The sequence below is a fragment of the Thermobia domestica genome, chromosome 6, assembly GCF_964235325.1.
Source record: "Thermobia domestica chromosome 6, izTheDome1.hap1.1, whole genome shotgun sequence".
NCBI classification, from domain to species: domain Eukaryota; kingdom Metazoa; phylum Arthropoda; class Insecta; order Zygentoma; family Lepismatidae; genus Thermobia; species Thermobia domestica.
The window spans coordinates 145,813,733-145,957,911 of NC_137459.1; the positions used below are offsets into that span (position 1 = coordinate 145,813,733).

Below are 144,179 nucleotides of genomic sequence, written 5' to 3' on the forward strand. Positions count from 1 at the left end.
AAAGGTATGCCTCTGAATACGTTTCCCGTTCTGGTCGAATGGGACATGTAACTGTCCACTGTTGGGCATGGATATGCAAGGCTGCAAATTTCGGAGGAATCTACAGGATTCCTGGTCGCCTAAACGCCCACAAGTATGTGGAACATCTGGATGAAACGCTTCCGGAAATAAAAGCTCATGTAGGTGACGGCATATTATATTTGCAACAGGACAATAGCTCGATACATAATTCAAATGTGGTTCAGACATGGTTGCAGAGGCAACCTGATGTCGAAATAGTTGACTGGGTTCCTCATGACGCAGATCTGAACCCTATTGAAAATATGTGGGCCTCTGTTGCAAGAACATTGCGGGAAACCTGGTCGAACAATCCTCCACGAACATCTAATGATCTTTGGGAGCGTGTTGAAGATGCATGGTCGATCTGTTGCACCCAACGCTATATCTCTCGCCTGGTGGATTCAATGCCACGGCGTATGGCAGCTGTAATCGAGTCCCAAGGGGACTATACACACTATTAATAAATGCTCGCCCACAAAACCATCAGCCCTCTCGAGGGCTACCTAATTCGACCCACTTATTAACAAAATTTTATGAAATACATTACGCGACACCAGTGAATGTAAGTGTCTCAGTATGTTCTGCATTAATAAAGAGGCTAGCGTGCGAGACTTGGTGGCCGAGTGGTATTATGCTTGCTATGTAAACCAAAACCGCCTGTAACAGTGGTTCGAATCTAGTGAAGAAGACCCCTACTTTTTATCACCAGGGATATTTGCAATACGCCTTCTGCTATGTCCGCCTTCGTACGGTCTATTATATGACACATAATGTGGACCGCCATAAGTTTTTACTCAGTAAACAATTTATAAATATATGAACAGATACCTAGGTATATTAGAGTAACAGTGGAATATAGTACTTTCGTCCGACTGACGTCGCTCTGCAAATGTTCATTGTATTACACCGGAAGATGAATTAAATAAAGACTGGAAAATTTGATATAAAAATTGATACGTAATAAGTTAAAGACAAAATATGTAATTATAATCTCATATTTGAAACTAATTTCGACTACAATTAATTCTCTACCTGCTTTCATAAATAATCCAAACCAAACTTCAAGGTTTGGAATGCACAAACTAAGTGTAGCTAAGAGAAAAAAGTAACAAGAAGAGCAGAGATTCGAACCCACGACCACCAGCGTAAGAATTCCTTTTACTAACCCTTCATCTATCAAACCATGACGTGAACATGACTTTTGTAAGTTATAAATTTGTATCCAAGAAACACCATTAAGCGTATGTGCAACTACTGCTTTGCTCTTTTTCTCTTCAAAAGCGTAACATGTTTAGGACGATTCGTTTCGTTTTCCATTAGAGTTTCGAAAGAGATTATTTGTGTTTGAGTGTAGGATCTTTAGTTTCCTTTAACCGACACTTCTAGCAAATACAACTTAATTCACACAGCAGTTAAAAAAAACACTCGTACTGCCTTAGAAAGTATTTTTAAAAGCAGAAGCTGCATCATGCATCCTGAACAGTGACGTAACTAACGGCAGTGCGTTGAGGAAGCCCAGAGTAAAACGGGGCCCATTGAAAATTCGTAATTCCACTATTTTTCCTCGATGTCTAAAATGAGACTACTTTAGCATTACATGAAAAAGAAGCTGTGGAGGGGACTGCGAAGTCTACTGAAAAGATTTATCACGTCCTTGCAGCAACAAGTTTTAAGTTTTCGAACAGTAATGAAGAACAAGATTGATTGAAATTTTAACTTAAAATGAAATAACTAAAAATCTTATCTTATATAACTCTCATTAATAGTAGTGTTCCGTATTTGTTTAGACGCCTATTCTTTTATAACTTTACCTATGGTGCATGGGGTCCTTGGTTCGATCCCAGCTCACGCCGAATGAACTTTATTATGGACAAACACCGTGTGCATGAGTGTCCTCGGGTTTCTCCCGTTTCCTCCCACTTTTTTCATTAAACAATTTCATTTATTTCTCACCATTACTCTCTACATGAGCATAGTCGGCATAATCGTGGGACGTAAAAATTAGATATTTCATTTCATTTTTCTTTCATAACTGTATATCACTTTTTCTGTGACGAGAGCAACAGCTAAGCGAGTATTCAGTAAATTAAACCACTAAAACCTATATTCATTGCACAATAGTGCAGATGAAGTTTAGCCCTTTGGCAATCTTCAGCATGCAGAGCAAAAAACGCCAATACATTGATATTGAAACAGTGGTTAACGAATTCCTCTGTGAAAAAGATCACCCGTACTGTTGTGTTTCAGATGATAATTTATAATTATACTTAGTTGGTTGAAATTTCTCCATAGTTGTGGGGGCGAGATACTGAAAAAATCCCTACCAAGAGGTGAAGGTGACATGTAAAAGTAGTCAAATACGAACGAAATTAGTGTCGAATTCATATGCAAAGATGAAAAGTGACACTGTGGATGCTGCGTAAGTCCAAAATAAGCCTTGGTTGGCTTCGAGTTGACAATGGGAGGGTGACAGGAATAAAGAATCGAAAATATCCTATATTTGTGTCGAATGGATAGTATTCGGGATCACTGACATAAAAGGTGATATTTCAGATGTGTATATGTCCAAGGTTGGCCATATTGAAATGGGGTCATAGGGAGAACCAGTAAATACTTCAGAACAGTTCCTTTTTGGTGCGTTTCAAGACACTGAGAGTGAAAAGTGATAATGCACAAATCACATTCTGAATTATCGGAGATATGACTTCTGGGGAAGTGTCGTTGCTCCAGGGAGGCATTACTAACTGATCACTCCCTAAAATCGTCACTGTTTTGCAGGGCCGTAGACAGAAATTTATTTCAGCGATCGAAAGCTTGACAGGAATTTATTTCAGCGATTGCACAGCATATTTTACTAAAATGTCTATCATCCAGGGGCGGATCCAGGATGATTGTTTGGGAGGGGCGGTCGTTCGAAGTCAAATCAAGGTAAGAGCGGATTGCAAAAAAAGAAAAGAAAAAAGAAAGAAAAGAAAAAAATAGAAAATGAGAAAGAGCTCTTCTGTAGAATTAACTTTCTTAAGAAAGTAAGGCCTATCTACTTTAGGTTTTAATTTACGTTTATAATACAAAGATGAAAAATACTTAGGATATGTTTTATTTTTAAAATAAAAAGTATAAAATGTTCCCTATTCTGGGGGATGCGATCACCCCAAACACACTTCCCTGGATCCGCCCCTGCTATCACCATCTATAAAATTATATATATATATACAAAAAAGTAGTGATTTCGTGGGGGCAAAAGCTCTGGATTGCCAAGGCCTGCATCCTGTGTATGTCCCTGCTGCTCTGAATTGTCAAAAGCTCCTCTTCAAAGGTATGACTTAAAATGTAAATAATAAACGTGTAACATACACTGCTCCACAAAACTTAAGCAACTCGAAAAAAGTGGCAGAAAATAAAACGACACGAACACTGCACCAAGTATAATGAACAACCAGAGAGTCCAGATGCACAATGCAACACAAGTGAAGAGGAACAATACAGTTAGGATGTACAGAGTGACCAAAAAGTTCAGCACAACGATACCTCAACAGGTGAAGCTGGATTGTGCGAGGGCATAGGCAGTCAATATGGCGTGTGACCACCACGAACAGCTATATAGGCACGACATCTGGCCTCCATGCTGCAAAAAAAAGTGTTGATCAAGTCTTGCGGCAGATGGCGCCACTCCTCGAGGAGAGCTGTTTGCAGATCAGGGAGACTGCGTGCTGGTGATTGCGCTGCGCTATTCGCCGCCTAAGAGCATCCCACACATGCTCGATGGGTTTCAAGTCCGGCGAATATGCAGGCCATGCAATACGCGTAATGTTTTCGCACTCCAGATACTCGGACACAAGATGTGCACGGTGTGGGCGGGTATTGTCATCCATGAATAGGAAGTCTGGGCCAAATGCTCCGCGGAAATTGCGCACATGTGTATTGAGAATTTCATCCTGGTACCGTTGTGCTGTCAAAGTGCCATATTACACAATATGGAAGTCCGTTTTCCCATCCAGCATAATTCCACTCCACACCATAATGGAACCACCGCCATAGGACGGCCGTTCAGCAATGAAGTTTGGATGATAGCGTGTTCCTGGCTCTCTCCACACTAAAGTCCGACCAGAATAAGACGACAGGCTGAACCTCGACTCATCGGAGAACATGACAAGCCCCCACTGGTGTTCCCCCAAGCAACATGTTCCTGACACCATGTGTAACGCGCACGTTTGTGCTCCAGTTTCAATGGCACACACAGCACAGGCCTTCTTGCATACAGTCCTGCTCTATTGAGCCGCCAACGAAGAGTTTCACGACTCACGCGTTGTCCTGTAGCCTGAAACAACTCATTGGCCAGTTGAGAGCACGAAGCTTGACGGTTACGTTTGGCGGCAATTGTGAGAAATTGGTCATCGACGGCCGACGTCTTCTTCGGACGGCCTCTTCCATGACGTCTATTGACTTCACCTCCATTTTGGAAGCGACTCCACAGCCTCGACACAATTTTTTGTTCACGTCGAATTCCTGCGCCATTTCCACTTGCGATCGGCCTAATTCCAACCGACGAATTATTCGCCCGCGGTGAAAGACACTCAAATGTCGTCTACCAGCCATTGCAAGGTGTGTACCCCACACAAGAACCACTAACTCAATGCTTGAAGCCTCGGACACTACTGGGCTGTGGTGTACGCCTCATGGCATAATTTGTTCACCGCGCTTGCAACGGTGCTGATTATGATATAGAGTGGGTGCTCGCCTTGCTTGTGTGTCTCTGTGCTTGTGCATGTCACTAACCAATGTTGAATGGGCCCCACACGTCACTTATACCACGTTCTCTCGGGTTGCTTAAGTTTTGTGGAGCAGTGTAGAATACAATATAAATAGAAAATATGTTATAATTAAGAAATAGAAAATAATTATAAAATAAATTTGAAGGACAATTTAAAAAAAAATCAATAATACTTGAAAGTGAAATATACTTTTAAAACAATTTTGCATTTATGCAGGGCTACAAACAAGTGAGGAGTGCCATGTAAATTTAGTAACAAATATAATATTGGAAAATTATTTCGAATTAAACTAGCTGTGACTACATTACTTCAAACTTGAACTTGTGGAATATACAGTATGAGCGTAGCTCAAATAAAATAATCAATAAGAATGGTCTTGATTGGAAGCTCGGACCATCCACGTAGGAGTAACTTACATTAACCATTCACCTAACAGACAATGACGCACAGAGCTTGGCACTACTTTATCAGATGGTTCTATCAAATGTAACTTAATTAAAACAATAGTAACAAATTTTAAAGCTTTAAAAACTGTCCTGAAGAAGAGGATGTTCATTTTGCACATTGTAACTAAGTTACAAGAGGTTTACGTCCTAACTGAACGGCGCATCTACCGAGTCAACTTTTGGAATATCCCCTTAAGGTAGCTTTCAACGCAGCTAAGGGAAACGTATGTGAACGAGTAATAGAATCCTCCGTAGCAGAATGGATAGTCATGGTTCGATGACCAGAAGGTTCATGGTTCGAAACCCGTCGCCGAAACCAGATTTTTTAAAATCTTAATTCCTCAGTTCTGAAGATCTTTCTCTCCTTTCGTAATCATCTGATGCTCTAAAAAGAGTTCTCCACATTAATTCGACAACTGCCTAATGTGATCCTCGCAGTTCGAAAACTTCCCTTCTTATCTTTCACAAAATCAGAATTTTCGTCATAATACGAATGCTGTCCGATCATTTTTTCCCCAATTCTAAATCTGTGTATACAAATCATCCCTCTCCGTCTCCATACTTGAATCTATCTCTCTCTCTCTCTCTCAATGTCACCCAGGAAGTTATATGGCTTGAGATCAAACCTTCGACTCTTGAAACCAAATGTAAGCTCTTTAGCAATGTGCTATCGTAACTCTATAGGTTTGTTGTTAAAACCAGTGTCTTTTAGACTTTATTCGGGGGGGGGGGGGAAGAGATTCTCCGGCGACATAAGATTTTCACTTTTTATTAGTGTATTACTATACATTTGATCAAAAAGTACGTATTTATGAAGCTCAAGAGAGGGGGAATTACACCCTCCTGTCCTGCCCAAATGACGCCCCTGAAACATTTGCTTGCACTTACTGAAAAGAAATTAAATGAATCATTGAATAAAACTCGTTTCTGTCCGTAGATATTTTAGAGCTCTTGGCAATTTCCATAGATTTCTTAGGGAGTATCTTACTAGCTTGCACTCTTTAAAGAAAGAAAAGAATGAAACTAAAGATATTTATGAAGCTCTGGGAAGATTGTGTGACTTTCCTTTAATTTAGGCTCTTAAAAATATTTCAGAACAAACGAATGGAAAAGACTGTTTTAAAGCTATAACGTTGTAAACTTGATTCCGGTTTCTTTTTCAGCTGAATGGAAAGAGTGTACTACGTCACACACACTGCTTTAGACAAGGAGAGGTGGAGGACGGGGAGGAGTTGGAATAAATACTAGAAGCAACTAATCGATTGATACATGTATTGCGGGAATGCATAAGAAAACTGGGCATGAGTTTGTTATTCATTTGGAATTAGAATTTTTGTAACAAATTTTTTGCCGCGGACTGTACAACAAAGATTTTTGTGTAGCATGTAGCACATAATGATTTTCCAGGAATCAGATCTACTGCATAATTCTTGTCCTTTAGTAAATGTGCACTCGAAATTTCTGAAAGTCTTTTTGTTATAGTTTTATTATTATTATTATTATTATTATTATTATTATTATTATTATGGATTTTTCGAGGGTCGCAACACGAACTACCAAAAAGATGATGGTACTTTCGAGAAAACTTCACTTCATGGTAGTTGCATATGTTTGCAGTGCCACTGCTTGCTCGCATTAGCAGATACCTCTTCTCTTCACTGAAGTCACTAAGGGATGTAATGCATCTTGCTACCGGCCCATACACACATTTATGACATTCTTCACTAATACATTTGCCTACATCACATTCCATTTTCTTCACTAATTTGATGCAGTATTGATACACAGATCTGCAGAAACACAACCGTCTTCTTGCGCTGTAAGCATCTGAGTAAAGCACCAGTAGTGAATTCCTATCTGATGCATGTCTGAACACAATTGTGCATATTGAAACAAGCACTCTGCTGAATTGTGTTTTCAGTACATTTGTTCTGTTTGCTTGTTAACAGGATAACACTTGTTCTTGTATGTTGTTCTTAACCACTCTATGCATTATTCATCCATGGCCAACCGATTTATGATGGATATACAGTAAACTCGTTTATCCGTACTTCTGCCTATGCTTATTTATAGGTATAATAAAGGTACTTATAGTCTAATGTGAAACTTCTAATTTTTGGTATGGAATAATATCACGTAGACCTGTTATGGGGAGGAATTGTATATTTTTATCAGGTCCCCCACCAGATACATACCTGTAAAATATGCACTTTTTCCACTTTTCTGAATTTTTGATAATTTCTAGAAAAAAAGGGGGACACGTCTAAGGGTTGAAACTTGGTGAGTGATAAGAACCATATCAGACCTCTTCATTCAGTAAAGCTCAACTTCTTAACCCCTTTCCTTCTTAAAAATAATAGGTGCCAAATTTGGGATTTTTAACGTCAATCACCTGCTTTTTCAAATTTTAATTTTACTCAATTTTAATTTATGAATGACAATAACTAATATACACTCTAAAGTGTAGAACTTACGGAACATTTTGGTTTTGGTTTCACATCGATAGGGAAATTAGGGGATGAGATATTTCAGATTCTGTAATCCCTTACAACACCACAAAATGGCACATCTCTGAAAACAAATATGGCTGCCACTCGAAACCAAAAGCCAATAAAATTTAAATCATGCTAATTTTGAAGTAACGACATGTTAAGCTAACATCACACAAAAAATCAGAATTTTTCAAAATTGTAGAGCAACATGCATTGGACCACTTGATATGGATTTACCCCTATATAATTTTAAGTAAACTTTTAAAACGTTTATTTTTCTACTCAGTCAACATTGTGTGTCCGCTCAACCCCGTAAAACTTATCCAATTATAGTGAAATTTTGTATCTTCCCCCAACTTTCTGTAGTAACCCCATTTTTGGCGTTGCATTCCCCAGTAAAGAGATTTTTTTTTTTTAAAAGGCAAAGCTCACTCCAGGTTACAAGCTTGCATACATACCAAATCATTTTTAAGTAAAAAAATATCTAAAATTATTAATTTTCACAAAACATCGTATGTAGACGTAAGTATTTTAGGGTGTCAATATAATTCCCATCTGTTGTGGCTAAAATCGGCCATTGCAAATACGAGTGCATAAAAGTGGGTAATCTACCCCAAATTTGAAGTTTCCTCATTTAAATTGTATGATAAAAATTTCTGCGACGACAACTTTCGATAAATTCTCCTAATTATGACAAGTGACAAAGGATTCTGTTCTGATGCAGTATGGTGCGTATTTTCTTTGATGTTTACCAATCATCTCACTCCTTTGGGTAAAGTCTGTCAAAAAATATAAGGGTAAACTCCTAAATTACAACCAAAATGTGACTCAGCGAAGTCTACCCCCCCTCTCTCATATTATATATATATATATAAACTTTCACTAGGTAAGGTAGGGGGGAAATGGATCCAAAATTTAACGAAAGTTGTACAGCGAAAATATTTTTGATTATTCAATCCTTCATGTTGGAGCAAAACTACAAAAATTAATACAAAAGAAAACTAGTAGTTAAGAATGACTTGTTTTGGCGAGAGAGAGAGAGAGAGAGAGAGAGGGAGAGAATAGATACAGATAGCTCGAATTACCAATTACCTATATACTTATAAAATATGTATGTCCATGTTTCGCAAGTAATTTTCAATCAATATAAAATTTCAACGTAATGAACGCACGATTATTTTTCGAGTAAAAGTCACAAGCACCGCTGAGAGCTCAGGAATAAGCTTAATCTATGTTACTGCACTAGATAGATGTTTATGTAATGCATTGAGATCTTATGAACTTGTACCAAATTTCACAATAATAAATCCCCGCGTTAAGCGGGTTTGCATATCCAGGCTCCTAACTATGAAAACATTTACGCTCAGTCCAACCTCAATCATTTCACGAATTCAACCTGTTTTACGTATGTTATTGAAACATAATATCGATTGTGATTTATTCTAAAAACACTTTTATACATTGCAAGAGCTGTAACGTCCAAATATTTACTGAGAACTCATAGTCGTATCGGAATAAACAAAAGCGAGTATGGAACAGTAAACTGCTATAACAAAAGGCAAAAGAAGACGTGCAAAGGCATACAAAACGGTCGAGTGGTTTGGGTCGAAACACTATCAATCACATGTTTGTGTGTTTAAACCCGGTAGTAAGTTGTTTCTTTTTTAAGTGTCTTCCTATTTTCATCCGGAGGCGGAAAATATTTCTTTGAGTTACTCATTGAAAACCTCTTTTGTATCAAATTCGATTAGAACGTAACATTATATGAATTGCGAATCTTAAATCCATAGCTAAAAAAATCAGGTATACTCACTACTCTATTATCCTCTGATTTCTAACGAAAAACTATTTATAAACAGTGGTGACTTCAGAAAATTATCCTCGAGGGGAATTTCAATATGCGGGTGGAGGACAAACATTGGTAGTCCACATTGAGCACGATCGAATATATGGTCCTCAAGGAGGAAATTTCTTAGCTCGAGAGGGGTCTCAAATTCTCCCTCAGATCACGTCCTGAAAGCATCATTGCTTAAAAGCTTTTCGTAACAAATATAATATTACACTTGTTTCTCTTCTACATTTAGAATTGGTAAAATCATAACTTATAGAGGATTATAATAAAAGCATAAAAATTACAATACCAATCATGTGTAAATTATCCTGTAAGTTACCAACTTTGGGTCAGATTAAAACTCAAATATTTGTTTTCTGATTGCACTTAGAAGTAAGTCCTCTCTATATAATCCTGATTGGAAAGCCATGTTTAACACTAATTAATTAATCAATATTTATAAGAATATGTTTTTTATTTTACTATTTTTACTATTCAATAGTATATACACTTCATTTCCAAAATCAAAATCTCGAAAATGTATATTGTACGAGTGCAGACTCGCAAATAAATGATTATTTATCATATATATTGGTCTCTATTCGAAATTCTATTTAATCGAATCCGACAGGAACACAGACAGAAACATCGAGAACAGGTGAAAAAAGAGAGAGAAAAAGGCGTTGTACCCGGCGGGGACTCGAAGTAAGTTCGAATGGTGCTTTACAAGCCGAACGCCTTAGACCACTCGGCTATGGTAACAACTAGTGATTGTAGCAAAGGCTTCGAGTAGTAGTTCTTATTACAGAATAACATTTTCTATTACCTAAAATTTAAACCTAATTTACTTTGATATAATATATCTATTAATCTGTTACATGAACACGTTTTCGTTACTTTGATGAATGATGTATGTTGTTGAAATAGATTCTATTACACGTTCTTTCGTAAATATTATAGAAAGTATCAGGGTAATTTATGATCTTTTATGGAAATTGACTGGCGCATGCGCAGTACACAGACAGTTCAATTGGAAGGCGAGGAAGGAAACGCTAACACACTGTTAGAATGTTTCCCTCGCAAGCAGTAGTTCCCAACCGAGGGACGGCGGGACGCACTTCGTCCTCCTGGGGTGGCGTGAAGGGTTTACGAAGTCCCTTCGTTGTCTTATATTTCTTGAATGATTATACACAATATCCAGTCACATCTTCTACATCCTCCACACACAGTGATTGTTGCTTTTCCAAGATTATAAACTGAAACACTTTTTATTTCAATAGAATATAAAAGTTTCAAGAGGGGTTACAACCCCCTGAGTCTTCGATATGTCACCACCTAAACTGTAACTTTCAAGTTAGAATCGAAAAATGGAGACATGTGACCTACTAAATATATTTTTAGTTCATTATACATTTTCATAAATAAAATATCCACAATTACAATGACAGTAAATGCTAAGTAATTATTGTAAATCTTTCTACTTTCATTTTCCCTCTTTCTTCTCAATTGAGCTTGAAAAATGTAAAAATGGGAAGTTAAGAACTTCAAATATTACGTATATCTTAGCATATTACGGAATTATATTTAATAGAATCCGGCAGGATTACAAACAGAAACGTCAAGAAGAGGTAAAGCCAAATTGTACTGTGGTGGGATTCGAACTACTCTTGAATGGTGCATCAGAATCTCTAGCCGAATGCCTCAGTCCACTCGGCTAATGTGACAAGTTGAAAGTATAGTAAGCGTGTTTCATGTTCAATCTTTTGTTACAGTATGAAATTTATTTTGTATTCTCTGAAGTTTAAGCCTATTTTGGCCTGATGTAATAGTCTGTTGAAATTGTTTTATGTTTACGGTACTCTTTACTTTGACGAATGATGATGTTAATATAGGTTCTATTACGTATTCGTTCATAAATATTACAGCAATTGTCAGGATTATTTATGATCTTTCATGAAAATTGACTGGTGCATGCGCAGTAGAAACAGAAAGATGCACTTTACCGACATTTGTCATACACACCAGAACGCAAATTTCTAACAGGTTCTCAAAATGCCTCGTTCTACAGGTTGTGGAGAACTGTCTTTGCTCTGAGAGGAGAAATCATAGGCCGAGCAAAAATGGGAAAAACTGTGCCTCAGATTGCTAGAGATCTGGGATGTGACAAGAAAACGGTCAAGAAATGGGTTTAGCGACATGAAGAAGGTGGTGAATGGTTCAGGTCTCGGTCAAGAAGTGGAAGGTCAAAAGTGACAACTAAAGCTTGATCTTGAGCTGCAGTTACAGAAGTAATCAACAGACCTCTACGCCACACGTCAATAATCTTGGACAAAGCCAGAGAATATAATTATTCTCACGAAACAATAAGAAGATTATTGGGGTCTGGTCTACACTGTTCAAGACCCGCTAGGAAGACTCTCCTGACTGAAACTCACAAGGCCAGACGAATGGAATGGGCACAATAACATAACCCAACCCCAGTCATATTGGAACTTAGTCTCGTATTTCTCGAGACTTGTATCTAGTATCCCCTCCAGACTTCAAGAAGTTACTGACTCTGGAGGTGACTACACGAAGTACTAGTGTGTTATTTTTTGTGTAAACATTTATTTAAGTTTCATTTATTTATTATATTTTTTCAAGAGCAATACTTTTGTTCTTCATTCTTTTCCTTTGCTTGTTTACTTATTAGTTCGTTAAAACGTAAAGGAAGAGTAATATATCTTCAAAAAGTATTTGTGAATTTACTTTGAACGTTTCTAAGAATACATTTACTTTTTTTCTTACTCTATATCATGCCCAATATTACTTTCATTTCAGTTAATTAATAACTTTATTTCACATCTCGGATAAAAGTATTATTGCCTTTTTAACGATATTTTTCCTTTTGATTGTGTAATTTCTAGTTTCATTGAATTATCTCAATTCGAATGAAAAAATCGCATTTTGTTTATTGTCCCTTCCTTAGCTGAGTTCGAATTCGAGAACAATGTGGTGTAATATACGTTCTTTATTCTTCATATTGTGCAGTAATGGCAATATTAATTATTTTTCATGAGTCCAGTTGATTAGTGAGAACTTGGACAAACATTAACCTGGTGATTCTTTACGCAATGACAAGCGTAAAATACATTTTAGCTATTCTTTATACTTCACAGCGATGAAACATTCTAACTGTGTTAGCGTTTCCTTCCTCGCCTTCCAATTGAACTGTGTGTACTGCGCATGCGCCAGTCAATTTCCATGAAAGATCATAAATTACCCTGATACTTTCTATAATATTTACGAAAGAACGTTAATAGAATCTATATCAACAACATTCATCAAAGTAACGAAAACGTGTTCATGTAACAGATTAATAGATATATTATATCAAAGTAAATTAGGTTTAAATTTTAGGTAATAGAAAATTTTATTCTGTAATAAGAACTACTACTCGAAGCCTTTGCTACAATCACTAGTTGTTACCATAGCCGAGTGGTCTAAAGGCGTTCGGCTTGTAAAGCACCATTCGAACTTACTTCGAGTCCCCGCCGGGTACAACGCCTTTTTCTCTCTCTTTTTTCACCTGTTCTCGATGTTTCTGTCTGTGTTCTTGTCGGATTCGATTAAATAGAATTTCGAATAGAGACCAATATATATGATAAATAATCATTTATTTGCGAGTCTGCACTCGTGCAATATACATTTTCGAGATTTTGATTTTCGAAATGACGTGTATATACTATTGAATAGTAAAAATAGTAAAAAAAAAAAAAAAAAAAATATTCGTATAAATATTGATTGATTAATTAGAGTTAAACATGGCTTTCCAATCAGGATTATATAGAGAGGACTTACTTCTAAGTGCAAGCAGAAAACAAATATTTGAATTTTAATCTGACCCAAAGTTGGTAACTTGCAGGATAATTTACACATGATTGGTATTGTAATTTTTATGCTTTTATTATAATCCTCTATAAGTTATGATTTTACCAATTCTAAATGTAGAAGAGAAACAAGTGTAATATTATATTTGTTACGAAAAGCTTTTAAGCAATGATGCTTTCAGGACGTGATCTGAGGGAGAATTTGAGACCCCTCTCGAGCTAAGAAATTTCCGCCTTGAGGACCATATATTCGATCGTGCTCAATGTGGACTACCAATGTTTGTCCTCCACCCGCATATTGAAATTCCCCTCGAGGATAATTTTCTGATGTCACCACTGTTTATAAATAGTTTTTCGTTAGAAAACCGAGGATAATAGAGTAGTGAGTATACCTCATTTTGAAATGAAATCTGAGTTTTACGTCCCACGGTTATGCCGGTTAGGCTAAAGGAGACGGTGATGATGAGTAATGAATGAAATGGTGGAATGAAGAAAGTGGGAGGAAACTGGAGAACCCCGAGAAAACCCACGCACATGGTGTTTGTCCACCACAAAGTTCACTTGGTGGGGGCGGGGATCGAACCCGGGACCCCAAGCACCAGAGGTTAACGCTCTACCACTGAGTCACCGCGGCCCCCTATACCTCATTTTTTTTTTTTTTTTTTAGCTATGGATTTAAGATTCGCAATTCATATAATGTTACGTTCTAATCGAATTTGAAACAAAAGAAGTTTTCAATGAGTAACTCAAAGAAATACTTTCCGCCTCCGGATGAAAATAGGAAGACACTTAAAAAAGAAACAACTTACTACCGGGTTTAAACACACAAACATGTGATTGATAGTATATCGACCCAAGCCACTCGACCGCTTTGTATGCCTTTGCATATCTTCTTTTGCCTTTTGTTATAGCAGTTTACTGTTCCATACTCGCTTTTGTTTATTCCGATACGACTATGAGTTCTCAGTAAATATTTGGACGTTACAGCTCTTGCAATGTATAAAAGTGTTTTTAGAATAAATCACAATCGATATTATGTTTTAATAACATACGTAAAACAGGTTGAATTCGTGAAATGATTGAGGTTGGACTGAGCGTAAATGTTTTCATAGTTAGGAGCCTGGACATGCAAACCCGCTTAACGTGGGGATTTAATTTTGTGAAATCTATTATATAAAAGAGAACGCACAAATCCTTTGTTAGCTCATCACGCTAATACGGCTGAACCAATTTCTTTCATTTTTGGGGGGTTATTAGGATTTGGACCCTAGATGGTTTTTATCATATCACTTTAATTTTTAATTACCAGTGTCTTGAGATAATTGACCATTCAAGTGTCCATAACGTACAAATCCTTTCTTAGTTCATCATAGGTATAAAAATAAACGTATTTATATGCAACCCGCATGACCGTGTCACTCGGCGGGTTAACATAAATGACAGGCGATATAATGTTAACATTTACTGCAAGCATATTTCACGGGTATTAAACACATGAGATATGGAGTTGTGCATTTAAATTTTCATTTCAACCCAGCGAAGCGGGTAATATATGCTAGTTTGGTATAAGAAACAGAATGTACTTAAAGTGAGACGCCACCTACGTGAAACATCGGATTTTGAATCTAATTTGTTTGGTTATCCAACCCGAGACCACACATGGCAAAGGTGAGTGTCGTAGCTCCCACCTCAATATTCAGGAATTTCGTGTTACAAAGTGTCAATTAAACACGGGAGATGTGAAACGGTAATAAAGCATTTGATCAATTTGAAAAAAATATATTGTAGTAATAATTTACCCTATTTGTTTAGTGAACACTACATTCTGTTCTTAAAATGACAGTCAAACCAGAATGTATTGGATAATAAATGAGGTAAAATCTCAATTTCGTTACGATTAAACACATTTGTGCTGCTACGCGCTGCATTATCCGTTAGGGGTATTGAATAATCCTGATTCGAAGGAAGGAAATAAACTACTGTATAGTACTGGAGTTTATTTAACAGAGTTTATTTGTATAGCCAGTACTGAGGCTATATGAGAAAGTCTATTGCTGAAAGTGAAATATGGGTTACTATTAGGGTTTTATCCCAGGTATGATATACCCACTTATGATTGAACTTGGAACACACGCATGGAAAGGATTAGCGCTAGCAAATTAGCTATGAAGAGGTATGCCTACACGATACCATAATTCTAAGTGAAGAATGAAGGCAAAAATAAGAAGCGGAAGCTACAGACTTACGATAATAACACTTTCACAATTTTAATCCACACTATATTTCGAGGCGAGACCGTGACCGCTATTTATCAACCGAGGTGAGACAGAGACTTGGACCTCGAGATCGAGACAAGCATCTGTTAACCGAGACAGCTATTTATCAGCCGAGACTATACAAGTCGGTCTCGATACCATCCTTGGTTTCGATGTTCGAGTCCCAGGCTGAACATAAGTAGTTCTATGCATTCCATTTTAAACTGGGGATCACGTGCTCAATAAGTTTACCAGTTCTATTGTATTAAAAATAATATTTCTAGCAAATTAAGCACGTTATGTAGGGGTCAAGTAGTTTGTAAGGTTGTATTAATTGAAGTTTTGTATTTATTTGTTGCATCTGTCTATTGCATTTTGAAGGGTAACCGGGAAAGCAGCCAGGATAGTAACGCTGACGGTTGCAATGCTCAGGCCCGGATTTACGTACACGGGCGCCAGTTTTTTAAATGCTTACTTCATAATGTTCTTTATTGGACAAAATATAATTAGTTTTTTGTCTGGTTGAGACTTAGTGACCCAAGAAGCACTTTTTCCCTGAGTTGCTTTTCATTCTGCAAAACTTATCTCCAAACCAGCAAAAAGGATATCGAAGAAATGACCGCATTCCATTTCCACTCCCTCTTGCGGACAGTGAACGAATGGCAATAAATAGTTCTGTTTTTTATTTCCTTGCAAAGCAGATGGTTGGGAAAAAAGTAAAAATTCAGAACCATCCTGTGGCGAAGAAATAAATTAGTTGAACATGTAGGAATCCAAGAAGTTTACGAACAACCTTACCCATAGACTCACCCCTATTGTAGACACATGCTTTGTTGTAAAGTGAGGGAGGGGGAGCGGTTAGAAACGGATGACTTTTTTTTTTTTTTTTGCAAAACATGGGTGAAAAAGTCAACATTCAGAGCCATCTATTGACAGAAAAATCGGAGAATTGAAAAATTTTCTCCGGTAGACTGACTCAATATGAAAAAGCCTGCTTACCTGGAAAAGTCTGCAGGCTACATTCCTAAATGACTAGGTATTGATATCTTCAAACGTATTATGTTGTGTATTACGTTAGTAATTTAGCGTTATTTGTTGATTTATCTTGCTTATATATATCAACTCTATCAAAACACTGAAGTATAGTAACTGTCTGCGTTCTTAATGTATACGTGGGTATTTAATGTTCACTTGTGAAGTATCTAGTGGGCTTTTGTCATACTCTCAATAAAATACACTCCACAAAGTAAATATTATATATATATATATATATATATATATATATATATATATATATATATATATATATATATATATATATATTACAATTCTGAATGCTTGCTTGGTTTCAGAAAAGCCTGGTAAAATACGCTGTTTAAACATTATTAAATTTCTTTTTAGAAAGTTATGGGATTCTCGTATCTCCATTTGAAAGGAAGGAATTTCTTAAATAATTCTTAGAATGAAGTAGGTTATATAAGGTAATTCCTGTATAACTGCAGAACAGATAATTTTAGTAGTACAAATGTAGCTGTTACCGTTGGAATTACCTACGTTCGTAACATTATTGCCAACTAGTTACTGCATCGTAGCAATTTCGTGTGGTGGCGGCGAATTTCAGAACTAAAGCAGGTGAATGAAAAAGGCACAAGACCTAAAAATCATTTCGCGGCACTAGTCCTAAAGAGACAAGACCTAAAATTTAGGACTAGTGCCTATATATTTAGGACTTACGTATGTTACCCGTTCAGATCTTAAGACTTCATTCTTTATAGCCTGTCCTTGTGGAAAGCACAATATACATGTTCAGCTAAGTGATGCACACGTGAAGTTGTGACATATACCTTACAAAATTGAGCATTAGGTAAGGAAATTTAAATGATTCTTGCAGCTACACTACGCCTAACATTCCTCTACACTGCAACATCTTAATTTACTGGTGCAATCACAGATTGCACCCTGGTAAATGAAGTGTATGATGGTATGGAAGAGTCGCAGTACACTTGTATGTTCTTATTAGCCTTCATAGCAGAGTTCATACCAAGTATGATTGTTTTGAACTTTATTCAGCAAACGTGTTTTCTCCCCACAGATATTCCATTCTTATTTATCACTCAAGGTCGAGTCTGCAGAAAAGTTATCGCAGCGCCTCTAATTCTACAATACGTAAATCAATTCCACAAATACATTATACACAGTGTGTTCAGTAAGTTCCTGGACTACCTCGAAATAATACACTTGACGGCACCATAAAAAATTCTCACCAGTTTAGATTTTTACATACATCCCTTTCCGCCTCATACTTGTGACACTTGTCACAGAATTCCGGAACGCCTTAGTGAAGTCGTCCAACGGAATAATACACAGTATAGTCACATTCGCAATTACTCAATCCAATGTCGTCAAAACAGTTTCAGCTTGAGAGCAGATTTTAGCTTAGCGAAGAGCATGGAATTCGCAAGGGTAAAAATCAGCTCAATATATAGGGCGTGCTCAAGGACTGACTTCTTTTGACCAAAAACGACAATAACCCGCCCCAAATGTTTTATTGGGCATTAGTATTTGGCCAAACAGTCACAGTTTTTGAACACGCCCTATATTCACCAGCAAATGTGACGGGGTACTAAAAAACACTTCGTGGACGACTTTCCTAGAGCGTTCCAGAGCCTCTAATACATGTCTCGCAATGGTGTGGTGCGGGAACGATGTATGTACGAAAGTAATGTGAATTGTTTCTGGCATATTATTTTGGATTCCAGACCTTACTGAACGCACTGTAGAAAATTATTCTAACATTTTCATTTCCAAAGACCAGACAATCGAAAATAAGGTAATTCATTAAATAAACAACATATTTTACTGTATGTATATTGTAGGAATGTGAAATACAACCATTTTTGGTAATACATTGATAATACAAAAGAAAAATAAACGATAAAATATACAGAAAAAAAAATACTCAAGGAGAATTTAAGATAAGAGTTCATATAAAAATGAGCCACTGAATATATACTAGAATTTTATATTCAACTCAACCCAAGAATCCATCTTTTCACAGGTAATTTACAATTATCGAACAGTGTGTGATGCGTGTTAAATTACATATCCAAGGACACTTTACACCAGGCTGTGGAACGTTAAATTTATTCGGTGAGAATTACATGTAACAAGTATTACTTCCTCAAAAGTACTTTGGCATATCCGCACTACACGTCATAATGACGTGCCTCCTGCCTGGTGAGAAGTTAACCATAAACTAAAGTAAGAGGATATCTAACATATACGTTCTACTTATGAAAATATAAATTTGGTTACTTAAGCAATATTAAGATCATTTTCTTCTTAATTACATCAATTTGTTAAAATCAAAACAATGTATTTATGTAAATGTAACGTATCAGTAGACTTACGAAATTTAGCAAAACATTAACTGACTCAATAACGAGCATCTAAAATGCGAATGTAGTGTGTGTTGCTTATCAATCTTATTGGTTAACAGAGATGTAACTATTGAACATTTAATGCTCGAAATGCCCGTCCTGTGTAAGATGGGAAATTCTCAATGATTATATCCAAAAGGATTGTAAACCAAAACATTCGCTACCACTATTGTTTTTTAATAAGATCATTATTTTAGCTTCTGTCTCTTTCAACTGCTTCATACTTTGAAGTTCTTACATACAATTTCATACTGACAACAACGGAGTAATCAAGCTCCTTGTTTTCACGCATAATCTCTTCAAAGTTATAAAATTGCTTAAAATTATTGCAAACACGGACAGTTCTACCAGAGTTCACCCTCTTTTTCTTTAGCAGGAACTTCAATCACTCGTGGCTTATCAATGATTCGTGCAGTACGGTTTCCTTTCTCCACAATACCGATAATCCAAGCTTGGTAACCTTCCTGTTTCTCAATGTCCTTGCAATAAGCTGCAGCCTGTTCTCTTGGCAAGCATATCAACAAACCACCTACAAAGGATAAGATTTTTTTTTGTTACCATTATCGAATCCTCTTAAACTGAGAGTACAGAACTACTACTAATATTTATCAGATCTCTCTCTCTCTCTCACTCACTCACACACACACACATTCATTCATTCTCTCGTACCAAACCCTGCTTCGCTAGCTGAAAAGTCCCATTAACATTATTTGCATTAAGTCTTGCACAACTTCGAAACAATTTTTGTATTTCAAATAAAACGGGCTCTATGGTACCCCAATTAAGTAATAAATCAACATTTGTTTTTCTGAATTCTGCAGCCAGACTCTCGAAGTTGGTTTTTGAAATCTGTATGATGGTTCTGAGATGGATGACAATGTTACAGACTGGTCAGAGAATCCGCTGATTCGCGAGATTTCTTTGAATGTGGAAAAGTCAGTTACGTCACTAACAACCAAACGAATATATGCATTTCTTCCCAACTTACAAGGCAACAGTATTATACAAGAATATGGATATGTAATGGTGCCCATGTGTAGCAGAAACATCGTATGCTGAAACACTTATCTTGGGTACTGTTGGTTCCACTGAACACTGGCCGAACAAGATATGTACATTAAGAGTATTTTGTAACAAAGATTATTGGGCGTGTTTCGTTACCTTATTGAATAACCACACACAACTTTTTCAAAAAATTAAGGTGAAACAAATATACATATAGTTTATCATTTCAACACTCTCATCAACAAATTCAACCAAGCACCCAGAACACACACACACTATAATATTACAGGGTGACGTAATTCGATGCATTCCTTGCAAGGGGATATTCTGCAAGTACTTTGGAACATTTTCACCTATATGATCTAAGGGTCGTAAATCAATAGTTTGAGTAATTTGCTCATGTATGATTTTTTCCTTGAAATTTATCGGTTAACGAGAGGTACGCAAGAAAATTTCACCCTGACCCACTTCCACACATCGTAGAGCGATGACATTTTACATGTGTAATCCCGCATACCTATGTAGGTTATGTGTTAATGTACAGCTCGTAACTCTGCACCGTTGCTGTGTTATAGGTCCAAACGTGAAGTAAGATGTAGTGGTCCAAAATAAATTAATGCACCTCAGAAAGCAGCGTGGCAACATCGCAGAAGTACTTGTCTCTACGAAATGACTGCATGATTGGGAAGATGTATTATGAAGATGGAGTGTGGTCAAGAGAAAACGCGAGCTATGATGGATTTCATACCCAAGGTTGTGCATCTGTCTGGCCAACATTATCTTTTGTCAGCATGCCACGCTCTGTATTTTTCACAAGCTTTTGTCAGTGCTACCATGCAAAATTTGTATTTTCTTATGACTTTCCAAGGTTTACATTCTTAATTTTCTAGAAAGCTTATAACATTAGCTTGTCATTGTAGCAGTTGGTACAACAATGGTCGTAATTCGGTTTCGAGTTATTAAAGCGAGGTATTCTATTGCTACTTCTTCCTTTCTTTAAGTATTTATGGAAGAAAATGACTTTTTCTGTGTGTGGAAGGAAAGGAGATGCCTTAAACTACATACTTAAACGTCCCAGAGGGTGCGGAGTGAGGGTGTTTATAGTCAATTCTTTAATATATTTCTTAAGAATTAAGGGGTATAGCACCTATTGCAAGCACAAAATCAAACTAGTTTTATTTTCTACAAAAATAGCCCTATACATTCTCTTCAAAGCATAAGGAATAATATAATAAAACAAATATATTGTGAAAGTATCAAGTAACCTCAAGGTAACGACAAAAAATAACGGGAAAGAATTCCTCCTAGTTTTCCAGCATCCTTTTGAAATTTTCTGATATGTAATTAGCCATCCAGACTTTCCCATGCTGATGGAAAAACAAGACCAAGAAAACAACGATCATACATAAGTGATTTATTTCTCTCTAACTAGAAAATAGATAATATAAACAAATACAACGTATTTTATTATGAAATTACAGAACACTTACCTAATAGAAATTCCCCCACAAAGCAAGAAATTAAACGTCTTATACCTGTAACTTTAGTTATGAGTTTCATTACATATGAAAGCAAAGTATCAGACTCACGGAAAAAGGGTGGATGTACAGTCTTGTTCAAAAAAATCGTGGTCACCCACCTCTCTGAAAAGCCTTACACTTTTATTCAATGAAAATTAGAAACAAACTTAGATTTAGAATTTCCTAATAAAGTAATAGATTTGATTTTTGACGAGAGAAAACCATCTTAACATCTTTACAAATCTGAAGCACACAAATTCTTTAGCAAAGTGATCTAAATACTGACCAGTTCTATAATACCGATTCAATTGTTTTACAATTTGGATTCGAACAAAAACTAATTGCCTCTCGTTTATTTGTGCACCTTGTTGGGTCTACAGGGCACAAAATTTCTGGTCGCCACTGACAACTAGAAATTTAGAGCTGACGACCAGTGTTCAGTAGATTTTTTTTTCTAAACTCGTACTAAAATAGTGAGAGAATATACGAATGTGAACGGACACATGTCTTTTTAACAGACGCGAGAAGTAAAGTTTTCACAACGTTGAAATTCGCCCCTCTTTTCCCATCCTCTATCGAAATTGTCTGCCTCCTGGATTCCTGCCTTACGAGATTCCCAAATGTGCTTCCAATTGTCACATTTTGTGCAGTTTTACCTGTGAGTACTGCTTCATGTGAGAGGCTTCAGCAGTCTCAGAGTTAAGACTGCTTACAGGAATTTACTGAAGAGCGACGCATTGGATGACTTGGTCCCCGGGGGGCGGGGGGGGGGGGGAAGGACATATCAATTTGTGAGAGATACTGGCGACCATAATTTTTGGACTGGCGAGTGTGTCTGACTTGAAATTTTGTGCTCTATAAGCATTTACTCTTCCAACAACAATCGAATAGGTCGAAAAACTAAACTATCTTTTCTTTACTACATTTGTTAAATGTAGCCACGGATTCACGCAGTTTTGGGAAAAGACAAAAAATGGGATGTTTAAAATAAAAATTTTAAAGGAAATTTGGCTTCACTAAGGAAGCTGTTGTTCATACCCCCTAATTACCTTTGGTTCATGATTTGTACATCACTGACTAGATTAAAGAAAGCTTTGGAATGAAACATCTGTGTCACGTCCCTTAAATTCTGAAAAACTTCGCAATAAAAATGTCGTTAACCGTTTTGGTCATCCTTGGGTGGGAGGCGCTCCAAACAGCTGTTTGTGTAGCTGTGTTTCATGACATTTTCAACAGATTTGAGAATGTTTGAAATTTATTACTACTTGCGGTCTCAACACTAACTTCCATAGAGCAAAAACGGTAAGAGGTATCAAGATTATTATTATTTTCAATTGCTTCAGATTCCCACAAATGGACTCAATCTTCTTCGTTAACACTCAACTCTCACCGAAGTAGTTCAAATTAACAATTCCAGGTTTCAGCACTTATCGCCATATAACAAACTATAATATATAGCAACAACCTTTCTCCAATCAATACAGCGTCTCAGGAGTATATATAATCAAACTCGCAACACGATCGAAAGCGGTAGTGGTTGAATTTACTAGTGTGTCTAATTTCAATGCAAATTTGCATAGAGCATAAAAGATGCTTGTTCCACTTCCTCCTTTAAGCCTCTATTCAAAGTGAAGTGGCTCTAATTAAGATTGCAAGTTTCAACATTTATCGACAGAGAACAAAAATGGTAATAGAAAGCGACAAAGCGGTTTTCTTGGAAATGATTCAGCGCCTCAAGACAACATATGAAGACTATCCACAGCACTACGAAATCGAGAAGTGGTTCATATCTTCAGTTTCAATATTGATTTACATAAAGCAAAAGCAGTATGTTTTTTTCTTTCTTTCTTTCTTCAATAGATTCAGCATCCCAAGAATAGGTTTCACATTATCCGTTAACCATCTCCTCAAACCGGAAAGTTCAAATCAACCACTTCCGGTTTCAACATTATAGCCACAAAACAAAAATTGTAATAGGTAGAGAGAGCGATTTTCTGCAACCGATTCAGGGACTCAAGAGAACATATCGTCAGAACCCACATTACTTTATCGAAACCGGCAAGGTTTGGAATTTACTAGTACTTTCGATTTATATTCATAGAACGCAAACTGTAAGAGACATCGAGAAGCGGTTTTCCGCAATCGACTCAGCATCCCAAGAAAAGGTTCTATCCCCTCCCTTAACCCTCTAATTCACACCAAAAATGGTTCAAATTAAAGATTTTAAGTTTCAACTTTTACCCCATAGAACACAGAAATAGCGAGTAATGGCTTTTTGATTTGTATTCAGCATCCAAGAAAAGGTTTTATATTTGATCTATCTATTTCAACCAGAATTTAGTTTTATTACTTCAAGTGTTTTGAGTATTGAATTCACGTAGTTTGGTAGTCTACCGTGGTTTCACACTGAAATGGAACTCACTTGTTTCTCTACTGAAACAAGAAGTGGGAGAAATTTATTACAATTTCTGGTTTCAATATTGATCATCATCAAAGCAAGAATAGTAATAGCGAGAAGCATGAATTCAGCAACTTAAGAACAGACCATCTCCAAGTTCTATTGTCTGGTAGAAATTTACTACCACTTCAGGTTTCAATAGTCATCGCCATAGAGCAAAAACTAAGAATGAGATTTGTCTTTTTTATATGAATTTATCATCCCAAGATTGTCATCTCGATCTTTGTCCTTATATATAAACTGGAAGTGGTGAGAACCTACCATTTCCAGTTTTAACACCGATCGTCATAGTGAAAAATCTATAGGGAGAAGCAGTTTTAGATACGGATTCAGTGACGCAACAGCAGTTTCTGTCTCTATTGCAATAGAGTAGAAACTTAAAGATACTAGGAAAAGGGCTAAGTTTTAAAATACATAATCCGAAAAAAAGATTAAGCCCTGCTCGCTGGTCTAGTGGCTAGCGCGTGATCCTTTGCTGCGCGTGGTAACTCACAGGAAAGCACTGAACGTACTACTGTGGTTCGGATTCCAGTTCAAAATGTAGATCATGTTTTGGACAGTTTCGATACTGAGAAGGAACGTTAAACTTCAACGAAGAACCAAATAAAAAAAAAAAAAAAATCTCTGTAGTATTCTTCTACTTAAACGCCTTAATAACCACTATTAGCACATAACTACTTTTTGATAGTCTATAAAATATAAATTTTACACTGTTTACCTTTGATAAATCACTATTTCTAATTTATATCAACAGCAACTACGGATGAAATGGGTAACTAGCGAAATTTTAGAATTTTAAGCAACTTTCGGGCTACTAACTTTATTCTGAGTCATCCTAACCTTTATCTGCTCCTTATCTTCGTAGCTGGCTACAACTCATGTACGATGTCGCGTTGTCTACGGATACTAAATCCACTATGAGTTCTTAAAATCATCTGCAACTTAATTCACACTGCAACTTATGTAAAGGAAAATTGCTACGAAAGGACATCGTACAAAAAGCATTCCAGTTTCTTGTCCGATTTGGGTGATTTTTGGATATGTTGTAGCTGAGGACCCCCGATTGTTTATATGGGACCAACCATGTGATCTCCAGGGGTCACCAAAGGTCACACAACAGGTCTCGTCGGAACTGTCGAAAACTTAGCATACAAAATGCAGTGGTGATGTAATAGAAGGTCACAAATCGAAACTTGTAGAAGTCAGCCGGCAGATCAGCCCTACCGTTGCCCGGAGCAGGGAACTTGGGACCACTCCCCCCGCCGCTCCAGCATTTTCCACATCCCCGGCCTCCGAGCCGATATCATCAAATTATATTCTTACAAGATATATAGATATGCGACAATCATTTTGGACGTGAGTGTACAACTAATCACCAGGTTCAAATTCTATACCTTCAAAACTGGAACTTTCAATCTTGCCTCCTTCAAAACTAAAGGGCAAGTCACGTTCTGCAGCATCAAGGAACTAGAAAGAAGTATGTTGCTGGGATAGCGAATGCTTGAAATGAAATGAAATTTTTGAGTTTTACGTCCTACGTTTATGACGGTTAGGCTAAAGGAGACTGTGATGATGAGTAATGAATGAAATGGTGGAATGAAGAAAGTGGGAGGGAAACGGGAGTGACCCGAGGAAACCCACGCACTCTATTTGTCCACCACAAAGTTCACTTGGCGGAAGCAGGGTTTGAACCCGGGACCCCAAGCACCAGAGGTGAACGCTCTACCACTGAGCCACCACGGCCCCAATAGCGAATACTTGATACATGTTGAACGTAACCCATGTACATCAGCAGCGTGCGCGCAGCAGCCAATAGTTCTGGCTAAACTTTCGCACATGCAGTACCAACCTAATATTTGATCTTCGAATAATTCCCCGGTGTCGCCCTCGGGGTTCATGTAGCTGGGTTCTTTAAATGCAATCCAAAGTTGATGTTTGATGGAACCTCAGAACTGGAAGAACATTTGCGCACCCAGAATACCAGCCTACTCTAATTGAACCACAAACGTATATTGCGCGTCACGTTCTACCTTGCTTTGAACGTATGATGGAGCTAGCTTAAGCTAGTAAACCCCTAGTGTCAGGTCCCACAACCGCATTCCCGAAAGCACAGGAAATTCTGGGGAGTACCCTGACGTCATGGAATCAGTTATTCCGCCGTTTCAAATCCCGTTGTCCAATCGAGCTTTCAAAATGTTTGGCTGTTTTTCCAAGTCAACAATCTTCCTAGCAAGTTTAAGGTTACACACAATCCTGAAAAATCGCCGATATTCGGGACATGAGAGGCTGGAACCATGTCACCGAAAAAGAAACTTTGATTGTATGTCTATTCCGGAATTGGACAACCCATCTGCATTTTGTAACTAGTAGCAATTAATTTGGCTCATCCGTAGGCTTGTCAAGGTAATATGGAATTTTAGTTTGCAGCCCTAATTGCTTAAAAAAAAAAAAAAAAAAAAAATCTAGCGTCACAATAACCCTCTCTATTAGAAGGATGTAGTCGTCCTCTAGCCAACATCCTAGTTCAGTGGTTCTCAAACTTGTTGTTACTGCGACCCACATTAAATAATAAAAAATATGTGGCACACCTACTTTCATTCAAATACACATTCACATTCTATGTAATGGTAGTGTATTTCAAACCAATTACATTTTGTAAATCATATCTATTAGGAAAAAATATACATGATATATAAAAAGTTATTGTATAGCAAAATATTTGTAATACTGTTAATAATGAGACGCATGCGATGCATGTACTTGTTTTCGATATTTATTAATAACTGCATTGCTATCCATACTGATACGAGTTACTTTCAGCCACAAGGAATTGGACACTTGCAGCCTTTTTTGAACTTATAATCTCATGTTTTAGGTACTTGGAATAAAAACTTGAAATTCGGTACGCTTGTCGTTTTCGTTAGTACTACCTAAGTAGATCAGTGAAAATAAAAAGTTCCAACTTTAGAGTGGTTTTATAGGGAACTGAATAATCTTTCCCATGTTATTTATATGGGACACCTTTTACACCTCCAAATTATTGAGCACTTCCTGTAGGGTTACAATGATTAAATTTGACATGATTGGAGCATTTAGGGACAAACCTACAGGAAAATTCCCGAAAGTCAATATTTTTAATTTTTAGGAGGTCTAAAGAGGGGATGAAGAATTTCCCCGTTTTAGGTACTTAGAATTGGAATAAAAATTTGAAATTCGGTATGCTTGTACGTTTTCGTTAGCATTACCTAAGTGAATCATCAGAAATAAAAATTTGAAATTCGGTATGCTTGTACGTTTTCGTTAGCATTACCTGAGTGAATCATCAGAAATATAAATTTCAAATCGTAGAGTGGTTTTATGAGGAACTGAAAAATCTTTCCCATGTTATTTATATGGGACGTGTTCTATACCCGAAAATGTTTAGGTACTTCCTGCAGAGTTAGAATGATTAAATTTGGCATGATTGTAGCCTTCCGGGACTAACCCACAGGAAAATTGCCAAAAGTGAATATTTTTAATTTTTTAGGGGTCTAAAGGGGGATGAAAAAATTCCCATGCTATTTAAATGGGCGTTTTCTTGGGATACAAAATCTTATCTTTTAGATAGTTGAAAATAAGAAAAGAAACGATAGAATTGTGGGTTCAAGAGGTGGGAAGCCGTAGGCCGAGCAAAGACAGTGTGTAGGGGCGAAGCCCCCGGATAGGCAAAGTCAGGAAATATGAGGAGCAAGTTCACGAAATTCAATGTTGATGCAAAGGCCGATAGATAAGAAATGCGTAGGCCGAGCAAACTCGGGGGTCTGAGGGTGTAGCCCCCAGCTAGCCAAAGGCTAGTATTGTATAAAACTACATGAACTGACAAAAATTAAATGGGTACTTCCAGTTGACGCGAAAAGTTGAAATTTGCCATGATCGTAGCTTTCCAGGACTAACAGACAGGAAAATTGGCAAAAGTGAATATTTTTAATTTTTAGGGGGTCTAAAGGGGAGATGGAGAAATTCCCCTTGTTATTTAAATGAGCCTTTTTTGGGACCTATAATCTCATATTTTAGGCAATTGGAATACAAACTTGAAATTCGATATGCTTGTACGTTTTCATTATCGTTACCTAAGTGAATCATCAGAAATAAAAAATTCCAACTTTAGAGTGGTTTTATGGGGGACTGAAAAATCTTCCCTATAATATTTATATGGGACGTCTCCTACACCCTAAAATGTTTAGGCACTTCCGGCAGGATTAGAATGATAAAATTTGGCATGATTGTAACCTACAGAAAAATTGCCAAAAGTGAATATTTTAATATTTAAGAGATCTAAAGGGGAATGAAGAAATTCCTATGTTATTTAAATAGGCGTTTTCTTGGGACACAAAATCTTTTCTTTTAGATACCGTCAAATGGGGTGAATAGAAACATGGGGGTGAATAGAAACAAGACTTCCAGATTAGTTTTGGATTTATCTGGACGATAAATTAATCAAGAAAACTGAATTTTTTTAACATAGTCTTATACGGCTAAAGTATTCAGGGCAGTGACAAAATGTTTACTGAGTTGGAAACACTGAGGTAGACGCCAGTAGCATTAATGTGTTGCTGAAATCTTACACGGTATTTTAGCGCTCCTCAAACTTTCTTGGTAAGTATGACATTTTCATATTTGTTGCATTTGAACATATGCCTATTTTGTAGTTTGTTGTTTCATTTACTGACGTTCATAGTAAAAGTTTTCCTTTTGTAAATTATTTTTAATCAAAATTTAACTTTACTGGGTTATTGTTATGATTTTTAATTAGTAGGGTGAATAGAAACACTTCTTGAGGAGTGGAAAATTCTTGAGAAGCGGGGAAAAAAAAAGGACAGGAATGAATCAACAATCTCTAAGAACAAATTTCCAAGTCTTCTGAAAAAAAAAAGTGACAAGCTGGAGGAGGAAAATATCAGGGCTGGATTTGAAAAGTGTGGAATTTTTCCCCTTTGTCGAGACCAAATACTGAGGATGCTGCCAAAAAGAGACAATGAACGAGAAGAAACAGAACAGCAAAAGGCATCTCAGACTATAAACCGTTCCCTTATGGATCTTCTCAAGAGCATGAGAGAAGATGAGAAATTAAACAAGGAAAGAAGAGAGTACGAAGAGTTTTGATTTGTTTTCTGAAAATGATGCATTTTCATCAAATCACAACGAAACAACCTACCCTTGTATTGTCGGAAGAGGAGAAAGACAACACTCCAGAAGACAACATTCCAGACGATCACGAACTAGATGATGGTTTTCTAAAGCTGGTGATTTTGCTGTGGTAAAGGTTTATGAGAAGCTAAAACTCGATGAGACTATTCACTACCCAAGTGCGAAAATGTGAACATGATGGATATGTGGGTGTTTTATAAGAGAGCACATAAACAATGAAATTTTCGGAAACTTCTGAAGAATCGTTTTTTCTACATGAGGATATTGTTACGAAACTGTTGGGTTTTATTAGAAGTTCGTCAGCACGCTTTAAGTATATGCTAAGTTTCGGGCTCCTTCGTGGCTAAGCGGTTAGCGTACTCGCCTTTGGCGTGGGAGACCCGGGTTTGACTCCCGGCGGGAGCTCATGTGGTTCTGATTCCACGTTAATCAGTAGGTCCACGTCTCATAGCCTCGCTGCTGAACGGGACGTTAACCTCAAAATCAACTCAACTCATGATAAGTTTCCCTGGTGATTTCAGTGGTTTAAATCTTATTCATATATCATCAAAACTGTATGGTCGTTTGTACCTATATTGTGCATTATTGAACTTATATCCTGCAGGTATCAAATAAATAGTTCGTTTCAACAAATACGCTGTTTCTTTTTACATTTCCAATAGTATAAAAGAAACAACAATAAAAAAGTCATTGTTTCTATTCACCCCTACTCATGGGGTGAATGTAAACATTAAGAAAAATCAAGGTGAAGAAAAGTGGAGTTGATAAATTAATATGACGTTTACTGAACTTGATTAGCATATTAAGATATTTTCTTTGAAATAATCTGATACGCGAAATCTTTAACATCACCAGACTTATATACTCATATAGCCAAAAATGTGTTTCTATTCACCCCATTTGACGGTAGTTGAAATATTAAAACAAACTTGAAATTCGGTAGAATTGTAGGTTCAAGAGGTGCGAGGCCGTAGGCCGAGCAAAGCCGTGGGTGTGGAGGCGAAGCCCCTAGCTGGGGAAATCAGAAAATATGAAGAGCAAATACATGAAATTCACTGTTGATCCAAAGGCTGATACGTAAGAGATGCCGCAGGCCGAGCAAACGCAGGGGACAGGGGGGCGGAGCCCCCAGCTAGCCAAAGGCTAGTCTATTTATATCTATTATTCGTATCTTCACAATTTCTTCTTACCTTCTTATATCTTATTTACAATATCTGCACGAAATGCTTGCACAATTAAACGGAGTTTGCATGGGATGCACACGAAACGCCTTCTCCCCCAACGACTATTTCCTTTCACACATCCATTAGAACAACTGAAGTGTCCACCTGATAAATAGAGCCACTTCGAGTGCAACCGTCTCGTGACCTTAGGTGACCTCTGGAGATCACACGGTTAGTTGCGTGGACAATCCTCATTTGCCGTAGCCCAGTATAACAAACAAATATTTTTTGTACGCAAAGTCTGAACCAATTCTCCCAACACCTGTTGTGTGACCTCTGGAGGTCACAGACTTGGCCCCATATAAACAATTGCCGGGGGGGGGGGGGGTCCTCAGCTACGACATATCCAAACATCACCCAAATCGCATAGACGAGGAAATCTAATGCTTTTTGTACGGTGTCCTTTAAAATCATCTATACTTATCTTTATAAAGAGGCAAAATAAAGAATGAGTCAGAAAAAAACTTGGCCGCTTTCCTCCCGCCATATTTTCTAGTATATAAGATGAACATTGGCAGCACTGTGCACAAGCAAGGACAGACTGCCGATCTTACTCACCAATACATTGTCAGTTGTGAATAGTGATGGGAAGTTTGATTCCTTTTATGGAATCAACTCCTTTGATTCCGTTCACTAGAAGAACTCATAAAAAGGAACGACTCCGTGGAACGAGTCGTTCCTTTCTAACATGAATACTTTGATTCCATCGGAGATGCAAGCAACACATGTTCGTTCATTTCTTCCGTTCTATATCGTGAAAACTCGGAAACCTTGAGTTGTGGTTGGACCAATACATTTGAAGCTTTCAGGAAGTTGTAAAGACTATTGCCATCTCATCTGTTTCTGCTGGTCTGACTGTAGGGGGAGTTCTGGTTTGGAACAAAGCTCTTGTTCTCTAAGGGTCGAGTGAAGGGGAAAGGGAGGTATTTTGCTTGGGTTGTCATATGTTTGTCCTCATTCAGGAAACAAGAGACGAACCTGTGCGTCAAGGTCAAGAGTAAAAACTTCAATCCATGTTGGTATTGTTTGAAAAACATAAAATTTCCGTCTATCTACCCGGTACCCATCTTCTCTTCCTCTGTCTCTCTTGGCGGGCACGGACCCAAATAAAGAAAACAACAACAAAAAAATGAACATTGGAAACAAGGAACGAGTACAATAAAGTTCTTTAAGGTGAAAGAACTATAAGAATGGGATGTCATTCTTTTCTCTCTTAATTATAATACCAAGGAAACAGTGGCAGAACTTCAGAATAAGCCCCCATGCAAAAATTCTTCTCGGTCCCCCGCGCGAAAATTCCTCTCACCCCACTCTCACACAAAATTCTTGTCCGGGCCTATAAAACAATTCAATCTTTTCATGTATTTTCCCAACACAGATATTCGAAATGAGGCAATGATTGTACTATGTAACACAGGTATCTAATTACCAGAAAACTATTTTTGCGAACTGTTACGAAGTTTAAAACTGTATTTACTACATGTGAATGGACTGTTTATGATTATTGGGGGCGCGGTGGCTCAGTGGTAGAGCACTTACCTCTAGTGCGAAGGGTCGCGGGTTCGATCCCCGCCCAAGTAAGTTCGTGGTGGACGACATCGTTGCTCGTGGTTTTTCTCGGGGTACTCCCGTTTCCTCCTACTTTCTCATTCCACCATTTCTTTCATCATCATTCACTTGGAATTTCATCCGTCTCCTTTAGCACTCAGTTTTCATAATCGTGGGACGCTAAACAAAAGCTTTCCTTTCTTTTGTTTATGATTACTGCATTGTTGTACTACAACGAACATATGTGTATTTGTATACGACTGATTCAGTGTTGAATTCAGATTTTTGTACAAGGAGGGGCAATAGATATTCTAGATATACACGATGCACTATATATACATATTCAAGTGGGGCTGAGCCCCCTTGAGCATGTCTGAATTCAACGCTGGACTGATTCACAGTGCGGGTTCAGAGGAAGAAAAGTGTTATTTACTTTCCCAGTGACCTTTTGATTGCATCATTAAAAGTTACATCATAACGCATGGAAACTAATTGTATTCAAATAAATTTTGTAATATATTAAATTTAACTAAGACTCAAAAGGCCGCAAGCATTCCAAAAGCAAACTTTCTAAACTTAATCGAAAAAATTAATATCCTTTGGCCCGGTCATAATTAAATCTGAAACGACAATATCAGGTCTTGTGACCTCTCAGAACCAACAATCTATAGGGTCAAATAGTACCTACTATATATTCTTACAGTTTTCAACAAGATTAACAAAAATATTTTGATTGCGCTTTCGTGTTTCATTAATAGGAAACTTACTTTAAACGCGTCTGATCAGGGCACCCTTATGTGCCGGGCCCCACCATTGCGTGAGCTGTGGTGGCAGTAGTTCCGCCACTGCAACAAAATGCTTTAGTTCTATATTGAATCTGAACTGAGGGTGCGTAAAGTTAGGGTAAGCGGTGTCACCGCCTCGACCCCACGTTCCGAGGGAACCGGGTCGGTAGATGTATGCCATCAGGCCCGTAGGCAGAATTTCATTTCGGGGTGGAACATTGTTGAAAACACCCTAGTAATTACATCTTTTGCGCTCTTTTCCTGTATCTGTTTCCACCTTTTGTTCTTTTGAAGGAGATTTCGGGGAGAGGGACAAGTCCCAACCATCTCATCTCCTGGCTACGTCCCTGTATGCCATGATTGTTCATGAAAGGGTCCCGATGTACTTCACTGACCTTGGGCACTAGTTCGCCTTACGCCGCCACTGACTGGTCTGAACTGCGCGGTTTCTGTTAAATTTTTGCATTGCCCGTTAGCTGACAAAGGGGCCCGGTGTTTGACATTCATAAATGAATCCCTTCCCCCTTTTTTATTTCATTAGTAGAATTGGTTTTACAGGGTGCGACGGGGTACAATATTGTTAAGGAATTCACATAACCGTATACTCAAATGTATTTCAGATAACCGGGACAAATTATATTCTGCGAGGTGTCTATTTTTTCCACGTAAAAGAATTTGAAATTGAGATGAAGAGAATAAAACGTTGGGACGGAGGGCGAGAGACCATAAAAGGGCCTTCGAGACTTTCTTCTTATTGGACGAAAGCCATTATGAATGCTACAAATTATCAGTTTATAATTATTATTATTGGTGTTGGTGGTGATTCTTAGACTGCATCGTCCATTGAGCAGAATGAAATTCCACCGAGAACACGTGGGAAATAATGGAGAATTGGACTACCCTAGAAATATAATTATCTGGATCAGAAGCAAATTGTTGGATCGTTTCTGCAGCAATTAACCTTCATAGTTCTGTAGTTGATTAGTGCATATAGAAACGTAGCTACTCCACTAATTTTCTTATTTTACTCTACGTCACTAATATTTGGAATTCGTATTACAGTGAAACCTCTCTAAAGCGGACAGCCGTGGGGAATCAAAAATTGTCCGCTATAGAGAGGTGTCCGCCTTACAGAGGTTTCAATATTTTCTTACGTTAATTAATAAACAAGGTAATATGTAATTGGAAAAAATATTTTTGCATGAATCACGTATTTATGAATATTACCAAAATGTTACTGTATCTGCATTATTTTGCGTCATCCAATTCCCTATGTTCGAGGCACAACATGGAAATAAGATGTTATAGTTCTCTGCACTTTACATTTATAGCTGCTTACTACGTTTTCGGTGTGTTGCTTTAATTTGTGAGTTAATTGCAGTACAGTAATGACTTTTTTTTTTTTTTTTTTTTTTACAGACAATATGCGTACCCGTGGTCAAAAATACCAAACTTGTCTTCTGCTTGGTTCGAGATTCCAGCGGGACAGTAGAATGATGTGTCATCCCAAACGGTGGGCAACTGTCAATCACTTTTGTTTCTGAAACAGATTGGGTGGGAGTGGAATGCAAGCAAAGGATATAAGGGTGTTATGAAACAGAGACCCTTCCTCAGAGTTGCTGGGCAGACAGTTTAGGGGGCAAAATGTTGTCACACCCTCATGTTCTTCCTTGGTGACATAGTATGAATTACTAAAAGTGTATTTTTACTGTACTTTTCAACTTGTTTTTAGAGAAAGTGTCCGTAATAGGAGGTAAATAATACGTATAAAAGACAAGAAAGACTGTCCGTGTCCATACTAGAGAGTGTCCGCTTTAGAGAGGTTTGCCAATATGTTTTTTTCCTATTACGGTGTTTGGAGATTACAAAATATGTCCGTTATGGGAGGTGTCCGTTAGTGGAGGTTTCACTGTACTTTTAAGATCACCTTTCTTTCGTGAAAACTGCTGAAAAAAATCTCTTGGAATAACAAGTGGCAGTGTCGAAAGAATCCATGTGCAAAACATCTCTTGATTGTCTTGGGAATTGAGTTGTGACCATTGGAAATGGAAGAGGGATTAAGAATTCAAAGTAACTCACTATGCAACAACATGCACTATGCGAATTTCAACATAGTATGTTGTTATTTTCCCCGGGAAATATTTCTGAATTCAGCGCTATGTAACAATGAAAAGATTACTCACATATCAATTAAATCTAGTTTTAAAGGAATTGCTAATAATCTTAACGCAAAGTAATGTTCTGATTATTAATTACTTATGTTTACATTGTGTTCTTCATTCCCTCATTTCAAATCTCCGTGTTGGAATAAAACTTAAAAGGATTGAATTGTTTTATAGACTTTAACTTGCCCTTATAAGAAGTTTTTGCGGAGCGGGGAAGTGAGAAGAATTCTTGTGTGTGGGAGGGGCTCGAATATGAGGTTCCGCCACTGGTTAGTATTATTTTATGTTTTAATTTGTCATTTGCCTCAGTTTCTTTCGCGGAGTTCAGCTCGCATTATACGATACTAACGTTTGTTAAAATATTTCTTTTCAATGGTCTTTTCTTTGTGTCCAGCTGGAGACGGGAGTGGAGGGGAACTTCGTGGTAAATAGGAAGTATATATTCGCCACTCAAAAACAAGCCAATATGATTCCCTTTCGTGAGTTCTTTCGTTCACTGCCAGTTTTGACTGTATTTTTTGATTCCTTCGTTCCACATCCACTTTTGACTATTTGTGCAGCCCCTCGTTCCTCGTTTTTTGCAGTAGTTTGTACGACAATGTTGAGAAAACGAAGGAAAGTTTGATTCCATGATTCCTTCGTTCAAGCCACTCTTTGTTTTGTTTAGGAGTTAGCGGGGCGAGAGGAAGGAATGGTCGTCCTTTCGTTTATAGCTTTGTAGAAGGGAACTTCGTTAACTTTCGCAGCAAAACGGAAGTATTCAACCGAAGATGTTCAGCAAGTGTCGTCTACGTCTAGTGTTTCTTCCATTTGCCAAACGCGATACACATGCTGCTTTGCAGTGCATACTCGTTCCTTTCAATATGAGTGATTCCTTTCAAGGATTCGTTCCATTCGTTCTCAGAAAGGATTCGTTCCAAAGGAACGACTCGTTCGCGAACGACACATCTCTAGTTGTGAAGTGCGCGTGGTGTGGTAAAGAACGATGAGTCAGTTGGAAAAACGAAAACTAATTGTGAACAAATACCTCGAAAATCCAGGTATGTCATTAAATAAATTAAGCAAACTCGTAAAGTACCCTCGGTCTACTGTGCAAAATGTAATTAAAAAGTACACACAAGATTTAACTGTTGAAAGAAAACCTGGCTCAGGTAGAAAACCGGGGACTAACCAACCGAAGCTGGAGAAAAGTGTTACTGCATTGCTGCGTCAGAATCCGAATTTATCGGAAAGAGCAGTTGCTGGTGTGGTCAAAGCGTCCCAATCTACAGTGCACAGAATTAAAGCAAGGAAAGGTTTACGATCTTTCAAAGTGCAAAAGGTACCTAACCGAGACGATAAGCAACAACTGACGACAAAATCCAAACCAAGAAAACTATGATCAGTACCTTACTCAATATGAATGTTGCATTATGGACGACGAAACCTATTGTGTCGCTAATTTCAGTCAAATTCCCGGAAAGGAGTACTACGTGGCACTGAAGAGGGGAGGTGTGCAGGATAAATTTAAACAACGGAAGGCATCCAAATATCCTAAAAATATTTGATTTGGCAAGCTATTTGTACATGCGGTAAAAAAAAGCAAGGCGTTCATCACAACAGGGACAATTAACGGCGAAGTTTATACGAAGGAGTGTTTACAAAAACGCTTGTATCCATTTGTAATGTCACACAGTAACTCTGTTTTCTTCTGGCCAGATCTTGCTACCTCTCACTACTCTAAAGCAGCCACTGATTGTTATAAAGAGAAGGGTATCGTCACAGTTCGAAGAGAGGCAAGTCCACCAAACTGCCCGGAACTTAGGCCAATTGAAAAATATTGGGCCCACATTAAAAGAACATTGAAAAGCTCAAAAGGGAGGGCGGCTGACTTGAAAACTTTTCGTCGCAAGTGGACTGCAGCTGCCAATCAAATAACAGAAGATGATGTGCGAACTCTTATGAAGCGGATTAAAAGTAATGTACGAGCATTTTTCTATAATTAGTTCTTTATGATATCTTTTGTGTGTTTATTTTTTTTTAGTTTATAGTCAACTAAAGTATTAAAACGACCTTTCTTCTTTTCATTTCTTTACCTACTTTTTTGGTCAAAGTTACTGGCCAAGTTTTTTCTGACTCATTCTTTATGAAGAATGTCTACAATGAAATTTTAATTATATAATTTCTAAAACCATGAAGTATATATATACGTAAATCAAATTACATTTATGTCATGTACTCTATAATCTTTATAAATTGTAAACTCAATATAAAACCCGTGCTAAGTGCCAGAAATGGAAAAGTCAGGTTTAAGTTGGTGAAACTGACAAGTTTTGCCGATAGATGTTACTACAGTCTTCGTATCATGTATTTTTTACCTTTCACGCAAATTTACAATTTCACTTATAAATTTCAACCCAGACTTAAATTATTTAGAGAAGGAACTTTATAACCTATCGAAGAAAACTATCCGTGCATATTTTTTATTTAGAGTTTTGTTCATTCTTGAAACAGTTCCATTCTTGGATATCCATTTCAAGAATGAAGAAAATTCTAAATAAAAAAATCGGCACGGATTGTTGCCTTCGATAGGTTACGAAATTCTCTATAAATTTAAGGTCTGCAGATTGAAATTTGCACGAGAAATCGAATTTTTGTTAAAGGTAAAAAACGTACCTTTATCTGCAACGGGATGAGAAATAAAAGGATTATCCAGAGGTAAAGCCTTATCAAGATTATTTATAACGTCCAAATAGTTTGTGTCAAAAATGGTAGATGGCGCCACCATCACCAATGTTAATATATATAACTAATAAAATTAAAACAATCAAAAATAAAATGAACAATTCAAAAAATTAAGCAAAAACTGATATAATCTGGTTAATGGACGTCACAAAATCTAGGGAATGGTACGTATCAATTTCACATATTGTTGTTAGTTTCATTGTTAGAGGCTACCATTGTTAAGTAAACAATCGACTTAATCTGCCGTACTTTCTACCAGAAACTGACCAAACTGGCACAACCATTTGAGATTGAAATATCTAGGGAAAGATATGTGTCGATTTCTCATATTATTGTTAGTTTCATTGTTGAAGACCACCACTGTTAAATAAACAAACTTTATCTGCCATACTTTTTACCACAAACTAAGCAAACCTGGCATACTTATTTACGATTGAGATATCTATGGAATGCCATGTATCGATTTCACATATTGTTAGTTTCATTGTTGAAGACCACCATTATGAAATAAACATTCGCTGGATCTCTCTATTGTTAAACGATCAACTTTATCTGCCATACCTTCTGCCACAAACTAAGCAAACTTTGCACACTCATGAACGATTGATATATCTATGGAATGGTACTTGTCGATTTCACTTGTTTAGTTTCATTGTTAGAGGCTACCATTGTTAAATAAACAATCAACTTTATCTGTCATACTTTCTACCAGAAACTGACCAAACTTTGCATACCTATGTAAGATTGAAGTATCTATCCTGTGGTTTATGTCGATTTCACATATTGTTGTTAGTTACGTTGTTGGAGAATACTATTGTTAAATAAACGATTTCCATACCTTTATTTTCATACCAACTTTATTTTCTATACCTTTTACCAGAAGCTGACCAAACTGGACATATTTACGATTCAGATATCTAGAGAATGGTACATGTCGATTTATCATATTGTTGTTAGTTTCATTATTGGAGGCCTCCATTTTTAAATGAACAGTAAACTTTAATTTCCATACTTGCTACCAGAAACTAACCAAACTTTGCTTACCTATTTACGATTGAAATATCTATGGAATGGTACATGTCGATTAACAAGGTCTAACAAGCCCTAGCCAAATTGTGTGTAATACGTCAGTATGCGTTGTGATCAAACGAGCTGGCCAAATTCCGATTGAATTTGTTTTCATGGTGGCTGTGGTGGAGGGGCTAACAGGTCATCGGTAAATGTTATTGTTCGGAAAACGGAATAGTAAAAAATAAAAATAATAATAATAAAATAAACATATTTCATTCAGAACATTGTTGCGCCTGCTTTGTAACCAGTGTTAACTGTGTGCTGCCAGATTTTTTTTTTTTTTTTTTTTTTTTTCAGGTGGAGCGGGATGGCTTCTACAGCGTTCGTAGAATTACACTAAAAGCCCACACTGTTCCTAGAATTGCATTCTAAAAGCCCCTCCCATATAACTGACCTGTGTTTCACAGGAGACACCTCACATTTGAACTGTTGAGATTCTGTGTGAATTTGTCGGCTGTACGTACAAATTGAGAGAATAAACATGTATTAGGGAATGGGAAGTTCTCGAAATAAATTTGCAAGCTGAATATTTTTTTCGCGACGTAAGTGAAGAGTAATTGTATACCCTTGAAGAGTACCCTGGAGAGTAAGAAAGCTCTAAGCAAAATAATCATTGAATAAATAGCAATGTAATCACAGTAATGTATATATGGCATGTTGTATTTCTACCAGATTGTCGGAATCACTAATTCTCTAATTTTTGATGTGAGCGATCTCGCTATCGAATCTCCAGAAGATAAAAAAAAAAAAAGTTGTATTTATGTCTATTCCATGTTAAACAAACGAAATACGTTGCGTAAAAGAACTTTCCATGTTAAAATATTTGATGGGTAGAGTAGTTCGTGGGATTTGACTGTTATTGCATGCTGAATGGGTAGCTGGGAAAGCAGCCAGGATATTCATTCTGAGGGTTGCAAGCCCGTGAAAATACAGAGCAACAGTTAATCCAAGGGAGTAGATAATAGATAAAAATTCTTAAAACTACCGTGGGGGAGAGAGCTGAAAGAGGGTATAGTGTGAAATTTTGGGCCGCAACTAGGGAAGTTCCGCCAGGAACGCAGGATCACCTGTATACGGCTCTCATTGTTGAGAGACTAAAATTTTTCAATTACTCGTATACGGAAGATAAACATTACGAAACTATTATTATTTATTTATTTATTCCTCGAGGGGTAGTCTATCTCAGAAAATTACGATTAGCATAATTCTATGTTTCAGGGGTGTGCTTCCAACCCACCTCCCAGAGGCGGTTTTTTGAGCGGGCGAACCGGACCTTATCCGTAGGTCCAAACATTACGTAAAGTAAGTAAATAAGTAAGTATGTGTGTGTGTGTGTGTGTGTGTGTGTGTGTGTGTGTGTGTGTGTGTGTGTGTGTGTGTGTGTATTATTATTATTATTATTATTATTATTATTATTATTATTATTATTATTATTATTATAATAACTTAAATTCTTTCAGTAGCGTAAGGACGAATGGGCCTCCCCGCAAAAATGTTAAACGGACCCCTCTTTCCACATTCACGAGTCACGTAAAATTTACAGAGAACAGTTTTGACTTTCCATGTTCTATCTAGTGAGTCACAACTTGCTCATATGCAAAAAAATGCACATTATTATTATTATTATTATTATTATTATTATATTGTGCTATAGTTTTCGTCCATTCTGCTGTACCAACCTCGAGAGTCGACGACATCCGACATTTTAAATGAGGTCTGGTCGCCCCACTTTTTGTTGTTTGGTTCGATGCTGGTTTCACTGTCCTTTTCCCAGCTTTGAAATGCATAAGCACAGCAGATCGCGAAAACTCGACAAGTCACGCTGTTTCCGAAATGAAGCTCCCAGCCATTTAGTCACCCTGATATATCGTCGTCCTTCACCATTCAAGGCACAAGCACCATACTGACTAATCGAGTGAGATTCTTGTCACGTTTGGCGCGCGGTTGTGTTATGCCTTGTAGCTCTTATCTCAGCCCGATGATTTCGTTTAAAAAGTAGCGAGTGGTCATAATGATTTCGCTGGTCAGCACGAGTTTTGTTGGCATTTAACATACTAAATAATAGCTCAGGTGTTACCGTCTTCACAGGTGAAAATGAGATATAGTTGGAACATCACAATTTTTAACATCCTAACATTATAAAGTTTAATTTCGAAACTGAAATGGCCCTCTTTCTGTTCTGGGCCTCTCAATGTTGCGGGCCCTGCAGGCCCTTTAGTTGCGCCACAGCATTCTCTCTACTCAAAATGATAGGGACAAATAGAAAAGTCAAAATTCATTCTATCCATTTTTCATGCATTCTGTCCACTTCAGAAAAAAAAAAAAAAAAAAAAAAAAATCATATGATACTGATATGTAAGAAAATATTAGTATTGTTTTCTGTATACAAAGAACCATTTAGGTTTTTTTTTTTTTTTATCTCATCCTGGTAATAATCGAAAAAAAAAGTTTCATGTGATAAGCAGACGAAAGAAAATTTGTCAACGCGATGCGAATGACGTTCTCTGCAACCTAATTCCAGTTTTTCGTACAAAAACTCTATTCCTACCTGCAAAAAGAAAAGATTCATGTTACCCGTGAATGGTTGAGGTTTTGCCCTGCGGCTGAACAACACGGCTTGTAAAAATTGACTGACTGCAGGTGCACGAAAAACTGTTGGATTCCTCTCCCCGCCCACTTCAAAGTGTGGATATCCTGGACACATTCAAACTGAGCGATTACGATCTTTCAGTTCTTCCCAGTAAAGGTGCCAGCAGTGATTGCTAAATGAAAAAGTGAGCATCTGGTGGCGAAAAAGCAAAGTGCTCGGACAAGGGGGAGAGCACAGTAACCTTAACACTATACATAAATAATCAATACTGCTTTTAAAGATAAACACTTAAAATGTTTCCTCTCCCTGACAATCCGCAACTTGTCCTGTTTTGGCAGCAGCAAACAGCGGAGGGAAGTTTGCTTGGATTGTTTATTAATTTACGTGAAGTGAATAACAGTCACTAGCGCTACACTCATTATGTAACATTTTTGAACCTTATGAACACAAGATACGTACCTGAAGTTTCAGAAGAATGTCCTTGTAACAACTGGAACATATTACCACATGCTTTAGCTACTGCTGCCATTTTTGCGATTACTGGCAAATTATGTATAACAAATGACACTTCATTCTTCTGATGTTTTGCTAAGTTCTGGGCGTGCCCTAAGAGACCAAATCCTGTCACATCTGTTGCTCCATGTGCATTGTATTTGTGCATCAAACGTGCAGCTAAAAGCGAAGAAAGTATTAAGAATAAAATCTCACTCATTATGAATAAAAGTACAATATTTACAAGTCTGACGCAGTATGATTCATATATAATAATTGATATTTTTTTCAACCCTGTACAGTGTACACTGCACACTTATGAAGGTTTTTCATATGCAATACTTGCATGAAAGCTCAATACATTGCATGAGGTCGATTCGAATTATATCAAAACGAATATAGATTCAGTACCGCAGTAGGTTTTATTTCAGTCTTCATCTTTTTTGAAATCAAAAGCTTAGAAATCTATATGCTTTTCTGTTTCAATTCTGATCCTCTTGGATCAGAAACTAACAGCGTTTGCACACGTCCCCGGCAATGTAATCAAATCGTAGCTTGCACACGCTTTCCGACCGGGCAAAAGAGGCGGTGTAACTCCCGGGACCGGCAAATGCAGTCGGCCTAGCCGCCGACAATGTCGGTGTCGGCTCCGGTTTTGTTGGCGACAATGCTTTCTTATGCATGGATGCACACGCACCCGGTAATGCCGGAGCCGGCTTGCTGATGGGTTTCTTCAATAGCTTCAGTGAGAGTGACAAGGCGTGTATTTTTGTTTTTCCTGTACTTGGATTTTTTTGTTTAGTTTATGTTATTTTCTTTTTTTCACATCACTTCAATATATAATGAAGATTGAAATAATCGGAATGGCTGTGAGGTACCACAAATATAGCGGTTTGCTATTTACATAAATTCTCACCAAGGGAAATTGGGATCTTGTTTGAATTACCCAACTACGGCAACGCGGAAAGTGAGTTTCACAGATATATGTATGTATATTAATTTATCTTATACAATCGAAACTTAATTAAACGATTTACACAAAGGGGTCGTTGGATTCGTTTTGATAGAGAATATGTCTTAGCATATATGAAGTCCTAATAAAAAGAAAAATAACATTGCGGAAATAAATAAAATCGAGATATGAAGAAACTATGAATCTAGGATAGCTGCCCAGTGTTTATCCTGTTAATTATGCAACCCAGTACGTAGGATATGAATAACCTTCATAAGAAAACAAGGGTTTAAATCTCCATCATAATCGAAGTAGTAGGCATTCTTAAGCAAAAAACCTTGCAGGAATGCAGTATCTCATTTCTGTATCTTGGCGCTGAATATAATTAATAATGCATTGTACTAAAAAACCGAACGTTTGTTGAGACATGCAAAAGTAATTTTAAAAATTTCGAATCATATTTCTGCAGTTTTTCTTATAATGTATAAAACGAACCTTCCACATGGCACACTGTCAACAATGGACGGATCCAAATCTTTCTAGTGCTGCTTTGTTTCCTCTTTCTTCGCCGTAAGTACAGGATAGCAAGGAGATATTGTTTATCGCTGGACTCATGTCCTCTCCTTCACGTTCAAACTCAAACTACTACTCAGCACCGGCATTACCGGAATGTGTGCGCATACACTGTAATAGAATTTTTTTTCATATGAATTCAGCGTGTGAAGAACAGGTTCCATCTTCGACCTTACCTCTCTATTGCAACCAGAAACTATAGATCTATCACTGTTTTAATATTAAAACTGTTAAGTTCCGAAATCAGTTTTACAAATTGTTGCACTTTTATTTTATTTATTTACTAGCAGCGTTCACCCCGCTTCGCTGCGGTCACCCCGGAACGCAATAAACTTTGTTACTTAGATAATTTTTACTTTTTCGCTTTCAAGTGATATGATAAAAACCATAGAAGATTGCAGTAAATGTTAACATTATATCGCCTGTCATTTATGTTAACCCGCCCCGCTTCGCTGCGGTCACCCCGGAACGCAATAAACTTTGTTACTTAGATAATTTTTACTTTTTCGCTTTCAAATTGCAGTAAATGTTAACATTATAGCGCCTGTCATTTATGTTAACCCGCCGAGTGACACGGTCATGCGGGTTGCATATAAATACGTTTATTTTTATACCTATGATGAACTAACAAAGGATTTGTACATTATGGACACTTGAATGGTCAATTATCTCAAGACACTGGTAATTAAAAATTAAAGTGATATGATAAAAACCATCTAGGGTCCAAATCCTAATAACCCCCCAAAAATGAAAGAAATTGGTTCAGCCGTATTAGCGTGATGAGCTAACAAAGGATTTGTGCGTTCTCTTTTATATAATAGATTTTTATTTTATTTCTGTTTTTTTGCGTGCGTATGAGTTCCAATAAAGTGTGAAGAAATGGACTGACAGAAGCACCAGTCTAAAATTCAGTAAGGAAAGGCCATCTTTCTGGAGCAAGTGCTTTAAAAAAATGTAAGTTTAGAAATAATTATACATTTTTCGGACATTTCGAAGAGCTGAAAACATTTTTATTCTTCTTGACACCTTGAGCACAGAAAAGAAAAGGATAAATGTCAATGGCTCGCTAAGCAACACTACACTGTTGAAGTCATCACAAAACAAAACTTAACTGCAAAATTTTGTGAGCCTCTGGAAATATAAAATGAAATCTGAGTTTTACGTCCCACGGTTATGCCGGTTAGGCTAAAGGAGACTGTGATAATGAGTAATGAATGAAATGGTGCAATGAAGAAAGTGGGAGGAAACGGGAGAACCCCGAGAAAACCCACACACACAGTGTTTGTCCACCACAAGGTTCACTTGGCGGGGGCAGAGATCGAACCCGGGACCCCAAGCACCAGAGGTGAACGCTCTACCACTGAGCCACCGCGGCCCCTCTCTGTAAATGTACTTGGCACGGTGTTCCCCCGAACACTCTTAGATAAGTTATGCAGAGCTACTAGAAATTCAACTGTTCTCCACATCATTGCTTCAACTGCACAATGCAAGTAACTCTCAGCCTCTATTACATTTGACGACATACTGACTTGAACGTAAGCAGACATGTGAAATTTACATTGCGGCCATTAAGTTTTACGTCCCATGGTTATGCCAGTTAGGCTAAAGGAGACTGTGATTATGAGTAATGAATAAAATGGTGGAATGAAGAAAGTGGGAGGAAACGGGAGAACCCCGAGGAGACCCACGCACACGGTGTTTGTCCACCACAAAGTTCACTTGGCGGGAGCAGGGTTTGAACCCGGAACCACAAGCACCAGAGGTCAACGCTCTACCACTGAGCCACCGCGGCCATGCCATCCATTGAAATTTGAATTATCTTTTACTAAAAAATAATCCTAGTCTTACCGACGCTTTTTCGCAAATTTTCAGTCAAGTTACACTATTTTCACTAGACAGGAACAAAATCCGTTGAACCTTTTGACAACCTAGCTTCATTACTCTCAATACTTTTAACTTCTTTGTTGCAGTATGTATAAGTTATTGCAATTTAGTAGGCAGAAGTTGTATAAAACAGATTGGCTGTATAAACCCTCCTGCCGCAAAAGAAAAACGTTATATAGAACTATCTTACCTAGACGGTTCAACCTTGCCATTGAATCCATTGCCCTTTGGTATGCTTTACGCACATCTTCTTCGGACACAACTAACTTAATTCGATTCCATCTTTCCGGCTGTTCAAGCCACTGATGCGCATTTACAGCAACTTGAGTGCCCAAAGGCTTTGTCAGCACAAGGACATCACCAACTACAGCATTATCTGGCCTGGAAGAAAAGAAGTTGAGAGCACAAGTTAAATTTACAACTCCAAATATTTAGATTATAACACAATATTCCGTTTGAAACTGGCAACGAACAAAAACAAAAACTGCTATTTGTGTGTGTGTGTGTGTGTCTGTGTGTGTGTGTGAGAGAGAGGGAGAGAGAGAGAGAGAGAGAGAGAGAGTTGTTTTTTCAACTATTTCTCGCTAACTATTGGCCGGATTTGAACGTAATTTGGTGAGCAAGTAGTCTGGCAAGACTGCGTTCTCCAGATGCCGGGAGGATCTGAGCACCGTTCATAGTCTGTGTTCTGTTTGTTTCCAGATGTGTATGTGTATGTATGTGCTCAAGCACTTTTGCCCAGCAGAAATATGTTCTGACAATTAGAATCAAAGCAGGGATACGGTGGCCAGATATTTCCCTCAGTTTAATAGTACCATCTAGGTACATATATAAAACAGTTCATGAGGGGTTAACAGTGAATTGATAATACAGGGTGCCGTAGTGGGACTGACGGTTTTTAAAATTGTCTAGTTTTAATATGGTCAGAGATACAGAAGAAAAAGAGAACATTTATATTGAAGAAAAAATCAAAGTTTTGTTCGGCAAATTTTCATACTTGAACAACTAATGGTCACGGCGCTAGTATCGCCGATAAACAGAAATGGCGTCGGCTGTCGAGAAAGCGCAATGCGTGTGGTGGTTCGCAGATACAAAAACTATTGTTCAAGTTTAACGAAACTTTTGACGTGTTTACCACAAGGATCCTCCATCACGCAACAGTATCCAAGCGTGGAAGGATAAATTTTTATCAACGGGGAGTGTAATGAAACAACACAGCGGTGGTAAATCGCGTTTCAGAAGAAAATGTGGAAGCAATAAGATAGTCTTTCTCACGTACCCCGACAAAGTCAATTCGCGCAGCGTGCAAGGCAATTGGCAATTCCAAAGTCAACAGTGCACGATGTGGTACACAAACGATTACGTTTGCGCGCGTATAAGGTGCAATTGTTGCAAGAGATTAAGCCCAACAATATGCCACCGAGACCAGCATTTGCTACTGAAATTCTGGACAGGATTGATTACTACCATAATTTCCTATTGAACGTTGTTTTCTCTGATGAGGCAACTTTTCACTCGTCTGGCTCCGCTAACAGACAGTGTTAGGATATGGGGATCTAAGAATTCGCATGCGTACATAGATCATTCTAGAGACAGTCCCAAATTGAATGTTTGGTGTACTTTAACACACAATACAGTTACAGGCCTTTTTCACAGAGCAAACCATAACAGGAGATGTGTTCTTAGGACATGCTTCAACATTCTGTTGTTCCCTAGCTACAACATTTGCAACCTTAAATAACATTCCAATTCTATGGTGCCCAGCCACATTGGAGCCTACAAGTAAGGAGGTACCTTTATACTGATTTTTATGGCCGTTGGATAGGTGGCCTCCACGCTCTCCTGATGTTACCACCCTGGGCTGTGGGGGTATGTGAAAGACATTGTGTATTCTGGTGAAAAGGTGCGTAACTTTGATGAACTGAAGAACCGTATTAGGAACGCAATTGCACAAGCATTTCTTCGAAACGCACAGTCAATAGACGCGAAAAATCCTGGTATAAAATTTTTGTCTAATGTAAATAAAGTGATTCTGGGAACAACGATTCACGAATTTCCGATTTATCGGCAAGTAACAGCTTCTTTGAAATACTGTCTCTTAACGACCCGTGACACACAAGGAACATTTTCGATGTACAGTAATGTTTTGACTGATAAATGCACGTTTTTTTTTCTTTTTCAGAAAACATCGATAACTACATAGTTGTGGATTGTAGCATAAATGCATCATAGTTATACACCAAGTATATGTAGTTCAAGAAATACAGCTTTTTCTCTAAGGTAATGGAATTTCTCAATTAACTTCGGCTTTTGATGTGCATATTTTCGTGATTTTTAGCGTATAATTTGCCGTTTTTTAGTGCATATCGATCGGAAGTCTACTCATAAAATATTACGGCTGATATTCTTTGAAGAACACATGCTGGGGAGGGATGCATTATGGCAATATGAGAATCGAAACTCATGTCTACCATCTCCATTTTCATAATCTTTTACGCCTTAAGCATTCTCCCTTCCCACTCCCCTTGAGTTCCTACAACTTCACGACGGCAACTATCTGAATTTGCCTTTAGGTGGAAGCTGGTGTGACTCACGTGTCAACAAAATATTTGGTAGAACTAAGATAATTATCTTTGAAACCTCAGTTTCGAACATACGTTTACGATTGCTTTTCTACATCTTTTGTTGCTTGAAACGAATGGATTCTTCTTCGAAGCAGTAGCTTTCACCTCTACTGCTTGTAACTATACAACTAAGTCTAAATGTTTCTTATTTACCTATCTTTTTGTTTTCTAGAAGGTTAGATTTCTTTTCATTTTACATTATTTACCATAGAAGAGACAGTACTATGTTTCTGTGATTAGAACGGAATAATTGTACGCAGAGGTTGCAAAAACCAAGTTTTCGTTGTTTGGTTTTTAAATAACTATAGTTTGGTTCAATTACTTCTTTATATATTTACCATACCTGTGTGTGAAAGAAAAAAAAAGAAACTGAAGAACTGCTTAATAGATCATCACCGATTTTGGTCAAAATAGTCAGGAGTTAGGAATTGAATTTATTAAAACCACCTACGCAAACCGGAAGTTGTTTAAATAAACCTTTTCTGATTTGATCTTTGATCACCATAGACCGAAACTGGTAATATGTAGTGAGATCGGTAGTTTTCTGCTTCGTAAGAACATACCTCTAATTTTAACTCTACTAAAACCGAAAATGGTTCAAATCAACTATAATTTCTGGATCCAATATTGATCTACGTAGAACAAAATCGGAGACAGACAGATGAAAGCTGTTTCCTTCAATCGAACAGCTCTCAAGCGTCTCAAGTATACCTTTCATCATCTTTTGATCTTCAATTGAAACCTGAAGTAGTAAAAATTAACCACTTCCGGTTTCAATAGTGATCTCCATAGAACAGGAGTGGTAAAACCGAGAAGCTTTCTTTTCCCCTCAGTGTTCTAAAAATAATTACTATTATCTGTCTTAAGCCTCTATTCAAATTAAAAAAAGGTGGAAATCAACTACTTCCGTTTTTAACGTTGATGGCTATTAAATAAAAACTAATAGATAACAAGCAGTTTTCTGCAATCAATTAGGCGTCCCAAGAAAATATTTCGTCTAATATCTATTAAAACCGGAAGTGGTAGAAATCTACTACAATTTCCATTTTCAATATTGAGAAAATATCGTACCACAGAAACCAAACTCCTTTGCGTGGTGTACACGTGGCACTACTAATTGTTTTTGAACCATTTTCTTTATTTTGTGCATAATCGTGGCCTCTATTTTTTAAACAATAAAATAAGCTGAACTCGAGGTCATAGTAAACTAGTTTTACAATTGATTTACCAGTAGACCAAATTATTTACTAGTCTGCCCATTCAACACTGTTCAAGATTAAATAAGCCAAGCTGAGTAGCGCGTCTGAATAAGGTTTGAGTTAGGGAAATTAATATATAAGATTATTTGCATGAAGTTAAACCTACTTTAGATTTGTAATAAGGAATAAGAAATCTGAAAACACCTGAGACGTTATTTGGTTCACACGGTTACAGTTAAGAAATAGGTAAGAGAATAAGATAGACCGGGTTAGAGCCTAAGTCAGGATAAAGCAGGAAGTATAAAACCTTCCATCATGCTATTTTGTGACAACCAATTAGAATACATAATCTCCAATAAAATTCGCAAGCGCTTACACATTTTTGTAATGAAAGTCTCGATTCTGAGCGAAAAGAGCTAGTTGACCTTTGACCTCCATTTATACCGGTTTGTGGTCACTTCTTGAGATTGAGACCGAGCTCAGTCCAATTAGCACCCTCAAATTGCAGCTATTCATTAATATTAATAATAATAATAGTAATAATAATAATAATAATAATAATAATAATAATAAACAGGAGCTGTAACTAACACTTTTACTTTATTTAGATTCATATCGATAGAAATAAGTTTTTAGCCCGTTCTTGTGTAACAGTGGGGTTATGAAGGATAAGACCTACAGTTTAAATTGGGTTACAAACCATTACTCGCTTTGAATCCGAGAGAAACTGTCCTCTAGCTGGGCTCAAACTTGAGACCCCTGATTACAAAAGTGAATTCTACAGACTCATCCACGGAGAACACCTGATAAAGGTATATTGTACTGATCTTGCATGTACGTACTTGTGAATATTTTAAGTCACATTACAAGGACAAAAGAATAAAAGAAAAAGAAAAAAGAAACCTTAACAAGTGAATTTTGTACAAAGTACAGAATATATACTTCATTCCTCCAAGTTAGTTCACAGAGTCAGAAATTTAGCGACCTAATTTTCATGCAAATATACTAAGTGAATAAAGATATGAATCATTTGAGTTCACTCTGGTTCTGAACCATTTTTACTATTTTACTAGCATCAATTACCCGCTTCGCTGGGTTATATTAAGAACAAATAGAAATATGTTTCGTTAGTCACTTTTTTACTATTACTAAAACGCTCTCTGGTGTCGGTCATTTTCGATGATTTTTATATATCCTCCTCCCCTCCCCATGTTGCGGGGCACGGCATCGCAAGTGTCATTGTTCATGTCGGCGACCCCGAAAACTGAATTCGACACTGATATTGGTAATTTTGATTTATATATATATATATATATATATATATATATATATATATAATCTCCCCCTCCTATAAGTTTTAGATAAGTACTATTCCAGGCCCGAACCTCATCTGTGTTGAAAATTTCATCGAGATCGGTCAGGTGGTTCAAGAGTGAAGTTACATAGACAGTCACTTTCATTTTTACTTTCTTTACATATATCTCCGCCTCCCCCTCCCCTATGATGCACCGTCAAAGTTAAATGATAAAAAAATAAACCAAGTCCGAACGTCATCTATGTTGAAAATTTCATCGAGATCGGTTGGGTAGTTCAAGAGTTATTAAGTTTTAATTATTTTTATATCTGTCCCCTCCCCTCCCCCAAGTTTTACCGTCGAAGTGATATAATAAAATATCACCGCAGGCCCGAACTTCATCCATATTGAAATTCTGATTAAGATCGGTCCCGTGGTCAAAGAAGTCACAAAGGCAGTCACTTCTTTTTTATTCTTTTTACATATATCTACCCTCTCCCTCCCCTTCGTTGCACCGTAAAAGTAAGATGATTAAAACATCTCAGGCCCGAACCTTATCTATGTTGAAACTTTGATCGAGATCGGTAGGGTGGCTGAAGAGTTAAGTTTTATTCATTTACAAATATCTCACCTCGTACTCTCCCCTAAGATCTAATGTCAAAATGAAATGATAAAAAACTTTAGGTTTGAACTTATTACATGTTGAAAATTTGAGATCGATCGGGTAGTTTAAAAGTTATTAATTCACAAACAATCACTTATTTTTATACATGTTGATTTTTGTGTATCTTCCCCTCCACCCCCTCCCCTACGTTGCTCCGTCCAAGTTAAATGATAAAAATCATGCCAGTCCCAAACCTCATCTACATTGAAAATTTGATCAAGATTGGTCAGGTGATTCAAGAAATTAATAATAATATCATCATCATTTATGACAGACTAACATTAGTGCATCACGCTAACTCCTAATAGTAAATCACGTTGATGCTCATTGCAATAATATAATGCAATAATTTAGGTTTGAGCATTTATACTTATGTATCCACAAGTTCGTAAAAAATAAATAAATAAAAAATAAAAAGTGAATGCAAACAATTAAGATCGCCCGATACCCATTGCGTTTGGTTAACTCGATCCTTAGACCTGACAAACCAGTTTGATCCATGTTTGGCCTGTTTGGACCGTTTGACCCGATAGAGTCGTTATGAGTTCGTACATGATAATTAGAACAATTTGTGTTATGATAATAAAGTGAAAGAACACATCATTTACAATAATGACAGACTAAGCTTGTTTTCATAAAAACGGGGTTATCAGGTCAACCCTATTCATACGGTTAAATCGGGCAAACCCGATTCATACGGGTGAAAATACAATATCGGTCCAACGTGCGGTCCGGGATCTATTCTATTTTCCGAGCATTACCGAAAATGCAGTAGCCCGAAACGGCTCGGACGTAAAAACTATCATATTATTATTATTATTATTATTATATTAATAGGAGAGAAAATTACTTGTTGAATGACCTATACGTCACTACACATATTTTATACCTATTTTAAATGATTATTCTTGTTTTATGTATCTGCTTATTGGTTTGCAACACTCACAAAGGAGAATAGTTCGAGACTTCATTGTTTACCCTGGCGTCAGGGAGAACGGCTAAGCTTTTGTAATACCGGCAACATCCAACTGGTTGACAAACCGCACGTGGCCGCTAACAACCATATAACAGTTTTACTGCTGATAAGAAAACTGTTTAGCTTTGAAAACCACTACATATGCATTTATTTGAACATCACTGGGAAAATAATTTTGGTTCTCACACAGCGGAATAGATATGAAGTTTGCGACCCGATGTCTCATTATATATCTTCACAGGGTGTTCGGAAACATCAAACACCTTAGGGAATTAATCCTTACACGAAAACATAAAATGAAGGTTACGGGTCACCGCACTAAAAGATTCTCGCTCAAATTTCTTGAACTAAATCATATTATGCTGCAGGCGTTTTCGGAAAACTTCAAAATATTGCTCGAATTATTGCTTTCTTGTACCGTTACGACAAATTTTCCGTGGACAATATCTCTAAAATAACGCAATTGTGCACCAAGGTTGGTCTATAGACTTTTTCATGTTTTCGTCCGAGGATTCATTTCCCAGCGTTATTTTTCTGACACCACGTGTATATATTATACTGCTTATTTTCGAGTAACAAGAAACTAGAAATATTCGAGGCCCTTGTTCCTCTTATATTTATTACCATAATCTGGAAAAAACGCTCACGTAGTCTAAATTATTGAGACATTACTACGTCCATTCTTTATTAGCTTGGCTGGTTTGGTGGGTTTAGAGTTTAGCGGCCCTTTCTGCACCGATATATGAGACGTGAGCCTTCAGTGAAATCCGAATCCTTAGTGACGTGTTGAAATTTCAAGATTCTTCCACCGGATATCGAACCCGAGATTCATGATCCAAAGGTGCGCGAACTAGCCACTAGACAGACGAACGGGAAGGACTATTGTATTTTTAGAATGTTACGTATGTTTATTCACGGGGAAGTTGGTTCATGGGGTTCAATCCATAGTTTCTGTTGAATGGATCTTTCAAAGTTGATTTTTTTATTACTCCAGAAAATTATTTAAATAGCCAATGTTGCCAGAAAGTAGAAATAACTACCCGCCACGACCCAGTTACTAGAGGGAATTCTGTAGTTTGTATCCATGCAAACGTCTCATACAAGCTTAGTGCTGTGAAGGAAAGCTAAATTTCAGCCATGATCCGTATCAAATTGTTGATCCTGCTCTCCAAAGTATATACTCCCCCTACCCATATTTTCTACTGTTGAGGCAGTGTTATTACAAAAAGTTGAAACTTAATATGAAATTAGTGGCTAGCAATGATTAACTAACTAGAGTTATTAGTAATGAAGAAATTGACATTCTTTACCTGATCTTTGCTTTCGCAGTATACATCATACAGCAGGAAATCGCAAGAAGCAAATATTTCAAATTGTTTTGGAAGCAAATATTCTTCCTTTGTGACGTTTACAGAAAATCTATCCGTTCTGCAGAAACGAAGAAAAGAAATGAAATGAAGATGGCACCTCGAGGCGTTCTACCACACCAATTGGAAAAGCACTTAAGAGGGGGGGGAGGGAAATCCCTGCCTGTCAGCAGGACATCTGTTCGCGAAGATCACATTGAAAAAACTTCAATATATAGTTCCTTACAGTGTTACTTATATAAAGGTCATTACTTTTGATCTACGTCATTAAGCGTGAAATTGAAGCAATCATTACTTTCTATTGCTTTTCTGTATACATATGGAAAATTTTAAGTTGTTACGCACCATATTTCGTTAGATATTGATGAAGTAAAATTTACATGTTATCTTATGGGGACTGAGAAACCAATCGTAAAAGGTATAAGATCCCCTTAATGCAAAAAACCCAGCAAGAACCAGAATGCTGACGCACACAAGAGAAAAAGCAGAGAAATATAAAGTGGCAAGACAACAGGCAAAGAAATTATTCAGTAAAAAAACCTACAGGAAATTCAATACCACAAATACTCATGCCAGACTACATACTTCTATAAGGAAATTATACACAAAGTTTCAAACACCTCTGTAACCATCAGAAACGCCGAAAAAATAGTAAAAGAAATCCTGAGGTGCTGGGCAAATAATTACTTCAACGCACCAGCAGATAAAGAGGAAAGAAATGAATCCAAACATACCAGACAGCGAAGAGCATCAAGCAACAGAACCAACACTGAAGGAAATCAAAATTGTAATACAGAATATGAAAAGCAACAAAGCAGCAGGTATTGACTCAGTAACAATTGATGCTGAAGCTAGTTACAAAATATGTTGAAGTTCTACACAAATAATAGCCCAAATATGGAATGGTTCTGAGCCAATTTCAGATGACCACAACTTCAATGTCGGAACTATCGCGCCATCACATTACTCACCATTTTCTACAAAATTTTCACAGCATTATATGAGAAGATAATAGGTGATTACCAATGTGGGCTATCTTACGAAGAACAATAGGCCAGTTATTCACAAGAAATAAAAATAATCGGAGCAAAGCATCACAACATATCAAATGTTTATAAACTTCTGTGCAGCATGAAACAGCTTTCTGAGAAACTAACATGGAAGATTTTACAAGAGCTGGGAATCCCTAAATTCATACACCTGTGCGAGACTACTAACACTACAACAGAAGCATCTGCCTCAATTAATATAGGAAAACACAATGTCCAACAAATTCTCTGTTAAAAAAGGAGTCAGTGAGAGATAATGACACAAACGGGGACTAACAGCTATTAATTCATAGGTTACGTAGATGACATTGTCATTGGCGAGAGCCTCAAGGCCATTCGAGTTGTCCAGAAATCGAATAGAAGTCACGGAAAACAAGGCTGGAAATGAACGAAGACAAGCCAAAATTACTAGTCATTTTCAGAGACGAAGGTATACCTAGAAGACAGATCAAACTTTAAAAAAAGAAGCCTACAATTCTGAAAGTGAAAAAATTTGCTTATCTAGGAGCAATAACAACCACCAACAGAAATTAAACACCGAATAAACACAGTGAACAGAGCATATTTCCCTCTCCCGCCGACCTTCCGATCAAGAGCAGTAAAGAGAGGTACAAAAGTCGAAATTTACAGAACACAAATTAGACCAGTTGTACTGTATGGTTCAGAGTGCAGCATACTTCGAGAACAAGAAAACAGATGCTAGGGAGCTTCGAACGGAAAATCCTGCGGAAGATACACGGACCAACAAAACTAGAAGACAACCAGTAGAGAGTAAAGTATAACCACGAACTATACAGCAATAATGACGAGAATAAACCAACTGCGGTGGCTCGGTCATGTAAACAGAATGGACCAGGGCAAGACAGCAAACAGGATATTTGAAGGAATAGTGGAAGGGAAACGTTCGCGAAGCCATCTGAAAAATAGGTTGTGGGACTCAGAGGTAGGCGACAAAGTAGGGAGAAATTCAGAACTGGAAAATAATGAAGGACAACGTCTGCGGAGGGAAATCCTACTGTAGGCCACGGCTCGTCTCAGAGATGCAGAGCCATAAATGATTTAAGAAAGATATACGCAGAGGGAATTTTGGCAAACAAGGCCAGTCACAGCCACTGTAAGATTATAGATCACCTTAAATTTTCCAATCTCCAATGTATCTTTTGACTGGGAAGAACCAACTGGCGAATTTCTCGTGAACAAGCCTTGCGATCAGTCTAACATGAAAATTTGCCACAAAGACATTCACAATAAGAGCAACAGAGATCTAAATAAAGATTTGTCTTCATACTCAGGTGACCGAGCTCTTTCAAGAGCTCACTAGGTTTTTCCATTTTTCCTTTAATACTGCTTTCATTGGGACGTTTGAGTTTCGTCGGAATGTGCAATATATATTTATTTCTGCTCCTTTGTTTACCCCACACAGATAGTCCAGTGGCTTAGCACTTGTGCCTTTGGTGTACGGGGTACCGGGTTCTATTCCCGCTGGGAGAGGCTTGTGTTTTTACCTATCTGTGATAATTCTGTGTTCGTACCCCTGTTGTTAAAGAGGTACTCCTAAAACTATAAAACCAAGTACAGTTACTGAGGAAAGTTTGGAAGTCAGTTTTGTTTTAATATCTAATGCCTAGCGCGTTCGTTGTTGGGTCTTATAGTCGCGGGTTCAACTCCCGTTAAGGGTCCATTAAAATTTTACTTGAACTAGAATTTATTTGCATGAATCAGCAGTCTTCTTTAGCCTAAAGGACTAAAACGTTGAGAAAAGTATATGGTAAAAATGAAATAAATAATAAGACAGTAATAATGCTATTAATCTGTATCTACATAGGATATAAATGAAAAAGACGTCTATCAGAACAAAAAATGGCTTAACCGTTTGAAATGATTTTTATTAGTTAACACTTTCACCTACCTCTGACTCATGGGCACCCGAAGGGAGCAAGGTGGCCCGAGTTCTGACTCACGAAACGTATACAAACAGAAATATCAAACATAATATACAGCAACCATGAAGATAGCCCCTCCTAGAACATTTTAGGGTGCCATGCGCGGACTGGCTTGTTGTCGCGCCATTTTTATTAAGATGCGTATTCTAACAGGAGAGGAGTTAACATTTATGCCAAAAATAGAATATCTCACATTTGTGAGATGAAACTTGACCCCATGCCGTTAACGTCGCCAATCTCTAGTGGCCCACTTGCCGGTAAATGTCGATCATCGATATAGCGACGCATCGAAAGATTGCCGCTAGTGTGTCCCTGGCGGCAAGATTTCGTCGAGTCGAAACAGACATCTAGAGTAGGGGTGTTGCAGTTACCACCCCGTAGCGGCGATGACTTCTTTTCGGTCCGTCTTTCGATTCGTCGCGGAGAATCGGCGAAGGGACCCAAACGACTTATCGCCAATCATGTACATGCGTTTATTATTATATATATTTGTTTTTCCTGACGAATGTTCCTAAAGTGAGCTCCGGGGTCAAGAGTAACCCAAGTTTCTACACCATCAGGTTGCTGTTTCGCGCCATTCCGGGAGAACTTTGTATATATTTTGAAAGTGCTTTGTAGACTCATCTCAATATAAATGAATCATGCATATAGGCTATTTAACATTTTGGTGGAGTAATTTTGTAATTCATTGGCATTTCGTCGCGTCTCTGCCACCGGTGGTATAATTTTCAAAACGGAAGTGGGGCCACCGCGGATCGTTGCAGTGGGGCCATCAATTTTTGGCGAGAGGTCGCTAGTTACTCATCAATGGTCCACCGACGCTTACGGCACGGGGTAACTAAATTTAATTAGGAAATCACTATAGTTGCTATAATAACTAGTTTTTGAACTTGGACTGCGTGATATTGGTCTTTTGAAGCAAACCTTTCGTAAGTTCAACATTGAGTATCTTCGGGAAACAGTAAACCAAAGATGATAGATTCGAACCCACAATCGAAACACCAACGTTCACAATCGAAAATATTCTGTAAATCTGTATTTTCCTCTTTTAAGTGTAATAAGATATGTTGATCCGTTATTAACTTTACTGTAGAAACAATTCATCATTGTAATACTTAAGGATAAAGTATTTCGAAATAATGTATACATGGGAGCACAAGGTAGTTGCCTCAATCCAGCTATAATCAATGTCCTCAATTTCCTTCGTGCAGTTCAAACCGATTTTCCTGCAAGCTGTTACACAACGACAATTAGTCTAGTTGTGTACGTGTCGAACTGCTGAGCCAAAGGACGAGTGATCGAATCTCGGAGATTGACATGCAAATTTTTATTACTTGCAGAATTATACATTTCACCCATAATAAAATGAGCATTAAAACAGTGTTTCCGTGGAAAAGTAAAAATTTATTTCAAGTTAAACGAATGAATCTCACATCGAACACTTGTAGCAAAGACCGTTTGAGGTACTCTTTTACTTGATGCATTGCTTATAATTGTACGTAAAATGTAATAAGTACTACGAAGACTTAAAACTCCGATATTCATTTTGAAACACCCTCCATTTCTCACCAACAGTGTTGAACTAAGATGTAAAATGGAGAGAAAATTTTCCTTATAAAGTTATTGTTTACAACAACGATATTATTATTAGTCGAGATTATAACTACAACAACAACACGGCTTGGTAGTTAAAAAAAAAAAAAAAAAAAAAAGTAATCAAATGTACACTCGGTGGCCAAAGCGGCACACACGGGTGTGTCATTTCTTTAATCCGCTCCTGTGTGGACACTAAGATATCCGGATATTATTCTTGCCAAATATGGTTGGACCATAGTTTATCATATTAATTTCTTTTTCTTCTGGTGTCGAATTTCCTTCTCAAATTTCACCCGTCAAAAAAATTCGAGAATTTAATTTCGAATTTCTTTTACTTTTTTTCCCCCCTGTAGCTTCCTTCGTTGTAGAAAGACCTAATTGAGACTTGCCAGGTAGATACCTCGGATGGATACCTAACTGTTGACATCAATTGGACGGGCCTGTGCGCAGTGTTGCCCATTAGGGAAATTAAAATTTCCCTAAATTTCGGCAAAAAAAATACGAAATTTTTGTTTATAAATCCGTACCTATAAGTCCGAGTGCAAGTCAACTTACGAGAATCGAACATTTGTCCTCACTTAAACGCAAGTGCAGATCGTTACAATAGGGTAATTAGGGGACGCACGAAAAATTCGTATTTAGGTTCTAACCCTTGATTTTTGTAGCTTTTCCCTACTTTTCTCTTTACCGTAATATATTTTTGGTAATTCGAAGCTTTGTTCCTTAAATATCGCCATAATACTTGTAGAATATATTAGCGGTGTACCAAGATAGTTTCCGCCTGTCTGGTAGCAGTGTTGCTAGCTATAGAAAATTTTCATTCCCGATTTTAGGGGGAAATTTTGGGAAAATTCTGTTTTGTCTATTTCCCTCTTTGTTGGCTACATTGGAGCAAATGTACCAGTATCTGGAAGTCTTGTCTTTGCTCTACACAACGCACTATAGAATGCTTCAATAGGATAATTAGGAGGAGTACAGTTGAGGTTTACAGTATGCCTTGTTCTCCATTTGGAAAGATAACTGATTTTTTAAAGGTAGAGTGAGATATTTTTTATGTTTACTTTATTAGATATCGTCACAATACTTTCAGGATATATTAGAGGGATACCAAAGCTTATTTTAAGATAGATTGTGTGTGTCTGATAGCAGTGTTGCCAGCTACAGAAAATTTTAATTCCAGATTTTAGGGGCAAATTATGGAAAAAATCCCTTTTTAGTTTCTATTATTTCCCCCTTGTTGGCTACACTCGAACAAACGTACCAGTGTCTAAAAGCCTCGTTCTTAGTCTAAAAAAGTTTCACTAGAATAATTAGGGGAAGTACAGTTGAGGTATATAATAAACCCTATTCTGGAAATGGTGAATTTCTGAGGTAGAATGAGATCTCTTTTTAATTTCAAGCTTACCTTGTTAGATATCGACATGATACTTCTAGGATATATTTTTGGAGTACTAAGGTTTATTTTCACATAGTTTTTGTCTGTCTGATGACAGTTTTCCAGCCAAAATAATTCATTCCTGATTTTAGGTTAAAAATTCGAAAAATTTCCCTTTTCCCATCTATTATTTCCCTCTTGTTGGCTACATGGAAAGAAACGTACCACTACCTGAAAGCTTTCTCTTTGCCCTACAAAACGCACCATAAAGAGTTTCAATAGGATAATTAGAGAACCTGTAGCCCCGGCACATCTGTTAATTTTTGCTTCTGAGGCGTACAAAGTGTCAAAATTTCTTGTGTATGACGACAGAGAATTTTTCTTTCTCTCTTGGAATGGATGCCAGCGACTTCAGGATTTCACTGTATCTAGTCAAGATACCAAAGAATTTTTTAGGTGACTTGAACCCATATAGCAGCAGTGGTGCTAGATACAAAAAAAAAAAAAAAAAAAAAAAAAAAAATGAAATTCGGTTAGGGATCTTTTTGTAAATTTTCACCCCTACATTTCTCTCAATTTCCCACCCATTGGCAACACTGCAATGCAACTTACACCAAAAAATAGCCACATCCATTTTCTAAAAAGCAAGGCCTTAACCATATCAATTGAATGAATGGTTTTTGAGCAATAAGTCACTAACTGAGAATGTAGGAAAACGACAAAAATGACCTGCGTCCGAATGGAGTCACAAAATTTTGCTCGTATAGGTACAAAGAGACAAACTAGCAATGTATGTAATCTTGAAGATGAATTTCGCAACCGTTCGCATATGCCCTCCACCGTGCATTTTGCCTGTTGACTGTCGTCCTGGCTGAAATGCTGCAACCATGTCACTGCTGTCCGATACGGAAGACCAGCTTCACCACAGGCCTCTACTATTCCTCTATGAATCGCCTTAGCATTTCGTCCTCGTGCCACCTGTTCTGCACACGTGAACATTGCGTTAGGGTGGTATTTCACACAATAAACACTTTAAAAATGTCTACTCGCCACTAACACCGTAATATGAGAACACAGCAGCGTTGAATTGACTCGTACACATCCACGAAACAGATTACGTTCGTCATTTGTCTCCTGCCCACACGATATTACAATCGTAGCAGTGTTGACACTTGCATGTTCCAAACTATGCTATCAACAGGTGTAGAAGTCTTCTAGAACGACTTTGCCCGTCCGTCTGTCGACAGTATCAGAGAGAAAACTGTAGAGGATAAGAAGATGCGGTTTTCTGCAACCGATTAAGCGTCATAAGGATATATTCTCTCTCCTCCATTAACTCTATTAAAACCACGTGGTTTAAATTAATCATTCCCGATTTCAATTTTTATCACCGTAGAACGAAAACGTTAAGACTACGAGAATCAATTATTATTATTATTATTATTATTATTATAGCGAACTGTTCAATGTAAAGACAATATAGGACTACCCGCAATATTACCATAACTGAAAATGTTTCAAAATTTACAATTACTTCCGGTATCAACGTTTATAGTCATGGAAGAGAAACTGACATGACAAGAATCTTTTATTATTATTATTATTATTATTATTATTATTATTATTTTGTAAACTATTCAGCGTCTAAACACAACATATAACTATTCATAACACTACCGAAACCAGAAGTGGTTCAAATTCACTTCCAGTTCCAATACCCATTTCTGTAGAGCAAAAACCATAAATGCAAGCAAAATGCGCTTTTTCGCAACCGATTCAGTGTTCCAAGAATATATTCCATTTCCTCCCTTAGCCCTCTAATTCAAACCTGTAATGGCTGAAATAACTTCTGGTTTTAACCTTTATCGCTATAGAACCGAACAGTAAGGAACAGCGAGTTATTACTTTTTGATATGGATTTAGCATTCAAGGAACAGGTTCTATATTTTATCTCAACCAGTACTTTCAAGATGCCTTACTTCAAGTACTGAATTCGAATAATTTAGAAGTTTTGGTTGCACACCGTGAAACAATAGTAACTTGTTGCTTCAAGTTAAAATGTATATATAGGTTCTTAGAACTACAGATTAAGCCTATGAATGGCAAGATAAATTTATAGTGATACAAAATATTAAGAGAACAATACTCTCAATAGGTACGTACTGTAAAAATGTTCTATTTTTATGTGGATCAATAGTGAATTAAGTTCCTCCGCTTTTAGCACCAAGGCCATCCAAGACGGACTATACATAAAGTGATTTTTTAAAATAAATCTGTTTCTCATATTATACTCCAATCCAATGATGTAACAAACATGCAAATAAATACAGTAAAACTTACACTATGTATTCATTCGATTGGCATACAGTTGATGCTACGCCTCCAATGGTACACCAAGGATTCATTACCGTCTGACCTCCAGTTACATTTGTTCCAGCTTCCAAAGCAGTGTCCTGCAAATAATAATCTCATATTACAGAATAGATGAATTTACAGTATCAGCAGAATCAATCACTTTTTACTGGGATTCAATCAACCGCATACCCTTTTGACAACGTACGCACATTATTATAGTACAAATAGAAAAATGTATAGTCCACATTAATTCAGGCAAGCACAGAAAATTTCAACTTTATAGTCTACGACAATTTTTTAATTTAACCTACGTTAAAATTCATGACAATGTAAGGAACCCGTATTTGTTGTTTAAGAAAAAATCCTGGCAAGATATAGAGGCAGCCAAAGACTGCCACTTGTCACGTCCCAATTTCAGCAAAATATTAAAATTTTCTATCTTTAGAATGACTGAAGATAATTTGATGCCTATCGTTTCATTTGAAAGCGAATAACTTACTCATTAAAATTATATCCTGTCCATTTGGAAATTTACGTCCAAGTTTCCGTGCTGAAGCCGATATTTTATTTTCAAAAAAGCAAATTCGAAAAATTGATTTTGTAACTGAACGGTAGTGACAAAAATTACGAGAAAGAGTTCCATGATCTTTGAGTTTTCCAGATTAAAAAAAAGAAAAAAAAAACCTTGATATGTAATTACCCACCGATTTTCTCATATTGATAGAAAAATAAGACCACGAAAATATGGCAACAATGATAAATTCTTCCCTGTTCACCTAGAACAAAAAACACGAACACAACGCTTTTCGTTATGAAATTACAAAATGTCTCATAGAAATTCCTGCACAAAGCAAGAAATTAGATATCTTCCCTGAAGTCTTGATCTGTCCTATTACCATCTACCGTATTATTTTAAACTAGTTTAAAAGAGACTTCATGTGATTCACTCCAACATTAAACTCTGCACAGACATTAAGACCCAAACATTAACGATAGGTAGTGACAACACTGCTCTTACGCCACAGCTGAACACAGCCAGTTCGTGAGATTCGTCAACGCGTTTAATCATGAAGGTTCTAAGAGAAGAAATGAAAATGCTGATCTAAAACTCGTAAACAATAAAACACGACCGTGAGCTTAATACACGATGATAAAGCGTATATATTCATTCTCAGGTTGCTATTTATTCATTTGGAATTTCTTGTAATAACGTGTATTATCCGTATTTAGTATTAACTATTAGGTTAGAAGATTTGCGTATTTATAAAATTATGTTTACTAGCAACGAATACCATCACAAAAGTAAACTAAGTTTCTAACGTCAAAGAGATAGTAGAGACAATGTTATTCTTGAGAAAAATAAAATCGTGTCCCGGAACATTATTTATACGGGGCAGTTATTGCAAGCTAGTAATCTCAAAATTTCCGAAGGTGCCTTACATTATTGACAGACGAAAATGCTTAACATTTATACATGAGGAAAACCTGACTTAGGATGAATGGCCTGATAAAGCATTTATACTTTTCCAACAGTGTCCCCAACGAGACATACAAAAATTTGGCACAAAGAATGACACAACAGAGATTGGAACTTTATTTGAACTTGTGTGCCATTATTATTCTTGGCAAATTGTTGCAATATTATTCACGCGATTCAGGCAAAACTTCGATCTCAAGTTCGAATCTTAGATTGAACAGCTTTGTGAGATTATGGCGTATAATAAAATTTAAAATGTTGGGCTGTATTGGATCATCATACGATGATATACTCCGAATACCGGTATCATGAACCTAAATTATGCTCTGTGTATGACATCCAACTGAAGTGGTTCTTCAACTACAGTAGAACTAGTGATATCTTAAGAATGTGCCAACGTTCTATTACTAGAAACTGTTAGCAGTAGGCAAATTATCGTAATATACAAACGGTAACTACAACATTTGTCTTCAGCTGAACTTTCCAATTTTCATACACATTGAACAGACAGGACAATGCAACTGACTAGTTATCTTCCAAGAATAACATTAAGCAAAACTTCCAGTCAACTAACTACTGTGTGCTGTTTCCTGAAATTATTTCCTGTTCGAGTTTGTAAGTAGCGACATTTCTCTACATTCAATGTAAACCATCCAAAAAAATGGTTCATCTCACGAATACTGGACTGAGTCAGGAATATTGCTATCCTGTAAACTACTGATTTCACAGTATTAAATTTTGGTCATGCAGATAAACCTAATAAAATCAGGCATATAACATTTTCTGTCCGAATTAGTCTCATTTCTTGAAGTTGCTTATATACATACAATTCTGACGCTAGCGGAACTGCACAAAGGATTTTTCTTTTTCAAAAATATTTCAAGGTTAACATACTAGAAAATAAAAACGAATTAGTTATAATTGACTTCGAAAAGCATTTTAAAGATACATTCATTTGGTAAGGAAACAATTCTGGGTATCAAGCACAAAAACCTCGCATAAATGGTAAGACAGAATATTGAATATTGAAATTGAATATTTGTACATCCTCACATTCAAGACACCTAACCAGGTTACTGTATTTTATGGTATTAATGAATGTCAAGCAAAGTCTTTCCTGGACACATTGATCAGTTTCTTCAGTCACGCTCAGACTTTACTGTCCCCATATCAATGCTTGGTCCCTCACCCTTAAAAGTAATCCCCGTAAAGCTTGATCGGATGTTTTTGATCAGCTTACAATTTTATTACAAGAGCTGGAACGAATAATACTACTTTTTACTGCAATTAATTTTAAGACTATGTCAGTTAGCTTACGACATAGTTGTGATAAATATTCATTTTGACTTCAACACATTGTGATAATGTTCTATTCCACAAATTAAGTCATTCACTACTCACCTGCTGATGTTGCATCACGTTTCCTATCACCCTCACAAAATAACTTTAAAATATGAAACAAAGAAACAGGTATATAAAGAAAAGTAGTTATTACGTTAGTATCTCAATGGCAAACTCTTATACCGTTCCTGTAAAATCGAAAACACGGGCCACATGAAAAGACGCAAGACTGTCTATTCACGGGGTTGATTAAATGCTATCTTGATTTGAGACACGCTATCAATGGGTCAACCGTCCTATAGCTCTTCCAAGACATCTCGTCCTGCAGTAATGTTATGATACTGCGGACTATGTCTTACGCTCAAATGAACTTTGTAGAAATAATACGTGACCGACTGTTTAGTATAAATCTTTCATGCGAAAAGTGCTCAGCTTCATCACAGTGGCCAATCGACAGCATCACAAATGTAAGCTAACAACTGAAGTAATTTTTGTTTCACTTATCTCAGCAGGGCAACCCTCACTCGAAAAGATGATTGAATTTATCGGTGACAATTCATAGGACAATAACAGGACTGCATTCTGCCGTGAAGTAAGCCCTGACAGCAAACTAACAATATACAGTTTAAAACTGGTAACACCAATTCGATTTTAATTAAGTGCAACAATGGATTGACACACTGTCTTACAAGTTACAAACCAGCAACAATACTATTACTAATATTCAGTACTTATGTTACCTTAAATCCCCTCATCATAAGAGGAATGACGACATCTCTCTCCTTCTCACTCATCTTTGTAGAGACTGCAAGGAGCATCAACATATTATCACATTCTGTGACACCCATTGCGTATAAATCACTTAGAACATTCGAGCAGGCGATTTTACCTAGAAAATAGAAATAAAACTCAGAAAACTGTAGGAATAACCAACGCTTTCTACAACTATATGTTATCCTGCTATACTCATACATTTGTTATTGCTTATATGGATTAGAAGTAGAGCCAAATGTCAGACGTGTAACTATTTTTTTTTTTACACACAGTTTCAATTGATATTTGTAGTTACATTCGAATAAGTTAATGAGTCGAACAGTTATCTCGAGGCAAAACTTAATGATGATCTTAGGAAATTTCAAACACTGCCTTCTAATACTGATTGCAACTCAAAAGCAATCACTAAGATCTGGTATAATCCATCTGGTTCTATCAAATCCACGTCACTTTTAGTGACCAGTTATTTAGAAGGAATTTCATGGGACGTTCCGGAAGAACAGCAAACCCGTCAAGCATATCTTTACAGCTATTAATGTTCAAAGATTTGTTGTCCGTAAATCAGACAGTCCAAGAACACTGATATATACTACATTAATACATTACACTAAAGCAAACATGTGTGGCATGACATCCGTCCAGTTCTCGTCCTCCTCTTTCGAAATTCCTCATATGAATCTTTTCTTATTTCAAACATTAGAATTAGCTTCACTAACACTGTATATATAGTTCCGAGAGAGTTCATTTTTCTCAACCAAGCTACCGGATAGGAACTACTGAAAGACTCCTAAAGGGAAAATAATCAGAAAATCATTACCACTGACAAATTTACGGGAACAAATTCTGCAATAATTACTAATTTTGGTGGTTAAAACCAGCCAAAATGGTTCAAAATTAACTCCCTGTATTACACGAAGATATAAAACCTCAATATCTATACCCCTTCTTATTTACGTAAAAGCCTATAAAACATCATCTGAACACTTTATGACATGTAGATGTGATACTATTAATTTCTATAGAGATCGCAAGGTCTGGTACATCAAGGAAAATTTATAAATTTAATTGCAGTTTTTGAGACTAATTTTCTACGTGCAGATAGACGAGCATACATGCCATATGTTGTGTAGCGGTCAAATGACGTCTTCTATAAAGCTGCTGGTTGGTTTGGAGTTCATTGTTCCGTTCACCACCGAAGATAAGACGTAGATCGAGACCTTAATGTGGGGGGTCCGAACCACATGAACTCCCGCCGGAAGTCAATCCCGGCTGTCCCGCGCCGAACACGTGTACACGTAGCTACAAAGGGAGCTCTTATGTCAACTTGTGATTATATTGCTAGAACAGTTCTCAGAAGATCAACGAAGTTTCACTGCTGGACATCACATCGTCAGCCATTCTTGTGCATGTGCTGTAGACAAACTTAGAAGTATCGCGATGTTGCAGTGTCTAAGAATTTGATATTATGGAAATCAATAATAGCTCTTTATCGGGAATATTGTTCAGCTGCAGACGGAGACATCCGGCAACCTAGGCATTTCGACAGGCTAAAACTGGCAGAAGTTAACGTGATTATACAGCGCTCGCCTTAAACATTGAGGGCCCTATCAACAACAAGAAATGGTGTTAAGTGCTAAGAAACCGATGGAGTTACACCTTTGTGCATATCATGTTCAGTATCAGACACTGAAGTGATCAAGAAAAACGCTTGTGAAAGATCTTGCAAATGCTTACTGAAAAAGAGCAACTGTTTCGAACAATGTCGTTTAATGTACGGTGTCAAACATTATTAAGACTTACCACATCTTTTAGTTTGCACTTTTAACTAGAAAAAAATTACCTTCTTGCTTTGATGCACTTGACATTCGATTACCGTGTAGAATAAATGTAACTTTTCGCAGAGAAGAATTCTCAAAAACAAAGCATTATGAGAGAGTAATGAACTACACTATACATGGTAATTTCAATATGTTACGAATTTAGCACTTTCGCCAGCTTAAGAAATACCGCGACATCAACAGCGATACTGCTCCATGTGCAAACTGTCAGCTACCACCCTGCATCTCCGGAGACAGTGCTGAAGTAGTTTGATCAAGTTCATTCCATTCCTCGTACAACTGCCAGCCTCGTGTACAAGTCTGTATCGTTTTAACAAGAACCCACAACAATTCATAAAGGGATGCATCAGGATAATTCATAGAAATGTCTGAAAGAGATTGCATGAATTCCTGTTTCCAGTGTTATCCCTCTATGCACATCACTGTATGACTGGATGCCTTGTCCTGGTGAATGACACGAGATTTCTCTGCCTTATAAGGGAACAGTTCACTGGTAAGCTGCATTGATTAGCCTTTTTGTCCACTGCGTAACGTAAATTTCTCATTATACCAGTAACGTCCAACCATAAAGCAGCGTATCATCAACCATAACCTTTCCGCATATTTACATACCCAGTCAGATCGACCTATCGAATTACAGGGACTATAAAGATTTTTTTTTAAATCACATTCTCATGTCTCCTCCGAAGTCACTGCACCTGTACCCTGCAAGATGGCATTCGTGCAGCTTTTGACTTTATATGATGTACGAAGCAAACGAACTTAACCTTATATTTCTTTACCAATGTAAATATTGCGCAATTACACGATTCTCCGTTGCGGTGGAACGTTGTAGTGTTTTTGGTACTTGCTCTATGAGAGACTGTTTTAATTACGCACCAAAGAACACACTTCGCACTACATCGAAGGAAACAACAGAGATGCTCATTTTCTTGGGATTCCACATAGCGTTCATCCCTCTGATATACGGAACTCAAACGTCCAAACCACACTAAGCTTACAATGACGACATTCTCCAATAGAGCATAAGCAAGCGGTTAAGGCAAGTGGCCTGCAACTGGAGCTGGACGTAAGACGATTTCATAGGATTCACGGTAGGAAGATTTTAACCTTCAACGTCAGGCAGCAGAAAAGGATCCTTCAATCCAGATATTATTATTATAGAAATTTCTGTTTACCAGTGGCAGGAAGACTGCAAAGCATTGTACATACAGAGTGAGGCATAAAGTCAGTTAACACCCCTCTAGCACACGAATGGCTTGGCGTTCACACTCGGTTCATGATATATTTGTTCAGGTGGATAATGAACCATATTGCACGACATAGTTGCCGTGACAGCCATCTTGGATCTAACTTCGGATTTTTAAATAGAGAGGGGGCATGTGAGGTATCATTTGACACGAGCTCGATCTCAGGGAAACAGTGGTGCAGTCCATTTTCACCTATCGTTATTAGTTAAGAAGTTATTGCGTCACAAAAGGTGAAAATTTGGCATTACAGTATGTTTTTCTATGTTGTTCCAGGTGATGTAAGATATCGCTAACAATCCCAGAACGAATCGAGATTCTGAAGAACAGCAGTGGACAATCTGCCAGGGTGATGAGTTTGATGCATTCCACCCAGAGGGGGAGAACATCACATGTTGCTGTGTTCAAGTTGAAGTAGTTCGCTGAGACAGGCTCGGTGCATGACAAAGGTCGATCTGGACACCCACGGACCGTTACTGCTGACAAGGCGACAGAAGTGTTGGCTGCTGTTTTGGAAAGCCCAAAACACAGTACTCATCGTGTGGCATCCATAACAAAAATCAGTCAGTGATCCGTGCTACGGGGACTGCATGTGAACAAGTTGCACCCATACAAGCTGCTACTCCAGCAGCGGTTAACAGAGGATGATCCAGATAGGCGAGTGCAGTTTGCTGAATGGGCCACAGAAAGGTACGAGGAGGACCCCATGTTCCCACAACGTGCTCTTCAGGATGAGGCATTATTTTTCGTGCACGGAGAGGTACATAAACAAAATCACCGATACTGAAGTGAAACACAGATCGGCGCCAAGACACCAAAGGCTGGGTGTTGGGGAAAAGGTGATGGTGTGGTGTGGAATCTGGAAGACGCGGCATCTTAAACCGTACTTCATCCACGACACCCTGACTGATGAGAAATATAGTGATTTGCTCGAGGATGATGTGTTCCCTGCTCTCTTGAATGAGGGCCACGGTGGCTCAGTGGTAGAGTTTTCATCTCTGGTGCTTGGGGTCCCGGGTTCGAACCCAGCCCCGCCAAGTGAACTTTGTGGTGGACACACTGCGTGAGTTTCCTCGGAATTCTCCTGTTTCCTCCCACTTTCTTCATTCCACCATTTCATTCCTTACTCATCACAGTCTCCTTTAGCCTAATCGGCATAACGTGGGACTAGGAAGGTGATTCTCCCCCCCTTCCAGCAATACGGGGCCACTGTGTTGTTTTCACGCCGATGGCTCAATAGATAAATTCCGGAACATTGGATAGGGCGACGGGGACCGGTAGAGTGGCCACCACGATCCCCGTACGGCGCTAGACTTCCTCTGAATAACCTGGTTTATCAAGAAACCATCCATGATATCCACCATCTGATGCGACGAATTCTGCAATGTTGTTGAATCGTCGATCCGGACATGCTGTTGCGAGCTCATGCGGATTGGCAGAGGCACTCTGCAGTGTCTTGCTCAGGAAGGACCTCACATACATGTTGTAATACCAAATTTTCACCCTTTGTGTCGCAATAACTTCTTAACCAATAACGGTAGATGAAAATGGCCTGCACCACTGTTTCCCCCGAGATCGAACTCGTGTCAACGATATCCCACATGCCCCCCTCCCATTTAAAAATCCAAAGTTGATTGCAATAAGTCGGCTTCCAAGATGGCCACCACAGCAACTACGTCTTGCAATATGGTCGATCATCCATCCGAACAATATATACACCATGAACCGAATGTGAACGCCAAGCGTTCGTGTGCTATAGGAGTGTAAGCCGACTTACGCCTCACCCTGTGTAATGTATGGAGTCTGGGCCAGGTGCAACGGTTTAGTACCAATGAAAGCAGTGGTCGGTGCAGCAGCAGCACAAGACATTCATTATTTGGTGAGCTAAAATGTACGGGATTACATTCTGCTCATGGTTTAACTTGTAACAAGTCAGGCGAATAATTAGTCGAACTAGAAAATACAGCAAGATACTGGTTCATTTCACAGGAAATCAGTTTCTGGTCAGTGATTAGATCGTTTGCATAAGGAGTGCAGAAACGTCGACTTGAGTGGAATAGCCCTGAAAACTACGAGCTTTGGACCAAAGCGCACTCTTGGAACTATCTACAGTTAAACTGGAGACAGTTATGCCAGCTATATTGTTTCCATTTAACTTTTAGATACACTTCTGGCCGTGTGCACCAACGAAGTTGAACTGTTGAACGAAGGTCATAACCAAGTTCGGTGAAAATATCTGTTGCACCAACAACGTTCAAGGTTAAGTCTCGGTCAAATGTTGGATAAAATTGGTTTTAAAAACTGAAAACTTTGGAGTTTTACGTCCCACGATTATGCCAGTTAGGCTAAAGGAGTCAGTGATGATGAGTAATGAATGTAATGGTGGAATGAATAAAATGGAAGGAAACGGGAGAACCCCGAGAAAACCCACACACACAGTGTTTGTCCACCACAAAGTTCACTTGGCAGGGGCTGGGATCGAGCCCGGGACCCCAAGCACCAGAGGTGAACGCTCTACCACTGAGCCACCGCGGCCCCACAATTGGTTTTAAATCGATGGAATTGAATTAAATTGGTATTTTGAAACAAAGCTGCTAAACAGTCTAAAATCAATTTTTGAAAATAGCACTTGGGTCGCCTATGCTTTTATAATTTAATTTCGATTCAAATACTTGTTCTAAATGCGAAAAAAGGGTTCAAATATGATACACATTTCAAATATTCTCCACAAATCTACTCTTCCCGTGAGCGCCGGTTCTTCAGCCAGTTAATAATTTTATGATTAGCGGAAATAAAAATAATAATTTAATGTTAAAACGAAGGCAAGTTGTGTCATTGTGGTCATCACATTACTTTCTTTATTGTTGTTTTAAGCCAAGGTCCACTGTTTCTTAATTCAATTATCTAAAAATGTACGTTAAAAACTGAAAATTGTGTGCTTGATCGGGAATCAATCCGAAACAAAGCATACTAGAAGTGACTAATAGTAAAACTACATTTCCTGGTGCTAAATTTCACATTACAATTGGGAAGTTTTCAGAATTATGCAGCGGGAAATCTTGACCGACTTTTCCACGATTTTAATTTTCCCCATCAAACGAATTGTGAGATACTACCTTTTACTTATTAGTCAAGAATCCTTTCCAAATATTTTCCCAATTTCTCATTGTAATATTAAAATGTATTCAAACTATACCTAGATCTCTATTAAATACGTAAATATCTCTCAGCAATAATAATAATAATAATAATAATAATAATAATAATAATAATAATAATAATAATAATAATACAAGAGAACAGTTGTTTCGCTAATAACTAGCCATGTTCGATCCTGAGTACACTCGATCTATACCCCGTGGCCTATACATAACACTAAGCATCTTTCCTGTCTATCAAATAACGAAGTGAAAGAAGAAAATTTAATATTATACCTATGTTCTTCCGGCATCATGAGGAAAAATCAGTAAAATAAAATAAATTTAGACAGCCTATGCTCTAGTGTAGCATTTTATAACAATAATCGATATAAAATATTATGTAATAAAATAATTAAAAATAATGTAGTAATTTAATAAAATGTAAAATATAATTGAAATACACTATTCGTAAATTTCTAATCTCTTGTTGCCTTATCTATTATGTAAATGAGAAAGTTAGTTACTTCATCATTCGTTTCAGATATCATTCGACTAGAATTGATGACACTTTTATATAGATCAAAATCTCTCTCGTGCTTTTTTCTTTTTTCAATAGATCCATTCATGTTTATCTTAAATGCAGTCCAAAATGTATTTCTTGCCTTCTTTTGTTTATTTCATTCTTTATATATAGAGAACAGGGAGATGAACAAACATTGACCAACTGGCCTGCACATATGGTTCGCTCCTTCTCAACGGAAGAAGAAAGATATTCTGTTGCAAGTGTACTGAGCGGAGAAGGGTAATAGATCAATTTTCTGGACCCCACCCTAAGGCCGTCATGATATTGCGAAAAGTCTACCACGTAATACACTATGGAAATAACTGGTCTACATATCTATATTTGAAATACCTGTAAAATCAACATTCTGAATGCCGAAACAGATCTGCTGCAACGTAAATTACGAGTACTTTCCACATAATCAATTTCGCAATACAGAGATATAAGATTACAATTTAATCTTCGTACTTGTTGACAATTTAAAGTACAAAATGAGGAAACAAATTCTGTTAAGTTTTCTAATACGTACTGCACTGGGGGTATTTACTTTGGAAAATTAAAATGACACATTAACTTACCACACTAATATAGATGTAACCAACAATTACTGGCCTGTTCCCGCAAATACATTCAATTAACATTCCATGTAACAAAATTTATACTCAGGGTTTCAGATTACGTTCAAATTTGGTAACGTGTAATTATGCCATCAATAGCAAGTCACATGTCTCAAAACTGAAGCTTCCATCCTCTACGGTCCTCCAATTTCTTTGACTTAATGTAAAAAGTGCCACTGGGTTCTCTCGAAGTTTCCTCCCACATTCTGACTCCCAATTCTTTCATAATCATTCACTTCAGAAAATAAATGGGTGTCTCATTAAAAACATCAGAACATTACCATGATCCTTCATACTGAACAGTCCCCTTCTTTCCCAATATAAAATTAACCAAGGAAGCTCTGTCACTTTTTGCGGAGGTCTGTGTTCAATTGGCCCTCACACTGAGTTGAATGGGACACCCAGGTAAGTGGTCAGTTGGTGTGGGTATATCCAACAGACTAAATTGTTGTGAAAGTTCAGTTACACCGTGAACGTGCGTAAGGACAGAGGCACCTCCTCAGAGCGTCACATCAAGTTGCGTATGCTATGAGTTCAAACTCGGGTCAAACGCCGCTGCAGCGGAGCGGAAGATATGCCAGGCCTTTGGTGAGGGTGTCGTGACTAAGCGGATAGTGCAGGGGTTGTTTAACAAGTTTAAGGACGGTGACAAAACACTCGAAGACGTACCACGTGTCAGAAGGCCAACGCATATACAAAATGAAGATCTTCATGCAGCAATTGAAGGGGAACAGTGGCCAGACATATGAAGAACTGGGACTACAATTCAGTGTAAGTGAAGAAACCATTTGCGAGCAGTTCCATCATCTTGGGAAGCACAAGTTGGGTCGATGGGTCCCACATGATTTAATTCCGTGCCAGAAGGCAACGCAAGCAGACACGTGTGTTTCTTTGCTATCTTGTCTGAGGGAGCCATTTTTGGACAGGGTATTGACATGTGATGGGAAGTGGGTCTTGTACGGCGCCGTCATCATTGGTTAGCATCCCATGAATCGCTTCCAAAATAGTCAAATCAGAACTGCACCAAAAGAAGATCCTCTGGTGTGTGTGGTGGACTGCTCGTGGCATCATGAACTGCTACCAGCTGATCACAGCATCAATGCAAATGTGTACTGTCAGCAGTTGAGCTCTGTTCAAGAAAAATTCAAAACTCTGGAGCCAGCACATCTGAACAGGGTTTGCCCAAGTGGGCCCAGCCCGAAAAAAAAAAGTTTTTTTTCGGGTTGGACCCACCTGAAAAAAAAAACTAAAACCCACCTGGATTTTTGAGCTTTTTTGTAGTATATTATCGGTACAACTAACGTGATCACATTGAAAGTGACTTTTTTTTTAGATTTTGGACTTCCCTTGGGCGAATTAGATGCTTTCATGTTAAGAGTATACAACAACATTCAATATTAGACCTATATAAAATTCTGAATGCAGTGAATGAATAAAAAAGCTTACCTTAGCTTGAGATAATTATACGAAGAAATTAATGTATGGATTGTGTTTATAGCCTATTTGAAGTAAAATACGCAATTTTATATTTTAGAAAATACTTGCCGTGAATAGTGTGCTCGGCGACGCCGTGGGACGTTATCCCTCAAATTTGACGAGTTTAAGGTCATAGGTGCCTGTACCACCAGTAAATATGTAAATACATTACAAGCCAATAGTATTATTTCATATATTAGATGGTAACACAAGTAATCTTCAGTAAAATTTGGTTTTCCAACAACAGCAGTTTAGTTCAGTCATCAGTTGCTACTCTTTAAATAAGCATTCTGGAGAATCAACACCAGCAACAGCGTAAAAATTGTCAGAATTAGGAAGCTTAACGCTCGGAGTTCCGAAGACTACGTAACCCTACTATTTCAGGTGCTGAATTTAAACTTCCGTACTAGTGGAAGTGTCGATATACAGTAAAGTTGCATTTTTCGGGGAAAACTCGTTATGAGAAAAGTGCTCGGGAAATTCCTGTAATTGAATGTACAAAGCATTAGAAGTGAATACTTCAACAATAAAACTATTTATTATAAGCTTGAAGATATTTAATTTCATTTAAGACATTTAACTTATAAAATAGGTATAATTTTTGTTAATGGTTTTAAATTAAATTTCGAGAAAGAATCGTCTTGTTAGTGCTAGGGAAATTCCCGTAATTGAACGCGCAAAGTATCGGAAGTGAACTTCAACAATAAAACCATTTACTTTACGATGGAAAATATTTACCATATAAGATATTTTGAAACATTCATTTTATAATACGTGAATTACATCTTTGTTTTAAATTAATATATTTGGTGTTCATACTGTATTTGGCGAACGTTACTGAGGCTCCAGGAATGATGCGTTTGTCTGCCACTACCACACACATTACAGGGTACAACTTTAAGTTTAAATTTTCAGAGTATAAGCACGAGATACACTAAATTTCCTGCATAGATTTTGGCGGCATACCAGCGTAAAATTTCAAAATGGCGGCATTTTTTTCTTTAAATAGCGGGTATCCATGCTACAAAGCGCGATTTTCGGTCTTTTAAAAACACATTTTCAGAGAAGCACGAGACATCAAATTAGCTGTATATGTATTTTGGCGGCGATCCAACGTAAAATTTCAAAATGGCGGTCATTTTTAACTAGCGTGTATCCACGCTACAGGGTGCAATTTTCGGACTTTTAAGTTGAAATTTTGAGGGTAGAAGCAAGAGACATTCTAAATTTGCTGTATAATTTTCTCGGCGATTCAATATAAAATTTCAAAATGGCGGCCATTTTTTCTAAACGGTAGTGAGCAGAGAATTGTTGCAAGTTGCGACAACTACAATCTTAAAATATAAATCACATTTTAACAGTTTTACCCCAAAGACATTGAAATATTTGTAAAAACCCAATTAAACCCGAAAAAACCAATAAAATCCGAAACTACCCGAAAAACCCATATGGGCCCAGCTGTTTTTTTTTTAAATACCCGAGTTTTTTCAAACCCTGCTTCAGAATCGCGAAGTAGCGGTCCTCTTACAGGACAACGCTAAGCCCACATGGCTAGGATGACCAGGGACTCATTCTATGCCTTGGATGGGAAACGCTATTGCATTTGCCATACTCTCCGGACATTGCACCGTCCGATTATCATCTGTTCCATTCCTTGCATAATCACCTTAGAAGACGTCAGTCCAAATTCCTAGTAAAGGTACAAAATGCACTTGATACTTTCTTCGCTTCACGGTCCACCAATTTCTACCTCGACGGAATCCATAGCCATCCATAACGTTGGCAGAAGGTTGTCTATGCTGATGGGGACTATTTTTGATCTTTCAGGTACGATTTAGATATATCGATGTTCAAACGTGGTGGGTGAAAAAGAACTTTCTTGGTTACCTTTATACTTCCTATAATCGTTTCAACTACGTTCATCCCATATTCTTTAAAGTTTTCCCCTATCTTAATCTTCGTTCAACATTCTGCTACAAAGAGCCACAATCTGCAAAGCACGTACATTTAACTCCTCTTCTTTCCACCGAAATAACGCTTCTCTTACGTAGTTTTTGATATTCACTACTGATACGGTAAGTGACATTCTTGTCAACTCTTATTCCACTTGCACCTCGATCTATAATTTCTAGTTACCCGTTGGTTCATATGCAAGTTTATTATGGTCTTATTTCATTCCAACTTGCCTAAGCACTTCGTTCAAGATATTTACTGGTCAGGAGCCTTTTATAATTAAATCGTATGATTCACTTTCTCCGATAAACTTTTCACGGATTACCCAAATACACTGCTTGACAAATGCGAAGGAACAGTTCTATTTTTCGGAATAATTCAGAACAGACATTGAAAGGAAAAATGAAACGCAGTATATAAGCAGTACATAGTGCGCAATTATTCTAATGGAAAATTGTACAGATTGCGCCACATGCAAAAAAAAAAAAAAAAAAAAAAAAAAAAAAAAAAAAAAAACGAAAAAGATGTCCTTTGGATCATGTCCAAACAGCGAAGCAAACTGTCTTCCTGCCAAAAGGGTACAGATATGAGTACCTCAGTAAGATGTGTGACCTCCTCAAATACTAATGCACATTCTGCATCTGTTATTCATGCTGTCCATTAAACTAGTGAGGAGTCCTTGAGAGATATCACCCACTCCTCCCGCAAGGCGTGTGACAGTTCTTGCACGGTTCGGGGAGGGGGAGTTCTTTGAGAAACACGTTTGCCAAAGACAATCCAAACATTCGCAATAGGATTAAGGTCCGGAGAGTACACAGGCCATTGCATACGAGTAATATCTTCAAGTGTTCGATACTTCAGCAGTCCCGCATGGGAAAGCGAGTTTTTGTCCATAAACAGAAGGTCCGTACCCTACCGCACCTCAAACTAATACGATTCAGAAGAGGATCTCTACAATGCCGCTGCGAAGTCGCACTATCTCGCTCAAAGATATGAAGCGGGAGTTCTGTCAATGTGACTGCCCACACCATCACACCTTTGCTATAGCGACCACGTTCATGAACATTCTATTATGCACGTGTTCCCCGCTCTCCACAGTAACTGGTGGCTAGAATCACTTCTCACAGTGAAACGGGACGTCGAAAATCACTGTAGATCACTGTTGCTGATCCCAACCAACATGTTTCTGACAATTGTAATCGTTCGCGACAAGGCGTGGTGGAAGTGGGATGCATTTAACAGGCTTCTGTCCATACGAACTAACCTGATTTAAGCGCTGCGACATTGTTCTTACAGACATGTGTACCGGTACCGGTTGCAGTCTAGAGCTATCTGAGTGCGGTTTTGTTCCTTTTCGCCACTAGGGATACATATCGATCGTCTTGGGGTCATTCCACGTCAATTCAATCAAAATTTTAGGGAAATTAAACCACTATCTCAGATTTGGATGAAATTTGGTAGTGTTATAAAACTTTTTATGTTAATTGCAAGTATGTAAATTTTATTGAAATAGCATCAGCGGTTTAGAAGTTATTGCATTTCAAAACTGAGAAGAAAATCCAGGTTTAACGGTCGCGACATATTTTCTCGGCTTAGAAGAACACTAAAACAATCATATTTCGGTTCCTATTAATGCCAGAAACATGATTCTTTTTTTTTTATTTAGATTGTCTTGAAGTTGTTTACACTTAAAAACACGAAAATTTACCTTAGAGCTGATAGAAAATTTATAATTATTTGAAACGTAACATTGATAATGAAAAAAAAAAAACAAAAAAAAAAAACGCCATTTTGTAAATTTCAAACTTTTATTTCTCCAAATCACCATCATGGATTTCAATGAATTTGTTTTTGTTTGAAAGCTAGTTCAACATGCATAAAAATTGTGATGGGCCATCCAAGCATTGACGAGATATCCCAGTCAGTGTTGCTAACTGATTGCGAAATAAACATTTTCCAACAACTTCAATACGATTTAATATATTCACCCCAAAATTGGTATAAGTACTCTTCGGTATCCTAGGAACACGCCTGTGAGCATTACCGCTCCTCCCAAGCAATCCAGTTGTCAGGGTTACCAGCCAATTTCAGGTTTGCCTGTCACAGCGTTAGACGTATCTGTGCCACATTTTGCAGTAACCTTATTACATCTATTTTCACTATACAAAAATTGTGATGAGTCATCCAAGCACGGATAAGAAATAGGGAGTTTCGAATATTTATAGGTACGGGAAAAAATACAATAATCTAAACAGTAAATGAGCATTAGCATTTCTAAATGTTAATCAGAATAACTACCAAAGAAGCAAATATAATAAAGCTTGATAGTATTATAGGCCTCCATGTTATGGCGCACAAAATAAATCTTCGGTTTTGCTGTAATTAGATATTAACATCAAGTACTTTTTGTACAAGTTTCGCACGCTGGTGTAACTACTTGCAGAGACTTTGGAGATAGCTGGTATGTTCTGCCAGTCTCAGTTGTTATATCAACTTTACATAAAATGTGAGTCAACGGAACACAAAAGGAATCATTTTCAGCCCAATAAAATTAGGGAGATAAACCATGGGGATATAGGAAATTTACTGATATATCGCCTTCATCACTATTCACTAACTAAAATCTTCATTTAGACCTGTACGCATCGCTCCAATCTTAATCGACATTTTTTTTTTTTTCCAAAATAATGCATTGCACGTGTTCCCGGAATAGTTTTTGCTCTCAGAAATCTTTGTTGAAGTAGGGCACGAACAACAACCATTTCTTCTTTGTACACAAAGAAAAACAGTGCTAATGATGATTTCTTCATAGAAATGAAACACGGGCACATTTATTTATTTGATCAGACAATGGTCTCTGAAGGCTTGCTTTTGTCACAACCCGGTTAAAAGCCCCACCAATTCCATCGCAAGGGGACTTTCCAAGGCTGGTAGCAAAAAAAGACCATTCTGCCACCATACCATGGAAATCAATTGCGTGGAAGTAAAGATTTAAGAAAGCTTTGCAATTTTTATATTGGGCTCCACACCTATCAGTGAAATATTCCACTTTTGTTAAGCGAGGAAAATTTTGTTTTAAATTCAACATTACCAGTTTCTGTGTTCGAAAGACTGTTGGTACGTCATGTTCCATATCATCTGAAAGAATGCAGTAATTTCTGTGTTAAATAGTCATAATTAGTTGGGGGAATCACATTGAGATAAAATAGTTCCCTTGATTCTAACAATAACTGTATATTACATTAGAACAGCAGTACAAGATTTTACTTGTTATAGATATACTAACTGATACGCCCTCCGTTGTGCGGGGTAAGCAATATTTGTAAGATCTTAATTAGGGTTATTTGCTCCACATGGATTCGTATATTTGTAATTTCGCACGCAATAATGCAGTGTGGGCACAGATACGTCTAACGCTGTGACAGGCAAACCTGAAATTGGTTGCCAACCCTGACAACTGTGTTGCTTGGGAGAAGTGGTAATGCTCACAGACACGTTTCTAGGATACCGAAGAGTACTTATACCAATTTTGGGGTGAATATATTAAATCGTATTGAAGTTGTTGGAAAATGTTTATTTCGCAATCAGTTAGCAACACTGACTGGGATATCTCGTCAATGCTTGGATGGCCCATCACAATTTTTATGTATGTTGAACTAGATGTTGAACCAGCTTTCAAACAAAAACAAATTCATTGAAATCCATGATGGGGATTTTGAGAAATAAAGGTTTGAAATTTACAAAATGGCGTTTGAGGTTTTTTTTTTTTTTTTTTTTTTTTTTTACCTCAATGTTACCTTTCAAATAACTTGATAAATTTTCTATCAGCTTTGACGAAAGTTTCCATGTTTTTAATGGTAAACAACTTCAAGACAATCTGAATATATATATATATATATATATATATATATAAAAGGATCATGTTTCTGGCGTTAACAGGAACCGAAATATGATTGTTTTAAGTGTTCTTCCAAAACGGGGAAATAATCTGCCGCGACTGTTAAACCTGGATTTTCTTCTTTTTGAAAAGCAATAACTTCTGAACCACTGATGCTACTGCAAACACACTTGTAATCAGAATAAAAAGTTTTATAACACTACCAAATTTCATCCAAATCTGAGAGAGTGGGTTAAAAGCCTTGGTTGAACTGATGTAGAATGACCCCTTGAGGTGATCTTCCTTCCACGACCACGCTTTCGCATCGCATTTCCACCTTCCGTGGCCTTTCTCAATCGCGAGATGACACTGACATTCCCATTGCTGCAGCCATGGTAGTGACATTTTGACCGCTTCCAACCATCTAACTGCACATCCACGATCGTACATACTCAAATGCTCTCGAAGCCATTTTGCACTTAATTATTGCTCCAACACAATTTCACAGAACTGGGCTCCACCATCTACATGTCAAACACCTTACTACCTACACTTCCGGCTGAATACCGAGCTTTAGTGCACTGCCTTTTATACAGATAAAAGGCTCTACTCAAATATGCCCTCTGCACTGCATTTGACTGTACTTGGTCTGCTGCCGGGAATCCTACGTGCCGCAAGTTAAACGGCGTGACAAACATCTTAGCATTTGAAGGCGGCGCTCCAAGTTCCCTTTAAATGCTGCTAGTAAATGAGGCCAGCGGTATTGCCATGTTTATTTTGTACACATCCACGTCTATCCTTTACCACCTGATCGTGCTGTAGTTCGTCTGCTTAGCCATAGCCATAACCCTTAACACTCGACAACGTCGCGTCAGAGCTTGCGTTTTATTCGTTTAGCTGAATGCTAAGATGTTTGTCACAGGCTTTAGTTGTTCCCTAGCAACTGTCAAGCAGCGTAAACTGTTGAATGTCACATTTCTTCTCTTCAATATTCCCAATACAGCTTTGACAGCAGGTAATATGAAACTAATAGTTATACGTCACTTCAGTATCTCCAAGCTTTTATTAGTTTATAATTTCGATTAGCACTGATCTTGCTCGCCATAACGTCTGTGTTTCACTGATACCTGGTCACCTCACATCACGAAAGTATCCAGTAAAAGACAGACGTTATAGATCAAGATGAAGGACTGATCGAAAGTACACATTATGCTTGTTTTATCCAAGCGATTGTGCAACTGCTGAGCTTTCTGAATCAAATGTGTTTTATCCACTGTGGTGCAGATCTTCAACCGTCACGGACTGAAAATTCGCCCGTTGGTGACTGTAATCCGCGGTGGGCCAGCGTTTTCTATTTACCTTGTGTCATATGGGATCTTTTATCCACATTGGTTCGGCTCGCCAACCGCCCGCAGCCCTGCCAACGCCCAAAGTCACAGTTTCAGTTGCTTGTTTGAAGTGAACGAATATGCAAGAGACTAAGTGCGAGACTGTGCATTTGAAACAGCGCCGGATTTATTTTATATACGTTCGCAAAGTTTAACCATTAATTCGTCAAACGAAAGTTATTGACACTACGAAGTTTCAAAATTTAGCATAGTCTTCCCGGAGTTCTCCATACAAATCCCTATAAGGACCATGAATATATCTAGTATTGACATGGACAGCACACTGTCTTCCTTAACGTTTTTTTTTTTTTTTTTTTGTTCTTCTTTATTTCTATCTTATACAAATGAAGACCCACTAGCAGGGCCGGATTTCCATGTTTTGCGCCCATGGGTCTTAGCGAAATTGCCGCCCCTAACCACACCAATCGCACCGCTCTCCAAAACTTCAATTCTACTGAATCCACTTCTTAAATTATTTTACGTTTGCTACTAAATTATAATTATTACAATTTCTAACTATTATTAGTTATTACTGTTCTTATTTCTTATTACTCATTTTATGAATTATATTTTAATTCATATATATTTGGCCAGCATTTAGAATAGCTTCATTAAAACTTACCTGACTTGTGCCTAACCTATTCAACATTAAATGAAGTGGCGGATTTAAGCCAGGGCCGGGGGGCCCAGAGCCCCCAGCTTTTTCAGTGACGAAATAATTTAAGCTATAATTTATATATTTTTGAAAGTTTATATATACCTATCATAGTCTGGGTATTGGCTAGCCCCCCTAGTTTTTACCTTCTAGATCCACCACTGATTATATGGTGTAAAAGACAGCAAAATAAAACAATCCTAAATGATATAAAGAGTTATATTACCGGTATTGTACCAAAATTCACAAAATGACGTTTTTGAAACATTTGTGTATCAAAACTGTTTAAGTCTTGCTTTGACATTGGCAAAATTAATAACGTCATCAAAATCAAATCAACAGTCAAATCATTTTCGATGGCTAAAACAGCTAGATGAACCAGTCTCTTCTGAGAAAGTAGATCTCAAAAGAATTTTTGATTCTTGATAGAACGGATAATTAATTTTCCACCGCACAGTTAGTTATTGATGTACACTCATGTCCAAAATGATTGTCGCATAACCGTCTTCTTGTAAGAATATAATTTGATAATGATTTTGCAGGGTACTTTTAATACTGATACTATGTATATAATCGGGAAATGTACATTTGTCGTAAATTTCATAGAAAAAGAATTATAAATACGAAAATTAGAATGAGAAAAAATAATGTTAAATGGATAAGAAGGTTTAATTTTCGTATTATTCTTATTTACTGCTCTTTTGACATGAAATTTGCCACATACATGTCTTAGCTGATAATACACATACTAACATTATAAAGAATACCAGGAGAATTTATCAAATTATATTACTATAACATTTATAGATATGCGACAATAATTTTGAACATGAGTGTACATAAAAACATTTTAAGGCAAATACTTATGTCAGGATACAAGTCCTGAAGATTTTTCGATATGAGAAATCGGTTAAGATGTGATAGTCACATTTCTTCAGCATTTCTCTTGAACTAAAAATCTTCTTCAATGAAGGCATTCAACAACAAACAGATTCCTCGATGTCAGCTGCATACACTTCCTGCAGAGAAGTCGCTGCTGTGGTGATTTATTCGGCACTCAGGTAGCATAGATTTGTTGAAGAGGAAAGTCTGCTGAGAAATTCACTGTAGACTGATTTACTTGTCAATGACCACAACAAAGGTTGATTGAAGGCTATGATCTGGGTTTTCTTTCTCCTTTTCCTCTTCTGATTTAAAGAACTTCTTCCTTTTTCTTAAGCTTTTAGGACTGTTTCCTGTGCATTCACCATCAGTTTCAAGAACAGTTCGGACAGTCTTTGGTCCTCACGTTATTTTATAGAACTTAACCATACCTTTCAGTTTATCCACAAATGTAATGAGAGATGTGAACAGACTCACAACTGTAGCTACAGTTATATTATGGAATTGAATCTTTTCACTCACAGAATTAGATCCTCTGAGAATGTCTCTCCATAAGGCTGCCATAAACGAAGTTTCAGGAGAAACAAGTTTTCTTATAAGCCCTTTAGCTTTGGTCTTTGCCTTTTTATTTCCACACTGGCTGAGAATCATACACTTGAGAGGCTTTTCAATTGCTTTAAAATCTCTCTTGAAGCTTTTGCATGCATCATCCCTGGCGAACCATCTTGTTATGCTCAGTGACTTGATTGAAATGATCTTATCGTCAAGGCTTGAAAAATGATTCTAAAATATTCCATCGATGGGTCGAGGATGAAAAAAATTATAGTTCTTGTAACAAGTCAAAAAATGATATTGAGATATGATAATATTCTGCCGCGCCAGATCCTAATCTGCTACATTATCGTAGTCAGTCATTAAAAAAATTGCTTTCGCTTATTTTATTCAGTCATTGATGAAATATGTATTTTCAATAGTTTTATGTTTTTTTTTTTTTAAAAAAAACTGCCGACCCTCGAAATTTGAAGCCCTGGTCCCGAGCCCATGCCTAAATCCGGCCCTGCCCACTAGCTCTATTTCATTCGATTACAAAACTCCACCGATTGGTCGATAACACTGCTTTGATGTACCCCCTTCTCCACGATTACCAGTAGCGTCAGCAGACAAGCGAAGTGAAAACGGCACTAGTGAATCCGCGGCGTCAAGCAACCGCATGGATTAAACCAATCGGAAGAATAAAAATCGCACAAATACAAAAGTAGATTTATAAATTAGTTAGTTATGTTGTCTTTAAAAATGAATAACTACTTTTCAAATGGATGATTCGTCTACAAAATCTGGTAATCCTGGTATAATTATATTTCCAGCACATACAAAGCAGTCTTTTTACTCCTTGAGACCACAAATTCTTCGAACAGGTACATTACTTGCCTAAGTAGCTTCCTATTTTTCATATTCCAAAGCGATTCTCGAATTCACTGAGTAAACTTCTTGTACTCTTTACTAGTTTTTCATCCTTAACGTTCACAGTACGCGGTAGGCTCTGTGCGGGTTATTTTCAGGCCAATATTTTGTTTAAACGCCTATCAATTCCTTGTTTTTTTGCTCCTGTAAAATTAAACTAAAGGAAAAACAATGAAATGGGGATGTTCATCCACACTTTAGACAATTCTATACTCAGCTACTTACTGAGAGTTTTAGTAGAAACTTTCGCCGCCCGATTTCCTATAACTTTTACGTTGATATTTTGTTATTTTGCAAGATACTCTCCGCAATGTACTCACAGATAAGCCACTTGTTTCACTTTGACGGTACAAAGTATGGGATTGGGAAGGGGGAGATATACAGGGTGACCCAAAAGTAGTCATACAGTCCCACAAAGTATGACAAATTAAGAAATTAGTTTATTTGCTTCTGCTTGTTCTAAGTTTAAGGTATTAGTAAAAAGAGATTAAAAACCAATAATATAGAAAACTCAAGTCACTTCTCGTATGGATAACAATAAGTAAATTACATAGAATGCCATGAGCCGGTCAGTACGAGACTATACCAATTTTTGGACCACACTGCATTAAAAAAAAAAAGAAAAAAATTGTCTATTGTGACTTAACTCTTGAACCGCCCAACCGATTTCGATCAAATTTTCAACACAGATGAAGTTTGGACCTGTAATGGTTATCATCACTTTGACGGTGCAACTTAGGAGAGAGATTTAAAAATGATCGATATTAATATCGAATCCACAGTTTTCGCGGTCGCTGAGATGATTACTGATATTGTCGATGCCATTTAAATCCATGCTACTAAAAAGAAAACAGCATATTTCACGGATACCAAACAGACTAGATAAGGAGTTGTGCATTTTTAACCCAGTGAAGTGGGTAATCGATCATAGTATGATAATTACTGTTGCATCTTCACAAATACACACATTACTTTCGGTAATCTTTTGTCATCATTCAACAGTATTGACTCCATACCAACACTATATGAAATTTTGAATTACGTTCCAAAACCGCTTTACTGGGTAAAGAATTTAAAATTGTGTGTGTACTATGCCCTGTACTGTATTGTACAGATGAAAGGCATACCGTATGAACTTGAAATACCTGAACGTCCCAATTATAGCGTTCTGTGTACGTCACTGCAGGTTCTTGTGTTCAATTTGTGTTGCCGTATATGGCATTGTGACTGAATCTGTACTGTTCGAATGTATTTTTAGTTGCAACTCCAGTACCACGCAAACAACGGCATGTAATATACTGAAATACAAAAATAAAAGTGCTCTCAGTAATCAGCATTTTCGCTAATCCTGCGTCCCTTTGCATAAGAAATTGCCCGATTGACAACACTGTAGTGTAACTCAACCATTCCTTTCGAAAACAAATGCACAGGCTACATACTACTGGGAAGTGGTTAGCTGTGTCGAATTAGTTAAGCGGGATGGAAGTATCAAGAAAGACGATTCCAACGAAAGCCATCCTTTGCGAGGAAAGAATCTTATTCCATTTTCCAAGCTGGATACGGCAATACTGCGACAAATTTTTGTAAACTTCGTAAAAACTGAAAACTATGCCCCCTGCGAGTGAAAAATTTTACTTCTTTTAGACAACACTTCTTCAAAGCTTTACACTGCCATTACAAGCATGTAGAAAGCGAAATAAATGCGATTTTTTAAATCAACACAAGATAGAAAACCAAACTGACATGAAGAGGAACTGCGACTCCAAGGTCACCCAAAAGACCCAGAACACAAATTCCAAAACGCTTGAGTGTGTTTGGATGTGTCAGGTATCGTTGCTATACCCTGGCCGGCGAACTATGATTTCTGACAGCTCAGAACGCGAAGACGACTAAGGAGTGCGGTATTCCCATGTGCTTCTCGCGCAAGGGGAGAATCATCTGCTTCCTCGTTGAGGGTGAGAGGGGGTGAGTGAAAGTTTGACAATGTGCGGTGCTTACCATGGAGACGCGACAGTTTCTGAGACTAAGACTGGTTGACCTGCTGTCTTCTGTTCGCTCGCCGTGGCCTTGTGCAAAGCTATCAGAAATCATCGTTCACCTGCCAGGGTATAGCGCTCTGCAGCTTCCAGTGTAAAAGATGAAGGATGTGAGGCATTGATTTTAGATGAGCGAACTAGTAGTGCATCAGCCTATAACGGCGATGAGTTAAGGATGGCTTGTGTACTTCAACATACAAGTTAGAAATAGGACTGGTACGGAATGCACCAGTAACCAAACGTATGCCAAGATGATAGGCAGTGTTCAGTTTGGGTTATGTACTCAGCAGTGGATCCATAAGCAGTGCATACATAGTCCAACTTTTAATTAGGATACGATACAGTCGTAGAATAATGCAATGGGCACCTCAAGAAATATGGAACAATTTAAGATTGAGCGCTCGTAGACAGGAATATTTTAGCTCTCATAGCTCGACTGCCCAAGACACCCGATGATCCAATTGAAGGCTTAGAAATCGGATGTTAACGAAACTCAAGCATGTGCGACTCAGATAATGATCTGGATTATCTGTGCAATTGCGTAAAGGACAAAGTGGACAGTCTTGTCGATGGAGAAAGAAATCTAATGGTCGTTGACCAACGTGAAAAGCCTGCAGAGTGAGTTGTAATTGTAGAACGTAACACAGAGCACAAGAGCGGCAATAAATTACCAGGACGTCCACATGCAACAATCCATGAACGGGAGATTTTTGTAATACAGCACCGTTTATCGCCACACCCGACTCACTTCAGACACTACCTCGTGCAACGAGATTTTCTTGCTAGAAGCGGTCGGAGAGTATGGATCCTACAAGAAACTGGTGTAGGCCTCGTACCGCTCCCCCCCCCCCCCAAGTAGCAGACGTAAAGTACTATAAAGCCAAGTCGTGTCAAAATCCTGTCGAAGATCAAAGATGGTCATCAGATATTGGCGATGGCGAAAAGCATCCTAAACTGTACTTTCAACATTAGCATGTAAGGAAACAGAATTTTCTGAAACTACACAGGGATTGCAAAGCAACATAGTTTCCAAATACAACACTAAATGTGCATTGATAATTTTCTCCAGTAACTTGCATAAGAGCTGGTTAAGGTAATTGACCTATAACTGGAACTGTAGGTAGACAATTTCCCAGATTTCAGGATAAGAACAACACAAGTTTCGCTCCAGGCAGTAGGAAAGGATCTTTCAATCCAGATACGATTACCAAAGTCTAAATGACGCTCTTTACCAGTGAGAGGAAGACTGCGAAGCGCAGCATAATGCAAGAAGTATGGTTCAGATGCAGTGATTTTAGTAGTGAGAGCCATGGTATATATATATATATATATATATATATATATATATAAAACAAAAAAACAGACAGATGGTTTGGGCATGTAAGACCTCTGGAATATGCAGCTCACCGGGTGGATGCTACATAACTGAATACGAAACGAGAGCCAATGACCAAAGTGGGGATACTGCATTAAGAACGATATGGTGCAGTGTGGTCTCAGCGCAAATGACGAGATAGAAACAGGCGGAGGACAGCGATGCACAACGACCACCACAGCTAACTGGGGAAAAAAGGCTTAGAAGAATAATTTTAAAACCACGCATTGTACAGTAACTGAACAACTATATTAGGTGATTAATTTTTCGCCAATATTTGCTTCGAAACTAAGTTTACCCACCTAACATAATATATATATATATTGGAATTTTGCAGCACATTCATGGCTTACATGTATATCGTAAATGTGCAACAACGATAGTGCCAAAACCATCTACTACCGTTGTCTAACGAAATATCATAGCGATAAAAGTTGTTTGCCAGGTCCCGCACAATAGTCCCAGCTTAGTTTAAGGTTCACCATACTTTTAAAAATATAGTTGGTAGCTAGAGAACTACTATAGAACAATTACTACATGATTGATTTGGGATTATAATCACGCAATTGAACGATTCTCCTGGCAACTTTAAAGCTTTCATTATATTTTACCACACAGGTAATAACCAGACCAAGTCTAGAGAAAAAATGCCATCCCACATACACTACATTCACACTGCCTATTATCAATACTATTGGAGACAATTCGTAGGAATAATTTATCACAAAATGTACTAAGAAAATACTAGTCACGTAGCAATTGAAGTATCAAACCTAAAGCAAAAATTACATCAACCAGTTTTTTTTTTCTTTCTTTCTTTTATCTTTCCTGTTGAAAACTTCGAAACATTTGTCTCATTTCGAGAAAGTATGTATCAAACAGGGCCAATCCACAAGCACGCATTACTGTTAAAATAGAAGTACGTGCGAGTTATTTGTCCCGAAGCCTAGCTTCTACTTTCTTCGTTTACGTATATTTTGCGGTATTTTCACTTTACAGACCACGATAACAAGGCAAACAAGAGTATAATCTTTTAAACACGGTATCCAACTTAAAATTACAAAACTATGCTTATACCGAAGACGCACTTTAGTTAACGCCAGAAATAACAGGTCCTTTCATATAAAAATTACATAATAGCACAGCTTTCAATGAGGAATTTCGTTTCAGACCCTAAAGGACATGTTAAAAGAAAAGTAATTTTTAGAACAAATCACTAATTTAACAGATTCGTACGCAGAGGACCTAGTCATGGCAAGATTATTGACAATACTAAACAGTGACAACTTGACATTTTCAGTTGACATGTTCAGAATATGGAAGACTAATTGTAGTACATAAGACAATGAATATATCTTACCCATAATGTAAGGATCATCCACCAGAGGATAAAGAAAATCTGTCGTCTGAACCAATGATAAGCCGCCATGCCGCAGTGGAGTCACGGAGGAATCCATACCAATTCCTAAGGGAAAAAAAAAAGGAACATTTAGCCACGAAATTTCAAGTATATAAAAAAAGCACTAGGAGTCAAAATTCTATAAGGACAACTTATCCTAAATACAGATACAAAAACATGTAGAATACCTGCAAAGTCCAGTCAGTGCTGGGCAAATTACAATGGAAGTAATGGTCAATTGTAAAATGCAGTTGGGCATTAGTCAATGAGAATCAATTGCAATTAAACAATCGATTGAAAGTAATTGCTGTGGAAAGTAACCGCAATTCAATTCAGTGATTCAATTGCAATTAATTTCTGATTTTATGATTCATTTTCTTCTTCGATTAAGCCACGTTTTAGAAAATCACAAATTGACCGTTTGTATTCGATGATTTCCCTAACACAAAGGAAACTAATGATCTCAGTACTTCATGTGAGTCACCAAGTCACAATGGGTCATTCCATGTCAATTCACTTAGGGCAACATGCGTCAATGTCTCATATTCTCCTCAATATTTTTCCATACATAAATACCGATGAAATTATGGTAAATTAATTTCTTCCGAGTTTTTGGATGAGAAATGGACCGGGAAGAAACTTTTGAAAAAGGTGACTTTTGTGCCAATTTCACATTCCCTTACTTAGCATCGTGGAACTAAAATTATCATAACATCCTTATTTTTCTCAAGTTATTGGGCTTATCCAGGTGTCAAATGAAAGCTAAGTTTCTGCTCTTTGAGAAGATCCTAAGACATTGCACAAAGTTATACTGTCAAACATTAATGGGCATACAAAGCAAATTTAACGGTTTCTTTTTTTTTTTTTTTTTTTTTCTTTCTTTCTTTCTTTAAACAAATTACGCCATTGCTCAAAAATTACAACTATGCAACTTTTGAAAATTGAATGGATTAAAGCAGTTATTTATATGCAGGTTATGTACATATTTTATGGTTTATCCAGAGTAAGCTCTCAAAAACATGAATGTATTCTGACAACATGCACGGAAGTGCATAGTAAATTTACTTAAAGTAGTTAAGTTTATCCAATACAAAGGGTACCCAAAAGTGTACATATTTGAATTACCAGTCAGCAACTTGATTAATTGATATTACAATAAAATTAAAACTTAGTGGAGTGTACACTCGAACAGATATTTTCCCTTGAATTTAAGCATATCTGCTGAAAATAGTAAATCAATTCTTGATAGCACTGCTCGAGTGTGGAATTGGTTCTTTAATAATACAATGACAAATACAATTCTTAACACGGAAAACAAGCAGAAATATTTTCGTAAACACAGTCAGGAATAGACAGGAGGGGGGACAACAAGCACACAGTTCGTGCATGTAGCCTAACAAAGGCAATATCACCTATCCTGAAGTATCTTCAAAAACTCTTACACTTGGGCACGTGCAATGGTATCAAAAGTATTTTGAGAAGGAAAATATATCTCTCAGAGTGTATAATAACTAGTGACAAGTAATCATATAGAAATCAAATATATGGGAAAACCTTGCGAAACAATAATGATTATCATAATATTGTCATCTCGAGCAAGTCACTTCCTGCAAATTATGAAACTTCAATAATGTAAAGCAGTGGTTCTCAAACTCTCCGATAACGCGAACCCCCTGTTCATTCGGGAAGTGATCTGCGTACCCCCTTGCAATGTTATCTAAAATCTCACATGGTATTAAAAATATATACTAATTAGAATTACCGGTGACAAGAAAAAAGATCAAGAAAAATAATGAAAAAAGTAATTTCCTGTGAAGATACGTGATTGTTCCATAGTGAACGAAATTGCAATTGAAAATACAGTAACTTTCAAGACTGAAAAATCCACTTGATAAACAATGTTCTCAAATGTGGGATCACTAATGTGAAGAATGAAATTCTGTTTTTTTCTCTCTCTCATAATTGCATTGAAATCTGGAATAACTTTAGTCACCACCAATGTTAGGTCCAAACAAATTTGAGTCAAGAGTTACTCGCTGCGACGGATTTAGGAACATTTTTTTTTTTTAATTTATTTTTAAATCCCACTTTTATGAGCATAGGGATGACTAACATTTACTTCTTTTTCAAAAACAAAAAAAAAAAATATATGGAATTGGTAGTAGTGGTGGGAGTTTTCCGCCACTTGAATATGAATTCCATAAAATTCCGAGGCGGCGTACAGTTAACGTGCAACTGCTTTAGAAAAAGTGTCTTAACAAAAAGGGAATTTCTCTCACTTTAAGCAGTCCTATACAACGGTTGACCAGCTTCAGAGCAGAATTTTAGTAAAGTAGGAAAATATTTAAATATACAAACGTATGTATAATTTCTAATTGCTTTGTTTTTAGTAACTGAAAAAAAACATTCTTCGTGCATAAAGCTGTGAGCTCCAGTTTATTACAACACGTTTCAATTTATAGACGTCGCGGACCCCCTGGCTAGGTCCCACGGACCCCACTTTGAGAACTACTGATCGAAAGTAATACTCAGCTAAATGTTTCTCCCTCTTGTCCTACCATCATATGTTCTATCAGATACTTTAAGAATCCTTTTTCTCGAATAGAGCGTCCAACTCTGGTGCTTGGGGTCCCGAGTTCGATCCCAGCCCTCGCCAAGTGAACTTTGTCGTGAACAAATATCGTGTGCGTGGGTTTCCTCGAGGTTCTCCCGTTTCCTCCCACTTTCTTCATTACACCTTTTCATCCATTTCTCATCTTCACCGTCTCCTTTAGCCTAACCGGTATAACCGTGGGACGTAAAACTCAAAAGATTTCATTTCATTTTCATTTTTCTAGAACAATATCCTGACTAGTCTCTACTGCTATTTTTTAAAATCTGCATTCAACACTGATTCTTCCTACTTTACTATTCCTAACACTTCCTCACTGATTTGCCATTCGACCCAGCTAATTTTCTCGCTCTCCACATACACATTTTGCAAGCACGTATAATTTTTTTTTTTCTTGGTTTGTCATGTCCAAGTTCCTGCTCCGTACAGTACACATATACATGAAAAATTCGATCAGTCTTCTCTCAGTTCTTTACTTAGTCATTTACAAAATACGATTTTCTTCTTAAAGAAGTATATTGTCATCCCTATTCTTGTTTTTAGTTTGAATTAGTCTGCACTAGCTATTCAAATACTAGAGATGCAAAAAAGCCGGCTTTTTTAAATCGATTTTTTTTCACATAAAAAGCCGGCTTTTTGGGGGGAAAAATTAGAAATTTGGAAATTTCGGCTTTTTTCATTTTCATAATTGTTCTATCTAAATAGCTTTCTTATAGTATATTCTATAGTTAGATAAGAATTCCATGATCTAAATGCCATATTTCGCTCTGAAATTAACAATCAAGATGGATGGAGCACATGTTTTATGAATTAAAGCTAACATGAAGAATGTAGTATTTGAGGACAATTTTAGAGGCTATTTAACTTTATTTTGAGTTATCGACAATTTTCTCTTCTCTAGATCATTTTAGTTTGACATCCGTGTTTCATTTCTAAGAGCTTAGTATCGGTACTCTAGCTTCTAGCGCAGAAGTTAAGCTTACGTTTTTCTATATATCCGTCAAAACGTACTTCCGCATTTCTGTTATACTGTAGCTGTGCAATGATTTAGCAGTAATTTTCCATATACAACCTTGAATACTAATTTATACAAATAATCAGTAGCTGATTTAGAAAAGTACTTTGGGAGAGGTTTCTGATTGTTTCGTTTTCTAAAAAGTCCTAATTTTATTTGGGAGGTGCTTGAAGTTGAGTACAGGCATAACTAACAGACATTTCGTTTGTTTTAAACATTCCGTAACTTTGGCGAACAGGCTTCAGTCGGAAAAACCGCCCCCCTAACCTTCGCAAAACCGTCACAGCTGGTAATTAGTAATAATAACTATTTAAAAACAATAAGAAAGGAAGTCGGCTAACTCTCAGTACATGCACTATTCCTACATTGACAGATGGAATGAAGAAAAGCTTTGCCAGAATGGTCGAATGCTGGGTTCAATTACGGACTTCCCGATAGAAGCGCAAAAGCTAACCACTCAGTCATGTTTGTTGTGCAGTTGTATTTTGCTTAACTTAAATATATTCCGTACTCATTTTTTTTTTGGGGGGGGGGGAAGAGTTCCGTAATGGTATGTTGAATCCTCTTGTTAAAAATTCAGAAAACTTGAGAATTGGGTAAACCGTGATGGTGGTTATATAAAACTTAACTAGAATTTCAAGAATAAACAGAACCAAAAGCTCTAGATGTGTATCGTATCAAAGCCTTTAAGTGTATCATATAAATCTAACTATTTCTCTTATGTTTTATTTTATTTTGTTTCAAAAAGAGGGTATGGAATATTTTAAAGTAAAAGTACTACATACAACTTTGCTAGCTATTTGTTTTTTTTAAAAAAAGAAGTGTTTACTTTTAGGGCTGGCTGGTTTACACCAGCTGTTTTTTTTTATTCTTTAATAACTGGTTTAAACCAAAAAATAAAAAGAACGAAAAGTGCGAATCGTATGAACTTCATGGCGACTTTTCCACATATCAAACCATCTGCATTAGTTTTATTTCCTTTTCACCTCTTAATCAAGGTGTCCCATGTTCAATTCTCGGTCGAACCACAACCCTTCTTTCATGTGTAAACCAAGTAGCGGTTCGGATATCACTTTAAGCGAAAGTCGTCTTGATAACCTCGGTATTACGTAGGGATGTTAAGCCTAAACATATGAAACGAAACCAAATTGTATATTTCTGCATGCCTGAATGACCGCTGTTTTATGAAGAAGCCAAGGTTGCTTAAATATATGATAGAAATTGGCAAAATTTATCGATTGCCTACGTAGCTTCCAACATTAGCTTGGATTGGACTTTCAATTATACCTACATACTAAATTTGTAATTTAATACCTGTTTTAGCGTACTGATGATACGTTGACCTTTAAATTTTACATGGAAAGCAATAACAGGATTTTCCCGTTATTGTTTTATATTTAAAGTAATGACGGGATTTTCCCGATGGCTAGGCCAGGAGTTCCTCAATTTAAGAAATTTACTGACCGGACTTCTTTAAGCTTATGGCACCTCTTCCAGCGTAACCCCGTTATTGCATAATAACACCAAGGTGAAACGAACTTATTTCTGTGAATATGTAATATAAATACGTAAAGCAAAATATCTAAATCAAAAAAACTGGTTTAAACTCCCCACAAAAAACGGGTTTTTGGCATTTTTAAAAACAACCATGGTTCTTGCCAACCCTGCTTACTTTTGTATATAGGAGGTTTAAAAATTATATACATTGGTTAATCCTTTGGAATTCGTAATGTAAATATGTTGAAGTAAAATTGTATGAAATATCTTTTCGAAATTCATGGTTTCTTTTCGAGGTTTTATATTATTATCGGCATCAACCACTAATTAAATGACTTTTTGTGTTATAGAGAAGCAAAACAAAATGTGCTTTATCAATTTAAAGCAGAATTTTGAAAAAAGCCCAAAATTTCCCAAGTAAAAAAGCGAAGCAGAAAAAACAGTTTTTTTTCGAGCCCTTGCATCTCTACTTTTAACTATAATCCTTGTTACAGCTCCCCCTTACAATCATTGTTTTTGTTATTTCAGTATTTACATTAATTCAATATTCTTAATCTTTTCCAAGCGTTCTAATTTTATGCTCATTTTCGATCCAGATTTCACAATAAGACCCAGATGTTTGCACATATTTATTCCTACTAAAATAAGACTACCAGGAAAAAGTCCTTCTCTTCAGAAGCAACATACATCTCTCCGCCGTTCCGAGATAGAATTTCGCTGATAACACGCAACCAGACGACCCATCAACGTCCACGTATAACCATTACAGTAAACAGATGAGTGTGCTACCCTGTTAGTCAAGATGGGTCCAACAAAAGATTAGATAAGTTGGAGGAAGCGGAATAATCCTGATTAAACAACACGCACATGCTGCTTGTCCACCACTAACTCCATTTAGCACTAGTTTGTATCAAAGTAGGGACCTAATACTAGCAATGCAAGGGCTCGGAAAAAAAAAAAAACTGCTTTTCTGAGAAAAAAAATTGCTTCACTTTTTGGTTTGGTTAATTTTGGGCCTTTTTGAAAATCCTGCTTTAAATTGATAAAGCAGACTGTTTCGCTTTTTTTTTTTTTTTTTTTTAAACACAAAAGCCAATTATTGATTGATGCCGATAATATAAAACCTCGAATATAAACCATGAATTTCGAAAAGATATTTCAAACGATTTTACTTCTTAACATACTAGCTGAAATGTCCGTATTTCCCACGGGGGAAATATGTTTATAGAAGATAGGTGACTCGCTATAAATTGATTTGTGACTGATTCGTACTTTTATGCAGAAAGTGCTCGGTTATGCAAGAATGGAAAGTTTGGTGAACGGAAATTCATTTACAAAGAAAAGCAACAATAATTCTATTAAATTCGAATGAAGAGAATTGTAGTGAAAGGAAAGTCTAGTTTGTATTTAATGTTATTTTCATATTTATTTCATACTTAACTAAGATTTTTTATTACAATACTTGCGTATAAACTACATTTTTTTTCTTATTTGGTGAATCGATATATAAATTCTTTGGATTTCCCACTCTAGAGCAAGCTACATGTAACTGACAGTGAGAAAAGCATGATTCTTTTAAGTTAATACCACAATATGTAAAAGTTTATCCTTTTGCCATATTTATAGTGATGCTGAATGCTAATCTTACTGGAAATTGCAGTCTTTTGAATTGAAACGGCAGTTCAGTAGACATGAGAGGAATCCTTGGAATAAATACTGTTTTTTTCCTTTATCCTTTCCTGACATTATTTTTGCTTAAAACAATGTAAAGGCATTCCTGGCACTTGCACTGAATTCAAAAATTCAATGGGAAAGTTGACACCTTCATTTTCATTAACCACAGAATCAATTGATTTATATATTCGATCCTCGGCAGGGATCTTGTTTTGAATTTTTAAATTAATATCGCCGACATCATTTCTTAGTGCTAGAATGGCTCTTAAATTACCAATTTGAATTTGTATAATTTTGAACAACGTTAGGGTAAACTTTATCTATTGTTATCTAACCTTTATCTTTACTAAACTCAAACAAGCAGACGCGCACACGAAAGAATTTTAGTCTTAAATGTCGGTGGTGATTTCCCCGTTGGAATAGTTAACGATTTAAAAACCCAAACCCATCCTTACGAAGAGAAGAAAGCAGGATTGCACCGTTACCTGTTCAAAAAGGAAATTTTGTTTAATCATCCTGTGCATGACACTTCTTTTCATACTATGCTGTACATATTGTACATTTGAGTCTCATTGTATTATGACGATTGTATTATTCGGTAACATCCGTAACCGAAATAACAGAACAGAAACGGGTTTTACTTATTTTCACTTTAAATTATTTTATTTCGGAATTTGATTTAAATAAACGATTTTTATTAAAAAATCAAGTGATTTAAGGTTGGTGTCAAGGGACAAGTTTTGCCGATAGATGTCACTACAGTCTTCGTATCTCTGTCATGTATTTTTTACCTTTCAGAAAAATTCACAATTTCTCTTATAAATTTCAACTTACAGACTTCAAACTTTGAGAGAAGGAACTTCATAACCTATCGAAGGCAACAATCCGTGCCGATTTTTTTATTTGTAATTTTCTTCGTTGTTGAATAGCTTGATTGTTGACATGGATATCCTAACCGTTAACAATGAAACTGTTTCAACAATGAAGAAAATTCTAAATAAAAAATCGGCACGGATTGTTCCCTTTAATAGGTTATGAAGTTCCTTCTCTAAAAATTTGAAGTCTCTAGGTTACAATCTATAAAAGAAATTGTAAATTTTCGTGAAAGGTAAAAAATACATGGGAGAGATACGAAGACCGTAGTGACATCTATTGCCAAAACTTGTCCCTTTACACCAACCTTAAAGCAATCCACCCTGAGTAGTAGTAATAGTACAAATAGTAATAGTAGGAGTTGGTAGTAACAGCGGTAGCAGTAGTAATAGAACTAGTAGTGGTAGTTGGTAGTAGCAGTAAGTAGTGCTAGTCAGGGTGGAAAAAAAATCATGATTTTTTTAAAAAAAAACATTTGTTGATTTTTTTGATTTAAATCGATTTTTTTGATTTAAATCAAATCTTTCTCCTCGTAAATTACAAGTCGCGAACTGAAGAAAAAGCATTAGGAATTAGTATTAAATGCTAATTATGCCATTTAAGTGAAAGTATTAGGATTGAATTTTGAATTAATCCCCAATTGTTAACCTCTGTTAATCCCAATCATTGTTTCTTAACCCTTTTAAATTATGGCTTTTTTAAAAGGAAAATTATAGACTTTCAGTCAAGCAGCTACATCATCATCCCTATTTATCCTAGGATCATGGTTCATACCTAATTCTCTTCAGAATAGAACAGCTTCTGAAACGGTAACATTCAGATTTCCCTATCATGCCCCTGAAGCGGGAAATTTTGAAAGTGTTTTTTTCTGACTTTTTTTAAAAATTTTGATCCCCTCTGGAGTCCCTTGTGTTAACGCACATATCTCAAAATGAACTGGGAAATACTAAGGGGTGTACTAAATGTGTGTATAAAATTTCAAGCTATCTTGAATAGTAAGGGCGGGGAAAATATTTAACAATGAGCTAAGAACATCCCCACTATGTCCCAGATAACACGCATGTAATATAGAAATTTTCTCAGACATCTCTATTTATCCTAGGGTCGTGATTTGTATATTATTCTCTTCAGAATAAAGAAGATTTTCAATCGTATCATTCAAATGTCTCCATGGTGTATCTGAGGCGGAAAAATCAAGAAAAAAGAGATTTTCTGTTAAAAAAAAAATATCCTTTTTTACTTTTTACCCCTCTGAACCAACCCCCTGTTTTAAGGTAGAGATCTGAAACACTGAAAAATACTAACGGGTGCATTGAATAAATGTGCAAAATTTCAATTTTCTAGGTGCAAATGTAAGCACGCGAAAAATATCTCCCAAATCCCCAGATTCCCTTATAAAACAGGATCTCAGGCAACAGTATCCTGAAACATCCCTATTTATCCTAGGATCATTGTTTGTACGTCATTCTCTTCAGAATAGAACAGCGTTTCAAACGGTACCGTTCATATGTCTCCATCTGAATCGCGGAAAAAGCTTTTATTATTTTATTTATTATTATTATTATTATTTACATTTTCCCTCTGGACCTCCCTGTTTTCACGCAGAGATCTGAAAACATCTGAAAAATACTAAGGGGTGCACAGAACAAGTGTGCAAACTTTCAGTCTTTTGAATGCAAAATGTAAGCCTGCCGAAGAATAATAATAATAGGCATAAAAAATATCTTTTTAAATTTATGATGTCATCACACACTATGTCTCGACGCAGAAAGGCATGAAAGCATATGTAACATATACTACAGTGCCTTCAGTCTTGAAAAAACGGAAAAAAAAACGAAGTAAAAAGGTTCATTGGTACTTTTTTAATCGAATAATGAAGATTCGATTTTTAATAGGATAAAAATTGGTAATATAATTTAAAAGGTTAAGCATTAAGGAAAAAGTATAGCAACATTTATGAAATGTCACTTTTTTTCATAAAAAGTTACTGATATTTGGTAGGGGCATATTTTTTAAAAAAAAATGGAACTAGCTTGAGGTACGAAATACATAAATTTCACCTAAAATTATAAATCTTTAAAAAAAATCGGAGAGGGGATAGGACCCCTCTATATACGCCCTATTATCTGGGAACAAACAAGCAGACGCGCACGCCAAAGAATTTTCGTCTCAAATGTCGATGGTGATTTCCCCGTTGGAATAGTTAACGATTTAAAAACCCAAACCCATTGTTACGAAGGAAAGAAAGCAGTATTGCTCCGTTGCCCGTTCAAAACGGGATTTCCTCTAATCATCCTGTGCATGACACGTTTTCATACTATGCTGTACATACTGTACATTTGAGTCTCATTGTATTATAATTATTAACTTCCATAACCGAAATAATACAACAGAAACGGGATTTTTACTTATTTTCACTTTAAATTATTTTATTTCGGAATTTGATTTAAATCAGCGATTTTTATTTAAAAAATCAAGTGATTTAAATCTTGATTTAAATCGTGATTTAAATCAGACTGATTTAAATCAATCCACCCAGGTGCTAGTAGTAGTAGCTCGGATTCGGTTAGGTTAACCCGATATGGACGACGAAAACAAATTTGTAACGTTTCAACGCATTGTTGTATTGCAAGCCCGAGCATTTTTTTTATTCGAAACGACGAACGTTTCATATCCGTTACGTTTCGAGGATTATATTTGACAAGTAGCGAAGCCTGGCGTCTTCAGTGTGGATCACAGCTTGATACCGAAAACAATTTTTTTCTTCAACAGGAAAATAATTCCGTCCATAAAGGGTTAAGGTAGGTTCTGTTGTCTGGCTCCCATCATCTAGACGCAACTCCACAATTTTCCTTTCAAAACATTAAATAGATTGAGAAGAACCTGAGCATAATGCTAAGGATACCTGTAAACTTTAGTAACAATGACCTCGTATTCTTAATGTGTACTTTCCTAGTGGTGCACATTCTAAAACATTTTCGAACCTATAGGAAAATAATGTATCATACTGGCACATTCCACAATTTCGAACAATCTGGAATATTCTAGACCATCCTGGATCATTCTAGAAGGTTCCAGAGCATCCTAAAAATTCTCGAACCTTTGAGAAACTTCTGAAACAGCCTAACATTTTCCAAGATTGTTGATATTTCTGGAACATCCTGGAATATTCAATGAATGATTTGTGTAGAAAGAAAAGAAACATTGAAATTGAAAATAAAGAAATGGACGCATTGTCATAGTAACACCGTTGCTAGGGCGTTTTCTCCCTCTAGGACTCTTGCTGGTCCGAACCGAAACCTTCATGGATAGGAAATACAGGGCTACAATACCATGTAACTCCCATGGGGCTCCGGGTCTTGGCTTCGGAGCCTTTGTGGCACGCACGGACAAACCACACTTAATTTTATTATATATATTGATATTGATTTACATTATGAATTCCAAAGGATTAACCAATGTATATTATAAGAATTTTTAACCTTCAATATACAAAAGTAAGCATGGTTGGTAAGAACCATGGTTGTTTTTGAAAAATCCAAAAACCCGTTTCTTCGGCGGGTTTAAACCAGGCTTTTTAGTTTAAATAATTCGCTTTATGTATTTATATTACATATTGAAAGAAATAAGTTTGTTTCGCCTTGGTGTTATTATGCTATAACGGGGTTATGCTGGAGGAGATCACATAAGCGTATCATTAAATTTCTTAAATTGGGAAACTTCCGCGTTAGCCATCGGGAAAATCCTATTATTGCTCTGCATGTAAAACTTAAAGGTCAACGTATCATAATCAGTACGCTAAAACTGAGGTATTAAATTACAAATTTATTATGTAGATACCATTGAAAGTCCAATCCAAGCTAACATTGGAAGCTACGTAGGCAGTCGATAAATTTTGCCCATTTCTATCAATATATTTAAGCAACCTTGTATTTTTTCATATATATATATATATATATATATATATATATATATATATAGGATGTTTCAGATAAAACGTCCAGTGCTTATAAATCCGAAACGGCTGAGAATAAAAAAACGAAACAAAAACTGAGATAGGAAAATGTCATAGGGCACATCACATGGTGGTGTTGTGGTGACCCCCAGGGCCCTCCTTCAAGGGGGCCAACTTCAAATTTTTAAATAGGAACACGTATTGAATCATACCTCATTCAACAGTACTTGAAAAACGAAACAACTTTTGTAGGAAACAATTTTCGATTTGGGCCACCGTTTTTAAATGGCCGCAAAAAGTGGGTCCTATATCAGATAAAACGTCCAGTGCTTATAAATCCGAAATGGCTGAGAATAAAAAGATGAAACAAAAACTGAGATAGGAAAATGTCATAGGGCACATCACATGGTGTTGTTGTGGAGACCCCCAGAGCACTCTTTCAAGGGGGCCCAGGTGCTAACTTCAAACTGATACGGGACTTTTTGCGGCCATTTTGAAGACGGTGGCCCAAATCGAAAATTGTTTCCTACAAAAGTTATTTCGTATTTCAAGGACTATTGAATGAGGTATGATTCAATACATGTTCTCATTTGAAAATTTGAAGTTGGCCCCCTTGAAGGAGGGCCCTGGGGGTCACCACAACTACACAATGTGATGCGCTCTATGACATTTTCCTATCTCAGTTTTGTTTCATCTTTTTATTCTCAGCCGTTTCGGATTTATAAGCACTGGACGTTTCATCTGAAACACCCTGTGTATGTATGTATGTATGTATGTATGTATGTATGTATGTATGTATATATATATATATATATATATATATAACAACAGGCATTCAGAAATATACAATTTGGTTTCGTTTCATATGTTTAGACTTAGCATCTTTACGTAATACCAAGGTTATCAAGAAGACTTTCGCGACAAGAAGTGACATCCGAACCGCTACTTGATTTACGCATAAAAGAAGGGTTGTGGTTCGACCGAGAATTCAACATGGGATACCTTGATTAAAAGGTGAAAAGGAGAAAACTAATGCAGATGGTTTGATATGTGGAAACGTCCCATGAAGTAAACACGATTCGCATTTCTCGTTTTTATTTACTTTTGGTTTAAACTAGTTATATATATATAAAAAAAAACAGCTGGTGTAAACCAGCCAACCCTAAAAGTAAATACATAAAAACTACACAAATAACTAGCAAAATTGTATGTAGTATTCTTACTTCAAAATATTCAATACCCTCTTTTTGAAACAAAGTAAAATTAAACGTAAGAGAAATACTTAGATTTATATGATACTACTTAAAGCAGGCATGTCAAACATGCGGCCCGCCGGCCTATTTCACTGCTTGAGGTTTTTCGCATATCGAAGTTTCCCAGTAATCCATATTTAGTTTTACTTTCTGGAAGAGAAAGATCGTTGTGCACTTTTTAAGAAGAAAATGTTTTTTAAAAACTTTTTCTTAGAATCAATGGGTGATATCAATAAAACGGAGAAGTTACTCATTACGCCCAATTTTGAAGTAGTTACTCGCATTGGTATCAATAAAAAGAGAACTGAGCACTAGTCGTCTCGGCTGACCTCGGAGAAGCCCCGCCCTTTTGAAGTAACCACACCTCTATTCTCGAGACGAGTAACTACTCCGCGTTTGATATCAATAAAAATCAAAGACTCCTCTGTGATGCTAGTAACTTCTTCAAATTTGTGGAGCAAGCTAAATAGGTGACTCCGTGCGAAATATGGCAGAGTATATGATTGTTTTACTACGTAGAAAAACTTATAAACTGCATAGAAATGTTGCAAATGGAGATTACAAAAAGCATTATAAGTTTATGAAAGAAAATGTAGTGATTAGCACAACATTTTTAAAGGAGAATCAACCGAAATTCGGGGTGGTGGACTACGTAATGATGAAAAGATACGGGTTTTCTTCAAGGGCGCCGATCCTGTGGGGGCCCGGGCCCCCCAAAGCTCATGTGGACCCCTTATTGTATTTATGAATATACAATATTTGGCATAATTAGAGTGCAATTTGTCTTAAAATCCTGATATATATACCTTCTGCATCTGAATGCCCTCCCCCCCCAAATTTACAGAGAAATCGGTGCCCTTGGTTTTCTTGCGTTACGTGAGTGATCCGGGATTCCAGGTCGGAATGTCAGGGGATTCTGGTGTGGCTCAAAGTACTGTCTATGACTACCTGAAAATGGATTGTTTCCGGAAGTGTGCGTAATATACAAACAGCAAAGGCAGAGTGGCAAGAACAATATACATTTCCGGGTGCTATCGGAGCACTTGACTATACACAAGTGGCATTAAAGAAACCTAGTATTTTGGAGAGTAATACGTTAATAGGAAGAGCTATTTCGTGGCTAAGCGGTTAGCGTACATGCCTTTGGCATAGGAGACCCGCGTTCGATTCCCGACAGGAGCTCATGTGGTTCGGATTCCACGTTAATCAGTGGGTTCTGTCTCATATAGGCACGCTACTGAAAAGGACGTTAAACTAATAATCAACTCAACTCAACGTTGATAGAAAGGGTGTATACATGAGAATGTATTTTGTTTATGTCAAGGCGAAACGGGACACGTATGGTGTGGAAAACGCATCAGATGGACGTGATTTATGACGTGGGTGGCTGGACTTTTTTAAAAAGAAAACAAAGGAGCCAAGTGTCTGATTTCGTTCTTAAAGCCAAACAATCTACAAAGACCTTGGACAACACGTGATATGCGCTTGTAGTGTTAATCTTGACATTGCTGGATTCCAATCAACATCCATCAGCTCAAATAGGTTCATTCCCATTGTTTCAGTATTACTTTCTTCTTTCCCGTTTTTTTTATTTTTTTTTCTTTTTTATTTTTGTTTTATTCTCGCTCGAATATTAAAGATTCTCTTTTGAATTTGTCTCAGTCGTAGATGTATTTGATATTTCGTTGCATTTCACTGTAATTACCTTCAAAGTTTCGGCTTTCCTTCGTTTACTTTCTGGTAGCTGTGACTTTGAAAGTACCACTGGAAACTCTTTTACAATATCCACAAATGCACTTTGATTGAAGCTATCGTTGCTACTTGCCCGTTTCATGGCTTTTAAGATACTACGCCATAGGTTAAAAACAACGAAATGACTGCGCGATGAATGGGAGAAATGAGTAATCGCTTCTTTTATTGATACGACTCAGTGCTACGTGCAGAGGAAACGCGAGTAAACGTTCATAAATCTGGAGCAGACTAGACCTGAGTAGTGGCTTGTTTTATTGATACGAAATTGAGGGAGGAGATTACTCCAGGTGTAGTTACTCCGATTCTCGAGCAGGACTTCTCAGGAGTAGTTACTTATTTTTATTGATATCACCCAATGAGAAAACCGATTGTTGTTGCTGGACTTCTGTGATGTATTTCTCCACTCAGTGTCCCCCTTACAGAAGGAAAATAATTTAAGGGAAAGGAGTGGACTGGTCGTCACAGCCTCGTCCAATTTCCACCCTTGAAGTGTGGGTTGTGAAATGTCACATGTGCAATGCATCCGAGTTTCTACTTTGTCTCAGCATAGCCTTAGCCGAGCTCAGTGTCTTTTCACACAGTGCGAAGTGTATATGAATTGTAGCGAGCAAGTCTACCTCGCTGAACTGGCCATTAGCTTACCTAAGCAAACAGTTATCTTTTGCTTTATAGTAAATTTCTACTAAGGAAAATGTTATCAAAACCTTCAAGCACAAAAAAAAAAAAAAAAGGTGAGCGCCGTGTTTTTCAAGAAAAGTGGGAAATCGCCTATTTCTGTTGCGAAATTAAAGGTAAAATTACTTGTTTGATTTGTGGACAAACTGTAAGCGTGCCAAAAGAATACAATAAAAGGCGTCATTACCAAACACACCGTGCAAAATATGACCAGTATAAAGAGACGTCAAGGGAAGATAAATTGCGCGATTTTAAGGCTGCTCTCGGTAAGCAATAATGTGTGTTCACGAATGTGAAACGGGACAAGAAGCCGTTGTCAAAGCAAGCTACGTCATTGCAGAACTTATAGCAAAGAATTCTAAGTGTTTTAATGAAAGTGAATTTGTAAAAGAGTGTCTTGTAAAAACCTCTGAAATTCTATGTCCTGATAAACTTTCAAAAACATTTCCCTGTCGCAAAATACTGTTGCAGAGAGCGTTGATGATATTGCTACTAATTTAAGTGAGCAGTTGTTGGCAAAAGTTGAAAGTTTCACGCCATATTCCCTTGCAGTCGATGAAAGTACTGATATTTGTGGTGTGGCACAATTAGCTGTGCTCATTCGGGCATGTGATATAACTGAGGAGTTACTGGACATAGTTTCTCTTAAAAATACAACAACTGGCGAGGACATCTTTCATGAAGTAATTAGTCTCTTGGAAAAATACAATCTTCCGTAATCAAAACTTGTGTGTGTAGCAACAGACGGGGCTCCTTCCATGACAGGAAAACAGAACGGATATTTTGCTATGTTACTGGCCAAACAGAAAGAATCTCCAAGTAGTAAGTTGCATCATGTCCACTTAATTATTCGTCAAGAAGTTTCGTGTTCAAAAGTTATAACAATGGGTCACGTTTTTAAATTTGTGAAAAAAGTTGTAAACTTGATTCGTTCTCGGGGGTTGAATCAACGTCAGTTTTCATCTTTATTTCGTGACATCGGAAGTGAATTTGAGAGTCTACCATACTATGCAGAGGTTCGTTGGCTTTCATGTTACAGTGTTTTAAAGCGGTTTTGGCTTCTTCGGGAAGAAATTAAAATGTTCTTGGAAATTAAAGGCGAATCATCTGAAACTTTGTGATGATACTTGAGTACAGGATTTGGCCTTTATGGTGGACATAACAGGGCATTTAAATGATTTAAATTTGAAGTTACAAGGGAAAAATCAGGTTGTAGTTTCCTTGTATGCCAATATTAAGGCCTTTAAATTAAAACTCAGGCTTTGGGAAGGACAGATGAGCATGGCATCTTAATTCATTTTCCTAGCTGCCAGGGTTTCAAGAAGTCTCGGTGATTATCCGTTATGGTTCCCACATAAAGGCATTAATCAATGACTTTGAGAATAGGTTTGAAGACTTCAAATCGTGTGAGAGTAATTTCTCTTTGTTTAGTGCTCCATTCTCCTTCGACGTTCAGAAGGCAGATAGTAGCATCTATATGGAACTGATTGAAATTCAGTGCAATTCTGTGTTGGAAGACAAATATAATGAAATAAGAATCCCTAAGTTCTTTTCTTACTTGCCAAATCAATACCCTGCAATGCGTCAGTTTGTTGTAGCCATGTTTGGTTCCACCTATCTCTGAACAATTATTTTCCCTTATGAACACAAACAAAACTAATCATAAATCAAGACTTACAGCAGAGCATTTGTCTTCCATCCTGAAAATAGCACCTTCACAGAATCATGTAGCTGACATTGAAACTCTTGTTTCCCGGAAAAGATGCCAATTCAAGGAAAAATCAGTACTGTAAGTATAATTCTGTAATTGTCCACTTGGCCATTTAGCAATATGTTCTTGTTTCATGACTAATTTTTTCATTTCTATTTGAATATTTTTTTTTTAAAAATGATCTGATTAATAAAAAAAATCCATGACACGTACGATTTAACTGTTGGAAGACAGCATAATTACTACATTTGTCAAAATGTATATCAGTTCAACAAAAAAAAAAAAAAAAAACTAATGTTTTACTACTTACAATTTTTTTTATCGATATTAAATTTCGTAACATCGAAATATAATGTACCACTTTCCTCTGAGGTGCGGCCCGTTGATTTGGCTCAGGCTGAATTGGCCCCATGCATAACTTGAGTTTGACATACCTGACTTAAAGGCTGCACATCTAGAGCTTTTGGTTCTGTATATTCTTGAAATTCTACAGTTACGTTTTGCATAACCACCATCACGGTTTACCCAGTCCTCAAGCTTTCTAAATTTTTAACGAGAGGGATTAAACATATGAAGGGAGTGAAGGAAGAACATGGCAACCCACAATTTTACTAAGATATTAGAGATTTTCTGGTGCACAATTCATTTTCAAAGTCGGAAAGCTGATTTTTCACACAAAACTATACATGGAGGATTAAACGGACGAGATTTAACGAAGCGGTATGCGTCGCTGTCTATCTAGTAATGCATAACTCAGAAATTGAAAATTTGTTGGTTACCATGTTCTTCCCTCACACCCTTCATATCCTTACGGAACTCTTTCCGCTCCCCTTCCCAAAAAACTACGGAATATATTTAAGTTAAGCCAAACAACAGACATGACCGAGTGGTTAGCTTTTACGCTTCTATCGGGAAGTCCGGGATTCAACCCAGCATTCGACCATTCTGACAAAAGTTTTTCTTCATACCATCTGTGAATGCAGAAATAGTGCGTGTACTGTGAGTCTTGGCCGACTTCCTTTCTTATTGCTTTTAAATCGTTATTACTAATTGTCAGCAGTGACGGTTTTGCGAAGGTTAGGGGGGGGGGGGGATCTTTCGGACTGGAGCCTGTCCCCCAAAATTACGGTATGTCAAAAAAAAAAATATCTATTACTTATGCCTTTACTCAGACTTTTAGCTCCCCTCAAATAAAAATTAGGAATGTCTAGAAAAACATAGTAAGAAAAACTCCTCCCAAAGTACTTTTCTAAATCCGCCACTGATCCTCGGTGTAAAATGATCATCAAGGTTGTATCTTGATTATTCCTATAAACGAAACGAAATATCAGTTATGCCTGTACTCAAACTTCAAGCTCCTCCCAAATAAAAATTAGGAATTTTTAGAAAACCGAAATAAGCAGAGAAACCCCTCCCCAAGTACTTCTCTGAATCCATTACTGATTATTTGTATAAATTGGTATTCAAAGTTGTATCCGGAAAATTATTGCTAAATCATCGCACAGCTACAGTATAACAAATGTGGAAGTACGGTTTAACGGATATATTGAAAAACGTACGCTTTGACGGATATACAGAAAAACGTAAGTTTAACTTTCGCGCTAGAAGCTAGTTTTAAGCTCTTAGAAATGAAATACGGATGACAACCTGAAATAATCTAGAAAAGAAAAAATGTCGGTAACTCAAAAGTTAAAATAAATAGGTCTAAAATTGCCCTCAAATATTAAATTCGTTATGTTGGGTTTATTTAGTAAAACATATGCTCCATCCATCTTGATGGTGAATTCCAGAGCGAAATATAGCATTTAAGTCATGGAAATCTTACCTAACTATACAATATACTATAAGAAAGGTGTTTAGATAGAAAAATTACGAAAATGAAAAAAGCCAAAATTTCCAAAATTCGTTTTCTTTTTTTCAAAAAAAGCCGGCTTCTTGTAAAAAAAAAAAAAAAAAAAAAAAAAAAAAAAAGCCGCCTATTTTGCATCTCTACCTCACACTACAGATAAGAGCTATATCACTAAGCTACGGCGACCGCTACCTTTTTAATTAATGCTAACTATTCACATCGTTTCTATATAGCATGGGATTTCCTATTACTAACAAGGAAAGTACTTGGGCTCGAACGGGTGAAAACGCACAAAAAGAAAAGCATGTGTAATGTTAGCAGTCCGGAAGCAAAAAGTGACATCAGTTTTTCTGCAAGATGCTGTAAACGTTTGCAAGATCAGGGCAAAGTAGAGCACGTGCTATAATTACAGGACGTTAGATCCCATAGCTCGCGCTTCAAACTTTGCTAGGGCACCCTGCTTATCTTTAACTGTAGTATACTATTTCCTTTGAACGCAACCGTGTTTTGCTGTTTCTTTGCTAGATATTGTAACACGCATTTAATACTGCTCTTTGTCTATAGTTTCGGGTATCGTTGCAGGTTTTTATATATATATATATAGTTGAATCCGCGTACATGATAATCCTCGAACATGTTCTCTAGTGCGGTATCAGTAAACTGTGTGATCACACTGTCGACGGTTCGTACTCACTTTGGCTACCTTCATGGTCTCTTGCAGGACTTACAGTGTCACTATACGTTCTCACTTCTTTCTCTTCATTTTCTTTACAATCTTCCCCACTACGCTCTAACGTTCGAAGACTTTCGGTTTCTAACTCATTTCCATATTTTTACATCATTATTTCTTCTAGAAAACATGCAAACTTCTCATTTTTCAGACCAATTCCTTCCTAATTACGTATCTTGCGTCGCACATTCACTCCAACCAAACACATTACATTCATTAGATTGATGACTACTTTCCGCGCCATTTGACATCTCACCACATATTCAACCTTTCCTCATGCGGAGAACTAGCGTTTGCAGCTTTACTGTTGGGTGTAGTGTAGTGGTAGACATGAGGTGTGCTCTCTCTGCCACTATGTAGCCATCTATGGAAGACGCCAGAATCACCGTGCTTAAGAAAGAACTCAACTTCGCACCTACACCAAAGTACATCCTTACTGGGATCATAACCGGAATTAACACTGATCGCCGGAGTATTTTTTCTAAATTCACCAAAGTATTTTTTCTAAATTTTACCGTCAGCGCCAAGTTGATGTGTATCAGAAATGATACACGAAGTGTACGCGGAATACCTATTTAAAGAAAAGTATTCAACTGCGCCAGAATTACTGCTGCAATATTATTTTCCAGCGCCCTAACTACAGGTCAGATGTATTAAATATACCAACATGTGTAGCAGATCGCATACACGTGGCAACGAAAAGAACGTTTGTTGTGTATCAGAAATGATACACGAATCGTAGGCAGAACACGCCGTGTGTATCACCTGTAATACACATTGCGATCAATGTGTTAAACGAGCCATCAGTCACCGGATGAGTGATGAGATGCAAGTAAATGCCAAACAGGGCCTTTCTACGGTAATTTTACCGAAATCCAACATAATCAGAGCAGAACGTGTTGCTCTTAAGTCGCTTCGTGGTAACCCACACATAACAATACTGCCAGCTGACAAGAGTTTGCCACCGACCTACTTACATGACCCAGCCTACAACGACTAACCGAAGACCCGAAATCAAGCTGAGAGGAAATCCAAATTGTTGCTGAGAAGTCTGAACTTCCCGAAGATCTACGCAAGAGCCTGTTCGCATACGCAAGCCAATCACTTCGACCCTATGGTTCACCAAAAGTGAACGAGAATGGTGTACCTCTGAGGCATATTGTAAACGCCATAGGGAGCCCAAAACACCGCCTCGCAAAATACCTTACGTCAACTTTAGATTCCCTGGTTGGAAACTGATCACATTAAAAACTCTTCTGATTTAAGGTTATGACAGCGAATTCAAACAACCTGCTCAGTGTCAAAGTAGTTTCTCTTTACAAGCGTTTCGGTGAAGAATACGATGCAGCTGATATGAAATAATCAGGGTGGAAAAAATCATGATTTAAAAAAAAAAAATCATTTTTGTTGATTCTTTTGATTTAAATCAAATCTTTCTCCTCGTATAATACAAGTCGCGAACTGCAGAAATAACATTAGGAATTAGTATTAAATGTTAATTATGTCATTTAAGTGAAAGTATTGGGTTTTAATTTTGAATTAACCCCCAATCGTTAACCTATTTCAATCCCAAACAATGTTTCTTAAGCATTAAGGAAAAAAAACTTACAGCAGCGTTTATCAACATGACTTTTTTTCACGAAAGTTACTAATATTTGGCAGGGGCATATTTTTAAAAAATCGGAACTAACTAGCGGCACGAAATACATATAAAGTACATATTTTTCGCCTAAAATTAACTATCTACCTCTATGTCCTATAGCACCCGGAGGTTCAATGCCGCGTTCACAAAAAGCTCTCCACCGACTTCTATCCTTAGCCAACTGGATCCAGTTTCTACTTTGTATTCATATTTCTGCGAAATCCATCTTAATATTGTTCTCCCATCTGTGCCTAGGTCTTCCTAATGGTCGTTTTCCGATTGGTCTTTCAGTTAAGACTTTGGAAATGTTCCTAATTTATTCCATTCTAGCTACATGACCTGCCCACCTGAGTCTCCTAGAATTGATGATCCGAACAATGTGTAGTAAGCCGCATAAATTATGTAGTTCCTCGTTATGAAGTTTCCGCCACTCCCCATTCCCGTTCCTCTTGGGTCCGAAAATTCGTTTCAGGATCTTGTTCTCAAATACTTTCAGTCTATGCTCCTCCCTCATAGTAAGCAACCATGTTTCGCAACTATACAGAACAGGCTGATTATGATTTTATATATTTTAAGCTTCAAATTCTTCAACAGAATTCGCAACGAGAAGAGATTTTGAACTTAATAATAACACGAATTCCCAGCTTTTAGCCGACATTTAATTTCTTCGTGAATATGGTTTTCGTCTGTTAATATTGATCCTAAGTTAGATATTTGAAAGTATCCACTTTATCAAAAGTATTATTTGACATTTTAACGCATCCAAAATTTGCCGTATTTCGATCCTGAGGAACTTCTATGTATTTAGTACTTAAATTTCACCTAAAGCTTAAAAATATAATTTTTTTTGGAGAGGGGATCGGACCCCTCTAAATAGGCCCCTATTATCTGGAAACAAACATATAGACGCGGGCACAAAAGAATTTCCGTCTTAAATGTCGATGGTGATTTCCCCGTTGGAATAGTTAATGATTTAAAAAAAAAATCCTATGTTACGAAAAGAAGAAAGCAGGATTTACCCGTTGAAAACGGGATTTTCCCTAATCACCCTCCGTATGATACTCATTTTCATATTGTGCTTACACACATTTGAATGTCAGTGTATTATGATTATCATCTTCCATAACCGAAATAACAGAACAGAAACGGGAATTTACTTATTTTCGCTTTAAATCAATTTATTTCGAAATTTGATTTAAATCAACGATTTTTATTAAATCAAGTGATTTAAATCTTGATTAAGATCGTGATTTAAATCAGACTGATTTAAATCAATCCACCCTCGAAATAACTTCAGCCGGGAACTGACCCGTTTTGTTATACACTGACCTGCACGTGCTTTTTGTATGATGGAGGTTACTATGGACAAACAGATGGTGTAGCCATGAGGTCTCCTCTTACCAGCCATTGCTAACGTCTACATGGAGCGTTTTGAACATGAACTGAGGTCCAATTTCAAAATTCCAGTATACTCAGCACAACTATCAGAAAAATTCCAGTACCTAATACGATCTTTTAAAAAGTTCTTCAGGAGCAATCACACTCTCGATTTCAGGTTCGTAATTGTTTTACCATCAAATGAATATTTTATTTTTAATAAATTTAGTTAGGATTTTTTTTTAATAAAAATGATTAGGTATATGTTGCTGCTCATGAAAGCACTGAAATCTGTAAACAAGTAATGTGCCACATCCATACAAAGCATTAAAACTGGCCCTGTTTCCCATCATTGGGCATACTTTTGCTGACTAGTTTTCTGCCTGTATACAGTACTTGAAGTATTGCATACAATATAATGCATCCATTATTATACGTGAGGCATTTGAAAAAAGAAACTGAAAATAGTGTTAGTAGAAAAGGAAAGAGAGAAGTTCCGGATCATTAGGGAAAATCACAATCTAATATTTCAGCAACTGTACTGTATTACATAAATATTGTTGTTCTATAAAACCACTTTTTTCATGATCTCAATTTCACTACTTTCCTTTGACGGACAACCTCAATTCATGACTTTTATGACCCGTAGATACCCTGCTCGGAGGCTTGATACAGCGAGCCAAGGGCACCCCCTTTCCGCACTTTAGGCATTGTGTTTATAAACACACACATACACCTACTAAATTTATATTTTAGGTCTATGTGAATAATACGAATACAAACTATGTTCCACTGATGAATGAAAATAACAACGAATACACCACAATATTAACACCAATGCACAGAGATGATAGCGATAAAAAAAAAAAAAAAAAATCAAAACAACTTTCACACTAGTAGGTACAAATGCGACAACACTATTCTGTTACCATGGAAACAACCTAGTGTTTCCAAATGTATTTTTGTGGGTCTAAACACATCTTCCCCTTCACATATTGGTGAAAAAATATTTTCTACCAAAAGACAAACATAGTTGGATCATGTTCGTTACTTTCCAACTACTCAATTTCTAAGTCAGTCCTTATGAAAAGCTCATTATAAGGGTATCTGTAATACATACACTATGTACACTCATGTTCAAAATTATTGTCGCATGTCTATAAATATGTCGTTCCAGGAATATAATCTGATAACGAGTTCCCCTGGTATTTCTTATAATGTTAGCATGTGTATGATCAACAAACACACGTATGTGGCAAATATGTCAAAAGAGAAGTAAATATTAACAATAAAACGAAAAAATTTTTACTCCATTTAGCAACATTTTATATTATTCATTATAATTTTCCTATGAAATTTACCAAAAATATACATTTCTCGATTATACACATAGTATTAGTATTAAAAGCACCCTGCAAAATCATTATCAAATAATATTATTGCAAGAAAACAGTTATAGATATGCGACAATAATTTTGGACATGAGTGAACATTTTTTCCGATGTCAACAAATTTCCTACAAAGACCACTAGAAATTCTACTAATTTCAGCCTGACATTCCGAATCATGGTTCATTGGCCTTGAACTTTAGAAGAGCCGTACACACTCGCTACCCTCTTCATTCCTAAACTGATCCCGGAACCGGATCAGATGAATCGATTACAATTACTAACACAGTGAAAGTAATGTACGATGTTAAGAATTATACTATAAGCACAAGGGCTACAATGTTACTAAATATCAATTCAGGTGAAGCGGTGACTATCAATTTTCAGATCTAAATGGGGGGCTACCGCCCCCAAACCCCCCGCTCAAGTATCATAAAAACATCCAAAATAATAATAAATAATCACACCACGGTAATAGTTAAGAACAGCTACTTCTCATCTCCCGTGCACGAGGATACATCTTATTGTTGCACTACCTAAACACCCTAAGTACAAGGGCAAGAACTCAGTCTATTACCTGCTTTTTAACATCCTAGATAGTCAATGAATAATTCCTGAAAGTATGGCGTTTCTCGTCCTCCCCTAAATGGGAAGTACGGCTCCTTAACTATAACCCACACCACTACTATAAAGCTAAGATAAGAAGGGAAAAATTTAAAAAAAAAAAAAAAAAAAAACACTCGTCTCTAATCATAAATCAGTGCATGACAAAAAAACAAAAAAAAAATACATCTCAACAAGACAATAGGACAAGCAGCAGCAAACCAAATACTTTGCCTAACACTCAAATGCAAAACAAATCAAGAATTAAAAAAAGAAACACTCACCATTTCGCCATAGGAGAACACTCATGAATAATTAACTCATAATTCCTTTTACCCACTTTTACCAAACGTCGGAAATATCTTCAGCCTTAGACCACAACCATGATAGGTTTTCTGTAACTCAATTAAACCACACTCTGCTGCAAAGCGATATGAGTTAATATCCGAATCTAATACAAACTTATTTAAAAACAAGTTCAAATTCTTTCTATTAAATTCATGAAACGGTTTCTCAATCAGATTTCCTAACTCGATCGTCGCCATGAAACGAAAATTCAATTACGCGCTCCCCGCATGCCATCAGCAATAGCACACACATACAAGCACACAGAACATGTGACATCACACTAATAAACTACCATATGACTGTAGAGAGACACCTAGTGGGAAAAATATGAACTAAGACGTCACACCAAAGGCAAGAACAGTTCCAACAAGTGACTCACGCAGAAACAATTCCAGGAAGTGACTGAACCTATAAGAACCGATTAAAGTCACAGTTTGAGTCAAAGTAAAGACTTACCGAAAATATTAATAACACACATGTTCAACGTACATCATTCGAAAATACAGCATCTTAAGTCAGGAATACATAACCAATCAGCGACTTCAACACAACAAACCCCCACAGCACAGGAGAGATCAGTGCCGTCAACCGCTATAAGTCCAAAACATTCTCAACAGGAGGAACAAAAACACCGATTCCGTACCTGTTACAAATAACACTGATTCTATACCTCCAATGCCACAACCTGCGACAAAATCACTTGTTGGATATAAAGTGCACTATAGCTAAAAAAAATCAATCCTCTGTGAATTACCATATTTTCCTGTAAATTTTCCGGAAAGCTGCACTCACATTCCCTAGCTGCACTCCTAAGATCAAAGTAAAAGTATTAAAAGTAAGACTGTTCGAACTACCACCCTGCAAGGCAAATTAAGAAGCACCATCCTGCAAGGCAAATAATGAAAAACTTAATCCTTTCACTAATTTGCAACTTACTGTCCTCGGCAAAAAATCGGCACCGAGTGGCATGACAATATCTCAGTGTTTGCATTGAATAAAATCAACAGGTAGTTTATTTGCGCATAAATAAAATAAATACCATACAAATTACAGTTTAAAAACAACCATCTTGTGTTAGGTAACGACTAAAAAGCAAGAATACCACCTGAATCAGGGCAGGGTGATGCTGGTGGGCCTGCAAGGTACAGGCGCGGGAACTACTGCTTACATTCGCGTAAGTAAAGATGAAAACACGTGGCATTTTGCAGTGACAAGGTTACCATAGCACTTGGAATGGTTTCACACTAGTAGCGATATAGTTGTACACTGTGCAGAAATACTCCGCCTCGGGGAGAAAAAAAAAAAAAAAGTATCTAACACAGTAATCTTCCATATGCATTTAATGATTTCACACTAGCAATCCTATAATCGTAAACATAAGACGACGTATGAGGTAGGATGCCATTTATTATTTCCCACAAACCCATCACCGGTCCCGCAGTTGGTACTGTAACTTATAGTAAACCTTTGCAAACGATCCCGCTAATGCGCACATCCACCATCGCTGACGCGAGTGCTCCCTACTGACGAATCCCCTCGCTTCCGTTCGGGCCCCCCAGCTACGTTCCTGTTCTGGCTCATAAGTAGCCATTGTGCTTTTTAGAGACAACCTAGAACAAGGTTCACGGTTTATGCACTGTAGTTTTATGACATTACGTCCATACTTTACCAATACTTATCACAGTTAAAAAAGTAACGAACCGTAATCACTAGTAAGTTAGCCAGTGTCACTACCAAATCATTTGTGGGAGAAACCAAACAACACTCTACTCGTTATTTAATTTCATCTGCTCTGAAATCCATTCCTTATAAACATGTCCTATACTGAGTATCGGATTTGATCTGTATATTTTGCAAAATGCGGTATGTCTAAACTTGAGCAGCACCGTTGCATTTACTACCACACACACACTATCATTAAAATGAATTTACTTACTGCGAAGTTTGGTCCATCCTTTCGCCAAATTCCTTTAAAACCATCGAGGAAAACCTGCCGGCACAACCTATTATTTGTAGATCGTAATAAAAAACATGAATGAGCATTAGGTATCAGAAAACACTCGTGAAATCGTATGTATTTTCCCTCCAATTAGTGCCCAACGTTAAAAACAAACATGATACTGTACATCATTCAACATATGTTCCCCTGCAGTATTACAGCACAAGAGTTCTCGTGCCGAGTACAGCTTACACAAACGATATGCTTCATCATGGCGGTAGGATGAAACCAACACTAACGCAGCACTACTACCGGCTACTTTAAATAATTGGAACTTACCGATTCTAGCCATGGCCATATGCATAAAATGTGCATGCTCATGATCCTGAGCATTACTTTCGTCTTGCTGTAGTCCCTCAAGGAGTTTTGATAAAACATCCTGAGGGACTTTACACCCTCATCCTTTCAAGTCAGCAAAACGTGTCAGACGGAAAGAAGCGTCTAACTCATGTGCTACAGGATCAAAAGGCCTTCTTATGGCCAAAGCTGTGGTATTTCCTCCTATCTCCAACTGGGCTGCTGCTAAAGCATCTTGAGTTACGGTTGCTGCCTGCATTTTGTCAACACAATGATGTCCACCACTATCTTCTCAATACCTCGTTGTTGTCCTGCCACTACGTAGCATACCCCTTCAACCTCTCGCTTGGCTACAAAATGGCGTGCTCCCTCAGAAAAGATTACCCGGATGAGACGCTGCTGAATTTTCTCTTCGGATTGGTGAATTCTTCCCGCTTCAAACTTTGGGGAGCGGTTAGTATCTTCACCATTGAAAATCAACTCCGACGATACATCAGAGGAGGAAATGGGAAACTTACCAGCCGTTTACGAATTTTCATTGCAGTTGTACGTGCCGTGCTGTATGATAATCAGGTTTTACTATGATAACTTAATATCCAAGAAACTTTCAGAAAACATCTTTTAACAATAATTAATTAGCTTTAAATTGTTTTATGGTATTTATTGTGCCTTATTTCATTTGGGGATTCCGCGTTAAAATCCCAGTCGCTTCTTTAGCGGGTAGGCACGGGCCTATTCAAAAATTTTGAAACATAGGCCTATATAAACGGTAAAAGATACAATAAAGAGTAAATATATTTTCCACTATTTATATTAATGGTACATAATTATTTAACAAATAGCATCAACCACTACTGTAAAAGTAATTTCCTACTGTCATTAATCAATCAAATGTGTATAACCGACGGAGCGGGCCTACACAAAATTAAAATCCTAAAGCAGGAATAAAACTAAACAGTAAAATATTATATACCTTTAGATATATAGTGGATATATATATATATATATATATATATATATATATATATATATATATATATATATATATATATATATATATATATACTAGCATATATTACCCGCTTCGCTGAGTTGATATAAATAATCTAAATGCACATCTTTGTATGTTATATGGCTGAATTTGGATCTATGCTGCATCGTAAGTATCAATGTTCATCTTACTGACCCCGAACATTATGGGTTTAACACGGATATTGATTATTTTCGATCATTTTAATGTGTAACACCTCCTCATCACTCAAGTGTTGGTGCTGAAAATGGATTTAAACAGCATGAGAAGTGTAACTGTTCATCTCGGCGACCGCAAGAACTATAGATTCAACACTAATATCGGTCATTTTTGACCATATATATATATATATATATATATATATATATATATATATATATATATATATATATCCCTCCCCATGTAACCGTTCAGTGTAACCGTTCATCTCAGCGACCCGCAAAAATGTGAATTCAGCGCTAATATCGGTTATTTTCGATAACTTTTAAATCTCTCTTCCACTCCCAAGTTGCGGGTTTGAATTTGGATTTAAAAGGGATCGCAAGTATCACTGTTTATCTAAGGGACCCAGAAAACTATAAATTCGACACTGATAATGGCCATTTTCGTTCATTTTTATACGGTATATTCCTTTCTCCCCTTCTCTTAAGTTGCGAGGCTGATTTTGGATTTAAACCGGATCGGAAATGTCTCTGTTCATCTGAATGATTCCGAAAACTATGGATTAGACACTAATATTGGTCACTTTCGATCCCCCTCCACCATGCTGCTGCTGCGGTAGACGGCACGAGAATTGTCACTGTTAATCTCAGCTACTCCTATAACTATGGATTCGACACCAATATTAGTCTTTTTCGATCATTTTTAAATGGTTATCCCCTCTCCTACGATGTACCCTCCCCCTCTCCAACTATCAGGGGTGAACTTGGATTGAAACAGCATCGTAAGTGTCACTGTTTCAACACTAATACCCGAAAACTGTGCATTCAACACTAATATCGATCATTTTTTATCATTTTTAAATTTCTCTACCCCTCCCCCTCCCCTTCGTTACATCGTCAAAGTGAATAGCCTAAATTAATCTCTGCCCTAAACTCATGTATGTTGAAAATGAAATGAAATTTTTCAGTTTTACGTCCCACGTTATGCCGGTTAGCAGTGGCGGCTCGTGAAATTTAAAAGTGGTGGGGCACATCGAAAATACCTACATACTAGGGCGTCATATATACAGTGTGCGAATTAGATAATCTATATTGGGGGGGGGATAAAATTAGGCCAAAGGACATAGTCTGAAGGTTCAAATTTCAAAATGAGACAATAAATGCCTTACCCCCATATATATATATATATATATATATATATATATATATATATATATATATATAATATGTGTGTGTGTGTGTGTGACCTGTAATAAATGAGAGATTTATTAATTTAATAAATCTACCGACAATAACTATGCACATATAAATTGTCTGACATACACACACCCCACTAAACCTTTCTGAACGTGTTTTAATGTTGTACTCACTCTTGTCCCCGTAGCTCTCTCAGGTTTATTTAGTTAATAATTTGGCTCGAGCGATAGCCATGATCACAAGCATATGTTAATTTTTCCACTGATATTGAAAGCTTCCACTTTGTATTAATACATACAGGTTGCGAAAAGAAACCTACTTCAGTCTTGTGAAAACCACTAAAATTATCAGTTTAACCGGACATTTTTTTTTTTTAAGAAAATCTAGATATTAGCCTATCAAATAAGAAATGGATTGTTGCTGGTCCCGATTTCTCACATCAAGGTCAAATCGAAGGCCAAATATTTAAATTCTCTCAATTCAAATTTCGAGCTTGTGCTTCTACTTCCCGCTAAAGCTGTGCTCATCACGACTTTTTTTCTCCAAATATCGATTCCGTGATGGGCACGGAAAGTCAACACTTAAAAATTACTTTACTGTTAGGTTGAACATGAGTTGATTCAGTATGGGCTACGTTATTCAAATAAAGTAAAACATTACACTGAACTTTTTCAGATAACATTAATTGCGTGGACAGCAAACTGTACAGCGAAAAGATGGAAAAATGAAGGGTTAACTTTAAAAAAACCCGCTCAAGTTGAAATGCTTATACAGACACGGACAATGACACGGTGAACCAGTCGTATTAACAAATGCTGAAACAAATCTTGAATTATTCGCTTATTCACCTAAAAATCACCTTCATTAACATGTCTGCTCACTAGGAGCGTATCCCCCAGCGTGTACGTTAACATATACTTACGAGAGAGTACCTATATCTCAGATTTTGAGTACAGTTTCAAAATTTCATTTCCGTAAACTGTAAAAGCAGTGATTACTATGCTAATTATCACAAATTAAATGCAACTTTTGAGTTGCATATACACAACCTACTAGGGAATGAAGACCATGTGCTAACAAAGAGTACACTGGAAAATGAAATAACATGTTATAACAAAAATTAAAATAAGATGATAATCGATACAAATATACATAGAGGATAATATGACATATCCGAACTTCGCCAAGAATGGTAGAAGAAGCTATTTGTTTACTTCTTCTTGGCCAACCGCTAAGAACATTTATAAGTCTATATGTGGCTTTGTTATACGCAAGTAGTAATCGCATGACTTGGCCGAACTTTTTGGCCCCTGGGTACCTGCCTCAGGACCCATGGTCCCTGGCCCAGGGTCAATGACCTAGGGGTACCATGGCCCACCCCCTAAAATTTGGCAGGGGTACATAGGACCACCCCCCCAGGACCCATGGTCCCTGGCCCGTGTCAATGACCTAGGGGTACTTAGGACCACCCCTCTAGATTTTGGCAGGGGTACATAGGACCACCCCTTAAATTTTGGAAATTGCCAAATCTAAAAATTGGGTGTGGTAGCCTAGGACCACAGTATGTACCTCTATCAGTATTGGGTGTCTATGTCGTTCCCTTTTATGAGTAAAAAATTGCCAAAAATTCAAATTTCGGAGGTTTTTGACCTAATTTATCCCCTTGGATGAGGTATTATTACCCTATATGGTTATATGGGCGTATACAGGGATTCATTCCCTTTTATAAGACATGGGTATATTAATGCACCCCTTGAAATTTTTGGGAGGTGTACCTTGGCCCACCCCTTCAATTTTGGAAATTGCCCAATTTAAACATTGGGTATTATAGTACAGGACCCTAATATGTATTATGATAAATTTGGGTGGTCCACCTCGTTCCCTTCTAGGGGTACAAAATTGCCAAAATATAAACGTAAGCAATACGTAGTACCACGTGTTTGGTTTTTGGTCGATTTTATCCCCTTTGATGAGGTTATTATCCTATATATATAGTTATATGGTCATGTATAGGGGTCCATTACCTTTCATAAGATATGGGTATATTTGTGCACCCCGGGAGGGGTACTTTTGGCCCACCCCTTAAATTTTGGAAATTGCTCATTTTATATATTTGGTATTATAGTACGGGACCCTAACATGTATTATAATAAATTTGGGTGGTCCACTTTGTTCCCTTTTAGGGGTACAAAATTGCCAAATTTTAGTACAACCACGTGTTTGGTTTTTGGTTATTTTATTCCCTTGGATGAGGTCCTATTACCTTATAAGGGTGTATACAGGTGTTTATTTTCCTATTGTAAGACGTAGGTACATTTGTGCACCCCGGCAGGAGTGCCTTGGCCCACCCCTTAAATTTTTTTGGAAATTGCCCAATTTAAACATTTGGTATAATAGTATAGAACCCTAATATAGATCACTATAAATTTTTCGGTGGTCTATCTCGTTTCCCTTTTAGGGGTATAAAACTGCCAAAATATAAACGTAAGCATTACGTTGTACCACGTGTTTGGTTTTTGGCCTAATTCATTTCCTTGGATGAGATCCTATTACCTTATATGGTTGGGGGGCGCGGTGGCTCAGTGGTAGAGCGTTCACCTCTGGTGCTTGGGGTCCCGGGTTCGATCCCAGCCCCCGCCAAGTGAACTTTGTGGTGGACAAACACCGTGCTCGTGGGTTTTCTCGGGGTTCTCCCGTTTCCTCCCACTTTCTTCATTCCACCATTTTCATTCATCTCTCATTATCACCGTCTCCTTTAGCCTCACCGGCATAACCGTGGGACGTAAAACTTAAAGATTTCATTTTTTTTACCTTATATGGTTATATGGCCATGTATAGGAGTCCATTCCCTATTATGAAACATAAGTACATATGTGCACCCCCGGGAATGTTACCTTGGCCCGCCCCCTTAAGTTTTAGAAATTGCCAAATCTAAACATTTGGTATCATAGTACTGGACCCTAATATATATTACTACAAAATTTGGGTGGTCCACCTCGTTCCCTTTTAGGGTGCATTTTGTTCCGCTTTAGGAGTGAACCTTGCAATCGTCCCGAGTTTGATTCTTGGAAATGTTGAATTTAACGTCCCCGCGAAAACGGTGATAGACCGAAACATGAACTTACTTGACTGAGGATTGAAGCAGTGACCTCATACAGTAGAGACAAGCGCTGAGCCATCGTACACGTGTGTTGATTACTATGCAATAGTCCCGAGTTTGATTCTTGGTGCTAGTTTCAGGAAATGTTAACGTCCCACTTGAAACGATGATGAGAAATGAGAAAACATCATAAACTTACTTGCTTGCGGATTGAAGCAGAGACCTCACACATCAGAAAAAAAAAAAAAACGCTGAGCCACCGTACTCCATTCAGTGCGAGCAGTTTTGCGTATGAAAAGAACATGAACAGATTATGTTACATTACTACACATTTCTGCTTGTTGTTACGCATAGAAGCTTGTTATTGTGAAATTGCAGAATCTGCTTTTACTACATCAGCATTTTTTCTCAGCTGACGGACTTTTAAAGCTCAACTTTACATTTATGTCAAAGACAGTTTCGTAACATATCGATGAATGTTACATTTTTTTCAATCAAGTTTAAGGAAAATGAATCACATTTTAGATGTGGTAATTTGAATGTCGTAAGAAACAAACGAGTCAACGGTATGATGTCATGATCAAAAAATTGCGATACTAGATGTCGTAACGATTGATGTGTAAGGAGAAAAACGTGAATAATGTCACAACCAATCAGATTGCTTCTTACATCACGTTTCGGCTCATGATGAAAGCTGTGTTTTCATTGGTTCTCCGTGATGTCATTGATTCATTTTCCTCGTTTCTGATTGGCTGATAGTGATGTCACTTTATAGTTGAACACGTTTTAGATCTAAATAAATTTCTTAATTTCATTTTTGAAGTCCTACTTCCACGAAGATCTTGAATGAACGTAGGTGTACCTCTTGTGACAGCGTGACTTTACTCCGTTCCTTGAATTTGAGGTAAGTATCAACCGCGTTTTCTTAACATCAATGGAGTGCTTTTGCATGAGGATAACATTGTTATCACTGTTTTATTTTAACATGAATTATTTAGCAAATAGAAGAATAACTTGACCGGGGATCGAATTAGGAATCCCACACATTAGAAGTAAGCACAAGAAATTTGTTGATTTTGGTTTAGCGTCCCTTCAGTAGTGGGGTGCTAGGAATACAGCTTAATGTTGAATCTGAGCGCATACTGGGTGTTGAACCAGTGCCAGAGTTGCGTAACGCTAACCACTTAGCTCAGTTTCTGATAGTAAACAAAGAAACTACGCACGAATTTGTTCCCTACAACGTGAGACGTGGACTTGCAGTTTAATGTGGGATCTGATCTCCCGCCGAGAAACGAATTCGAGTCTTTCTTGCCTTAGCTCGAGAAAAGCAAGCGCATGAGATTTTGTTTTCGTTTCATGTTCGTCATACGTTTTAAAGTTCAGTGTCAGAGGAAAAATGCTTACTACAATGATTCTTTCAGCACAGTTAGAAAAACAATTTCATTCATTCTTTTTATCACTACAGAAACTTAGGTCATTTACATGTTGATGTTGGTCCGGGTTTGACGACAATAAAACGTTTCAGTAGTAGAACTATTTGAGATATGATCATTCTTTTAGGATTGATCGTGTAGTCATTTTGATAATGTAGTGATCTCTGAATTCAATTTTAATTCGTGCTTTTTTTCTCTCTCGTTTTAGATATTTGTTTTCTTTGCCTATTCCTTTTTTGCTTACCTTACCTTTTTTTCCTATTTGAATATGGCTACTTCTGGCTTTACTGTCTTGCGAGAAATCAATAGACATTATCGGCGTTTTAATCTCGAAGGACGAATGCTGGAAATTCAAATTAATGCTCCGGCCAGTGGCACCGATATTGTGGAGTGGGTTCAGACCTCCTTTCAACAGATGTTGGATTATTTATTGGAAAACGTCGACGAATCATCGATGGTTGGATTATCGATTTTATCCCACGATGAGAAGAACAAACCGTTTTATCTATCTTTCCGGCATGCAAGTAATTTGACACTGGAGACTTTATGGGCATTCTTTGATCGCATCCTTCAAAGTAACGATAGTTTTCTCATGAACGAACCGTTCATTGTCCATTTTCATCATGTGGATGTGCCCCGTGGATTTGGATTGGTGCGTCGAGGTCTTTTATCAAACGACGAATTATTAAAACGCAAGAAAGGCATTCTACGAGTAAAAAACACCGACAAGAAATGTTTAGCGTATGCAATTGTGATTGCTATTGGTTTAAAGAAATATAAGGATACGAACAAGAAACTGTACAGACAATACCAGGACCAGAGCAAGTGTGTTGTTATTCCAGCCGTACATGAACTTTTGTCCAGATCATCAGTGAATTTAGATCATGGGGGATCCGTGGAAGAATTACGACAATTGCAACGCTACTTGACAAATTATAAACTTACCGTGTACACCAGCTTTTCCGGAGAAGATATTCTGTATGAAGGGCCTGGTGGCGAAGACAAAATTCCAATCAATTTAATGTGCATCAATTCTCATTATGACATCATCACGTCATTAACGTCTGTTTTTTCTACCAACTACTATTGTGCTGCATGCCACAAAAAATATGATCATCGTAATGCACACGTCAAGAACTGTTCGGCCATGTGCGAGAAATGTTTGCAGAAACCGCCATGCAGTAAGACCAATACGGAGAAGCAGTGCCTAGAATGCAATCGTGAATTTTATGGTGAAACATGCTATACAAATCATCTGACTGTACCATATCATAAAGGCCAACCAATATGCAAGATGGTGAAACAGTGTGCCAAATGTCTACGCATTTATTCGTTTGTCCATACAGGGGAAAGAAAACATGATTGTACTGATTATTTTTGTAATGTGTGCCATAAACATGTTACGTCTACCCACCAATGCTACATGAAGCCTGATACGACTCAATTAAAACCTGGAGTTCCATCAGTGTTACATGCCAAGAAAGCTATGATTGTCTTCTATGATATCGAAGCCACACAGGATACTTTCTTCGATGAAGACACGTTCATTCATAAGCCCAATTTACTGGTGGCCCAACAAGTATGTTACAACTGTGTTCAAGATGAGGATATACATCATCCGTGTGAAGTTTGTGGACAGCGAGAACATATTTTTCAAGATGATCCGATCAATGCCTTTCTTGCGTATTTACGTCAACCACGACCCAACATCAAACTTATTGTATCTTTGGCACATAACTGTAAGGGATATGATGGTCATTTTATTCTTAAATCTTTAGTGGAAGAACATGAATTGAAACCTACTTTGATCTTGAACGGAGCAAAAATTTTAAGCATGAAAGTGAATCACTTATCGTTTATTGACTCCTTAAATTTCATGCCAATGGCTTTAAGTAAATTATCCAAGGCATTTCATTTACCAGCGACCAAAGGATATTTTCCACACTTTTTTAATACTGCTGCAAATCAAACGTATGTGGGAAAATTACCGGACATCCATTATTATGGTGCAGATGAAATGAAAGTGGATGAACGAGAGAAATTCATGACATGGTACAACGAACACCAGAACGATACGTTTATTTTCCAAGAAGAATTGGTAAACTATTGTGTCCAGGACGTCAACGTACTTCGAATGGCTTGTATATCTTTCATGACCACTTTTGAACAAGAAACTCACGTTAATCCTTTCCTGGAGGCTATCACTTTGGCGAGTGCGTGCAATTTAGTATTTCGACGAAATTTCTTAAAACCTAATACTATTAGCATTCTCCCTGCACGTGGATATCGTCACAGAAACAATCAGTCACGGATTGCTTTGCAGTGGCTTGCCTACATGGAAGAAAAAGAGGGTCATTCAATTCAACATGCTGCGAGAGGAAAAGAAGTTTATGTTGCTGGTTTTCATCTGGACGGTTACTACAAAGATCCCGACACTAAAAAGGAACACGTGTATGAATTTGAAGGGTGCAGATTCCACGGCTGTACTCTATGTGTCCCTACAGGCCGTGATCAACCCATTTATGAGAACTCCGAAGAAACAATGAACTATCGCTACGAGAGAACACAGCGTAAAATGAAATTATTACGATCCATGGGATATAAAGTACATGAAATGTGGGAATGTGAATTTCGTCAAGTGTTAAAATCCAATCCAGCATTGGCCTCTTCTTTAAGCACACATCCTTATACTAATAAGACACCATTAAATCCAAGAGACAGCTTCTATGGTGGCCGTGTTAATGCCATTAAATTGTATCACGTCGCAAATGAAAATGAAGGCGAAGAAATAAAATTCTTGGATATCGTCTCCCTGTATCCTTATGTGAATAAATGTGGACGGTATCCAATAGGGCACCCACGAATATATCTACAGGGAGATCCAGAAATGCCCGACATTCAAACTGTCAACGGATTGGTCAAGTTGAAGATTTTGCCTAGCAGAAATGTGTTTCATCCAGTGCTGCCATTTCGCTCAAATAAGAAGTTGTTGTTTCCACTTTGTGCTGCCTGTGCCACAGCATTAAATCAAGATTCTGAATGTACACATTGTGACATGTTGTCACAATAAAATTTAGTTTTTCTTTTTAAAAAAGTAGAGAGAAAAAATGTAAAGGAAAAGTTCCGTAAGTCATTGTAAATCGAATGGTGAGTTACAATTGTTTCGCATTTCCGATAATAGATGGCAGTGTTCTTCACTCAAGGTTCGTTGCGCGAACCTGTTTCCCTCCCCTCCTTTTTCACCTTGGTGTGTGTGTAGCGGAAACTGCCGTGTCATTCACGGAAGGATTATTAGTTGGGTCAACATCGCTGTCTGATTATGGGATTACTCGTACTAGTTGATTTCGCCCGTTGATAGCTGTATATATGTTCGTCGTTTCTTTAGCATCGAAATTTGTAGTTTGAAGCTTTCGTACAAAATTGAGCATTGAAAGTATTGTGTTAAAATGGAGTGAAGAACAAGATCAAAATGTATTATGATTCTAGTGTCTTTTTGGAGGAAAGACCAAGTTATTGAATTGGCGTGGAGTACAAAATGCTGCCTTTGTCATACAAAAGGATTCTTGACTGAGTAGTGTCGTTAGGAAAATGGAGTTTTTGACTAGCTTTTGCTAACAACTCCTTTCGTGTTTAAAAGAAAGAATTAGAGAAAAATTAAGTTAAATCTTTTTTTTTAATTTTTCTCTTGAACCAAAATTGACTTAAAAACTAAAAATAGGAAAAATTAAAGTAGCTATTTGTTATAAGTTTAAAGTTGGTCTAAAGGGAAGCAAAAAATTAATGTCAAAGATTCCTTCATTATTTTAATATATTTCTTAAATTTCATTAAATAGAGAATTTAAGGGGTTTAAAGAAGTATTTGAGTTTTGGGTATAAAAATTTCTTGAATCTAAAAATACTAGTGATAGTTATGTTTGGTTTAAAGGGTATCACTACTAAAATTTAGGGACATTAAACCACGTTTCTGAGTAGTGGCAAATTCTGAAAGGAACTTAAAATACGACTAAGATATGGTAAATTCGGGACGTTAATCTTTTGTAGTTAAAACCTATTACAATTCAAAATTATTTAACGCAATTAAATGCCAAGATTTAGAGATTCTAAAACCGACATAAGGGTAAGACGTTAAATTGAAATTTTATGTTGGTTGTAAAATAATAATTAAATCAATGTTTAATCTTTAACAATCTCATTAACTTGGATTAAAACTTATAACTGAGTGAGTGGCTTAAAAAATTTAAAGGGATTAAGTAAAAAAAAAAAATTAGTGAACACGTTTTCTTAAAATTAAATTTGAATTAAATTAAAATCCTAAAATTTGGAGTGAATGAGATTATTGGTCAGTCAAGTAATTCCTTCATGGCAAGAGTCTTCAGATATTGAAGTAAGTGTCTACTACAAATTGGTGAGTATCCAAATTTTCTATATTTGTAGTTTTAGTTGAATTATGTTCACTGCACGTATGAGTGAGAAATTAAACCCTAATTAAATAAAGGTTCAAATTTAATAAAAATATATATATATATATATATATATATCTACACCTAAATTTTCTTCCTTTTTCGAAGTAATTAAATTCTGGAGTTATTCCTTTTGAACCTTATATACAGAATTTTGTTTGATATTGCGAAACAATTAGTAACGAGCTATTTGATCCTTTGCTTTTAACGGAACTCTTTCTCCTTGAGATTTTTCAATTTAGTAGGAAAAATAGTAAAGTAGTATGCCTACCCTCCTACGTATTTGTTAAAGGTTTTTTTCTGAAATTAAAAGTTCTGGAATTTATACAAATTGTTTTGATTTTCAATTTAAAGGCATTTCAATTACCTAACATGTTAACCAATGTGGTGCAGTGCACATTATGGTGAGATTGGAGTGTGAGAGTGACATAATATGTATGATTTATTCTGCAGGATAAAATTATTCATAAATACTTATATTAAGATTTTGTGCCTTGAATGAATCATAATTTACTTTTCAAATTGCGGTCAAGCCCACAAGTTGCGAGGAGAATAGTTACTATTAAGTTTTACACGTTATTTGGTTATCGTTGGCGTGATTATACTTTAATAGAACCGGTGAATCCTCAAGATATGCGACAACATTCGGACAGTGAACGAAGTCTAACAGGAACATGGGTGTCCTATGAAATTCAAAAAGCCATTGAACTTGGGTATCAAGTCATTGAAATTTACGAAATTTGGGATTACGACATCACCGTATATGATCCAGAAACCAAGACTGGTGGATTATTCAGCGAATACATTAATACATTTTTGAAATCTAAGCTGGAAGCTTCTGGATGGCCTGCCAATTGCGTCACCGAAGAAGAAAAGCAGCAGTATATCCAAGTGGTACAACAACGGGAAGGCATAACTTTAGATGCAGCAAATATAATGACAAATTCAGCACGTCGTAGTCTTGCAAAACTCTGTTTGAATGCCTTCTGGGGACGACTCGCTATAAGAGACAATTTCAGCCAAACGACCATCATTAACGACCCCAAAGAACTGTATCAAAAATTAACTGCTCCAGACATAAAAGTCAACCAAATTTTACCTGTTAACGATTCGATGTTATACCTTTATTGGCAGTATGAAGATGATGTTCCAGTACAAAATCACAATGCTAATGTTGTCCTTGGAGCATTTACAACGTGTCAAGCTCGTCTGGAACTCTACAAATATTTAGAACTGCTGCAAGAAAGAGTACTATATTTCGATACAGATTCCGTAATATTCACGCAGCGACCATCACAGCCCACAATAGAACCAGAAGTATTTCTTGGTTCAATGTCAAATGAACTTGAATCAATTGGACCAAAAGCATACATTAAAAAATTTGTGTCTGGTGGCCCAAAACAGTACGCCTTGGAAATCTACAACCCCGACACGAAATCAACCAGTTATGTATGCAAAATTCGTGGATTCACACTCAATTATACTGCAAGTCAAAAGTTAAATTTCAATAGTCTGGAGCAAATGATCATAAATCAATCGAGTGAAAAAATCTCCATTAGCACGCCACACAAAATTTACAGAACCCACGATCATCATCTTGTCACAAAACCTGAAGAAAAGAAGTACAGTTTCAACTATAAAAAACGCCGATTAATACCAGACACATACGAGACATTGCCCTATGGGTATAAAAAAGCCAGAACAGAATAACAGCCATATTTTCCCCTAATCCCACCAACATCACCTCCCAAAGACGGGGCAAAGAATCAACGCAACACGGGACATGCTTCAACAAGGCCACAGCGAAGACAAAAACTCAGATGACATCACCTTGCAGAAACCCGTGGAGAAAAAAAAAGGAATTCAGGTACGTCACATTTGCGTTTCTTTTCTCACCTCACTCTCTCTTGATCAGTTAGTTCGATGTTAATAATCTGTTTTTCTTCTTTCACAGGAAACAAAATAAATATTACCATGTATATTCATATGTTTTATTTTCTCTTTACAGAATTTGTACCCGTCACGGACACGTCTTCCTTTGAAGAAAAAAGAAATTCTGTATTCTATTTCACATGCTAAAAATAAATGTACAAAAACATGATTCTGTGTTTTATTTCCTGTACTGCGATTTCAATTTCTTTTTTCTGAATCAGTTTACCGGTAAAATAAATCAATGTTTTGCGGAAAAAAAAATCAAACTAAATTTTTGTTTCAGAAAATTTTTTGTGTACGAAAAAAAAACTGATTCAGAAAATTTTTGTGTACGAAAAAAAAAATGTTTTCAGAAAAATTTTTTGTGTACGAAAACAAAATTCTGTTTCAGAAAATTTTTTGTGTGTACAAAACAAAAACTGTTTCAGAAAAATTTTTATGTACAAACAAAATTCTGTTTCAGAAAAAATTTTTGTGTGCAAAACAAAATTCTGTTTTCGTCACGAAACTGCTCCGACTAAATGAATCGATTCATTCTGATAGTGTTGGCAACACTGGAAAAATTTCGGTAAGTATCGCTCAGACCCTGAGTTACAGCGAACACAACTAGATTCGAACCAACAACCTTACATGTCTGATTCATCTCTAAATACAGCCAACTAAACAATAAGATTATGTGTATACGTCAATGCTAGCACTGAGTCAGCAATGTTTTCTTCAAGGTCAAAGTTGCACACGAAGTAAAAAGATGACAACACAGATCTTCTATCTTTCTATATGAAACATAAACCTAGTATAAACTGCTCGCACTGAAATGTGTAATGTAACATAATCTGCTCGTCTTCTTTTCATACGCGAAACTGTTCGCACTGAATGGAGTACGGCGGCTCAGCGCTTCAATCCACAACGAAGTAAGTTCATGTTTCCTCCTATCATTTTTCATCATCGTTTCAAGGGGACGTTAAACTCAACATTTCTTAAACTAACACAAAAATCGAACTCGGGACCATGACATAGTAATCAAAAAACTGAACTTCTCAATGGGCCATAGTGGCTCAAATATGTGAGTTCTCTGCTTCAATCCGCAAGCAAGTAAGTTTATGATGTTTTCTCATTTCTCATCATCGTTTCAAGTGGGACGTTAACATTTCCTGAAACTAGCACCAAGAATCAAACTCGGGACTATTGCATAGTAATCAACACACGTGTACGATGGCTCAGCGCTTGTCTCTACTGTATGAGGTCACTGCTTCAATCCTCAGTCAAGTAAGTTCATGTTTCGGTCTATCACCGTTTTCGCGGGGACGTTAAATTCAACATTTCCAAGAATCAAACTCGGGACGATTGCAAGGTTCACTCCTAAAGCGGAACAAAATGCACCCTAAAAGGGAACGAGGTGGACCACCCAAATTTTGTAGTAATATATATTAGGGTCCAGTACTATGATACCAAATGTTTAGATTTGGCAATTTCTAAAACTTAAGGGGGCGGGCCAAGGTAACATTCCCGGGGGTGCACATATGTACTTATGTTTCATAATAGGGAATGGACTCCTATACATGGCCATATAACCATATAAGGTAAAAAAATGAAATCTTTAAGTTTTACGTCCCACGGTTATGCCGGTGAGGCTAAAGGAGACGGTGATAATGAGAGATGAATGAAAATGGTGGAATGAAGAAAGTGGGAGGAAACGGGAGAACCCTGAGAAAACCCACGAGCACGGTGTTTGTCCACCACAAAGTTCACTTGGCGGGGGCTGGGATCGAACCCGGGACCCCAAGCACCAGAGGTGAACGCTCTACCACTGAGCCACCGCGCCCCCCAACCATATAAGGTAATAGGATCTCATCCAAGGAAATGAATTAGGCCAAAAACCAAACACGTGGTACAACGTAATGCTTACGTTTATATTTTGGCAGTTTTATACCCCTAAAAGGGAAACGAGATAGACCACCGAAAAATTTATAGTGATCTATATTAGGGTTCTATACTATTATACCAAATGTTTAAATTGGGCAATTTCCAAAAAAATTTAAGGGGTGGGCCAAGGCACTCCTGCCGGGGTGCACAAATGTACCTACGTCTTACAATAGGAAAATAAACACCTGTATACACCCATATAAGGTAATAGGACCTCATCCAAGGGAATAAAATAACCAAAAACCAAACACGTGGTTGTACTAAAATTTGGCAATTTTGTACCCCTAAAAGGGAACGAAGTGGACCACCCAAATTTATTATAATACATGTTAGGGTCCCGTACTATAATACCAAATATATAAAATGAGCAATTTCCAAAATTTAAGGGGTGGGCCAAAAGTACCCCTCCCAAATTTTTAAAGGAGTGCACAAATATACCCATATCTTATGAAAGGTAATGGACCCCTATACATGACCATATAACTATATATATAGGATAATAACCTCATCAAAGGGGATAAAATCGACCAAAAACCAAACACGTGGTACTACGTATTGCTTACGTTTATATTTTGGCAATTTTGTACCCCTAGAAGGGAACGAGGTGGACCACCCAAATTTATCATAATACATATTAGGGTCCTGTACTATAATACCCAATGTTTAAATTGGGCAATTTCCAAAATTGAAGGGGTGGGCCAAAGTACCCCTCCCAAAAATTTCAAGGGGTGCATTAATATACCCATGTCTTATAAAAGGGAATGAATCCCTGTATACGCACATATAACCATATAGGGTAATAATACCTCATCCAAGGGGATAAATTAGGTCAAAAAACACCCCGAAATTTGAATTTTTGGCAATTTTTTACTCATGAAAGGGAACGACATAGACACCCAATACTGATAGATGTACATACTGTGGTTCTAGGCTACCACACCCAATTTTTAGATTTGGCAATTTCCAAAATTTAAGGGGTGGTCCTATGTACCCCTGCCAAAATCTAGAGGGGAGGTCCTAAGTACCCCTAGGTCATTGACACGGGCCAGGGACCATGGGTCCTGGGGGTGGTCCTATGTACCCCTGCCAAATTTTAGGGGGTGGTCCTAGGTACCCCTAGGTCATTGACACTGTGCCAGGGACCATGGGTCCTGAGGCAGGGACCCAGGGGCCAAAAAGTGAGGCCAAGTCATGCGATTACTACTTACGCAATTAGTACATTCAAATTCACAAACGATGACGAACTGAAGGGTACGAAGGTACAGTTGCAAGTAACAACCGTAGTCATAATAATAGAGTTCTACTAAACAACGTTGAAAATAGTGGGTAATTAGGTGGTAAGTAGAAATGACCAAAACTGAACAGTTTACATCGATCATTTCGAAATACAGCTAGAAGATTAAATTTACAAGAAATAACAAAAATCAGTGAAATTTGGAGTTACACTAAGCATAGTTTGAGGGGGAAAGCGAGCATCCCCGGTGGGGATACTTCAGCTGACTTTTTTGGGGGGGAACAAAATGTGATTGAGGGGGAAAATCCCCCTCATCCCCCCCGGTAATTCGCACCTTGCATATATATATATATATATATATATATATATATATATATATATATATATATATATAATTAATAATCTAATAATTTTCGTACACGCTTTTACTGAAACGTCTATTGTATGTTCTATTTTTATCTTTTAACACTTGGTTTATGGATAGCTCTGGTCTTGGTGGGCCTAATTCTTTTGCTAAAAGACGATCTTGATAATCTAGGTTTTTAGTTCGTAAGTATCTTACCTGATTCATCTCACATGAATTATGACACTACGCAAAATAAGCACACTACACTGACACTGACTAGGCCGGAATAAGCGCTAATAAGACCATAGTTAAAAAAAAAAGCCCGCTCACCAGTGTCCGCGCTGTCTATTTCATTGTTAAGGGGGTGGCAGTTTAATTCGGTCGGGTGCAAGCCATTGCGAACACTTTTCAAGGCAGGTTAAAGGGTTGCAATGTTATGAACAATTGTTAAGATGGGGGGAAAAGAAAAGAAAAAAAGTACTGCAACAGTAAACGACTACTAAATTTCTAACAGAAAACAGAGTGCCCATTCTCTTGAATCCTGCCATCGTTGAAGATCAGTAGCGTGATATTCAGGGACGTATTTAACATTTTTGCCGCCTTCTAGCCATTATAAAAATGCCGCTCCGTCAATAACAATAAATTAAATACCAGTATAGAAATTCTGAGACAGTAGCTGATTATGAAACCAAGTTGATGAGATCAGCCAAGTTCAACAATAATAATACAACATTGAAACATTCAAATTTTTTGCGTTGGCGGCTCGGTTGATATGATTGAAAACTGTAGGTAATTCTGGAAGTTTATCAAAAATCAAGGGCGCCCATCAGGGGGTCAAGATGGGGCGCTGGCCCCCCTAGAGGAAATTGTACTTCGGAATATCGAAAACCCAATAGAATTTTTACATTAGTTACAGCAAAATTTGAACCCATATTTGAAATGTCGCGTATACTTCCCCCCCTTGGAAACCACAATATGGGCGCCCTTGTCAACAATGGAAATGTTTTAAAATTACGATAAAAGAATAAGGAGTCAGCAATACGAGAGGGGAAATAATTGATGTAAATTAATAACTGGATTGTTAATTACTTACTTCTTGCCAAGCAGATTCTTCTTCTTCTTCTTCTTCTTTGATATTTGCAAATGCAATAACACCGTGTCATATGGCCCTAACTATGCATAATAAATAAATACCTGAAATTTCCAAAGCTGGTATTTAAAAAAAATGGTCTCAGAAAACTCGCCGTCCCAGGCCATGACCCATGTGTAAAAACGCCCCTGATTGATATTTTGTGTAACGAATTATTTGTTTATTTTCAACAACAATTTGTTTCAACTACTATATGTCCATTACTTCAATTATGTGTGGTTTCTTTATTACTTTTCTAGGAAACATTTTATACGTAAAGTGTAGCTCCTATTTGAAAATACGATTGCAGATGCCGATTGGTAACTTATGTGTGTAAATTTTAGAAGGTCAATGTATTGTAAATTAACTGCGCCATGGTGGCAGCCCTTAATATGTCATTCGCTATACCCTGAAAGGCCAAGCATAAACCTTTTCCATCCCCAAATTCTGAAAATGGCTTGACCCTCCTTCCCCCTTCCCCCTCCTTCCGTTCCTCTCTGTACAGAGTTGAGTTTCCTTGTCGCGGCCTTCTTACCGCTGTATGTTCCATAAGACAGAGCACAGCGCCTCATACGACAGGTCTCAACATTACTGTGCCCATTTTCAATGGACATAGCCATAACATCCCCTGCCACCTCTGATGATAGAGCTACTGTCGAAGCATAGAAATTGTAAGTCCGCAGCCAAAAAACAACCGTCGCTGTGTTGCCAAGTTTTGTCTATCCTACGAGAGCGCATAACCACAGCCTCCTTCACTCGCAAACACGGCTGTGGCGGAACAAATACAAGAAAAAAGCTTCTGTTAATGTATTAGTACTGATTTAATAATAGTCTAGCAGCTAGGAGAGTACTGTTGGGAGTTTGAGAGCCAGAAGGTTTGTTTGTTTTACCGAGTTTTACTATCTTTAGTGTTTTAAAAAAAATTGGTCACATGTTCTGAATCATGGTCATTATTGCGCAATGGCCGCCATCTTGAATATTCCTTTCGTATTCACTACATTTTTCTTAAATACATCTAGCTCAAGCTGTAATTGTCACAAAGTTATCAGTTATACCTCGTTCGATTTGCAATAGTATAGGCTTTTAGGTGACGTTATTCACTTGTCAGTAATACACACAAGAGGGAAGTAAAGGAGGGAAATTTTGAAAATTTCCCTCAAATTTTCCCTTTTACCGATTTTTTGCTATTGTTATATGGCAACTCTGGGTTCTAGGCGAGAAGGAAAAATTACATACATTTTCTGTAATGTGATAAATATATGCCGAAAGTTTTGTCTTGATTGATTCACTAGCAGAGGAGTAATAAAATATTTTGTATTTTATGATTTTGGTCGCTCTAACAAAATCTTTGGATTTAATGAAAGTACTTTTGTCACATAGAAAGACCTCCAGCTCAGACTGTAATTGCCGCAGAGGTACAAAAAATATTTCGTTTTATAATTTGTTTGATTAGAGTAATAAATGGTGTGGATTAATTTAACATATGTGCCATTATAACTTATGACAAGGAAGTATAAGGGAAATAAATATAAAATTCACACGAAATATTTTCCTTTAATGATGTGGAAACATTGAAAGATAGAAGTGGAACTACTAGAAATTCACTAAACATTAATACCCAATATTTAATTCACAAATAAAGACATAGATTCTTTTATAATCGTAACATTTCATGTTTCGTAATTAAGAAATGTGTTCCAAATTTGATATCAAGTGATATTTTCAAACCAATTTATTCTTCTTCTTACATAACAGTCCACAAATGTCTGATAAGTTGACACTTTCATCCCCCATTTACACACATGTTCTTCACTTTACATTTACAGAATGGACAACACGTTATTTGTTTTACTCTGTAAGGACAAACATTAACTTTTGCACATGTCTTGCACATACAAGGAGAGACAAATTCAGGTCTGAAATATCCAGTCGTTATTATTGGCTTAAGATATCCTGCTTCTTCTATGTAACCATACTCTAGTGGATTCAGTGGTTGGGCTTCATCCAGCACAGTCATCCATATGTAGCACTGAAGATATGCACGCTGTATATGAAAGACTATCGTTGATGATGGTGGACATAGTTGAGAAAAGTTGATAGCTTTTGCATTGTGCTATTGTTCAAATCGTACCATATCACAGTTTGTTTTTGATGAACCAAGTACTTTTGCGATAAAAAGCTCGGCATTTTGTATCATTCTTTCATCCAAGGGAGCAGCCCCAAAATTGTTCAACAGGGTTCCTGATGTTATTGCTGTTTCAAGTGCCATAAGTTTTGTCCCAACCTTACTTGTGGTATCGCAACCAGTTAAACTGTAAACAGCAGGAAGAACATATAAAAGTGTGTCGTCCATGTCCTCAGTCATTTTGTGAATTGGTATGTGCCTCATAGATGGTCGTGTGTCTTTGACAACCCACAGTTCTTTCAGTCCACATTTTTTATAACTATTTTTGAAATGATATAGTGCGGAAATCATAACATCTGTATCTATTGAGGCAATCATAACTCTTTCAATGGAATCAGTTTCGACCATGTGTTGGATGTGTTTCATGATTCTATTATCAGCTTCCTCACATTAACAGTAAAGATCTGGTACCAAACTAACAGATCCTTCGGTTAATTTCAGGCATAGCTTTGGGTTATGTTCGTGACCTCCTCCCAAATACAAAGATTTTATAGAATTTCCTTGATCGACAATCCACTCAACGAAGAGTTTTTGCAAACGTGCTTTGTTCTGGCTTGGAGCCCAAAAAGTATCCATGTTGACAGGAAGGGATGCATTTGGGTTACTAGGAATCACATCAATAGAATCAATATTTTTTTTTGTCGCCTCAGTCGCTCCCAGCTTTTGGTACTTTTATCTTGATACAAGTCAAACACTATGTCAGTGCGCAAACAACCTTCGGAGAGTTTTAAAAATATTTTCCACAAATAGTCAAAGTAGTCTCTAAACGTCTTACACATAAGTCGTTTGACATAGACTTTTCGCGCGTACATCATAAAGTCAATCACCATTGCTGCTCTCGTTTCCTGCGTTGGTAGATGACTAACTACATCATTCTTATCTAAAAAGTGTTTTTCAAGTTCTTTGCTGAGTTGTGCTTTATCTGCTTTCTTTAATAAAACTCATGATGAAGAGCATATTCATCGTCTTCATTAAGGCCACAAAACCGTCTCAAAAAGTATGTTATATTTTCTTTCTTAAGTTTGATAAGATCGTGTTTTGTCACGGCTTCTTTTCGTCTGGTTACTCCGATTATGCCTCCAGATCCCTTGGCTGGCTTATTGTAGTGTTGCTGCAGTGCTTGATCCAATGCAACGCTGCTAAATCTATTGTTACTATGTTGAACTGTGAAATGACCGTTCTTAAACTCATTATAGATCAGAGGAATTTTCTTGTTCTAGTTTTAAACAATCGTGGTAATATAGAGTACACCACCGTGCATAATTTGTTCTGTCAAATGAGAAGAAAACTGGCAAACACTCTCTTAGACTGCACACATGCAAATCCCAGTTATTTTCTCTGTCCGCTCGAATTAAGTCTCGGAGAAGAGGAGCAAGTGTGGAGACAAACTGATCCCAATAAGCAAACATTTCACTTTTTTGTGCTCCACTTTCTCTAAATTTCTCAAAGTCCATTCTGATGGGACTCAGGTTTTCGATAGGACAATTAGTTTCTTTAGATAAACTTTGTTCTTCATACACTGATAACTGTATGCGTTTTACTATTGAGAACAATTCGGAGTATTTAGTTATGTTAATCTGTTCCATGAACGCCTTCCACTCCAGTGTTTCCCCTACTTCACAAAGCATTCCTATTGCTCTAACTCCCCTGCTATAGTGGTTTCCTTTTAAAGCGTTTTCAACAGTGTGTGGACCATGGTTTCAGTCTGAGCAAGAATTTCCAAAGCTCCACTGCTCTTGAGGTATAGACCAATACATGCAAGCACGACTTTCTGAAGATGAAATCCTCCAAGGCCAAGAGATATGTTGGAAAACTTTTCGGGTTGAAGAAGCTGAATTTCTTTAGCTATATGATATACGCCTTCGTCATACCAGTGAACTCTCTTCGACATTTAACTGGTGCAAGATATCTTGTAAATTACACGTTGTTGTATAAATAGAGTCATACTGAGTTGCAGGATAGGGTAGTATTGGAGTATATTCCGTAATGGTACTGTGAGATGGATGTTCAGACAGTGCACTCATAAAAGCGTTTCTAGAGGGAATCTCAACTTCCTCAGGGAAATCTAATTGAGGTACGTTGGATTTTTTAAGAAATCTTGAAAGAAACCATATGAGATCTAAATCTCTGTCTGGCTGTTTTATTTCATTTGCTGTAGTTAGGTCATAGTAACGAAAGTAATGAGGATGCTGCACCTTGTTAAGTAACTGCAATCATCATAACTGCAGCATAGCCCTTGACTGTTCAACATGGTGATGAGAGTTTTGGATCTAAATCTTTATTTTTCGTAAATTTTGGACTTCGGTCAATGTGTTATATTCTATAGATTAAGAGTAATAACCAGTACTTTATAAGGAAGACAATCTGGAATCACTTACCTTTAAATCATTAATCTTCGCTTTATTGACGGCTTCGACGTTAACCTCGACTTTTGGTCATAGTCAAGACACCAACAGTGCTGCCAACCTACGCACTAAGAAATTTCCTCTTGTATTTACTGTGCTACAGAGAAAAATTGAAACTTTTAAGCGTATTTTCCACATTTTTTGATCCTTCCCATACGCACTTCTGGCAAGCCACCTAAAGGCCTATATCATTAAAAGTAGATCTTGATATTATTTGTATCTCTGCGGCAATTACAGACTGAGCTGGAGGTCTTTCTATGTGACAAAAGTACTTTCATTAAATCCAAAGATTGTTAGAGCGACCAAAATCATAAAATACAAAATATTTTATTACTCCTCTGCTAGTGAATCGATCAAGACAAAACTTTCGGCATATATTTATCACATTACAGGAAATGTATGTGATTTTTCTTTCTCGCCTAGAACCCAGAGTTACCATGTAACAATAGCAAAAAATCGGTAAAAGGGAAAAATTTGAGGGAAATTTTCAAAATTTCCCTCCTTTACTTCCCTCTTGTGTGTATTACTGACAAGTGAATAACGTCACCTAAAAGCCTATACTATTGCAAATCGAACGAGGTATAACTGATAACTTTCCGACAATTACAGCTTGAGCTAGATGTGTTTAAGAAAAATGTAGTGAATACGAAAGGAATATTCAAGATGGCGGCCATTGCGCAATAATGACCATGATTCAGAACATGTGACCAATTTTTTTTTAAAACACTTAAGATAGTAGAACTCGGTAAAACAAACAAACCTTCTGGCTCTCAAACTCCCAACAGGACTTTCCTAGCTGCTGGATTATAATTGCAGTTCTATTTAGATCATGAATGGCAGGGCATGTGACCGGGTGTCCCTTAAACAGATCCGCCGCTGCCGGTTAGGCTAAAGGAAAAAATGAAATGAAATCTTAGAGTTTTACGTCCCACGGTTATGCCGGTTATGCTAAAGGAGACGGTGATGATGAGTAATGAATGAAATGGTGGAATGAAAGAAGTGGGAGGAAACGGGAGAACCCCGAGAAAACCCACGCACACGGTGTTTGTCCACCAGAAAGTTCACTTGGCGAGAGCAGAGTTTCAACCCGAGACCCATAGCACCAGAGGTGAACGCTCTACCACTGAGCCACCGCGGCCCCCCATGTATGTTGAAAATTTGAAATCGGTCGGGTGGTTCAAGAATGATGAAGTCACAAAGGCAGTCATTTATATTTTAATTATTTTTACATATATATCCCACTGCCCCTCACCTGCGTTGGCTCGTCAAAGTGAAACGATAAAATACACCCAAGGAGCGACTCTCATGCAGTGTTAAATTGAGACATTTTCAGCCGGGGGGGGGGGGATGTGAACAACAAGGGGGGAGGATTTTTTTTTCGTATTTTTGCAAGAAAGCAGCATATTTAACAATTCCATTCACAAGCATATCTTACCTAATATTGAGACTTATTGCTGATAAATATTCAATGTGAGATTATAATTTAAAAAAAAAAAAAACAATAGTTTAATTTTATCTAAAACATTAAATAAAGACTGGCAAAAATATTATAGACCAAACTTTAACTGCTATTTACAGTAGCTATTTTAGTTATGTTTTCCTATATTTAGTAGTTACTGTTTGTTACTAATGTAGAAGCTTTAAAAAGATTTAAATTAACTCAAATATTTTTTGTCCTAAAACGAACATACATACGAACATACAAAAGGTATAATTCTTTCTCAAACTTCTGATTCTAATTCAAGCATATTAGCCTTGGTTTCTTCACTGCATACACATCAATAGTTCAATGTACGACATCTTCAGTAGGATTAGTGCCGTGTCGTGGAAAATCAGCGCCGGCACCCCCGTAAGTATAAGGTCGACAGACCAGCCGCGAAAGGTGAGAAAATTTTAAAAAGTAAACCCTGCTTTTCCTTGATTTTCAGCACTTTTTCCTTTCATTTAATATATATGCACATACCCACATGTGCACATGTGTTACTAGTAGGGAACCCACTATATACAGCAGTCAGTAAAAATTTTTGTGACGTCATAGGTCATAGGTCAATGACCTTGGCCCGGGGTCAATAACCTGGGGTTACTTAGGACCACCCCCTCTAAATTTTGGCAGGGTTACCTTGGGCCACCCCTAAATTTTGGCTGGGGTACATAGGACCACGCCCCTTAAATTTTGGAAATTGCCCAATTTAAACAGTTGGTATAATAGTATAGAACCCTAGTATGTATCACTATAAATTTGGCTGGTCCACCTCGTTCCCTTTCATGGGTACAAAATTGCCAAATTTTAGTACAACCACGTGTTTGGTTTTTGGCTCATTTTATCCCCTTGGATGAGGTGTTATTACCATATATAGTTATATGGGCGTATACAGGTGTCCATTTCCTTTCATAAGATGTGGGTATATTGGTGCACCCATTTAAAAATTTGGAAGGGGTACCTTGGCCCACCTCCTAAATTTTGGTTGAGTTGAGTTGATTTTAGTTTAGCGTCCCTTTCAGCAGCGAGGCTATATGAGACGTGGACCTACTGATTAACGTGGAATCCGAACCACATGAGCTCCCGCTGGGAATCGAACCCGGGTCTCCCACGCCAAAGGCGCGTACGCTAACCGCCTAGCCACGGAGGAACTCTTCCTAAATTTTGGAAATTGCTCAATTTCATCATTTGGTATTATAGTATAGGACCCTAATATGTATCATGATAAATTTGGATAGTCCACCTCGTCCCCTTTTAGGGGTACAAAATTGCCAAAATATAAACGTAAGCAATACGTTGTACCACGTGTTTGGTTTTCGACCTAATTTATCTCCTTTGATGAGGTCCTATTACCTTATATAGTTATATGATCATGCATAGCGGTCCATTACCTATCATAAGACATGGGTACATTGATGCACCCCTTTAAATTTTTGGGAGGGGTACCTAGGCCCACCCCTTCAATTTTGGAAATTCTCCAATTTAACAATTTACTGTCATAGTAAAGAATCTCAATATGTATCATGATAAATTTGGATGGTCCAACTCGTTCCCTTTTATGGGTACAAATTGCCAAATATTAGTACAACCACGTGTTTCGACTTTGGTCCATTTTATCCCCTTAGACGAGGTCCTATTACCTAATATGGTTATATGGTCATGCATAGGTGTTCATTCCCTATGATAAGACGTGGGTGGATACATTGGTACACCCCTTTAAATTTTTGGGAGGGGTACCTTGGCCCACCCTTAAATTTTGGAAATTTTCAGATTTAAGCATTCGGCATTATAGTACAGGACCTCAATATGTATCATGATACATTTGGATGGTCCACCTTGTTCCCCTTCATGGGTAAAAGATTGTCGAAAATTGGTATGATCACTTGTTTGGTTTTGACCTAAGTTATCCCCTTTGATGTGGTCCTATGATTATATAAGGGTCAATTATCTTACATAAGACATAGGTATATTAGTGCATCTTTTTTAAAGTTTGGGTGGGGCCCATCCCCTTAATTTTTGGAAATTGTTTAATATAAGCATTTGGTATTGTAGCATAGGACATCAATATGTATCACTATAAATATGGGTGATCCATCACGTTCCCTTTTATGGGTAAAGAACTACCAAAAATAAAATTTTGAAGGTTATTGACCCCTTTCATGAGGTCTTATTACCTTATATGATTATATGGACATGTATAGGGGTCTATTCTATTTCTTAAGATATAGATACATTGGTGCATCCGTTGAAAAATTTGAAGGAATACACCTTAAATTGTGGAGATTGCTAAATGTAAACATTTAATATAGTATTATAGGACCCTAATATGTATTAGTATACATTTTGGTGGTCCATTTTGTTCCCTTTTATGGATAAAAATATTAAAAAATTCAAACTTCGGAGGTTATTGACCCTCTTTGATTTGGTTTTATTAGCTTATATGAATATACGAATGTATTCAGGGGTCTATTTTCTTTTATAAGGCATGAGAACATCGATGCTTCCATTTTAAAATTTGGCAGAGATACATTGGCTCACCCTTAAAGTTAGGAAATTGCTTTATTTGGTATAATAATATAGGTTTTTATAAATTTCGTTTCCTTTCATGGGTAGAAAATTGTCAAAAGTGTAAATGAGTCCTTTGATAAGGATGAATGAGTACAGAGGTTTATTACCTTTATATTTTTATATTCCCTTTTAAATTTTGTTGGGTTACATAAAATCATTTCTTAAATTTGGGAATTATCAAATAACAAGTAGGTGTCCCTCTTAAGGACAAATATTCAAATTTTAAAGGTTATTGACCTATTTTATCTTTCTTGATACGGCTTTATTATTGAATGAGTACATGATTTATTATTTTTTTCATAAGACACAGGTGTATTTCTGTACCAATCTTAAATTTTGGGAGGGGTACATTTCTTATTGTTAAATCAATAATTGGTAATTGTTCTTAAAATTGGATGGCATCTCATTCTTTGGGTAAATCATTGCCAAATATTTGTATGATCACGTGGTCAGTTATTGACCTATGATGGGATTAGGAGTCCAGGACATTTGTATACACGACTCCAAAAGTGCATTACCACATGCAATTCTCCTTTTCCTGCAACAGCAGGCAACCCAAACAGCTCGGCGGTTGGGTTGGTTGCAAATTCGAAAGGAGTTGGACTAAACCTCAATTTTGTCACAAATATATCAGTGTGGCAAACTGCAAATAAGAGAATAAAACAAATTGTTAAGAATGACAATTTTATTATTGTGAGAAGTTGGATGACATCAAAAGTTACAAAATGACTTACCTAACAAGTTCAAACAAGATGAATGGTAAGAAACAGATATAAGGAACAGATATGGCATTTCTCTCTTTCCCCCCACCCCACCAAAAAAAGAAACTCATAAAAAGAAAAAAGTTATATAATATAAAGGTTTCATATAAAAGCCAAACAGCACAAAAACAAATATCTAAACGAAAAGAAAAACAGACAAACACAGAATAGCGGGCACCAGTGGCGTAGCAGACTTGCGGCCCTCCCATGCAAGATAAAGAAATGGGGCTCTAGTTGTAGCCCCATTGTTATAATAATAATAATAATAATAATAATAATAATAATAAAATAATAATAATAATAA

The 144,179-nt window shown here is 37.1% G+C and overlaps 1 protein-coding gene across 1 annotated transcript; it reads right to left on the reverse strand.

Moving 5' to 3' along the window:
• Positions 1-18,577: 18,577 nt before the first annotated feature.
• On the reverse strand, positions 18,578-116,905 carry Sps1 (inactive selenide, water dikinase). Its single transcript, XM_081762181.1, has 7 exons — positions 116,514-116,905; positions 89,244-89,348; positions 65,343-65,491; positions 61,770-61,882; positions 45,533-45,723; positions 41,901-42,113; positions 18,578-19,694 (listed from the first exon to the last, which is right to left on the reverse strand). Exons 1-7 carry the CDS (start codon positions 116,788-116,790, stop codon positions 19,510-19,512), a joined length of 1,233 nt encoding a protein of 410 aa, XP_081618307.1. The 5' UTR covers positions 116,791-116,905; the 3' UTR covers positions 18,578-19,509.
• Positions 116,906-144,179: the final 27,274 nt, after the last annotated feature.